Below are 144,179 nucleotides of genomic sequence, written 5' to 3'. Positions count from 1 at the left end.
TTGTCTACTTGGTTCAAATTAAGTAATATGCCTTTGTCTCCTGGGGCTGAGAATGCTGATGCAAAGTATTTATTTGGGATGTTAGCTTTAGTTTCATTATCATTATGTGTTAAATTATCTTCTCTTTTTAATGTTGCTATGCCTGTTGTTTCCATTTTCTTAGACTTAATGTATGACCATAGGTTTTTGTTGTTATCTTTAGATATTACATTATTTATGTATTCACTCTGCAGCTGTCTGCTTACTTTTTGAATTAAGTGTTTACTTTTTATATACTTTTTGTAAACTCTTTCTGCCTTAGTTTCTTTAAATTTTCTATATAGGTTTTCCTTCTGTTTACAAAGCTTCTTTATATTATTAAACCAGCATTTATTTATTTTGTTTGATGTGTATTTAGTTAGTATATGATTTTCTACAATGTTTTTAAGATAGTTTTTAATGAAATTCCAGAAGTCATCGACTGGTTGGTTAATGTCTTTTTCTGATAAGAATGTTTGTTGGAAGTTTAATGCAGCTTGTTGTAGTTGTGTTAGGTTGCATATTTTTTCCAGAGTATGATTTTTCTTTTGGCTTTTATATTGGCTACTGCTTTTATCTGACTGTATTTTTATGATCTCATGGTCTAATAGACCAGGGATAATTTCATAATCTACTACTAATCCAGGTCTGTTGCTTAAGAAGAGATCTAATGTGTTGTTTAATCTAGTTTGCTTTTTAATGATTTGATCTAAGCTTAGATTGTGTAAAGTTTCTATGAAAAGCTCATTAATGTCCTTAAGGTTTTGGTGTTTATCTATGGTTAGTGTTTTCTAATTAATATCTGGTATGTTGTAATAGCCCATAATCCAAAAAAAGTGTAGTAAACTGATTACATAGTTCTTGCATGTATTCTAAACTAGAATTTGGTGGTCTGTAAATACTGCCTATTATTAGGGATGTTGAGGTGGTATTAATTTTACAAAATGTTGATTCTATATTTTTTGAGTTAGGTAAGGCAATTTCTTCTGCTATAAGAGTGTCTTTTATTGCTAAAAGAACTCCTCCATGATTATCAGCCCTATCTTTTCTAAAAATTTCATAATTACTATTGAAAATTTCTGCATTATAAATTTCAGGATGTAGCCAAGTTTCTGTTCCTGCAATTATGTCTGGTTTCTCACATTCTAATAAAATTTCTAACTGCTGTTTTGTTCCTAATGCTTTGAAAATTTATTACTAAGGTTTTAAGGTATTTTGGTATTACTAGGTTTGTTTAATGAGGGTTTTGTATTTGTTTTAGCAGATTTAACAGGAGTGGATCTGGCTAGTGGTTGGTGACTTTGGTTTGGGATGGTGTTTAGGATGTTGTATGGGTTAGAAGTGTCGGCCTCAAAGGAATCAAACAGTCCAGATGTAAACTGAGGTAACCCACACGGTACACACGCGGCCCCACCCCAAATTAATTTTAAGTCTGTTTATCTGTCTGTCTTAGGCAAAGTCTGTTAATGATATGAATTATGAATGTTCATATATTCTCATGTTGTAATGTGTGAGTACGATTAACCTGCAGATCGACCGCAGTCTTAAAGATGGTGAGAAAATTGTGTAATTATTTATGTGTTATTGTTGTTTTTTTTTTAGCGAAATGTTAAGTTTTATAAAAAAAAAAAAAAACAATCTCCTGGTTGAATGTGATATATCAGAATAGAAAAGGTGGGCGGATAATTTGGTTGTGTAGGTAGGATGAATTATGATGAAATCACGAGGTGGTCTGTCCATGGACTCAATACTGGCTGTGAAAGTTGCAGAGGAAAACAAGCGAGAGGCGTCAGAAAGAAAATGTTTATTTTGAGTGAGTTATAGCATGTCTAAACTAATAGAAGTCATAACTGACTTGTGGTGTTTCAACATACTTTCAAGTAGAATCTGGGTTTATTTCTAAATAAAAATTCAGTTTTATTTTTAAAAAGCTTGCTGACAGTAGCTGCCCTAGGGGGTGGCAAGTGGGGCAAGTGCCCCCCCCCCCTCTAAAGGGGGCCCGCGATAGCAGATTCCCTTTGTCACCGTCAGGTTCGAAAACCAGACCAGTTCTCATAGACTAGGACCTGTTGCTTTTTCTAATCGGCTATTACTGTCTAACGGTTCATCAAGGCAAAAAATACACAAAAAAAAAAAAAAAAAAAAAACACGTAGCCGGAAGCTACCAATCAAAATTATCTCGTAAATAAAGAGTCATACAGTACTTATGTCGCTTGACAGTATAAAAAGAATTGGTCCGTGTAAAGTAAATATAATGACTTTAATCCGCCATAGACTAGATTTAGAAAAAGGGGCGAGGTTGTGTGAGAAGGATTCCTATTTTTGTACTGTGGCCTAACTCGTAGAGTTATTTTGGCTAATCAGCATTCAAAAAGTTTGACGATGGCGTATTTATTTGTTCTCCACTAAGCTACTGTGCATATGCATCGGGTGGCCGTGTGAAAACCCGTGTTTCAGTGGACAAACAAAAAAACAAAAAACAACAACCGCGGATGTAATTTTTTTATTAGAAAGTCGGATGTGCGAAAGTAAATGGACCACTAACCTATCGTACACTTTGTTTTTATACCGAAGACTAAAGTTGTTGTTTTTTCTTTTCCTACTAATTTGTTTAGCATGATAGCTACTGGAGGCCAATGAGCAAACGAAAGCTGCTGCCACTGGAAACATCTTGATAATACAATTCAGCAGCACGAGGTTTCACGTTAAAATGTTTGTAAAATGTTTCAAATGTTTCGGATGTCCCTTCAGAGTTGAAGTTAATCTATTAAATCTCCAGCAGGACGACGGGTGGGGGGTGGGGGGGCAGGGACAAGGTATGAACCCGGGACCATCGGATAGGGTTAGAGCTACATTATGATTAGTCCGGGACCATCGGATAAGGTTAGGGCTACATTATGATTAGTCCGGGACCATCGGATAAGGTTAGGGCTACATTATGATTAGTCCGGGACCATCGGATAGGGTTAGAGCTACATTATGATTAGTCCGGGACCATCGGATAAGGTTAGGGCTACATTATGATTAGTCCGGGACCATCGGATAGGGTTAGGGCTACATTATGATTAGTCCGGGAATCATCGGATAGGGTTAGGGCTACATTATGATTAGTCCGGGACCATCGGATAGGGTTAGGTCTACATTATGATTAGTCCGGGACCATCGGATAAGGTTAGGTTTACATTATGATTAGTCCGGGACCATCGGATAGGGTTATGTCTACATTATGATTAGTCCGGACCATCGGATAGGGTTAGGTCTACACTATGATTAGTCCGGGACCATCGGATAGGGTTAGGTCTACATTATGATTAGTCTGGGACCATCGGTATGTGTCAGTGTGGTTGGATTAAGCTCTGAGAATGTCCAATGATGGCGCAATGGGATGCCTTGATGCAAGAAAAGAAAAACTGCATTGGCGCGCAGTCCTAGCAAGAATTCAAGTCATCGTTCAGTACCTTGCCAAATAAAAATAAAAAAAAAAAAAAAAACGAGCGCGTGGGAGAACAGAGAAACATTATGCTCCAAACAACGGTCAGTTTTTAGGCTTGTTGAGATGCTTGACAAATTCGACTCAACCATGTAACATGATGCAAGAACATCTTGGCGAATTAAGAAGGCCGAGTCTCATGACCAGTACCTCGGATAGAGGATTCAAAACGAGCTTAACGGCCTGTTGGCATATTTTCCCGTCATCCTTAACTGCACGCTTGATATTAACTGCAAAGAACACATGTCTTTTACAGAGCGTATTATGGACGTATCTGATCCCGTTAGCGTGACATCGTTCGCAATATATATATTATATATATAGGCCTATACTAGCCTGGCATTACCCGCGGCCTGCGGGTCTAAGTTTGTGTTTACTAATGTAGTGGACTGGATTTAGATGTATGTAAAACGTAGCTAATGATCCTTTCACGTTATTTCTCTTTCGCTACGAAAATAAAATTAGTTTTGCGAAAATGGGTTTAAACTAAGTCGATACATTCATATCTATTAAAAACGAAAAGAGCGATAGCTTTGTTAAATGAATGGGATTATAAAATGAACAATTAAACGAAATAATTTTTAGTACGCGATTCATGAATATAGATCTAGGCCTATCTCAACTCGGCTTCTCAGCTTTTGTAAACGAATGTAGTCCCTTAAAAATAATGCTTTAGAAAACCAAATTTGAATGTTTATTTAATCAATATATGAAATGAATGGACTAAAATTAGTATGTTCATGTGTTAAAGTATAAAACTATCTGTGCGAACAGAAGTTTTATCATCTTAGAGTTGAATTAGAGTTTTAGATCTAGGGATGGGATTATAAAGTAAACAATTAAACTAATTAATTTTTAGTACGCGATTCATTACGGTATTGTCTAATGAAAGAATGTTCGTCAGGAAATCGGTAGTTACATATATAAGGAACTAATTAATGTAAAAAATGCTTTTGAAACACACAATTGAAGGTTAATTTTATTATATAATGAAATCAAAGGATCTTCTTTTGTATTTTCATGTGTCAAAGTAAAAAACTATCTGCACAAAGTGTATTTCTTAAAATTAGATCTAGGTCTAAATCCTTTCGATCTTTTCTCACGTCAACATTGTAGACATGGCCTAGATCCATAAAATACTATAGCTTTAATAGAGTCAGACAACTTTATTTTTTTTTTTTTAGGGTCTTAAGTTTTTTTCAGGCTACGATACATACACTAAGGTCTAAGTTGGTACCCAAGAAACATTCCTACCAAGTTTTATCAAGATTGGTCTAGCGGTTTTGATGTCTATAAGTAAAATACATACACCTCACATTCTACTTTATAGTATAGATATACTATATATAGATTTCCCTTACAGCTCAGGGCCCCGCATATGACATTCGCCCAGGGCCCCGCGCACTGCTAAGGCGGCCTCTGCTTGCAGTAGTTCAAGTTCTTCATTAAGTATTCCATACGTTTACATCAGTATACCTCTACTCTTGCTAGTACCAAAAATAGTTTTTAATTTTATAACTTCCTGGGTTAATCTCAAGCATTTTATATTTGTAACTAATTATTTTTACACATTATGTAATTTACAATATCAAAAATCGGAGGTGGAGCGATGAGTGGAGAATCATCTCTACAGCCCCTTTCCTGAATCCACCGGGCGACAGTGATGTCCACATTATAGAATGTAGTACACTTTATCCGGGGCCATTGCCTTCTCATGGGTGCCATTTTGTTTTTTCATTTTATCCACTTTTCTTGTCATGAAGGTTATGAAATCAAAAGTCGCTATAGTTGATAACATATTTGATAACGTCACCAATAATAGCTCATACCCTAAAGAAATAATATACGTCAAGTTTTTGTTTTCTTCCTTGGTTACGCCCATAGAATTAGGCAACTGACATTTGCTTTATTATTTTTATTGGTTTTGTTTTATTTAAGAGTTGTGTTTTAACGTTAAACCTCCTAAAGTTGTTTTTTTAACTTAACCCCACCCCACCCCTTTTTGGCTGTACTGGACAAAGAGACGGTTTAACATCTCACCTACATGTCTGTTGTTGTTTTTTGTTTGTTTGTTTGTTGTTTTTTCTTTTCAATACTAACTGAAGACTGGCACCACAGGCTGAATTTTATATTGAAAAGGGAGGGGTGCACACCTTTACGTCCGCTTCCCAAAGCTTTTCCTCTAAAGGATTATGGTTGGTCCAGTGGCTGGTCCAGTGGTTGGTCCAGTGGTTGGTTCAGTGGCTGGTCCAGTGGTTGGTCCAGTGGCTAGTCCAGTGGTTGGTCCAGTGGCTGGTCCAGTGGCTGGTCCAGTGGTTGGTCCAGTGGCTAGTCCAGTGGCTAGTCCAGTGGTTGGTCCAGTGGCTGGTCCAGTGGCTGGTCCAGTGGTTGGTCCAGTGGCTAGTCCAGTGGCTGGTCCAGTGGTTGGTCCATTGGCTTGTCCAGTGGCTGGTCCAGTGGTTGATTCAGTGGCTGGGGACTTGCATCTATAGTTAAATAAAGAAGTTTATGTGCACGAAAAGTTGTAGTCGACAAATGTCTCAATCACAACATTACTTCTGTGTCAGGTCTCATTCGTTTTCTTTCTCTCAATCAAAACTGAAAGAAATATTTAATGGAAAAAAACAAAACATTCCACGCCATTTGAGTAGTAGGTTTGATTCCATACTAGAGATATTGGGCCTAATGTTGGTCTGATGTCAAGTAACTGTGCGATACGAAACTTGCATACAAAAGTTCATTTGAGTTTTCCCAACAAACCGTGAGAAACTTTTATTTTTAACTTACGGGTCGTTCGTAAGTGACGTTACGCTCCAAAAGGGGGGGGGGGGAGTCTAAGAATTTGTGATACTTTGTGACAAAGTGGGGGGTGGGAGGGAGTGTCAAAAAAAGGTCATTTTTTGCCTGACGTCATTTACGAACGACCCTTAACCAGGGGCGGACTGGCTATATGGACATTTGGGCAAATGCCCGGTGGGCCGGTACTTAAATGGGCCTAAAGGGCATCATGAATGCCACTGTGGCACGCATTGACTTGTTAAAGATTTTATAATATTCTAATATATAAGGGGCTCTATGAGCGTCATGCTAAAAACATCTTTGACAGACTACAGTGTAATACTAAATGAATCGAACACATTTTCAAAAATAATGTTATAGCCTTCATCCGTAGACAGTGCAATTAGTAGGCTTCATCCTTTTAGGGCCTACAAACATAGCGATTCAAAAGTAACATAAGGCCTATATTTCTTATAAAGATATAGTGCATTCATACAGTTATCGATACATTATTATAAAATAACATTATAATTTTGAGAACAGATAGGCCTATAATTAAAGGCTCATCATATGATAGACAATTTATGGGCTGTACTGTATAGAAATGCCTGAGCCGATTTTGATATCCAGTCCGCCCCTGCCCTTAACCAATTATTTTCTTGTCCACCCATAACTAAATTCTTGTACGATTTATCCCTCCTTGTCAAGACAAAGGTACCGGCTCTCACGGGACAAAACTCGACGTAAAACATAAACTAGCTTCTCTAAGGCTAAGTTTTAATTACTGACCGCTGGACAGCTGACCAACAACAATAGACGCTGCACCCGCGCTACACACAGCGGCTTAATAGCTATTCAAACCTTCTTAGAGATGATTCTCCGCTCATTGCTTCCCTCCATCACACACTCCCACTTAAGGGAGAGGATTTCTCGCAGATAGATGATGTAAACTTGGTCGTTAAAGTTACTCAGTGAATCTTAAGGCTACACACTGAGGTGAAGGCCAAGGGTATGGAACAGGAAGTCTGGAGAAACTTGTCTCCTTAAAATGGGTATCGGAATGAGGAGGAGGCTTTGCTTGCGTTACGTATAGGGATTAGATTAAGTTACTAAACTAAAGTAGTATTCATTTTTTTATAACAGCTTTAATCTCTATTATCAACCTCTTTAGGAAGATCTGTTGTGTGAGTGTATAGGTGTGTTACCTCCTTCAAATTTTTTTTTTGTGGTAATTAATTAATTTTTAACCTATACCTACGCATATATTCAATATTTGCAAATTTTTGTTCTATAATATTTATATAAAATATATATGGTTGGACATTGCAAAATGGCTAGAAATCGTGATAAAATATAATGTTTTGAAATTAAAAAAATAAAGAGTTTATGGAAAGACAGATGAGTTGAAAATTTCTATATTAATTTTTGGAATATTGGTCTCTTTTCATCTGTTATAAACAGAATACTCATTCTGCTTATAACAGATGAAAATCTTTAAAGTTCTTAATATTGTAATAACTGAAGTGAGGCAACTCAACGAGGCATATATATGTTTATTTAAACGACATCACAAGTTCACAAAACAACATCTTTCTTAGGCACAGTCTTTTCACTCTCAACTTGGGGGGAAATCGTTCTCCCCTCTTCCTAATGTTGACATCTTTCTCAGGAATTTAGGAAATTTAGGCACCGGATATTTAGGCACCGCGTATTTACGGATATTTAGGCACCGGATATTTAGGCACCCGGAAATTTAGGCACCCGGATATTTAGGCACCCGGAAATTTAGGCACCCGGATAATTAGGCACCCGGAAATTTAGGCACCGGATAATTAGGCACTTTTTGACAAGGCGGAAAATTAGGCACCGGATAATTAGGCACTCTTTATTAGCGACCTTAATTTTGAAAGTAGTTTTAAAATGTTAACGTATATGATGTTATCCTTAGACTATGGGCTATCGGTGACGTTATCAAAAAAATAGCAACCATAACGATTCTAGCTAAAGAAAAGCTGACAAAATGGGGAAAATGACAATCATGAGAATGTGTGGAAACAAATGACTCCTGAGTCATTATATAATATATACATCACAGCATTCAGGGGAGGGGAGGTAGAAATGATTCTCCGCTCATTGCTTCCGTCCATCACCAACCTCTAAAGTTGACTGGTGAGTTTTTTTAAATTGATGATTATGCAAATTGTGTAAATATTTAGTTACTAATGTAAATACTTATGATTAAAAAGTAGTATAAAATATTTTTATTATGTCGGGGAGTGTTGGTGATAAATATAATCGCAATCGCCCTCTGCTTGTGGAAAAAGGAGGGGTCGTACTCTTAAAATGGGATGGGCGGGGCGGGGGGGGGGGGGGGCGCACACACTCTCACTTAAATGAGAGGATTTCTCGCAGGTAGATGTAAACTTAGTCGTAAAAGTTACGTAGTGAATCTGAAGGCTACACACTGGACTAAAGGGTATGGAAACACAAAGGTGTTCAAATGGAAGTCTGGGGATTATATTTTAGAGGCCTTCCAAAAACTTTGGTAGACACATTTCTGTTAAAACCATCATAATAATAAGAACAGTAATAAAAATAATAATAATATATAAGGGAAATGAAGATAGTTAAATTTGATTGGCAGTTTTGAAAGTTAGGGAAACGAGTGTTTTTTTGTTGTTGTTTTTTTTAATATGTGTGTGTGTGTTTAATAATGAGTGTATGAAACCTTTTTTGTCGTTTTTTTTTTTTTCATTCTGAAGAAAAAAATAATTGTATAAGGTAGGCCTACTGAACACAAAAGGAATGGAGGAATCATACCTTCTCGAAAATTGTAGTAAATATATTTGGTTTATGATAGAGAAGGCGGGGTTAAATTGGAACATCAACAATCTTCTATAAGCAGAATAAGTATTAATAAGAGACCAATATTCCAAAAAAAAAAATGATATTTACATTTTTAACTCATCTGTCTTCTCCATAAACTTTTTTTTCAAATTTTCAAAACAGTATATTTTATTGTAATTTCTAGCCGTTTTGCGATTTCCATTGCTATTTATATAAATATTATATTACATAAATCTACATATTAATTCAATAAAAGTTAATGACCACATTTGAAGGACGTAACACACCTATACACTCCCACAATAGATCTTCCTAAAGGGGTTACCCATTAACAATATAAAAGAAGGAGTGTTGATAATAGATATTAATGCTATTATAAAATATGTATACTACTTTAGTTTATCAACATATTTAATTCCTATAAGTAACACGCGCAAATCCACCCTGCTCATTTCCATTCCCACTATAAGAAGACAATTTTCTCCAGACTTCCATTATAGCAGTTATGTTCAATGCTGTACCCTGCCCTGTACTCCAGTGTGTAGCCTTGAGACTCATTGCGTCATTTTCACGACCTAGTTCAACTTCTACCTGCCACAAATCCTCTCCTTTAGTGGGAGTGCGTAGAGGAGGAAGGGCTAAGGTCAGGAAGCAATGAGAGGAGAATCAACTCTACCTCCCCTTCCCTGAATCCTGTGAGGTCTATATTTTATAATGACTATTAATCCGGAGTCATTTTTTCCACACATTCTCACGATTGTCATTTTTTTCCTCGTTTTGTCAGTTTTTCTTTTATATCATGAAAATTCAGTTGAATCGTTATGGTTGCTATTTTTTTGATAACGTCACCAATAGCCCATAGTCTAAGTATAACATATACGTTAACATTTTAAAACTACTTTCAAAATTAAGGTCGCTAATTAAAGAGTGCCTAATTATCCGGTGCCTAATTTTCCGCCTTGTCAAAAAGTGCCTAATTATCCGGTGCCTAAATTTCCGGGTGCCTAATTATCCGGGTGCCTAAATTTCCGGGTGCCTAAATATCCGGGTGCCTAAATTTCCGGGTGCCTAAATTTCCGGTGCCTAAATATCCGGTGCCTAATTATCCGGTGCCTAAATTTCCAGATACCCTTTCTCAGTCTAGTTTATCACAGTGCGCACCTTCTAGCTTAGATGGCGGTGCGCATGGCGGAGTTATAACATTGCCCCCTTCTTAGAGCTTTTCGTCCCGAAAAGAAACAGTGCAGTGGAGCTTTGACAGTTCTGGTGGAGGTCGATCGGTGGGAACCACAGACGTTAGGGTGCCTGGGTATCTGGAAATTTAGGCACCCGGATATTTAGGCACCCGGAAATTTAGGCACCCGGATAATTAGGCACCCTGAAATTTAGGCACCGGTTAATTAGGCACTTTTTGACAAGGCGGAAAATTAGGCACCGGAAAATTAGGCACTCTTTAATTATCGACCTGAATTTTGAAAGTAGTTTTAAAATTTTAACGTATATGTTATCCTTAGGCTATGGGCTATCGGTGACGTTATAAAAAAATAGCAACTATAACAATTCTTACTGAATTTTCATAATATAAAAGAAAAGCTGAAACAAAACGAGAAAAAATGACAATCGTGAAAATGTGTGTAAAAAATGACTCCGGATTAATAGTCATTATAAAAGATAGACCTCAAAGGATTCAGGGAAGGGGAGGTTCGCCTCCTTAGCCCTTCCCCCTCTACGCACTTCCACTAAAAGGAGAGGATTTGTCGCGGGTAGATGTTGAACTAGGTCGTGAAAATGACGTAATGAGTCTCAAGGGTACACACTAGAGTACAGGGCAGGGTACACCATTGTACAAACTGATAAAATGGAAGTTTGGAGAAAATTATCTTCTTATAGTGGGAATGGAAATGAGCAGGAGGGATTTGCGCGCGTTACTTATAGGAATTAAATATGTTGATAATCTAAAGTAGTATTCATATTTTATAATAGCATTAATATCTATTATCAACACTCCTTCTTTTATATTGTTAATGGGTAACCCCTTTAGGAATATCTATTGTGTGAGTGTATAGGTGTGTTACGTCCTTCAAATGTGGTCATTAACTTTTATTGAATATATATGTAAATGTATGTAATATAATATTTATATAAATTGCAATGGAAATCGCAAAACGGCTAAAAATTACGATAAAATATAATGTTTTGAAAATTTAAAAAAACATTTTTTTTTAAAGACAGATGAGTTAAAAATTTAAAAATCATTTTTTTAAAATATTGGTCTCTTATTAATACTTATTCTGCTTATAGAAGATTGTTGATGTTCCAATTTAACCCCTTCTATTCTATCATAAACCAAATATATTTACTACAATTTTCGAGAAGGTATGATTCCTCCATTCCTTTTGTCTTCAGTACCATGTACAATTTTTTTTTTTCAGAATGAAAAAAAAAAACAACGACAAAAAAGGTTTCATACACACATTATTAAACACACACACACACATATTTATGAATATAAAAAAACAACAACAAAAAATACTCGTTTCCCAAACTTTCAACACTGCCCAATGAAATTTAATTATCTTCATTTCCCTTATATATATTATTATTATTATTACTGTTATTATTATTATTATGGTTTTAACAGAAATATGTCTACCCAAGTTTTTGGAAGGCCTCTAAAATATAATCCCCAGAATTCCATTTGAACACCTTTGTGTTTCCATGCCCTTTAGTCCAGTGTGTAGCCTTCAGATTCACTACGTAACTTTTACGACCTAGTTTACATCTACCTGCGAGAAATCTTCTCATTTAAGTGAGAGTGTGTGCCCCCCCCCCGGCCCATCCCATTTTAAAAGTACGACCCCTCCCTTTCCCACAAGCAGAGGGCGATCGCGATTATATTTATCGCCAACACTAACCGACATAATAAAAATATTTTATAATACTTTTTAATCCTAAGTATTTACATTAGTAACTAAATATTTAGACAAATTGAATAATCATCAATTTAAAAAACTCATCAGTCAACCTTAGACTTAAGGGTTGGTGATGGACGGAAGCAATGAGCGGAGAATCATCTCTACCTCCCCTCCCCAGAATCCTGTGATGTCTATATTATATGACTCAGGAGTCATTTTTTCCACACATTCTCATGATTGTCATTTTTTCCATTTTGTCAGCTTTTCTTTAGCTAGAATCGTTATAGTTGCTATTTATTATAACGTCACCGATAGCCCATAGCCCAAGGATAAAATATACGTTAACATTTTAAAAATTATTTTCAAAATTAAGGTCGCTAATTAAAGAGTGCCTAGTTTTCCGGTGCCTAATTTTCTGCCTTGTCAAAAAGTGCCTAATTATCTGGTGCCTAAATTTCCTGGTGCCTAAATATCCGGGTGCCTAAATTTCCAGATACCATATAGTTACATGTGAGAAAATCAGCTAGCTCTCTTCCCCACCCGTTCAACAAAAAGTCCCAACTATATTTAAAGACCAACTGAAGAGGTTTTGGGGTCAGACGCGGAAACCGGTGTTATACTTTTTTTTAGATTCATAATGCTTAAAAAAACATACATACGAAATTTTAGACATATATTCTTTGTAATTATTTAGATATAAGCAATTTAATGTGAGTTTTAGGGACTATTAAATTTCACAATCTCGAAGCCATTCGAGATCAGTATTTCCCAGACAACCAAGGTCGATGACGTAGTTTAAGGGAAATTAGGTCAAATTTTTCAGTTTATGGCTTAGCGTATTTCCCTATTCCTTTTTACAGGAATGCTAGTTTCTAAAAACAAAGGCGACTAAAACACGCCAATTTATAAAAAGTGGATGTTAGAGTTGGGGAAATTAGGTCAAATCACGCAATTTATGGCTTTGCATGTTAGATCTACTGTTTGTCGGCTTATTCTTGATCTAGTCAAGCGAACAGCGTTTCACCCCACGCAGTACCGCGAGCCTCAGTTCACATGTTTCGTTTTAGTCAAGTTACGCAATTTATGGCTTATGTTAATGCTTCAGGCTTATTCTAGTTCTACATCTACTGCTTTTGATCAAGAGCAGAGTTCTTTTCTCAGATCATTAATGATGTACGAAGTAGACCTAAATTTAGATCTAAATCCAATTAGATGAAGTCTAGATCTAGTAGTATTATTGGATATTTAGAGATAAGACCTATCTATTTAGACTGATCCGATCGAGGTGCTGGGCCTAGATCTAGAAAAACAAAGTTTAAAATTATATACTCTATCTATACACTTAGTGATTATTAACCTATAGTCGTCCCTAAATAGGCCCAATATGGGAAAAAAACAATTATTACAATGTGAATGTTGAGCTCATTCAATGTAGTTATTGTAGTATACGATTATATTTAGTTTGAATCTAGAGTCACAACCCCGTACAACACTAGGCAAATAGCTTTAACTTAAACCTTAACTTAGACTTAAAAGTAGTCTGATTTAGATCTACTAGTAAAAAAAAGTACTAGATCTAAATTTCTAAAAACTAATCTATAAGGCAAAAATTAGACCTAGATCTACCAATTCTATAATATTATTAATATACGAAATGTGGATTTTATTACACTCTTATTTAAATATATTCGTACCGTATATTCGGGCCTATATACTTACATAGTTCTATAAAAATATATCTAAAAATTTAAGAGTTTTCATTTATCTCACGCTTGACTCATTTGTTGATTGGAATAGAATCATTAGATTATTAGATAGTTAAGTTAGCAAGTTAATCTGTAACTGTAGGTAACAAAGTTTTAAATTGTGTTTAGACTATAAATGAAAGAGATTATCCTACTGGAGAAGGAGTTGTCGTTTTTTTCTTTTCTCTGGGAAGTCAGGGAAGTGGAAAATAAATTATAGTATCAATATAATGTTAAGTAATGCATATAGGCTACTGTTGATGTAATTATGCAACTCATTTTATTAAATTTTAGTAACTCAATTATTGCCAGTTAATCACTGAATATATATTTTTTTTTTACTGTTATTAAAAAATGCAGAGCTATTCATAATTTAAAGTGTTTAATAAATAAGGCTGGCAGTCGAGTCAAAAGATTAATGAGAAATGCAGTATTTTCCATGGCTACGCAGCCCCAGCTGCTAACTAGATATTTTTCGCGTCCAGCGAAGACATAACCATATTCAGCTGGTGGTCAATTTAAATGTTCTTTACGACGTCTACGTCTTCCCTCATCAGTGGATTTTCTTTTAGCCTCTAATATGTATTCCACATTGCAATTTCTAATAAGAAGCATCATTCGAAGAATGAGATCCAACTTATTTTTAAAAAATGTAACCCCTTTACAGATCAAGTCATCATTGCAATGGACATTCAGATCTGCATTAACATAAAAATGATAAAAATTTGAATAGGTTTCGAAACGCAGAAAGTTGTGTGGTTTGCATTCCGAACTGTCTTCTCTGTGGTCTCAGGTTCAAACATTGACCACTGCCATTAACTAACATCCTGCTGGAGTTTTGGGCTATGACTTAATAGTATTAAATCCTGATTCGAAACTTTGTCTAAACCTAGCAAGTGAAAAGGAACATACTAAAATAATGTTGTGTGTATAATGAAGAACTCTATTAAAATGTGATTTTGTATTTACATTTATTGGTATTTATTATATAAAATAAAGTTGTAGAATGTTTTTATGATTTGTTTCACAGGGAATATTGTATTTCCAAAATGATGAAAGATCCATCTAGTAAACTTGTCTGTATGCCACATGTCATATATGTTTTCTGTAAAATAGATTTTAAAAAATTTATTTATTAACATTTATACTTAATTATGTATACATATATAGAACTAGTGGTTATATATATATATATATATTATATATGTTATACTGATTATCTGATCTAACATCAACATCCAACTCTTATTGTTCTTAATAATAATAAATTACTCTACTCTAGGTCTAGGCAATCTAATATATATAAGACCAGGGCCGGTCTTAAGCCACTGCAACCTATGCGGTCGCAGTGGGCCCTGCACTTTCATAGGCTTCATGCTAATTCTAGGTGTAATAGTTAAATTGCAATATATATATATATATATCGGTATATATAAAACCTGGAAATCTCATAAAAATCTCCTGAAAAATAGACAAAATTGTGGGTGTCATTCATTCCGAAAACGCTAATCCTACGCGCGATAAACGAAATAAGACATTGTCAGCTTTCATGTACTAAAATGTAATAATCAGGCAAATTTTCACTTTAATCAGAAGTTTCCATACTTTATTTACTTAAATAGAGTGACTGGCATTTTAATATGCCATAGGTTGCAAAGTTCGTAAAGTAAAGTTAATTTGATCGTAATCTTGTACTTAGTAAAGATTTAATAAAATTCAAAGTTGAATTTTTTTAAAATACGAAATCTTAATTTTCACTTATTATCCTTATTCCCACCCAGACTAGGCCCTGCGCAATCAGTTTCATATAGGGCCCCACAATCGTTAGGACCGGCCCTGTTAAAGTTTAAGACTTAAAGAAATGTCACATGTGTTTAGTAAAAATCTGTATTTTATATTACCAATATAAATGATGACTTATTATTTTTTTAGATCTAAAGTTTAGCCTTATTAATTAGTATAGTAAGGGCTAGTAAAGAGTATAAAAATATATTCTATATAGATTTAGCTTAGGCTTTAGGTTTAGTCCTTGACTATTATAATATTATATTTATATCTATGAATAATCTTTATGCTATTGCTAGGACACTACTCACTAGGTCTTACTATTACAAACTATTACCAAAAAATGTTGGCGACTGGGCTTAGACTTAACATAGAGGCTAGTTTAGATTACTCTAGATCTACTTAATTAGTTAAATCTACTAGTTTATAAACTATTACTAGTACTACTAGTAGTATTACTACAATTAGTACAATAATACAAGTCAAGTATTTATAAATTCTAGATCTAGTGAGTGACTAGTAAAAGTGTTAGAAGGCCTAGCTAGAATTAGACTTAGAGATATAGAGTAGATCTAGAAAATAATATAGATAGATCTAACCATTTAGTTTTGTTATAATTATTAGACTTAGTATAGTCTAACTATAGTATACCTAGACCTAGATTGCCTAGAGATCTACTAGTACTTGATGATACTAGAGACTACTACTAGAGTAGACTAGTCTAGAGTCTAGATCTGAGTAGTAGATCTAGGATCTAGTTCATCTAGTGATGACAATCTAGATCTAGTGACTAGTCCTATTATTATAATCTATCTATAATTATATTAATTCAATAGTCTGCTCTAGAATATATTTTGAAAAAGTAGAAGAGTTCTCTTCATGGCATTTTGGTGCATCCCATGATAAGTATCATTTAAAATTGTTGGACAGCTAGATTTAGATAAGTTTATCTTCTGAATCGCTATCAATAACGTATCCAGCCATGTCTATTTTTATTTACATTTTCTCAGTCCATTACAATACGTCACTTCCGGTTTCGGCCATTGAAGCTGATTTTCAAATCTCGTTATTTTTTACACTTTCAAATTACTTTTTCTAATATAAATACGCTTTTCTAAAATCTCAAATTTTTAGGAACTAACTTTGATGCTATCTACTATCTAAATCAATCGCTATCTCAATTTCGAAAAAAACCTCTTCAGTTGGTCTTTAAAGAAAGAAAACCAAAGCATTCTAAGTTAGGCCCGCTAGGATTTATACTGTCTCCACTGTTAGGAAGTTTATGTTTGTGAGGTTTCATTAGAGACAAACGGGTGAGTGTAAATACTTTACTATACTTATTTCATTTTATAGGAATGTGTGTTTAGCCAACCACGTTCCCCGTCAATACAGTAACATTTGCACATCTACTGAAGTAATAAAATAATATCTATACTAAAGTAATAAAATATTTATACTGATGTATAAAATAATATTTATTATACTGATGTAATAAAATATCTATACTAAAGCAATAAAATATTTATACTGAAGTAATAAAATATTTATACTGAAGTAATAAAATATCTATACTAAAGCAATAAAATAGTTATACTGATGTAATAAAATAATATTTATACTGAAGTAATAAAATATCTATACTGAAGTAATAAGATATTTATACTGAAGTAATAAAATATTTATACTGAAGTAATAAAATATTTATACTGAAGTAATAAAATATTTATACTAAAGCAATAAAATATTTATACTGATGTAATAAAATAATATTTATACTGAAGTAATAAAATATCTATACTGAAGTAATAAGATATTTATACTGAAGTAATAAAATATTTATACTGAAGAAATAAAATATTTATACTGAAGTAATAAAATATCTGTCCTGAAGTAATAAAATATTTATACTGACATAATAAATTATTTATACTGAAGTAATAAAATAATATTTATACTGAAGTAATAAAATAATATTTATACTGAAGTAATAAAATATCTATACTGAAGTAACACAATATTGATACTGAAGTAATAAAATAATATTTATACTGAAATAATAATATGAAATTTTTACTGAAGTAATACTTTAATATTTATACATGTACTTAGGAAACTTTGGGCAGTTAAAGAGTTATTTGAAAATACAAAGTTACTTTCGAAAGGTGTTTTTTTTTTCCTGCCGACCCCCTCCCAATTTTTTTTTATTTGTAGCTTCCCAAATCTGTAGCTAAGCTGTTCCATTATGGCGAAACCTGTAACAACTAGACCTTGGCGTCCCTCTGTTCAATCCTGGCTGCGTCGTGAAGCTAAAACAAAGGGAGCCGACAAACTCTTCGGTGCGTCGATGAAACGTTCCCTCTCCACTCTCTCCCCACAAGGAGCGGCACGCGCCAGTGATCCGGGTTTTCCGCTGGTCGGCGCTAGCGGTATCAAAGAGCGAGGTCTCCAACAACATCGTAGCGAGAAGACTACTTTGAACGATACTTTAAGTATCTAACGAGATCTGGTTCTAGGTTTGATCAAGTATCTACCGCTTGTGTTTGAAATACATATGACATGTTACACATGTTCAACAAATTCGATTACTTTTAGGACTGTTACTGACTTCCATGAACTCATTCTTGAACAAAAAAGGTGGGGGAACACAAAAACCATAAAAGTCAACAATAGTGGTACCAGATTCACAATGTTGGTTGGTCGAGAGTTATAGAGACTAGCATTATACATTATACAGGTTTATGGAAGGCAATTTTATTTTACTGAATAAATATGTATTGTTTTTTCTTTTCTTTTTACATTCTTCAAGGTTGAAACGTGTACCGGTATTTTTAAGTTTCTTTGTACAAACTAACCTCTCACTGGACTTAGTAGGCCTACTATTAAAATTATCCTAGTAGTGATTGGCTTAAAACAAACAGCAGTACAAGTCAGTATTATAATTGTTTGAATGACCGCATCTTATTTCTAAATAGGCATGATAAGCCCAGTGGACTGAACAATAGGAATGTAGAAAACAATTCAGAAAGGTGTTAATTAGGGCTTTGAAAATAAAGGGCGGGGGAGGGTGTGGGGAATTTAGGAAATTTAGGCACCGGATATTTAGGCACCGCGTATTTACGGATATTTAGGCACCGGATATTTAGGCACCCGGAAATTTAGGCACCCGGATATTTAGGCACCCGGAAATTTAGGCACCCGGATAATTAGGCACCCGGAAATTTAGGCACCGGATAATTAGGCACTTTTTGACAAGGCGGAAAATTAGGCACCGGATAATTAGGCACTCTTTAATTAGCGACCTTAATTTTGAAAGTAGTTTTAAAATGTTAACGTATATGTTATCCTTAGGCTATGGGCTATCGGTGACGTTATAAAAAAATAGCAACTATAACGATTCTAGCTAAAGAAAAGTTGAAACAAAATGGGAAAAAATGACAATCATGAGAATGTGTGGAAACAAAAGACTCCTGAGTATATAATATAGACATCACAGGATTCAGGGGAGGGTTGGTAGAGATGATACTCCGCTCATTGCTTCCGTCCATCACCAACCACTAAGGTTGACTGGTGAGTCTTTTTAAATTGATGATTATGCAAATTGTGTAAATATTTAGTTACTAATGTAAATTCTTATGATTAAAAAGTATTATAAAATATTTTTATTATGTCGGGGAGTGTTGGTGATAAATATAATCGCAATCGCCCTCTGCTTGTGGAAAAGGGAGGGGTCGTACTCTTAAAATGGGATGGGCGGGGCGAGGGGGGGGGCCCACACACTCTCACTTAAATGAGTGGATTTCTCGCAGGTAGATGTAAACTTAGTCGTAAAAGTTACGTAGTGAATCTGAAGGCTACACACTGGACTAAAGGGTATGGAAACACAAAGGTGTTCAAATGGAAGTCTGGGGATTATATTTTAGAGGCCTTCCAAAAACTTTGGTAGACACATTTCTGTTAAAACCATCATAATAATAAGAACAGTAATAAAAATAATAATATATATAAGGGAAATGAAGATAGTTAAATTTCATTGGCAGTTTTGAAAGTTAGGGAAACGAGTGTTTTTTTTTTTTTTTAATATGTGTGTGTGTGTGTGTTTAATAATGAGTGTATGAAACCTTTTTTGTCGTTGTTTTTTTTTTTTCATTCTGAAGAAAAAAATAATTGTATAAGGTAGGCCTACTGAACACAAAAGGAATGGAGGAATCATACCTTCTCGACAATTGTAGTAAATATATTTGGTTTATGATAGAGAAGGTGGGGTTAAATTGGAACATCAACAATCTTCTATAAGCAGAATAAGTATTAATAAGAGACCAATATTCCAAAAAAAAAATTTTAATTAAATTTTTAACTCATCTGTCTTTTCCATAAACTTTTTTTTAAATTTTCAAAACATTATATTTTATCGTAATTTCTAGCCGTTTTGCGATTTCCATTGCTATTTATATAAATATTATATTACATAAATTTACATATAGGCCTATATTCAATAAAAGTTAATTACCACATTTGAAGGACGTAACACACCTATACACTCACACAATAGATCTTCCTAAAGGGGTTACCCATTAACAATATAAAAGAAGGAGTGTTGATAATAGATATTAATGGTATTATAAAAAATGTATACTACTTTAGTTTATCAACATATTTAATTTCTATAAGTAACGCGCGCAAATCCACCCTGCTCATTTCATTTCCCACTATAAGAAGACAATTTTCTCCAGACTTCCATTTTAGCAGTTATGTTCAATGCTGTACCCTGCCCTGTACTCCAGTGTGTAGCCTTGAGACTCATTGCGTCATTTTCACGACCTAGTTCAACATCTACCAGCCACAAATCCTCTCCTTTAGTGGGAGTGCGTAAAGGGGGAAGGGCTAAGGTCAGGAAGCAATGAGAAGAGAATCAACTCTACCTCCCCTTCCCTGAATACTGTGAGGTCTATATTTTATAATGACTATTAATCCGGAGTCATTTTTTCCACACATTCTCACGATTGTCATTTTTTTCCTCGTTTTGTCAGTTTTTCTTTTATATCATGAAAATTCAGTTAGAATCGTTATAAATGCTATTTTTTTGATAACGTCACCAATAGCCCATAGCCTAAGGATAACATATACGTTAACATTTTAAAACTACTTTCAAAATTAAGGTCGCTAATTAAAGAGTGCCTAATTATCCGGTGCCTAATTTTCCGCCTTGTCAAAAAGTGCCTAATTATCCGGTGCCTAAATTTCCGGGTGCCTAATTATCCGGGTGCCTAAATTTCCGGGTGCCTAAATATCCGGGTGCCTAAATTTCCGGGTGCCTAAATATCCGGTGCCTAAATATCCGGTGCCTAATTATCCGGTGCCTAAATTTCCAGATACCGGGTGTGGGAGTGGTTGCCCCCTTTCCGTAGACTACGTATGAACAAAAGCAGGGGCGGACTGGGTATTGAAACCGGCCCACAAATGGCATGTCATATATTTTCGGTTGGGGGGGGGGGGTTAAACCCCTGCCGCAATATAAATATATATATATTAGTGTGTGTATATGTAATTAATCTTCATTACATTCTTATCTTTCATTCTTTTAAACGTTTTTTTCTACTATAGAATACTCTCTTCCTATATGAAAGGTAGTACACACCGTCAAGGGACAGCTACAGCTAGGAAGTCTGGGGGAGCGCCGTAAGCTCATTCGCCCCGGATCCGAGCATTATTTCCGTTATTTTAAGCTTTAAAAAATGCATATTCTGAGGTATCTACAGTGCAATTAGCCTGCTACTCTTCCGCTAAAAAAATCAAAAACTAAATCTTCTATTCACTGGAGACCAGCGACTGGTAGAAAATGGTAAAATGCTTTAGTTTTGTAATGGAAAAGGGGGGGGGGGGACCACAAAACCACTTTTGAAATTTGGTGACTCTTTTTTGCTTAAGTTGGCTGCACTGGGGCAGCAAGTAAAATTTCCCTTTCAGACAATGAGATCTGAGGGCAGTGATGGTTTGAATTCCTCCCCTCTCGGCTACGCCCATGTGTTTTATCATAGGTGTAAGCCTAATTCTATTCAAAGTATATAAAGTTTGATAACGCATCGAAAACTGAATGTATGCTTTCGTAGGCTTACATAATGTATTCTATTTATAGATCTACATGTATGTAGTCTGAAAACTATAAACACTACAATAGCAGCCTTAATGAGTTTCAAACTTTTTGGTATTACTTATAGATTACAGACGTTTCTTCAAAAAACTAAAATAATTAGGTCCTACGCATTTCACGTGTTAATCTAGTCATGCATGTTGATCTGTGACTTAAAATATGCTAAATCATTGGTTTTCCTGCCTGACAACCCATTCCTTTAAAGTGGTATTACCACAAATACAAAACTAGGGGTCTATCGAGCCGTCATCCTCCTCTACATTGCTCTATGCCTCAGAAACATGGATAGTGTACAGTTAACATGCAAAGAAACTGAATCACTTCCACATGACATGTCTGTGAAAAATACTGAATGTCAAATGGCAAGACAAAATGCCAGATACTGAAATCCTTCAAAGAGCGGGTCTGCAAAGCATCCACACACCCTGATGCAGTCCCAGCTGCGATAGGCAGGACACGTATGCAGAATGGAAAACCACTGCATCCCTAAACGACTTGTATGGCCAACTAAACGAAGGAAAGCGCTCTTAAGGTGGTCAAAGAAAACGCTTCAGGGACACCCTCAAAGCCTCTCAGCATAGACCCATCCACCTGGGAGACAGAGGCACATGACAGAGCATCATGACGTCGCGCTGTGAAAACCGGGGCACAGGTTGCTGAGGAAAAGAGAACAAAGCTGGCAGAAGAAAAAACGCCAGAGAAGAAAAGCAAGGCCAATGACACTAGCTCCAGCTGGAATAACCTGCCTAGTGTGCGGCCGAACATTCCGGGCTCACATAGGTCTCACCAGCCACACGAGGAGGCACAAAACCCCAGTGCAAAGCCCTCAGCCCCCTGGATGACAAAGTGGTCATAATCGAACTACGATGGACGAACTATATATATTCCTATAAAAGATAAGAGAAAGCAGAACGGTTAAAGAGGTACTTCTAAATGTGAAAAGCTCTTGCTTCGTCCTAGTACAGGGCTGGCGAACCTTTTTCAGTCCGTGTGCCAATTAATTTCAATTTAAAAACAAAGAAGATTGTTGCGTGCTCAGTAGGTCTACTAGTGACGCCTCTATGTAACAGAAGTGCTACAGCCAGTAAGTAAACTGCATGTATAAAAACAGCTTAGTAACAATAGTACTTGTTTATTCAATTTTATTATCCTGACCTACAGATTTGAAGTCTTAGGGCAGATCAATCAGTGCGACTTCTGCTGTTGTGTGGTAGACGATAACAGTTTAATATCTGGTGTATACCGTGTATTCTTCAAAGTTACACACGTCGCACTTAGTTCATCGGTCAAGCAACTTCTGGCATCTGATTTAATATAATTCATTGTAAAAAATAAAGATTCGCATGAGTAAGTAGACAAGAAAATTGACAGAATGGATGTTGCTACTTTTATCAGAGAATTGAAAGTTTTAGGCAGTCATTCCAAACTTGAAGAATCTCATTTTCTGCTAATATCTGAGGTTCTAATGACCCATTTAACCGTTCACGTTCAATTAATTCAAGTCGTTATCGTAAGTCAATAAATTTCTGTCTCCAAATTGCGCTGGACTGAAACTCAACAAGTTGCATTTCAAAGTCGTGTAATCCCATCCAAGAAAACATGGTCAAATCCAGAGTTTCAAAATCTACTGTATCTGGATATTTTATAAATTTGGAGGTGTACTCGAATTTTCGAAATAGTTCAAAACGCAGTGAAAATTGTTCAGCAGTTGTGTCAGTTATCTCTTAAAAACAATCTTTTCTGATAATCTTTGCCGGTAGTATCATGAACTTTTAAATCATCATAAAATTTCTTCAGTTTGTTAAAATATTTTAATTCTTCCTTCTCTATGTCACGTTTGTAAATCTTCAACTTTTTCTCAAATGCTGTCAAGATGTCAAATGCCTGATCGACAGATTTTCCGAAACCTTGCAACTTCGTATTAAGTTCATTTAAATGGGATGAAAAATCGGTAAAAAAACATTAGTCTGATAAGCCAGTCAACATTTGTAAATTCTGAGCAATTTTGTTTGTTATCATCCATAAAGATTCGAATTTCATCAAGGCATTCCACAAACCGTTCCAGAACGTGAGCTCGGCTTAGCCAACGTACGTTGTTGTACATTAATAAGCCAGAGTAACTGGACTGAACTTCATTTAGCAGCTGTTCAAATTTTCTCTTATTGAAAGCACTGGCAGTAATGAAGTTTACGGTTTTTGTTACACATTTCATAATGTCTTCAAGTTCCTTTAAGCCGTTTTTTGAACATAGGGCTTGTTGGTGCACAATGCAGTGAAAAGTTATTAGTGGATGTCCAACATGTCCTGTAAACAAAGTTGTAACAAAAACTATTTTTTTTTTAGATCTACACCTGCATTTCTGCGCTCAGTCACAACAGTTTGACATATATCTGCACCTGTTGTTGTCGTTGGTAAAGTTGCTAATTTTATTAGTTCTTCGTGTATTTCAATTTCCTTTGCTATATTTGGCAATGATGGCCAGTCTAGCGGACGATGTCACATCAGTACTTTCATCAAGGCAAATAAAATAGGCTTGACATGCATTAATATCCTTCTTTACTTGCTCTTGAATATTAACGTGCAATTTCATAACTCTCGCTTTAACCGTGTTTCGGCTTATTGGCAAATCCTTTATTCTCTGAATGACTTTATCCTTGTTTTGAAAGTCTTCAAACAAGACGCACATTCTAACATTGCTTCCTTGATATAATCACCGTCACTTCAAGGTTTTCCATGCTTAGCTATAATTTTTTAAACTTCAAAACTTGCAGCCACTAAGCTAGAAGAACTTTTAACAAAGTTTACAAAAGAACTGGATTGTGAAATCGCTTTTTTTAACTCACGCGATATATGTTCTTTTTTGCTCATCCTCGCTTTTGCCTAAAAGCCAGCTGTGATTGGACTCATAATGACGTTTTACTGATGATGTCCGACAAACAAGACTTTCCAAACACATGGCACATAAGGCCTTGTTTTCTCTGTGAATCATTCCATATCTTTCAGTCCACCACTGTTGAAAAGGTCGGCCACTTCCTTCTTCTTCATTTAGTTTTCTTTTTTTTTTATTTTTGAGAATGACAAGTTATGGTAATTATTCTGATAAAAATTTATTGATGGCAACGCTTGCAATCGATGTAAGACCGACACGTTTTCAGTATCAACAAAATGATTGAAGCTAAGGAGATCTCGTTCAAATACAAGAACTGTCTTGAAAAAAAAAATTATTATGCCCTATGCTCCCCAAATGAACCACAGTCATATGAAAAAATTATATGGAATATGATCCACTAGCGCTTCTTCCATATTTACAGTTCTCGGAGATAATTGAACGTTATTAATTATGGTAATTTGAGATATCCGTGATTTTCCCCAAAAAACACATTTCTTAATATCATCGTTGTCGCGTGCCACACAAAATCGTTTCGCGTGCCACCTTGGGCACGCATGACATAGGTTCGAGAGCCCTGTCCTAGTACATTGTCAAAAACGAGATTTGAATATGAATATATTATGAAGTATTGTAATTATTGTAATAATTTTCATCATCAATGACTTCATACTATGCATAAGTTTGCCGTTAATCACAACGGTATAAAATTGATTTAGATCTAGATTTATGTTTTAATTAAATAATATATATTTTTTTGTAAGCCTTAAGTGTAGTATTTTTAGATCTATGTTATTACAAATAAACAACAAGAAACTTGCTTTTTCTTTTCAAATCGCAGATAGTAGAACTTTATACCCATATTGAGCTATGAATAAGTTGGGTGGTTTGCAATTTCGCGGCTGTGTGTATGTGTTTTGTTAAAGACCTAATTGTCTCCCCTTTTGCCGCATTATATCAATGTTTTCTAACTTATCCTCTCCCATCCATCTTTTTCGTTAACTTTCATGGAACCATCAAAAGACGGGTGAGGGAAGGAGCAAAACAAAAATAGGAGTGCCATCAAAGGCCCATGCCGACCAGCAAAATGATTAGGCCAAACACAGTCTCGAAGACATCAAAGTAGTGTTGAAGGCCATGCCGCTCGTGCATAGCAGAAAGTACGGTCTAACGTTTTACAAATGATAATACGTACAGTGTATAGTGTAATTCATAATTAAATTATATTCTTGTTGAATTTCAAACAAAATTAATTGTAATAATAATTAAAAAACAACAACAAGAAAACGTGTTCGGGCCTTTGTGTCTTGTTGCTGTCACTTTTTTAAAAGTTGTCTGCATTGATTTTTTTTCTTTGGTCGCTACCTGAGATGAACTTCTATTGAAAAATCAGAGCAGGAAGGACTAGTCCTCCCGTAGTGCTCTGGCAAGAAACTTAGCCGTCCGGCGTAGTGCCTCATAGCTACCATACAAGTCGAGTGACTGCACAGGCAAGTCCCCCCCTTAGCTCGCGGAGCTGGGGACACTCGTACAAGATATGCGACACTGTTTCGACGCTCTCTCCACAGTGACGGCATCGGGAGTCAAAGTTAGTGCGGAACCGGGCAAAGTATGCCCCAATAGGACAATGTTCCGTCCTGCACTGCGCAACTATTGACTGCTCTGACCTCCTCAGTCGCCACCATGGATCGTCGCGATCTGGGTGACGCATGCGCTGCCAGACACCACGTGCTCTGTCAGATTCCTCCCAGGACTTTAACCACTTCTCTTGAATGAGTGCTCGGATTTGTGCCGTTGCTTTTAAGTACGTGCTTGGTGCTTCGAGGTGTGTGGCTGCCATTGCACCCTCCCTTGCGAGGGCGTCTGCCGTTTCATTGCCCCTCACGCCGCAATGTGAAGGCGCCCACTGCATAAAAACGACAGCTCCAATAGCTCGGCGGATGTTATCTGCGGCGCCGATTGCCTCTTCTATTACGGGCGACCCTCCCCCGCCGCCACCGCTACCAGACCTGTGACGATACGAAACTTGCATGCAAAAGTTCATTTGAGTTTTTCCCAGCAAACCGTGAGAAACTTAATTTTTAACTTAAACAATTATTTTCTTGTCCACCCATAACTAATTTATTGTAGGATTTATCCCCCCTCGCACGTTTCTCACGGGACGAATCTAGACGTAAAACATTAACTAGCCTCTCGAGGGCTAACTTTTAATTATTGACCGCTGGACAGCGCTGCACCCGCGCTACACGCCGCGGCCTAATAACTTTTCACACCTACCCCCCCCCCTTCCCCCCCCCCCCGCAGGATACACATCGCTCTAAGAATAGCATTGCACTCGGGCTGGACAGATACATATTCGCTTAAGACTTTACTCCCACGGTAGGCAACGAATATTGACCATAAATCTGACCTGACGCCTGACATCTCCGGTACATCGATACATGTGAGAAAATCAGTTAGCTTTCTTCCCCACCCGGTAAACGAAAAGTCCCATCTATATATAGAGAGAGACCAAAGCATTCCAGATTAGGCCCGCTAGGATTCATACAGTCTCCTCTGTTAGGAAGTTTAGTTGTGAGATTTCATTAGGGACAAACGGCCTGGTTGCTACCCCTGATTGCTACCCCTGATTGCTACCCCTGGTTACTACACACGATTGCTACGACTACCAGATCTCCACAGAAAGCTGTAACCGAGGCAGACCACACCAGATACACCCCCCCCCCCAATTACATACCTGTTAGCAAGAAGGCATTGCCTACTGTCCTTGGCCCTAACATATTGCCCAGTGTCCACAGTGCCCTATACTGCCCAGTATCATCTGCCCAGTACCCGGCCCAAACTGTCCACTGCCCAATAGTTAATGCCTAATGCCGACAGATTAGAGCAACCTTCGCAGCAGAAGATAAACTGGTGTTGAGTTAGCACGGCTCTCTACGAGCTAGAGATCACAGCTGAGAGATCGTCCCACTACAACTTAGTCTGCAGCACCAACCATCTCTATTGCTAAACAGGCAGCGGCCTCACCCTAGAGCCAGCTTGCCTACAGCATAGAGAATATCCCGAGCCGACGTCCTAAGACAGAGCCGGATGACTCATCCTTCTGAGTGCCAGTCTTACGACCGCCAGAAGACGACCCAGGAGCTAGCAGCTAAGAAAAATAAGTAGCAGACTTAGGAACATTCTTCTCCTCCAATCACTCAATAATTAGCAATCCATGATGAACAGTTATTTTAGATATTAGCACCTTTATTTCTTTTATTTTCTTAATTATAATTTTATTTGATCACTTTCCTTTGTAAACTTTCATTCATTAAATTATTTTTATTTATGAACTTATAATATTGGTCTGTTCTTACTGTTAGTTGCGGTGTGCCTGTACAAAATCTTATATGTGAGCGGGAAAAAAATTAATAAAATTTCCCCTAGACATAAATAAACAAGCCAAATAATAACTAATTAACATCTCGTCACATATAAATGGGGTCTTGTCACGGGATCTGTAACTAGAATCCTATATTAGACAGGCACAGGCATACAGCAGTAGAACTTTCCTAAATATAATATACTTTCATTATCTTAAAGTAGCGGATTGCAAACTGAGTGAAGAGTGTTACTAGAGTCTTTATTTTATATCTATCTTACTTTAGATGTTATCACATATTAACTTAGTATAATATTATTATTTGTGGTTATTTTAAGTAGCATTACTGTGCTTAATATTATATTATTATTACGGGCAACGTGGTTGTTTCATACGGGCTTCATATAACGCTCTTACTTCAATAATATCCCTCCTTTAATTCTTAGTAGTCTCCAATTTTATTTCTCTCATACGTAAATAATGGCCAGCAATACTAGATCCAAGACTGACTCTGACAGAAAACTTAAAATACAAGAACTGACAGAGACAGCGGCATTGTTAGAGTTAGAGGGTCCAAGTCGCTCTGACTACATCCGACAAAAGTTGGATGAGTGGGAGAGACGAGAATTCGAGTTAGCAATAGAGAGGGAGAAAAATGAGCACGAGCTAGCCAAAGATAAAGAAAAACATGAGCACGAGTTAGCCATGGAGCGGGAGAGACAGGCAACTGAGAGAGCTAAAATAGCTCAAGAGAATGAGACGGCTCGCACAGTAGCCGATTCTCAGCCTGCTAGCCCAGCTTCCAGCCAAGGGTCCTCAAATAACTCACCCAATATCCCCTTCGAGCCCTTCGATGAGAAGAGCGAAAGTGTTGAGGTTTACTTAACACGATTCGAAGAGGTGGCACGTTATTATAGCTTGCCCAAGGATAGGTGGTGTTTTAGACTAGCTCAATGTCTGCGAGGCAAAGCATATGAGGCTTACACAAAGCTCCCCTCATACCAACGGGAGGACTTTGAAGCCCTAAAAGAGGCACTATTGGTTCAATTTGAGCTAACCTCTGATTCATACCATAAGAAGTTTCGAGGGTCCCGCCTTGAGCGCAAAGAAACGTATGTCAATCTTTGCGACAGGCTGGACAAATACCTCGGAAAATGGCTAGCCCTCAGCAAAATGCCAGAAACGTTTGAAGGTCTTAGAAACCTTATTCTAGCTGAGCAGCTTCGAGACTGCTTAACGCAGGAAACTCGTATATATGTCAATGAGCAACAGGTGATTGACCCTTCTGACATTGCAATTGCTGCAGACCGATACTTAGCTGCCAGACGTGACACTAAGACAAAGACGGAAGACTCAAAGCCCCAAGCAAGCACAAATAGAGCTAACTCCCACCAAGGGAAAAACAATCCACCCAACCACAAAAACAACCAGGCCGTTCATCCTCGCCCCAATACCCCGAACCCTGCTAATTATAGATCTTCTCACCCGCCCCCTAAACAATGGTGTAATTTCCATAAAATTAACTCGCACGACACTAAAGACTGTCGGAGCAGAGGTAAGCCCACCCATACTCTAAATAGTATACGCAATCCTGCACCGAGTGATGCTGAAGCCCTCGTCTTGGCCGCAGTAAGCGCTCAGTCAGGTGAGTCTCCTCATCCCCCAAGTGTCGAAAAGGCGCTGGTCAACGGGAGAGCTGTGACTTGTCTCAACGACACAGGTTGCTTGGTGGAAGCTGTAGTTCGGGAGTCATTGGTAAGCCCAAGCGACTACATCGAGGAGACTACACAAATCCAAACAGTTGATTTGGAGAGTCCGCCCAAGACTCTACCTATGGCTCTCATAAATGTAGAGTCAAAATATGTCCGCGGTCGCATCAAAGCGATTGTGATGAAATCCCCAGCCTATGATCTCATATTAGGCTGCCGATACGTGTTTCTAGGAACACCACCATACCCCAGCGTCTCTGCACCTGTTCTCACCAGATCACAGGTACAAGTGGAAGAATCTGACTCCCTCAAAGTCAATACCATTCCCATTGAGATTAGAGAAGCTCAGAAGCAAGACCCCTCGCTGCAAAAATATCTTAGGTTCGCCCAAGACGGTGAACCCGCCCTTGGCAAGGCACAATTCTTCTTTAAAACAGGGCTACTATATCGACGAGGTAAAGAACCAGATGCCTGCAACCAGCTGGTTGTGCCCAAACCATACAGGGAGCAGGTTATGCAAACAGGTCATGCCTCCTCTTTAAGTGCCCATCAAGGTCAGAGCTCGACCCTCAACAGGATCCGATTCCATTACTTCTGGCCTGGCATGACCGAAAACATCAAACGATATGTCGCCTCATGTCCACAGTGCCAAAAGTTGTCACCAAAGAATCGCATTCCGCCCGTTCCTCTGGGAAAAACCCCTTTGATCGAAACTCCGTTTAAACGAGTATCTGTGGACATACTTGGTCCTCTACCCCGCACGAAGAAAAGAAACGCCTACATTCTTTGTGTCATATGTCAAGCATCAAGATGGCCAGAGGCCGCCCCTTTGTCAAGCATAGACTCTAAACATGTGGCTGAAGCTCTGTTCAATATGTTCACTCGGATAGGCTTTCCCGAAGAGATATTAACAGACAATGGTTCTCAGTTCACAGGGAAGTTAATGAAGGAGGTGTATGCTCTCTTTAATGCAAAACATCTCCGGTCTTCGGTATACCACCCCCAAGCAAATGGTCTTGTAGAACGGTTCAATCACACTTTGGTAACGATGCTTAAACGCCTCATCGATGATAAACCAGAAGAGTGGGACACTTACCTACCTGCTGCTTTATTCGCATACCGAGAGGTACCTCACGCCAGTCTAGGGTATTCGCCATACCAGATCATCTTTGGATCTCATCCCCGTGGCCCACTAGAAATCCTAAAACAAACTTGGACCAAAGATCATCTCAACGATGAGGTCAAAACGGTGTCCAAATATGTGAAGGACCTCCAAGAAAGGCTACAAGACATACGGTCCCTGGCTAGAAGCAACCTCATCAAGGCACGTAAAAGACAAGAGAAATACTACAACAGGAGGGCTAAAGAACGGTCACTCAATGTCGGAGATAAGGTTCTCTTGTTACTGCCCAAGAACACAAACAAGTTACAGATTTGTTGGCAAGGCCCATTCGAGGTGATGAAAAAGGTATCGCCCACCAACTACGTTATTAAAGTCGGTCGCAAGGAGAAGTCTTATCACGTGAACCTCCTCAAGCACTACTTAGAGAGGCCTTCACAGACAGACCCTCCCCGAGACTTGATGGCTATAGCGGTGGCAGAGGATGTGAAAGAACCCAAAGACCTAGTGGAGTACCCCCTCCATGCAGTGGAGACACACGAGAACGTCACCATTAGTCCACAGCTAGACGCCGAACAAACGGCCGAAGTCAAATCTATGCTGGGGGAGTTCCATGACGTCTTGTCGGATAAGCCTGGCAGAACATCGCTTGAGCGGTTTTCGATGAAGCTGTTAAGTGCTGAGCCCATAAAAGTAAAGGCCTACCCTTTACCTCACGCAAAAGCTGAGGTCATCAAACAAGAGGTGGAAGAGCTTCTAAAAGCTGGAATTATAGCGCCTTCGGTCTCTCCATACAACGCACCAGTGGTGCTAGTTCGGAAGCCAGATGGAGGCCATCGCATGTGCATTGATTTTCGACGCCTCAATGCAGTGGCTGAATTCCAAGCAGAGCCTCTTCCAGACCCAGCCACAATTTTTGCCAACTTAAGTCACGCTAGGTATTTTAGCAAATTTGACTTAAGCCGAGGGTACTATCAAATAGAAGTTGAGCCAGAATGCAGACCTTTGCTAGCTTTTAGCACCCCACAAGGGCACTATGAATTTCAAACGGTCCCCTTTGGTCTGAATAACTCGTCTAGCGTGTTCACGCGTATGATGAGAAAACTATTAGCTCCCATCGAAAGTCCAGGCATCCAAAATTTCATAGATGATATTCTGATCGCCACGGAGACCTGGTCCGAACACATAGCTCTCATCTCCTCCCTCTTGCTAAGGCTCCGCGAGACGGGTCTAACTGCTCGGCCCTCCAAATGTCTCATCGGTTTCACAAGACTCAAGTTCTTAGGCCATGTCATTCAAGAAAACCAGCTCATGGCAGACGAAGAAAAGGTTGCTCAATTACTCGAGGCTCCAAGGCCGATCACAAAAACCGGAGTGAGATCATTCCTCGGGATGTGTGGTTACTATCAAAAATTCATCCCACACTTCAACTCTATCGCTGCCCCACTGTCAGATCTAACAAAAAAGGATCGACCAGACAAGGTGACATGGAATGAGGAATGTGAACTCGCATTCCAACGACTCAAGGAATGCCTTACTTCATCACCAGTGCTCAAGCTACCTGACCTATCCCGCACTTTCGTGTTGAGGACAGACGCCAGTGGCTCTGGCCTGGGCGCAGTTCTGATGCAAACTGCCGAAGGATCCGGTGACACACTTTTTCCAGTAGCTTATGCAAGCCGTAAGCTGAACCAGGCAGAATCCAACTACGCCACAATAGAGCTAGAATGCCTGGCACTGGTGTGGGCGATAGAGAAATTCCAGGCATTCTTATATGGAAAGCACTTCACTCTGCAAACTGACCACAAGCCGTTATCTTACTTATCCTCCAGCAAGCATCTAAATGCCAGACTTATGAGATGGTCTTTGCTATTGCAACCATACTCCTTCCAGGTTGAACATGTTCCTGGAAGTCAAAATGCAGCGCCTGATTTCCTCAGTCGGCACTGCGTTCTTGAGCCCACAGGCCTCAATGGGTACCACCCCTCAGTAAATTTAAACGATTAGATTAGGCAACCACAAAGCTCAAATGAAACTTGTATGCAAGCAGTATTAGTATTCTGCGAATACTTTTTAAGTGGGTGGGTATGTGACGATACGAAACTTGCATGCAAAAGTTCATTTGAGTTTTTCCCAGCAAACCGTGAGAAACTTAATTTTTAACTTAAACAATTATTTTCTTGTCCACCCATAACTAATTTATTGTAGGATTTATCCCCCCTCGCACGTTTCTCACGGGACGAATCTAGACGTAAAACATTAACTAGCCTCTCGAGGGCTAACTTTTAATTATTGACCGCTGGACAGCGCTGCACCCGCGCTACACGCCGCGGCCTAATAACTTTTCACACCTAACACCCCCCCTTCCCCCCCCCCCCGCAGGATACACATCGCTCTAAGAATAGCATTGCACTCGGGCTGGACAGATACATATTCGCTTAAGACTTTACTCCCACGGTAGGCAACGAATATTGACCGTAAATCTGACCTGACGCCTGACATCTCCGGTACATCGATACATGTGAGAAAATCAGTTAGCTTTCTTCCCCACCCGGTAAACGAAAAGTCCCATCTATATATAGAGAGAGACCAAAGCATTCCAGATTAGGCCCGCTAGGATTCATACAGTCTCCTCTGTTAGGAAGTTTAGTTGTGAGATTTCATTAGGGACAAACGGCCTGGTTGCTACCCCTGATTGCTACCCCTGATTGCTACCCCTGGTTACTACACACGATTGCTACGACTACCAGATCTCCACAGAAAGCTGTAACCGAGGCAGACCACACCAGATACACCCCCCCCCCCAATTACATACCTGTTAGCAAGAAGGCATTGCCTACTGTCCTTGGCCCTAACATATTGCCCAGTGTCCACAGTGCCCTATACTGCCCAGTATCATCTGCCCAGTACCCGGCCCAAACTGTCCACTGCCCAATAGTTAATGCCTAATGCCGACAGATTAGAGCAACCTTCGCAGCAGAAGATAAACTGGTGTTGAGTTAGCACGGCTCTCTACGAGCTAGAGATCACAGCTGAGAGATCGTCCCACTACAACTTAGTCCGCAGCACCAACCATCTCTATTGCTAAACAGGCAGCGGCCTCACCCTAGAGCCAGCTTGCCTACAGCATAGAGAATATCCCGAGCCGACGTCCTAAGACAGAGCCGGATGACTCATCCTTCTGAGTGCCAGTCTTACGACCGCCAGAAGACGACCCAGGAGCTAGCAGCTAAGAAAAATAAGTAGCAGACTTAGGAACATTCTTCTCCTCCAATCACTCAATAATTAGCAATCCATGATGAACAGTTATTTTAGATATTAGCACCTTTATTTCTTTTATTTTCTTAATTATAATTTTATTTGATCACTTTCCTTTGTAAACTTTCATTCATTAAATTATTTTTATTTATGAACTTATAATATTGGTCTGTTCTTACTGTTAGTTGCGGTGTGCCTGTACAAAATCTTATATGTGAGCGGGAAAAAAATTAATAAAATTTCCCCTAGACATAAATAAACAAGCCAAATAATAACTAATTAACATCTCGTCACAGACCGGCCCATTTGGTACCGGCCCACCGGGCATTTCCCCGTTTGCCCATATAGCCAGTCCGCCCCTGACCAAAAGGTAGCCTATAGGAAGAATGAAGGTTACAGGTGGACCACTTCGGGGGCCGATTTTGAGTTTGTGTTTCCACACAAACTGTCTTTGTAACCTTGTTAGTTAGTGGACTTTTGCAATGAAAACAAAAAAAGGAGGAATACCATCGAAAATCCTGTTTACTATAAAATTTGCTAATCTATAGGACTAAAATGAATGTGGAAAACTTTAGGCTCTACCTAATTAGTAAATAATTGTATCCATATACTTCCTTGCAAATGTCTTTTCTTCTTCTTCGTTCTCATTTTAAATGTCGGAGGGTTCAGATCAGTAATCCTATATCTGAGATGAACCGCGCAGTGGTTTCCAGATCAGGCAGTTCTCAGTATAGATTTTGTTCTATAGGAAGGTTTTAGGGCTTGTTTGGGCCTCGATATATTATAGTATGCAGCTTTGAAGGACATGGTCAGCATTCTCTGGTGATGCTCCAAAAGGGCAGGTTTCGCTCGTCCCAACTTTAAGCTTCTGGAACATATGTTGTCTCATCCTGTTGTGTCCGGTTCTGAGTCGAAAAATTATTCGTTGGTCATGTCGAGATAGGAGTCCTTTTTATGGTAATGAGGATGTGAACTGGACCAATTCTCATTTATTCTACACTCTATAATTTTCATCATTTCTTCTGGGTAGAGAGGGATTTTCATTTGTTTGTTCATTCTTCCATCTTTGGCCAGTATGTCTGCTTTTTCACTGCCTTCTAATTCAGTGTGTGCTGGAATCCATTGAAGAACAGATTCCTTGCTGTTGATGTTAAGGTTTCCAAGAGCTGTCCTGAGTTGCTCTATAAAGAAAGTATCCGAGTTTTTCAGGCTTTGAAGGACTGTTTTGGCATCGGTCAGTAACACAATTTGGCTGTTTGGTGTACATGGGTAGTTTATTAGTGTGGTAGCTGTTAGTTCCGAAAATGTCTTAATTAGTAAAAACAACAACATTTTTGGGACGCGGGTGGTAACATTCATTACTTTAGATAGCCTACGTGTGTTAAAAGACAATGCTTCATTATCAATATCAGTGATGGTCAAAATCATGGGCGTAGCCAGGATTTTTTTCTGGAGTGGGATTTGAGAGGGGAGTTTTTTCTCCCCCCCCTCCTATATATTTGTATGTATGTATGTATAAATATTGTGTGTGTGTGTATACGTTTTTAATCTTCATTCTATTACGACCCTTTATTCTTTCGGACGTTTTTTTGTACCCAAGAATAGACTCTTCCTTTAATTATTAGAAAGATAGTGGACACCCCGCCCTTGCCAGTTAGGGGTCTAGGAGAGCGCGTTGAGCTCCCCCCAGTGGGGTTTGGGTCGAAACCCCGGCGCCAAGCATTATATCCGGTATTTGAAACAAACACAAAAAAAGCAAATTCCGAGGTGCATTCTCCTGCTACTCTTCTATAAGAAAAACTATATCAAATCTGCTATTCAGTGCACGTCATTAATGAAGCCCAGAAAATGGTAACTATAGTTTTGCTGTTTTTTGCAACATCTCTTTTACCAACGTTTCTTAAATGTAGTATTTGTAGCTTTGGCGGGGGGGGGGGGGTAGACTTTAAAACCTCTATTTGCTAACCTCATAATGGCATTCGGTCGTTGTAGTCTGCTTTCAATTTCTTATCGAAAAAGGGGAGTTTTATGTTAAGTTTTTTTTTTTTTTTTTTTTTTACCTCAAAACCGCTCTTTGGTTACGCTCATAGAATTCGGTGACTGTATTTTACATTAGTTTATTGAAGAGGCTTTAACCTCAAAACCCGCTGGAGTGGGGTTTTAAATTTCAAAACCCTCTGTAGGGGGTTTTAAACCAAAATTCCGCTGGAGGGGGTTAAAGTCAAAACCCTCATAGGGAGTTTTAAACTCAAAACTTGTCTACGGTCATAGAATTCGGTGACTGTAGCTTTATATTGAAGAGAAGGGTTTTAACCTCCAAACCCACTGGAGTGGAATTTTCAAGTCAAAAACCTCTGGAGGGTGGGGGTTTAAACTTAAAATTCTATGGAGGTGGGGTTTAAACTCAAAACCCCTGGTGTTGTTTGCTTTAGTTTTATAATGAAAAGTTTTTTTTAACATACAAAATCTCTGGAAATGCGTTTACCCCCCCCCCCCCCCGGGCTGCGCTGAGGCAAGTGGTGGTTGAACATTAAAATCTCACTTGTGATAAACAAAATTACAGAACAAAAAAGTCACAGAATTCTCCCTCCACCCCCCTGCGGTGAGATTTTCAATGAGGGGGGGGGGGTTGAACCCCCTAACCTGGCTTCGCCCACGGCCAAAATACATTCCTCGGGCCACATCTACCCCGTAATACGTTGCTTTCTGGCCTCTCGAAATTCCTATCCACAATGCACGATAAAGCCATAGGCGATAGAGGTTCAATTCTATTGGACGATTTATTAAGTATTTTATTATTATTATTGTAATGATGAGGCCAGTGACGAGGGTCTAAAATTTATGTGACTTTCGGGCTTAACAAGGTTGAACATCACTAACCTAGATCTAACTAAAAATAAAAACAATGAAAAAAATGCATTAATATAGTAAACTGAAATAATATTTTCGCGTAAAGAATGGACCAAAACTGGATCTATATATATGCATTTGGAAATCTAATCTAGACAGGTAGGTAACTCCGCTAGTCAAGAAGTATAGACAATCACGGGACGTGTAATTCTATCACACACTAAGCCTGACCTGCAACAAATAGGCGTGGTTTCATTGATATCATAATGAGTGACAGGGCATTGAACAATTCTGCGCATGACGAGAGAATAGACAGCGAGCTGGTTTTTTCCCCAAGCTCTTAGACTAGTCTCTAATTCTAGTCGGTGCGTACTACTCCACGAGGTGGCTGGCTTATGTTTACTTTTATGACACAAAAGACGCCATTCTCAAAATAGAATATTTTTTTCGAGTTACTATTCGTTTTGTTTAGATATAGAATTTATTATAGTGTATTAAATTAAATCTTAGAAATGGAATCGGCGAAGCCCACTATTCAAGGCGTCACTGGGGCGCCGAATGAAAATGCTCTAATTAGCCTTATTCAGCAAACTGGATATAACCTTATTCAAGAGAACGGGCAGCGTAAATTCGGGGGCCCCCCTCCGGATTGGAGCGGGCCACCTCCTGCCAGAGGATGCGAGATTTTCGTTGGAAAAATTCCGAGGGACATTTATGAGGATATGCTTGTGCCTATATTTATGAACATCGGAAAAGTGTACGAGTTTCGTCTCATGATGGACTTCAGTGGCAGCAACAGGGGCTTCGCTTTCTGCACCTACGCCCATAGAGCGGACGCCAAGCGTGCAGTCAAACTGCTCAACAATTATGAGGTCTGCAAAGGCAGATTTCTCGGCGTCTGTCTCAGTGTGGACAACTGCAGACTCTTCGTCGGGGGCATTCCCAAAACGAAACAGAGAGATGAAATCCTGAGCGAGATGTCCAAGGTCACAGAAGGAGTGGTTGACGTCATCGTTTACCCCAGTGCCGTCGACAAGTCCAAAAACCGAGGGTTTGCTTTTGTTGAGTACGAAAATCACCGTGCAGCGGCCATGGCAAGGAGAAAGCTGATCCCTGGTCGAGTTCAACTCTGGGGGCATACAATAGCTGTGGATTGGGCTGAGCCGGAACCTGAGACAGATGAAGACATTATGGCATCGGTAAGTAGATCTAGGTCTATAGAATTCGTGTAGAAATTTATTTTCATTTTGAAATCTAGATCTAGATATCTTCTTACTAATCTAGATTCTAGATCTAGTCCTAGATCTAGATTAGATCTTAGTCTTAGATATAGAACTTAAATTCTTGTTATCTAGAATACTAAGAATAGAAGAGCTGTGACTAAGTTACTAAGTAGACTATAATCTATAATGTCTATATAGAACTATCTATTTCTAGATATGGACTCTAAATTATATTAATTATAAATATAATCTTCTTTTTATAAGCGCCTTTATTTTTTATAACTCTAATCTTAGTTCTACAGATCTAGTCATAGATCATATAGAATGTAGATTCTACGTAACTTAATATTTAAAAAGAAATTCTAATCTAGATCTAGATTTAGAGTTAGACTAGTTACTCGAAAAGAAATTCTAGATCTAGATTACATCATTTCTAGTGCTTTTTTGTGACGTTACGCACCTGTACGGCGTACAAGCACCTTTTTTAATGTGGGGAAAAATTATTACTTTTCTTGCATTTTAACGTTTATTATTAATTAATTAGTAGTTAAATGTTATGGCGTACAAGCACCTTTTTTAATGTGGGGAAAAATTATTACTTTTCTTGCATTTTAACGTTTATTATTAATTAATTAGTAGTTAAATGTTAGGCAAGCGTTTTGTACTTCAAGAAGAACTTAAACTAAAGTAAAAGTAATATAGATCTAGATCTAGAATAAATCTAGAAAGAGCAGTGAGATTTATAACAAACGAATATTTTAGGCCTACATTTAATAAGAGAAATACCATTAATTTTAATAAAATCACGTAACATAGAGACATTTCAGGACAGAACAATAAAAAGTAAAGTTGCTATAATACATAAAACACTAAACCATTATTTGGAAATTGAAAAAGAAAACCTAATAAAATATTCAGAAAGACACAAAGATAGAGGCACATTTCTTATTCCATATGCTAGGACCAATTCATACGAGCGCTCATTCTTCCTTAGTGCAATTAGAGTTTAGAGAATGGAAGGGGTTGCTTGAATCAGCCAGGAAAACCGACTTAGCAGAGTTTAAGTCACCGATTGACATAAATGAATAGATTGACACATAATATGTTATGTGTGAGAATGTAATTATGTTCTTTTTTGAAGTAATGTTTGCAATTTGTAAGATAATAAAGTAATTGGAAAGCACTGAAAAGAGAATCAACTCAGATATTTTGTACCTTTGGATCTTTTAATAATGCCCTAGTCTTAATCAGGATCAAGGCTGTTTATGAAACCTTAAAGCTCCCAAGATATGTGAATTTTTTTTTTGTAAAACATTTTTTTTTCACAGTAGGTAGATCTAGATCTAGAGAAAAACATCAATTGCTAAGTTATTATTAAAATAAAATTAAAAAGAACTATATATTCATTGTCCGTAAATCAAAACACATATTTATCAAAATCTCAGGACCTAGTCCTAGTTTTTATTCTCTAGGTCCATCAATTTGTTGTCCTTCGACTCCGTTCTATCCCCTTATCACAAAATTGGCTGGGAAGGTCTTTGTTGTAACCCTAGATCTGGCACTTCTATTCTAGTACATCAACTTTATCAAGGCCAACACACAAAAATATTTATAGATTTACTGATTAGATCCTAACTTTATATAGCAGACTGTAAAAAACATTTAGGAAATTTGGCAGCAACCCACCCCCCTCCCGACAGAATATAATTTAGGAGAAGGGATTGTGTAAATAGAAATGTGAATTATTCAAAGTTAAGGCTTTATGTTGCCCAGTTGTACGAATAGCACATGTGTATATACTATATAGATCTAGACTATTCTATGTTAGTAGGTTAAGAAAAAGAAGCAACCATGTGAAGATAACATTGATGATTGAGTGTGGTAGATTACATTGGTACATTGTGTGTGTACTATAGTTCTGGATTAATGAAGAGCGTTGAAATAGGCCTAAACAAGAGAATATCAACTTACTCCTTCCTACACAATTAGTTAATTATAATCTTCCAACTAATATAAGAGAATAACAGACACAATGTTTTATTTTCACCTAAACAGAATACATCCTCCTCACACACGCACACACTCGCAAAGAAGATTATTTCTTCCTAGGCCCGTATTCACAATGCATCAACCAATAAAACAGAAAGCAAGCAAGAAGTCCTTCGAGTTTGTCTATAATAACTAAATACAATGTATAGATCAAATGATCTTTCTTTGCAGATTGATATATAGACTAATGTCATATATCTGTAGGAAGAAAACCACGACTCCAGTTTACCTTTCCAAATGGTTTTAGGTGTATTTATTTAGTCACGTGTATCCAAACAGTTCGTCTGAACGTGCTGCTGACCCCCATATATGTTTTAGAACCTCACCTTTTCATCAACGTGATTGATGCATTGAACATACAGCAAGCTTTCAGTCAGGAAACTAAATAACTTCTAGTCACTAGGATTATACCCCCCCCCCTCCCAATTATTCTATAACAAATTCACGTATTCTCACTAAATGTTACAAAATGACAGGGGAAGTAACCCACATTGTCGCACGTTTTTACTACACAAAGCTGCCAGTAGCCATGTTTAAAGCAACTATTGGCTTGTGGCTTCCAGTGGATAGTGTGGACATTATTAATGAAATTAAACTTGGTTACTTTGTTAGTAGCCCCCAGTTTTTCCCATACGGCCCCACACATGTGCAAGAATTTGTTTGGAAAGTTTCCAGTGTAGAGCATTTTATCTAATCTTTTATACGTTTTGTAACATTGGGGACATTATACCTCTTTCAATACACAATCTCATTCTCTGTTAAGTGTTTTTTTATTTATGTAGAATATGTGCACTTTTATTTTACCACATTTTAGTTATTGAACAAGCTCAGTAAAGATAATGATAAACAATGCTAGAGATTGGCATCCTAGACTTATCAATCTCAGCCTTATGTTTTCCATCTTAACTCACCCCCCCCCCTTTTCAGTGCTATTAACGTCAAAGAGAGATTGCTACACAGCCGCCTACTTACTAAATGTAATCGTTTCAAAAACGGATGTCTCCGTATCTATAGAGTTGTCCGTGTTGAATGTTATTTTTTGTTTTAATTTGCTAATTATAAAAAGTTTTATTATAAACTTAACTTAAGCACTTCTTGCCACAGGAAAAATTAAAGTTTTATCTTAAATTTATGAAAGATTTTTTTTGTTTTATTGAATCTTAAGTTTCATTTTTTAAAATCTGTTTTTGTATTGCCTTATCTGTTTTTGTATTGCCTTATCTGTTTTTGTATTGCCTTATCTGTTTTCTCTACTGATAAACATGTCCCTCTCTGTCCTGCTCATCCTCTTTCCTGACCTCCACGTCCCTACGCGCATACACATTTTTTACTTGGTCGGCTGCGACTGTTCTCCATCCTCTCCCCCCTCGCGCCCGTTTAGTTTGTGAGTTAGTGAGCTCCCCTGCCAAGAGAACTTCCAAATGAAACTCGTTATATCCCTCAGCGCTACCTGTTTGTTCTTGGCCCGATCGTGGCAGGAGTCTCTGACGTGACCTCCGTGACCCCTATGTCGAAGGTGCCGGTCTCTGAGCGTCATTTTAGACCAGCGGAGGAGAATAAGGGGGGGGGGGGGCGGCGTTATATCAAACGAGCTAGCTTGGTGACATCTACTCCTGGTCCCCAGAGGTTAAAGGTAGTTTTAAGTGTGAACAGGTTAGGTGATTGTGCACGAGACGTGAAGGCAAATCTGTTTTTAAATGTATTATCAGAGCCCTTTACACCTCATTCCTTATTATTATTTTTGTTTCTAGTTTATTCACTTTCAGCCATGTTTTAAAAATTATTTACCACTCAAATGTTGGACTGACGTGAAAGTCTTTGGTAGAAACTAGAAACATAGACTCTATAACTATACCTCTAGTGTATCTAATTCTAGATATATCTCTGTTTAACGTGCTTATTTACAAAGCAATAAATAAAATACTATTTTGTATAGATTCTTTAAATTTACACGTCTAGTTGTAGATCTACCAATAAACTATTATTATTATTATTTTATTATTATTTTCTTTTGCATTTTAGTTTTATGTTCTTGTTTGATTATTTTTTTTAGAACAATACTTGTACTGTAATTAAGAAATACTTATAAATGTCCTCTACAGGCCTAGTCTAATAGCCTATTTGTAAATAATAATTAAAAAAAAAACTTTTAATTTACACACAGTAATGCACAATCTATGTAGACACCTTCTGTCTAAGTATTCTAATTACACGAACGAAAAACACAACAATTTTTCAATGTACACACCTACACTAATCTTATCTTCTTATCTTATATAATACAGACGTTACTTCAAAAAAGAAGATGATTACGTCCTACGCGTCATGCATTTAGTCATGCATATTAACCAATGACTTAAATTCTGCCAAGTCACTGGTTTTCCTGGCTAGCTCAGGCAACCCATTCCATGCTCTAATAGCACTAGGGAAGAAGGAGTATTTGTACAAATTTGTCCTAGCATATGGGACGAGGAATGTGCCTTTATCTTTGTGTCTTTCAGAGTATTTTATTAAATTTTGTTTTTGTATTTGAAGATTATGGTTCAGTGTTTTATGTATTATTGCTACTTTACTTTTGAGCCTTCTGTCCTGAAGGCTTTCTAAATTTAGTGATTTTACTAAAGGTGTTACTCTAGTCAAATGTGAATATTCGTTTGTTATGAATCGCACTGCTCTATTTTGTGTCTGTTCTAGTCTCTTATGTTTTCTTGAGTTGAGGGGTCCCAAACAGAGGATGCATATTCTATTATTGGCCTAACCAAGGTTAAATAACATTTTAGTTTTATGTTCTTATTTGATTTATAGAAATTTCTTTTAATAAATCCTAATGCTTTGTTTGATTTTTTGTAGTTTCATCAATATGTGGATTCCATGACAGTTTTTCATTTATTATAACACCTAGGTATTTTGCGTTTTTAGTCTGTGTTACTGGTTTGCCATGAGTAAGATAAGTGGAATTAATTTGTTTTAGTTTTTTTGTTACTCTTAACAACTGACATTTTTCTGGGTGGAAAGACATGCTCCAATTTGATTCCCATTTCTGTAATTCATCTAATTCTCTTTGTAAAATATCTGTGTCTTGTGTTGTTTTTATTGTTCTATATATTATGCAATCGTCTGCAAATAATCTGACTTTTGTTCCTGAAGTAATGCAATTTGGTAAATCATTTATGTAAATTAAAAATAGTAGTGGACTAATACCAAGAGATGGTTTACAGAATCCTTCAAATTAATAATAAATGAACTAAAAAGAAGAGAAAAAGAATTTGAAAATGAAAGTCATTAAGATTTGTGCACCCTTTTTTGCTGACTAATAATAGCAAACAATAATTAAGAATTGTATGAAATTTAAATGGATTAAAGAAAATATTTTGGCTATTCATCTTTCATGGTGTATTTAGATTTTCCATCTATATCTGCAATAAAGCAGCTCTAAGCCTCCTTAAAAAAAAAGTAGCAAATCCACAAAAGATAAACCCAAGGGACTAATGTTCCCCAAATTTTTATGATAACATTTTAGCATTAACATATGTATTGGAAGTAATTATCTTGAAGTGATTATCTTTTGAAGGTATATAACCTATAAGATTTATATAAGAAGATATTTGGTTGGTTGCTTATATTAAATCTATGTGGCCAGTTTGATTACAACTTTATTTTACTCATGATTACAACCTTATTTTACGCAACAGATACGTACTAGTCTTAATCTTCACAAGGAATTAAATCAAGATTCTTAGGATTGGAAGTACCTCTCAAAACTTAAATATAGTTTAAAACAAGGTTACAAAAGACAGTTTGTGTGGAAACACAAACTCAAAATCGGCCCCCGAAGTAAAATGTTTTACATAATTCGGATAATCCTTCAGAGTTGAAGATAGTTTACTTCCTAGTCCAAACCTCCCGCAGGACGACGGGGGATGGGAGCAGGCAGGGTTTGAACCTTCGATCGTCGATAAATCCAAACGACATTCCAGCGCGCAAACCGCACGACCAGTGGTTCTCCCAGGTAGACTTCAATATTTTCAGAAAGAACATCCGAATGAAATTATATCAAAGACAAATGAGAAATAAGAATGGAGAAAGAAGGTTAACAGATCTTGTGTAGTGCCCCAACCGTCCCGCAGATCAAAGGATACGTGAAAGTGAATGTAAAGTTAGATGTGAACCTGGCCTAACTAGTTTGTGGTCTATAGGGCAGATGATGTAAAGTTCATCTGTTTTTGTGGCCTACGGTTAACGAGGGTGCCAGCATAACGACCAACCCCCTTTGCTTTTCCCCAACTAATGTCAGGTACCCATTAGAGCTGGGTAGACTCAGAAGTTGAAAATCCCAGTCATCACCAGGATTCGAACCCGGGACCCTGGGTTCGAACTAAATAAGTTAATTGTTTTGAAAAGGCTCAATCTCATATTCGAATCCTCAAAAAAAAAATTTAAAATAATTCCGCTATATAGAAAAAATGTTCACGAAAATGATGTTTATAAGATTACTATTCGTCTTATATTAGGTCTAACATATAATGCATACTAATTAGCTTTTTCTTATAAAAAACTGCTTGCATAATTGATTTTAAAAATTAGAATTTTCGCTTTCAGGAAAAAAAAAAGTAGCCATTGCATCAGAACTTTGAATGGTCTAAAATATTGTGAAGTCGGATTTTCAATATCTCTTCTAGTTTACGAGATCTAAACGGGACGGACGGACAGGCGGACAGACATTTCGCACAAAACTAATAGCGTCTTTTCCCCTTTCAGGGGCCGCTAATAAACATATTTTTTTTTCCTAGGTTCGCATTTTATATGTGAGAAATTTAATGCTTTCAACAACAGAAGAGCATCTACAAGATGTTTTTGAGAATCTAGTTCAGAAAAAGGATTGCATAGAGAGAGTGAAAAAACTAAGAGACTATGCATTTATACACTTCAGGCAAAGGGAAGATGCAATCAACGTCTTAGAATGTACTAAAGGTAGGATTCAGTCAATCTTCTCATTAGGGTTTAAATTTAGATTTTGTCAAGTTGACAGCAAAAAATTATATAATCTATTCTATTGAAAAAGACTAAAGTCTGTAAGAGTACTATAAGGACTTTTGAAATTTTTTTAGATCTTGAAATCTGTGAGGCCAGATGTTTTTTATAAATTTAGTTGCTTGTTACATCTTAACAGAAATAATAATTCTTGCACATTGTCACGTAAATAACTTTAACTTATACATTACTAAAAGCAAAATATTAGCAATGATTCTGTCATTAAATAGTTTTTATGCATAGAAACTTGTTTTATCTTAATGTGACAGATGGCATAGACATCGATGGTTCTAAAGTTGAGGTTGTATTAGCCAAACCAGTTGATAAAAATGATCACAGTAATGTTGCCAAGAACAAGGTTTGATCATAGTATACTTTATAATTATTGTATAATTTGACATATATTTAAATAGTTACTGTTCTTTTTCATACAAGAAGTTTCAATATGCCTATCAAAAGTATTATTCTTTCTAAATTAGATCCATTCAAATTCAAATATGATTTATTTTCTGATCAAATATAAATTAGATGACAACAAGACAAACATTAACTTCATACACATAAGTTGTAAATGCCAGGGTCGGATTTTAGCATAGTTAATGTAGGGGATAACTAATGTGGATGGTTGCCTGGTCGTGCAGTTTGGGCGCTGGACTGTCGTTTGGATTTATCGATAGTCCTGTGTTCAAGCCCTGTCCACTCCCATCCCGCGTCGTCCTGTGGGAGGTTTGGTCTAGGAAGTAAACTCTCTTCAACTCTGAAGGAACATCCGAAACATGAAAAATATTTTACAAACAACCAAGTCCTCCACCTTGACAAGCGAATGCAATAATAACTGTCTGCAATACAGAATATATATACAACTTTAAATAACTGCTCAATGTACCTTTACCAAATGAACATTTTAAAATGTACATATATAGATGATGAGTGTTATCATACAGGTAACAATAGCATAAGAAAAATATACAACTTATTTGGAATTAATGCACCTTACACACATTAAAGTACTATCATACGGTCCATATATATGGCCAGTTTCAGGTACATCTCTCAATCTGCTACGCAAGTATTAAGCTAGTTATGAATTTATGATGTGGCTCAACACTAATCGAGGCCTAGCTCAAACAATACCCAAGACCAGGTTCTCCTTCAGTGTTACAACATTGTACAATAAAAGCTTTCACAAAAGCAGCTGCTTCTACTCTGAAGACTATAAATAAAAAAAGCATGATGTTTACACAAAATTCTTAGCAACAAACATAGGCCAACTACAGAAATGCCACAGACATGTATGACAGTAAACTGCCATAAACATCTCTTGTGTATTTAAACATATATCATATATGATATTGGCTGTTATAAAATTGTAACCATTTTGTGGCCATGGATTCTAGATCTAGCTGATTCAAGAGGAAATTGATTGTTTCCTTTTTGGCTTTGAAAGAAAAAAGTATCCCACCTGAGAGACCTACTTCATGTTTGTGGGATATCTTCAGTATTCTGTCCCTTTTAGTTAGACAACATTGGTTGAAGAATTCTTGTAGAAATGCCAGATGCTCACATTGAAAGTTCAAATCTTTTAATTCCTCCAATGCGTGTGTCAACAGTACATTTACTTCAAATGTACCAAATTGGGCTATTGATTATTAGTATTTTTATAGACTGACGAAGCCATTTTGTGAAAATACACAAAATAAGATGCAAAGGTTTAAAAAAAAAATGATTGAAGTGATGAAAAATTGCCACATTCAGACTGCAACTCTATCAAAACCATCTCTTAGTAAACATGTAAGAGTTAAAACAAACTTGTGTACAAAATTTCATTCAAGTCCATTGAGCTGTTCCAGAGATTTCTTGGACATGATTGATGTATTAATGGTATTGACAAATATATATGTATAAGATAACTAAATATCCCACATAAAATCAATTCAGTAATATGTTGAATAAAATGTTACATTTAAGGAATGGGGAAACAAATGTACCAACAAAGAACTTAAAGTATACCTCTTTTTAATAGAAATTGAATGTCATATTCTAACCACTTATTAAAATGTTCCTTTATTTAATCAGTTGGCTTGTATCAATGTTGAAAGTCCCATGATCTCACCGGTGTATGGAGCACTGTTGAACCCAAATGGAAGGTAGGTTAAAACTTTTTGGTAATAGAACTGAGCTGAATTAGTCATTCACTTTTACAATGGTTGCTGTTGTCATAGAATTAGTAGATCATCTCACTTCTGACACCATGTATTAGAAATCCAGCACACACCAAGAAAAGACTTAATGACTATCAACAATTAACTTAATTAGTTTTAACATTCCATCTTAATCAGTACATGGTGGCTCATTCAGCACTCCACTGTTTGCTGACACCTTTCTACAAAATTGTACATAACACACTTTATTAACAGTTCACTCAACCAAATACTAACAAAAAAAGATCATTTTGGTTATATACAGTCACAAACAATAGCACTACTAAGTCACTCAAAACAAACACACTTACTACACAGTATTGGCTTACTAGAGTTAGACAACAGGACATTTTCTCAATTGATTATTAGTGATGATATCTGCAAATCTGCATTTGAAAATTTAAAATGTCCAGAGTAACTGATATTTGTTGTAAAGGCAGTAGGTCATTGTGCTGGCAACATGACACTTCTGTTGAACATAGGTAATTTTTTAACATTATCAAATTCTTGAGGATGTAGGTCCTAATTTGTTTTGCTTGGTGTTCCTTCAGAATTCCACCCCAAACCTCTAGCAGAATGTTGCCGGTGGGGGTGGGGGTAGGGTTTGAAGTGGGACAGTGGAGATGACACACGAGATACACATCACATGACCAAGCAGTCATTCTGGTTGGATAATTTAATTAACTTAGAACATCTTTTTTTAAACTTTTGATAATCTGTACAACCAGATTTTAAATAACATTTGAACCTAATGGCATTAAAAAAACTTCTTTTGTTTAGAAATTTATCACCACCTGCTTTGTTTATTTGTTTAGAAATTTGTCACCACCTGCTTTGGCTAACAGAGGAGGCAGAGGTAGAGGGGCTGCTGGTTCTCGAGGAGCTGGAGGTAGCAAACATTTCTTGCCATCTTTAGGGAGAGGCTCATACAGAAGGAACCCTGCAGAGGTACTGTACTCATCTATTTTTCATCTATTTCATTTGTATGCATGTTGCATTTTATTAAACTTTGTTGTTTTTTTTTGGTTTTAATGAAAAGAAGAAAAAAAATGGTTCCATTATTCAGATTTTAGCAATAAATAATCTTAGTTGTTTTTTGTTTTTTTTGTATACTAGTTGATAAAGAAATAGAAAAGAAAAAGAATTCTGGAAACTAGTGCTACTATCCTATTTAAGTTTTTATAAAAAATTCCATTTCTTAGTTTTCTTCTTTTAATTTTTGTTTGTTATTATTTGCAATAGCAATACGCTACTGATAAATGAAATAAAAAATCTGTATAAATATCATTTAAAAAAACAACAACATAAAAAATAGGTCTATATAGACAAAAGCAACCATTTTTAACCTCAAAATCATTTGAACTAGGTTCGTCTTTTTGACTTGTTACCTGGAGTAGAGTTAACTCCAACAAATCCAACAACACTCAAACCTTTAAATGTTCGATCACCGGTGCAGGTAGAGCTTCAGTTGCACATTGACTTTTCAATCTCACATGCTTTTAACTTTTTTTTTTTTTGCTCAATCAGCCAGTCCTTCCTGATGCTCTCTTTCCTATTTGTATTTCTTTTTATTTCCTGCTAGAATTGTGTAAGCTACATTTTAATTGAACTATGAATAATACAGTTCTTAATTTAAATCTTAATTCATTTAATTTGTTTTTTATAGACAAGTCACTTTTTAGGAATACTTGACAATGGGTTTTAACTCAAAAGAGAACAAAAACTTATTTTAAAAAAAAGTATTAATAATGAACTAAGTAACGTAATTAGAATTTTGTTCAGAGGAATCTTTATTTCATTTTTATTCTTTCATGAGATTATTGTTAAAACAATTCACATTCTTAATTGATGTTTACAATTTTATATCTTTTTCTTGAATCCAATTCAATTTATTCTTATACTCAACTAAAACCCAAAATTGTGCATTAATTTTACTCTATTTTTTCCCCTCTCAAATTAGCTTTTGTAGACTAGGCTGTATGCTATTTGAATATATTACAAAGTGGTCATCCATAAAATAAGTTTATTTTTAGATCAAACTTTTTTTTTTTTTCATCCTCCTGTAAAGCTTTAATATAATTGTTGGTCATACCCAAATTGTTCAGCAATTGATTTTTCAGTACTGACTACACATTTTACTTAAAATGAAAGGGGATTAATTGGACAGTACTAGGCTAGTGGGAAAGGACACTAACAGAATTAGATTGGTGTAGGTCAGTGGTCTTCAACCTTTTTTGGCCTACCGCTCCCTTTTCGTATTTTTTCTTTTAAAAAATCCACCAGCACCCCCCCTCCCCCTAGGAAAAACACTTATAAAGAAGCGTGAAAAGGCAAATTTGAACAAAATGTCATTTATTAATTAATTTTCATGCTGTCAATAACATTTATCCCGCATGTGAGACAACCGCATGTCAAAGGCGATCTTCTTTGGCAAGCTTAGAAGAGAACAGCGTTTAAGAGGTGCCCCCCGTAAGCGCTATCAAGATTCACTCAGGCGCCATTTCGCCCTCACTGGCATAGAGGAAAGTACCTGGCAAAAGGCGGCCTCTGAGAGAAACAGTTGGAGAGCCCTCACTAAAGCTGCGGGACAATAATTTGAGACTCAAAGAAAAGCCGTTATTGAAGACAGGCGCAAAAGACAGAAAGAAACTTAAATAGACCGTCAGCAGGCAAAGGCTTTGTCTGCACAAAATTCAGGAAAATATGCAGGTCGCAACTGGGTTTGTGTATCTATGTGAAACACTGCACTCATCCTTAATCTTAGGAATCGAAGACATTACCATTATTATCATTACACAAAAATTATGTCAAATAATTTGTAGCGATTACACACAAATTAATCTCATTGTCATGACTTTCTTTCAAATCCTAAGAATAGTCCCTTTTTAATTTATTAAATATTAGGGCCTACTGTTTTTAGGTTTAATTTTAAATGTAGTTTTATTTTTAATATAAACATTATTATTTCTGAATTCATTTCAAAATGAAATTAAGCTAATGGGAACAATATTGACAATATTTGAAATTTCAAGCTTTAAATTAGCCAAAGCAAGGCAAAAGTCTCCTCTAGTGGCTACATCCTGTCTATTTCTTTGCTTATTCATTAAGTTTGTTATGCATTAAATCTAGGATAACCATGTATGTTGATGGAAAACCTAAAAAATTATTTCATTTCCGACCACAGTTTTGAAATTTTACTGAAACGTTGAAGTGCAGCCATATCTCTGTTGTGCCTCCTATGGTAACATTCTTTTTACTGAAGACATACTTTTGTAAATCTATTTTTTCCTGCAACTTAATTTGAACATCAGTAACAGATGTTTAATATATTTTTATTTTTTTTTAATATTTATCTACATCCTAGAAGGGAATCATCATTTCTTCATAAAGCATTGTTATGTGAATTGCATAGATATCGGTGTACTTAGGCAGTAATTCAATTGTTCACAAACAAGTTATGTGAGCGTGTAAAACTCTTTAAAATAGATTTAATATCTTTAATGAAAGTCAATTTCTTTCCTTGCAGTCAGAGGTTGGTTTCATTCATTTGTGTTAGATGCCTACCATGTAAAACACATTTTCTTTTTATCCTTCTTTAAGTCATCGCCAACCGTTGAATCTTTTTGTTTCTCAAAAAAGAAATTCCAAAATGGCATTGAAGAGCTTATCAAAACGAGCAATAACAAACCCCATTCAAAATCCAGCGAACTTCAGTTTACAAGAGTTTAACATGTTGCTCATCATTTGTTTCACAAAACTGTTGAAAGATGAGCTTATTTTGGGCATGGGTTTGTATTTTATTTACAATTTTTATAATAAGATTCAAATAGAAATGAAATTGCGGGCTAAAATTTTAATAAGATGTTGCCTGTGTACCATAACTCACAAGGTGAATAGTGGATAGACCTGTTCTGTATTCTATATTACTTATGAAGCCATAGTAGAGTCAAACCACTGATGGTTCCCTCTATATCGTCATAAGCTACATAACTAGACAATTTAAAAATAATATTTCAGCACTAAAAAAAAAAAATCTTTTTGTGTCAAAGATATGTTTTGAAAAAATTTTAATTTAATTTTAATCAATTTTCAAACAATATCATAAGAATTTTTTTAAAAAGCTATGCATTTTTCTAAGAGGCTACTAAAATATATCCTGCTTTGCCGTTTTTTTTGTTTTTGTTTGAATAGTATATTTTTATTATTGTTCAAGAATATTCTCTAATTATTTTTGGATATTGTTATGTTTGTGAAGCTGACTTGATTTCTTCTGAAAATGCCTTCATTCAAAGTAGAAAATTGGACTACTTTTTATCTAGAAGCAACTCACTAAAACTTAACATACCAGCGAGATTTCGTATCAACATTTTCTTAATGTTTTTGTTTAAAAAAAAGGTTAAATTATTCAATTTCAATGTTAGCTTTAAATGTTTTTTTTAAATTAACATTTACATATCAATATATTAGCATACGTAGATAAAAAAAAAACTATAATCAGAAGGCGTATTACCTAGTTTATTTATCAAATTATAAATGTTTAGGCGCGCAAGATTGAAGGACAATAAATAGCTATTAATTATGGTAACAGAATAAGAATTTAAAAATAGAAAATGGGATTCCTAACTCAATTTCTAAAGTTGTTTCTGTTCTTAAATTAGAAGCAAACTAATTATAATTTTTATAGATTTAGTTAGCCAGTGTTAATTTTGAGGAAATGATTTTTTTTAGTTTTGTTTCAGTGCACCTTTAGTTTCTTCTTTCCCCCTTTAAGCCCAGTGCCCCCTACCACCCCCTATTGTGCCCAACATCTCCCTATTGGCTCTTAGCACCCCCCACTTTCACGAAAACCCCCCCCCCCCCTCCATGGGGGCAATAGCGCCCCCGTTGATGACCACTGGTGTAGGTCCTTGTAGAAATAATTGTAACAATTGCAAGATAAGTTCTAGTGCCTGTGACATTATATGACTAGTACAAGTGATAGGCTGTGGTGTTATACTAGAAGAGACAGATGGATGTGACTGACCATATTCGACTGTTGGTAAAAACTTGGTATTAGACTGGTATTGGTATGTTTGTGGGATATTAGTGATAGTATTAGACAGGTAGTGACAAGATTTTTTTTTTTTTTTCTAAATGCATTTTCCTCAGGAAATCTAAGCCAGTTTGTGATTCCCTGCATTATTTAACTATAAAGCTTTAAGCCCCAGTTTAGTTAAGTTTAATAATATTTGTTAAATGACTCAGTTCTAACATGTAAAATACATTTCTTAAAAGGAATTTTTGTCTTAGTGATACAATCAGAATAGTTTTCATCCAAATTTAAAAAAAAATTGTTGTTTAACAATAGTTTTTGTATTTATTAAAAAACAATTCTGTACTGGCATTTACATTTCTAAAATGTTTTCTATTAAAGACCTATTTAATTGAACCTGAGCTTTGAAAGTAGCTAAATTGAATTGAGTCAACAGAAAAAGTTTCAGAATCTACAATTCGAGTTCTTTTGTTTTATGTTAGTTGTTGGAAGAGCTATGTCAAAAGAATCACTGGGGACTACCTGTTTACCAGTTGCACTCAGCTATACAGAGGGATACAGTCACCAACACAGAGTCTCAGTTTTTTCTTTTTAAAGTAAGCTTTTTCTTTTGCCAACTATTTTATTTATTTTTTTTTTTGCAGAGAGGACTTTTTGTTTGTGTAGGAAAGATAACTGACATATTGTTGAAGAAAAAAAAATTAATGCAGACGAATTGAATTTTACTTTTTTAATAATTTTTTTTTTCCAGCTACACATATATTGTAAGTGGATTATCTGTAGGCCTACTTTTAAAAGTACTACACTTATCTTGAAAAAATTCATTGCACACCAAGTCTTAGGTCAAGTTTAATTTCAGATCATGTTGTATTATAAATATTTGTTGTTGGGCTAATAGCATTCTAGTAGCTGAAATGCAACAATTTAGTAAATACTATCATAGGTCTTCTCTTTTCTTTAATGTTTGGAAGTTTTAATTTTTTTTTTATCAGGTGAAAAATGAAAACAAAATATGATTGACACACAAACTAGAGTCCATTTTGTCAAGGATTTTAAAATAAAAGGTCCATACTAATAAGTTTCAAGTTTTAACAAAATTTCCAGTTACACATTACTTAAAATGAAGGAGGATCAATTGGACTCTACTATGCAAGGTGGGAAGGGACACTAACAGAATTAGAAATCGTGTAGGTCTCTGTGACACTATTAAATTCGTAGAAATAATTGTAACAATGTAAGATAGGTTCTAGTGCCTTTGACAGTATAAGGCAAGTACAAGTGATAGGCTCTAGTGTTATACTAGAATAATTATCTGTGACCAGGCTCTAGTGTTTACTAGAATAATTATCTGTGACCCTATTAGACAGATGGAAATGACTCTGAACATATTTGACTGTTGGTAAAAATGGATATTAGATTGGTATTGGTCTGTTTGTGGGATCCTAAAAGTCTTGCAATAGTGACAATATTAGACAGGCAGTAACAAGATTTTTTTTGTCTAAATGCATTTTGCTCTTTAATTGAAATTTCCTCAGGAAATCTAATCCAGTGTGTGATTCCCTGCATTATTTAACTATAAAGCTATAAGCCCCTGTTTAGTTAAGTTTAATAATATTTGTTAAATGATTGAGTTGTAAAAAACTAGTGCCACTGTGAGGTCTCAATAAATATCATGTGAAGTCTTCCTAAATGTCATCATTTCATTTGCACACAAAATGAAATCTTCTTTGTCTAAATTTGTGAATCAAAGGTGAATTTCTAAAGCTTGGAACATTGCCTATGACACTTCTTATTTACTGAATGTCTTATAAATTACAGACGTTCCATCTTAACAGACGATAGTTATACATCCCCTTCATGTAGCCATGATTTAATCTAGTCATGCATTTTAAATAGATATCTAAAATCAGCTAAATGATTGGTTTTCCTTTATCTTGTGTGTTTCTGAAAATTTTATTAGCTTGTGTCTTTGTATTTGTTAATTATGGTTTAGTGTTTTATGAATTATTGCAACTTAACTTTCTAGTCTTCTGTCCTGAAGTGTCTATTAATGATTTTACTAATGGTGTTACTCTAGTCAAATATGGAATATTCATTTGCTATAAATTTCTGTTCTACCTTTCTTGAGTATAAAAAGAGTTTGAAACTAGTTGGCAAGTTTGCTGTGGTAGATTTAACCTTAAGGAGTGTAGCTTTATTAGTTAGGTTTGTTAGTACTAACCCTAGCTAGTTATCTCTTTCTTCAGGTCACTATTCCTGCCTTAGCATCACAGACAATTCAACCAAACAAACTGTGCCGTACTGTGGAAGAAGCCAAAGTCTTTGCTGCTGAATTTGCTCTTATTCACCTTGGTATTCCCATTGAAAGTAAGTTTTGTTTCCACATTATAGCAGACTTGAAAAACTTTATATTACATACATTATAGAATCAATCTTTTGTTTACACTTATATTAAAACTGATTTAAACTGCTTTATATAATGATTATAATGTGTCTTTGGTATACTGTAACTTTGTATTGTCAGAACACAAATTATCCGGTCAGTTTAAGATGAATTGGCATTTTGGGGTGAAAATAACAAATCATTATAGGCCTACTTAAGGGTAAGATATTATCTAAGGTGACAGCATCATTAGGCCTAGAGCCAACAGTGCTAGCAATTTCTTTTACAAAAGTAAATGACATTAAAGCATAAAGCATTAACCAAGTTGTAATTCTAATATGTTATGCAGTCAGTCATTAGGACAAATCAATTGTGAGAGTCCTAGCTAAGGTCTTGTGGTTGGTAACAAAAAATATCAGTTTCATAAGTAATAATTTTCTAACATGTGTCCCCTGATGAGTCTAAACCTATTCTATCACTGAGTATTAGGGACTGTGTCCCCTGATGAGTCTAAACCTATACTAGCACTGAGTATCAGGGAGTGTTGTGAAGGTCTGAAACAATGAGGAAGAAATAGAAGGGCTTAGTTCAGTAGTTTCTTTCCCAGTTGTATAGTCTCCCAATGTTTACCCTTAAAGGTTTACATTACAGTCAGTTGAATGTCAGGCCTCATGACCTCCATTCTTATCTTATCAGCACAAAAGAAAAAAAAATACATTGACAAGTTATGCAGTGGTTGAGGGGGGGGGTATTGATAAAACAACAAAACTTAAGATTAAAACCATATCTAGGTCTTTGTGCGTGAACTTTAAGATATTTGATAAATGTAGAGTCTATGTGTGTTTCTGTTGTTTCTGATATTTTTAAAACACATTTGAAACATGCTTTTTAATAAATCAAGTATATTTATTAAGTCCTTTTAAACAACTTTCCATAGCTTCAATGTATTGCTAATTTCTTTTTGTCTATCTGAACAATTGTTATGCTGAAATTGATTTTTGTCAGTCTTTAAGCTCTGCTAACATTGTAAATTTATTGCATTGTACTGTGAACCTTTCTTATCTTGGTGTGTTAGCAAACAAGAAGATAGATTTGATTTAAACAATAGCTGGAAATAGATGTGTTCAACTACACATTTTATTGAGTGTAGATTATATTGAGGATGGGGAGGGTAACAATAAGAATCAGGTGTTATGGTATTGTGGTTTGGATTTATGGGGGGGGGGGGGGGGGGGTCATCAGTGCTCTTAGTATGTACAAGTTGGCAAGATAATCATAAAAGGGTTCATGATTCTTTAAAGTGTCAACTTAGGTCCTCAATCATTAATCTTATTCTTTTTTTACCACTAGTTTTCCAGTTAACTAGGTTTAGTAATGGCCATGAGTTTCCAGAAATTAAATATTCCTTCAAATACAGATTTTGGTCAGTGTCATTAGACTTGTTCATATCTTCTTCCAGTTGGAAGGTCATGGTCATTATCAAGTCAGGCTTCTTTGCTCTTGAGGAAATTTCATGATTTGTTTCTTAAGACTAGGGGCCTGAATCTATCCAACCCTAAGGAATGTTTTAGCTGGGATTGAATGTATCAGATACTAATTTGGGGGCTAATTCATTCAATTTTTCTTTAATTGATGAAGTCCAGCTAATTGGTGCCAGACTTTTGTTTGAAGAAAATAAAATAGTTGGGTGCTGGGGATGGAGGAAATCATTCCATTGTTGCTAGATCATAGACACCAACAAATTGTCATGGAATGCATTTACTTATTACAGTAACAGTCCAATGAAGTAGAAAACGGATACTTATTATTTTTTTTTCTTAGAATTTCTGACAGCTTCTATGAAAATTAGAAAAATGCAAAGAATTGAAGACATATACTCATGTTAGCATGACATAATTTTCTTTAAAATTTACCTCTAATATCATTGTGTACTATAAATAGGTTTGTCAGCTTTAGTGAAGCTGCTTGTTACTACAAGATAGAAGGTAATAGGGGCTCGCTCTTGAAACACACTGCACTTGAGTATATTAGGTGTTAGTACTGATACACTGCCTAGCATGTTCATGTGTAGATAGGATTCTCTCATATATGTTTTTGCATATTATAGTATTTCACTTTTTATTGAAGGCTTTGACTACTAACAAAGCATGTGACTTGTATTTCCTACTGATTATTTACTAATTTAATATTCTCTTACCCTTGGTAATGACCTTAATTGAAACATTTGAAACATGTTCCCCAATTATTGTCAAATAAATGTGTCATAGATCACATTTCTTATAAGGGTCTTAATGTGGAGGCTTATTGCCAGTTCAAGTACAAACTTATTTTCACACAAAAAATGGTTTGTTCTGTAAAGTTCTGATGTGATTCTCAAACTGAAAATGATTAGGTACTAGCCCAAGCTTCCATCTGATGATGAGTGAAAGTCTCAAACTCAGGACCAAGTAACAACAGTGTAGATCACCTAAGTTTTTAAGTTCACTTGGTTGTCTTGGCATAGTTAATTTTGTGCCTAAATGTCTCCAGTCCATGAATGTCATTTATATTGTTAGCAATGGTTCTTCTTGAACTTGTACTTTCTTTGTTTAAACACTCATTTGAAAATGTGTTCTTAAGGTGAAACAGCATTTTAGATTTTCTATCTGTAATTTGCTTATTTAAATAACCAGTCATATTACTACAAGTGGTATTTCTGTACAATTTTAAATGAATACTATCTGTGCTGATAATAGTCTATTTGTTAAATAGTAGTTCTATATTTGCTGTGGGTAGTTGCACTAAGAAACATCCTCCAGATTTGTTAATGATCAATAGTTTCCAATATTTGTAGTTTCTGTACAAGTTATTAATGGGAATTACTGTATGAATTGTAGGGAAAGATATTGATGGCTACTATACAAGTTTTGTATACGATTTTACTAGTTACTGTATTGTAATACTAGACTGAAGATAATACAAGAGACATAGACAAAGAAGCTTATGATGTATAATACATACAACATTCTACTAGATGTTAAAGACATTATATCTGGTTTCTATACACTATACTTGTTCTTGTATGACAACATACTGCTAGTGACTTGAGCATAATACATGGCCCTGGTTATTACTGCACATTTAGCATGATACATTAATGCTGGTTACTAGGCTATAGTAAGACAAGGTATCAAAGCTTACTGTTCAATGGTATTATTAAATAATGTTGATTACTGTACAATTTCCTCTCCTTGTTGGTTACTGCTCTATGCTATAACCCTATGTTATGCCAAGATATATCTCATTAGTGTGCTTTAATTAAGAAAAATAGTGTATTAAGTAATGTAGCCAGAAAAGGGGGGGGGGGGAGAATTTGAATATCCCTCTGGGCTCCCACTTGAGAGGAGCCCCCAAATGAGTGTTCAAAATTGTTTTTTACACTAAATATTAAATGTTATGCAAAATGCAGGGGCCCTCAAAGAGTTCAAGCCCCACGGGCCCCCAAATGATGGCTAATTCCTAGCTTTGCCACTGAGTGTATTGTTGATTATTGTCTATTTGTTTAATGTTAGGAAAGTGCTTATTGTTGCAAGAGCTATAAGACTGGATAACTATAGTGAATGGAAAACACAGACTTGAACTGTTCAATTTGATAGTCACTGTGTTGAACAGTAAAGTTTTTATTTCTTTTATCCTTTTAAATAATGATCACAAATATTTGAGGTCTATATAGGCCATTCAGCAAATACACTTCTGGCCCTAAAAAAAAAAGAGTAATTGCTCTTGTGTGGTACACAGTGCAATGGAACATACTTAAATCTTATCTTATAAAATACAGACATTACTTTACAAAAGAAGATAATTACATCCTATGCGTGTCCCAAGGTCAATCTAGTCATGCATGTTAATCAATATCTTAAATTCTGCCAAGTCATTGGTTTTCCTGGCTGACTCAAGCCACCCATTCTGTGCTCTAAATATATCAATCAGCTCTCTAGGACATGACAAAATATTTCTTTGTAAATGCAAAAAAAGCTGTCACTAAAATTTTTCTCTTCTAATAAAGGACATTAAAGGACAATACAATGTGAAAGATGGCTTTACTAATTTCTTATAAATTATTGATGCTAAAATCAAACAATGAATGAAATAAAAAAAAAATAACAATGTTATTGGAATGGATGAAAAAATGAACTACAAGTATTCTGCTTGTTGGTAGATTTAACTTGGAGTGTTCCCAGAGGTAGGGGAAGGGGAACAAGAATAAAACCAGTTTAGACACAGAAATACATGTCTGAAGTAGATTTGATTTTAGTCCAAAGTTTTTTGTTATCTTGTGATTCATCATCATTCTTGTACTGTGTTCTTTTTCTTTCTTGAAACTGTTAGACTTGGTCTTTTGTTTACTTAGAGCTTTGTAAAAGAAATTTAAACATTTTAAATTACAAGCAAATCAATCATTTAGCCTTTTTGATATTTAAAAACTAGATCAAACTTTCATCTTTATAGCATTAAGGGATTTTTTTTCAGTTCACATTTTTTTCTATGAAGAAAAAAAAATACTTTGGCTACAATCTTACAATTATTCTGCTCAATCTTGATTTTTGAAGTCAGAATCTTGACTCTTGAAGTCTCAATCCATTTTGATTCTTGAAGTCTTGATCTTAAGTTTTGAAGTCTCTATCTTGATTCTTTGAAATCTCAATCTTGATTCTTAAAATAATGTTTGGTTTCTTTCATAAAGACATACAAAATTGTTTTCTCGTTTCTAGCTTTCAACTGCTACTAGTATCCTAATGTTCTGGATAGCAGTAGCTTGTCTGATTCTAGGTTTGGCCATATTTTCTTCAACTTCTTCATATAACCTTGATACATTAGTGCTGCTATTATTATATGTTACAAGACATGTTTTTTGATAATTTGTGGAACAAATGAGATTAAACAAAACATTTGATGAGATAAAATAACTCCAGCTTAACTAATCCTTACACGCCTAAGTTTGCCAATGTTGCAGAAAGAGACGCCCTACCTCAGATAATCATTATTTCTGATTATACTATAACACATATGTGTAACACACACATCATCATAACTAACCCTTGAATGGGATCACCACATTTAAAAATCATATTTATGCATTGTTGAAAAAGGAAAATTTGATGAAATTTTAAAGTTATCTCTTTCTCTGCAAATATGGCATACTGGCATATCAGTCCATGCTATATGTCAGGGAAATTTTGCACTATTTTGTCGGGTCACTGTATGTATGAGTTTTCCTTGTAGTTATTTATGCAAGTTTGAATATTAACCAAGTAAAATGTAACTGTTTCAAAAAGTAAAAAGACATTATTTCATCTTCTAAGAAAGTCCTTTTAAAATGTTTATCATTTCTACAATATGTGTCTGCAACAATATCAATTTAAAATTTTTCTGAAGAAGACTTTTCAAACTGTGATTCAACTTGACTTTCATATGCCATATCAGAACAACTGAGTTTTGTCTATCTTGTACTTGGTTATGTTGATGACTTTTGCATAACAGAAAAAAAAAAAAGTCTGTGACACAACTTTCATAAGATGATGATCTTAGGATGATCATGCCCGTTACACAAATTCCAATACCTGTCTAGCCAAGTAAAATGTAGAAATGTCATATAAATATTAATTAGATTTATTTAGGCTACTTACGGTACCTGTAAATTGCCTTCAAAGTTTTATTTGTATATTTGTATGTTTTCAATTTTAAGTTACTTTTTAAACTAACAATTTATTCTTGCATTTGTTAGGTGCTTAAGGTACCAAGCTGTTTCAAATGTATTTCTAAGTTAGTTAACTAACAAAACTAACACAGATTGCTTCTTATACTTTGAAGGTTCAGAAGTACCCATAGTGCCTACCTCCAGCAATACATACCATCGTGCATTACATGGTGGAAGTATGCCCTTGTCTCAAGGACCATTACCTGCAGGACCTTCCTTTATTGTTGGCAAAGTATTACCAAGTAAGTTGCTCTTTTTGTTGTTTAGTACACTAAGTCTCCCCTTAAGATGGGTTGTGAAAACTTAATTTGGAGAACTTGGGCTCAACAAAATGTAACTAAATGTTTGCTTTCAAGGAAAGTTGATAAGCGACTGGCCAGGGCCAGTAGTGCTTTTGGACACCTTCAGGTGAGAATTTTGGGGAAAATTTGCTCCGCCTGCCTACAAAATTCAATGTCTACTAAACAGTTCTATCAAGCTTTCTGTATGGATCTGAGACATGGATATTATGCAGAAAACAACTAAGACTACTTGAACGCTATCACCAAAGATATCATTGACATATGGTGGCAAGACCGCACTACAAACAACGATGTCCTTGCAAACGCCAGTGGACCATATAGAGGGACTTCTTATGGTCCGACAGTTATGCTGAGCAGGGCACATATCCCATATGGGGACAAACATATGCCAAAAGCAGTCTTTTTTGGTGAGCTGAAAGGTGGTTGACATAACAGAACACGGAAACACTTGAAAGACCAGCTTAGGCACCAACTTGCCTTCACTGACATAGAAGAGAGCACCTGGTTTGCTTGTGGCTTAAAAACAAGACAGCTGGAGGTCTTTTACAAAGGCCGCGGGATACACATTTGAGTCCAAAAGAAAATCCGCTGACAGCAAAAATAAAATCTAGATCGACTGCCTGCGGAAAATTGTTGTGCTTACCCTGGATGTGGCAAATATGTAGGTTACAGCTGGGGATGCGTAGCCACAGGAAATACTGCATTCCTCATAAATCTTAGGACTAGAAGACAAGCCTTATTATTATTATTTATATAATAAACATGATCATATATAAGGCTCTGTTGTTAACTAAACTTCATACCAGAACTTATTTTTGAGTTATTACAGTACTTCATTTGTTAGCTGATAACTTTTGATGGAAACTTTTCTCTCATATCAGTTGTCCTCAGTGTCTCACAGAGCTAATGTTGCAACAGTGAAATGGGGGGAGGAGGGGGAGGGGGCTCTTAAGGAAATGGAACCTGGGCACAGATAGTTATTTGAAGTTTTCTCATGAGCGGAAGATATAGAAAGAAATAGGGAATGTTATAGGAATATCTAATGCAATGTCTTTTTGTGACCAAATGGATTCCTTTCTGTCAAGTATTATGAATTGATATCTGATAGGTTCATTGATTTCTATTTCATTTCATAGATTTTTAAAAAGTAAGCTATACTTTTTAGACTTGCAATTTATAGGTAGATGATCTGTTTCTATGGCTGATCATCAACGTCATATGGCCAGCACAATGACCAACCAACTTTATTTTACTATTGTCAGTTGGGTGTACTTAGGGGCATACTAAAAATCCTGTAATTCAAATGTCACTGATTTGAACTTGAGAACCTAAGTTCTGAAGCTTATACTTTACTATTCCTCTCCCCCTCACAACAGATAACATTAGCTATACAATTAATTTAGAAAGAAATGAATGAATGGCTGGCTAATAGCAATAATGGTTAAATGATTAAAAATTACAACATTAATCAAGCCCTGCACTGTATTAATGCAGCCAGCAACACAATAATGCAACAGCACCAACACACCGTTGTCTGACCATGACTCAGTTGATGCCAACACCATACTAGCGCAAAATGATTTCACACTAGAATCCATGAATGGGATAAACAGTGTTGGATATCAAAAGATCCACAAAGATACATCACTGGTTGTAGTAGGCTATAAAGTTTGAATGAAATTCTGAATGAATCAAAACCCCATTTTTCACTAAACTACTGAAGCACAAACATTCTATTTGACATGTGCAGCATGGAGACAGTTAATTAAAATGTGCAATAACATTTCAGATAGACTTACTTACTTAGACTTAGGTCCTCCCGCACCGTTCTGCGCATTGGGCGGCAAGTTGTCTCCACAAAGATCTGTCTACTACATTATTAATGTAACAACTAACTTATCTTGTTTTGTGTTGTTTTTTTTTTCAGACCCTGAATTATTTTACCAAACTTATTAAAAATGTGATGACAAAGTTGAAAGAAGTCTTCATTCAGTTTTTCAAGTCACTGGACATCAGCTGCTTCCTTGATATGACACTGTCATTCAGCCATGAGCTGGTGTAGTATGTTGGGGTGAATTCTTGAAGCTTTGGATGATTTTTAGTATATTGTTTTAGTACCATACAGGTACATTAAATCCACAAGCTCAACCCTTTTAAGGGATATTTTTGTTAAACCTTTTATATAAGCATTGTTTTGTGTTTATTTCAATATTTATACTATCTAAGTAAGATTTGATCCCTGTTTGAAAAAGTTTATCAGCTTTGCAGAAAACATTCCAGAAATGATGTTACTGTTACTGAGGCCTTGCTAGTCATATGTTTTGTCATGTATTTATTGTAAGTCCAACATTACAGTTGCCTTCTTGTTTGTAAATAGATTGAGATAGAAATTGAGTTAGCATCACTTTCCAATTGGCTGATCTATGAAACAATATTAGAACTGGACAACCAATGGCTTCTCAGTTGAACAATTAAAAAAAAAAGATGGTTTGAATGTGTCTAAATTGTTGTAGTAATTATCTCATTCCTATTAAAATTAAAAAAATAACAATCATAGATTATAAAATATTTTTGTAAAGATTTTTATAAATTTTCAAAATTTTTATTAATGGCAATATTTTTAATAACATAATGAATTATTGTGAATTTTTAGTAACACAAACAAATAAATGCTATTTAATATTTACATTAGATTTTTGTATACATTATACACCAATGTCAGTTTCTTGTACTAGGAATCAAGCATGATATTTAACTGTAGTAAGAATCAAAAATGATATTTAAGTGTTCTAACAATCCAGGATGATATTTAACTGCACATGTATAACAATAACATTGAACTAAGTGGATTGTTTACTGGATGCTGTTTCTTGTTCACAAAGTTTTAACACCATTTTTGTTGAGTTCAGCTCTGTGTTTCAACAAATACTCAGTCAATAGCTGTGATGTTCAATCATTCAGTCTTTAATTGGAATCATCAAATTCAAATGGTTTTCTTTCTTAATTTACTTCAAAAATATTTTCTTCTGATAACAAATTAGTATGCATTTCAATAAACAAATCTAATTTTGATTGGATAACAGATTTATATACATTTCAATAAAAAAAAAGAATTATTATAATTAATGCAAATTTATTGACTATGGCAATGTACAAAAAGAAAATGAACAAAATATACATTTGAGACAAAATACAACTCTAGTGCAATGTCTTAATAATAGTGCTGTTTTTTTGTTGTTTTTTTTGAATTTGTGAATATATTATGTCACAAGCTAAACTTAAGATTCCAATATTGCAGTTGTAGAAATGATATCAGACTTGGTGAAAACAGATTGTGACTAATAGCACTTCAAGTCTTTCTTTCAGAAATGTTGATGTCTCTTTTAACATGTTGCAAAATGTTGATGTCTCTTTTAACATGTTGAGAAATGATGATGTGTCTCTTAACATTTTGTTATTGCTGGATGTATTCTGGAAACTATTTTGCTTCTTTAACTCTTAATCTCATATAAACAGTCCACAGAACATAAGTGTTCCCTTGAATTCTTTTGTATTTTTAGTTGGGACATATTCTCCTTGGGACTCTTTGTATGACAGGGAGAGCATATATTATTTTTGTGACATTTTTTTTGAACTACAAGATCTTCAACTTTAAACAAGTGTATGATCTACCAATGTAGACAGTTTTAGTTGATAACCTTTTACTTTTCATTTTGTCTTACAAACCTTTCCTAGTTGGTTTTATTTGTACATTTCAAGTCTCTCTTGAGTTTTGAGGTCTGAAGTTTTTCAAGATTTTCTTTTGTATATTTCTCTTTTAAGTCTATAGGAAAGATTAGATATTACAATTTTTGGGTAATAAATGTTTCAGCATTGAACAGAATACATTTATTATAAAAGTCTTTCTTTACTTAGTCACTCACTAAGATAATTGTGACCACTGGATGCTCCCTGAAATAGATTTTTAACAACTTTGATGAATAGAAAGCGATGTTTGGCTGGTATGTTTGTTGTAAATGTTCCATTGTACTTGATGTAGACCTAATATTTTGAGGTCTACATTTTAATAGCTTTATATTACATTTGTCAGATTTGCTTCTTGTTTAAACATGACTTCCAAGCTATTTTTGTGACTGCATTCTAATGTGGTGAATTTTGACAACTGCATAGTTCAAGTAATTTTTCATTTTGTTGAAAGATACTTTTTATTGAAACATTTATTACAGTATTTATAAAAATATGTTTATCAGTTGGATAAACTGGCAAGCTTTATTGACTTTGTGCATGTTAACTTATTTATGCTCTTTTTTATGCATAATTTTGATGCATTTTATAATTTTTGTTTTCCCAGTGAGACTATTCAGACTGCCACAAAAACTCTGCTCACTAGCGAATAGTTTTTCATCCTTCTATTTACTTTTTTTGTCATTCTTCTTGATGTACTAAATACATGTTTTGTGTAATGACTTTCTCAATTTAACCCACAAGAACTTTGATTGATAGAAGTCACTCTCTTAACCTCTGCTGTTAATTCAAGTCATTGATCCAACTATTCATCCAAAAATGTAACCCTGAACTGTGAACTATAACCTTTAGGGATCAATTATTTTTTTTTGTCTGACATAATTTAAGCTACCCAATTTTTTCCCCTATGAAATTTTTCATCTCCCTACATCAAAATCTTGGTACATTTAGTTTTAGTTTAGGTACTAGTATTAAGAATAAATGTAATGGTAACATTTCAATAAAATTTAAGTGTATCCAAAGTAAACCACTGATACATTCCTAAAGTTGAAATTAGCCAATGATGTAAACCAAGGCTCTTGTTTGGACATAAGACTTTTAGTATACTACTGGATATCAGTAGTGTCAGTAACACTTGAGTTTACAGAGTATTGTTTTTTCTTAGGCTTGTGATTTTGTTTCTTGTTTTTATGATTTTATTCTGTAAATTGCTTCATTTGTTTTTAATTTGAGTTCAAAGTAATCAGAATTAAACTTTTCATTTCATGATGTCAATAAATAGTCATACAAAATGTAAATGTTTTGTGTTACTGTTTGTGTGTCATTACTTGTAACAAATAAGCAACAATGAGCCATCTAACATCATTAAGTAGAACACTGTTTAAGAAAGATAGTTGTATTTTTTTGAGTTATGGGCCACTATGGTCCTATCAAGAAGTTTTGATGAAACCTATGGAACTAAGAATCAAAGTGAAGATATTTACCAGTAAAAAGACAAATAACAGTTCCCAATTACAGAAAATATTTTAAAGTTATAATTATAGGGGAAAATGCTGATAAGTAAATATAATGTAAGAGTAAATGTGTACCGGTACATGATGTGGGGCAGGGATATGGTTGTATTTGTATTTCACCCCACCCCTTTTTAGACAGTTACTATCTAAAACAAAACAAAAATCTCATTCACTGAACAGCCCGCATTGAATTGACCGATGAGAGTACCGGTATTTTCAAGGCTATGAGAAGAGTTAGGCCTACACATTGAGTCATGCACGTAATCGATGTTCATTCATTGTTTTAGGCTTATGAACAATAACACCTTCGATAACATGCACCAAGCGCATCATCTCTTGGCCTGTCCTGGCCGATATAGTCCCAACCATAACCAAAACGACCCCCAAGCTGGTTCCTTAAAACAATCAAGACTAATCCCCCCTGAATTCACTGCTCTACTGAAAGACTTTTCAAAGAACAACTATGAACCAAACCATGCAACCACCCAAACATCCCCATCCGAGGCTGACACACGTATATAAACTTACTCGAGAACGCATACCCCCCCCCCAAAAAAAAAAAAAAAGGCTCTCAAAGAACTAACAACAGCTTCCATCTACAAGACAGATGGAAATAATGAATTGCGTAAAGAAAAGCTGGGATACTGCAAAGTTTTTAGGGCTTACAAAGCAAAGACTTAGCGATTATCATGTCGCTTCCTCGGGATACAGCTACCTTCACAGGATACACAATCAACTATTTGAGTCCAATTGAAATGAAACGGATAATCCAATGAAAGAAATAACTGAAAACAATAATTCACAGAATTCAAACAAGAAAATCCGATCAAAGAGGAACATGTCTTCTATTGTATTCAGCCGGCAATGCTCCGTAACCCCACCTACACAGTGGAACAATTAGATTTCTTTCAACACAGTTAAGTCAATAAGTGCACAAGTTTCACACACACACGTCTGCACGTGGCCATTAAATAGGGGACGTACGTTTTACAAAGATTCTACAATGTTTAAAAAGGGTATCTAATAAAATACAGGCGTTACTTCAAAAAGAAGATGATTGCGTCCTACGCATCAATCTAGTCATGCATGTTAATCAATGACTTAAATTCTGCCACGTCATTGGTTTTCCTGACTGACTCGGCAACCCATTCCATGCTCTAATAGCACTAGGGAAGAATGAGTGTTAATACAAATGTGTCCTAGGATATGGGACAAGGAATGTCTGTTCATCCCGAGTAAATCCACTCTTCCATCGCAGTGCTTGTGCAAACTATCCGGGTGCAGAACTTCAGGACCTTTCTGAATCTTGTATAGCATGTTATTGATTCGATAGAGGATCTCCTACGAGTCCTTACCAATTTTGATGAACTTCATTTCTTTCTTTTTGGATCATACAATCCAAATCAAATAAGATCAGCTTTTTGAAACACTAGTCTCAAATGTAGTTCCATAGTTCGTAGAGACAGTTGTAGAAGTTTCATCGTGTCCTGCACAGTCTGCAGCTGACTTCTTGGCACACAATAATTTCTTTCAATATTTGACAACGACTTGGGCTAAAGTAGGCTACTACTCTCTATTGCCTACTTTTGGGGAACGAGCAGCCCTAATCTGCTAACTGCTAAATGGTGTCTTAATCTTCGTCTGTTCGTGAAAAATAGATAACACAAAGTTAGTGGAAAATGTGGGTACAAATCATTTGTAGTAGCAGGGCCGGCATTAGGCAAACTATGCAGCTACCAGGTCCTCCGATAGGTCACAGGTGGGGGCTTGGCAGTGCGAAACTTGTATCAAATTCTCAATTATAGCAGAACACTAGGGCTGTACGTTAACTGACCAAGATGTCTCAACTAAAACTTAAGGTTTAGTGATCAATGTTACATACATCTTAGTTTTTAAACGATTTGTGTTAGAAGACACTTGCTTTTTTTTTATGAATTGCGTAATTTTATATTTTCCTATTTTATTTGAGGCCATCAAATTCACTTTGTCTAGGGCCTCAAATTACCTAAGGCCGACCCTGGTAGTAGCTACAGATACCAAGAGAACTTCAAGGAGATTAGTAGGTACCATCGCGAATCACTTCCTTTGTCCTCGAGTTGCGCTACATTTTCCTCCCTCCAATGACTTGTGTGCTAGGTAAAGCCTATTCCAATTTAGGTCCCATAAAACCATTTCCACCAATCTTTTCAGCGCGGGATGGGGGGGGGGGGGGAGAGCCTAGTGTATTGCATTGTACAGAAGGCTTTAACGTAAATCGCTACATTCGACTCCCAGTGAAGAGAATTTGTTTGTTCCTGTTTACGATCAGGGTGTAATCTTATTGGCCAATATCCGCTTTGAATCTAAGGTTGAAATGATGGGAAGCTCCGAACGAATGTCTAATGTGTCATCGCTACTTGGACTAGGATTTCTGTCACGTTATCACGTCGAGAGACAGCATTGAATATAAGCCCAACAATGGGCGAGTAACCTTTGATGTCCTCTTTGTTTCACTCTGTTGGCTGCTTCTTGTTCCTTTACTTACTCACTATTTGTATTGGTCTCACATTGCCTGCATCTTTCCTATCTAAAGACATTCATCTAACGTGCTGTGGAATCAAGGTCAATAGATATTTCTACACGACATTAAGCTATAGCTAATTTACACAAGTGATGTCATGTACTCAACACAATATGCTTGTAGCTAATTTACACAAGTGATGCCATGTACTCAACACAATATGCTGTAGCTACTTTACACAAGTGATGTCATGTACTCAACACAATATGCTGTAGCTAATTTACACAAGTGATGTCATGTACTCAACACAATATGCTTGTAGCTAATTTACACAAGTGATGTCATGTACTCAACACAATATGCTTGTAGCTAATTTACACAAGTGATGTCATGTACTCAACACAATATGCTTGTAGCTAATTTACACAAGTGATGTCATGTACTCAACACAATATGCTTGTAGCTACTTTACACAAGTGATATCATGTACTCAACACAATATGCTTGTAGCTACTTTACACAAGTGATGTCATGTACTCAACACAATATGCTTGTAGCTACTTTACACAAGTGATATCATGTACTCAACACAATATGCTTGTAGTTACCTACACAGCTGATGTCATGTACTAATCAGAATCTATTAACTTAAAATAGATCAAAGATCTTTCAGTCAGCGAAGCAGTAAAAAACACTTAAGCCACTTAGTCAAAATACTTTTAATGACCACTCAATAACACTAAAATAAAATTGTTCCTTCAGCAAAATGTTAGTTCACAAAACCAAATGTTTTTGTTTTCTTCAAGTTTATTTATTCCACCATAGACTAGAAATACAGATCAAAATATCACTAGTTCAAAATGTACATTAAAAAGTAAATTGTATCAAATTTAAAAACAACATTCAATGTTGATGCAAGAGAAAATAAAATACATCTGATAAAAATCTGCTTAGCAACCAAATAGAAAATGTAACTTTGAAACATTGCATTCTATGACTTAGTCTGTAATACAAAAGAAAAACATGTAGAACCACTAAACCAAGATAGAGTTACTAGTAGCCATTGCACTTTGTGTGGTTTGTCTAGAGAGAGTATCAAACAAAATAAAAAGATAACTAAACTGAATGATAGTTGAAAGTAGGCATAGATAGCTCTGAGCTGAATGAAAGTAGGCATAGATAGCTCTGAACTGAATGAAAGTAGGCATAGATAGCTCTGAACTGAATGAAAGTAGGCACAGATAACTCTGAACTGAATGAAAGTAGGCATAGATAACTGAATAGAATGAAAGTAGGCCCAGACGTACTAGAATGGTTTGTTCAAAAGTTGTTTTAATATCAATGCAATATGAAGCACAAAGCTGAAACACATCAAGACTTATCTCCACACTTGACTCCACACTCCATTGATAGTTGCATTGAAACAGAAGTATGAGTCCAACTAAGATGTAAACAAATTCTAAAGAAATAACAAGCGAATCAGGTGATTGACTTTAGGAAACATTTGAAGACCTCAAGTAGAGTGTCTTTGGATGACACAATGAAGTGGCACACAAGTCTTAACAAATTCTGTCTCTGATTTCACAGTGTGAGTACATGAATGGAAGCAGAGAGTGTATGTTGGTGTTTTTATTTTACATTTTGATATATAAATACAGAACACATTGGGTTCCAACAATTCCTCACTAGTTCTGATGTCACAAAAATTCCATTAATTTCAATTTCATTGTTCTCACATCCACATATACAAATGTATAAAGAAACACATTTAGATTCATTTCATGTTTTGTTCACTTTAACATTTGAATCCCACAAAATAAAATCAAAGTTAAAAACAACAAACTATGACATACCAGAAATCTGGTTGTTCATTTTAACATTGGAATCTCGCAAAATTAAATTGATGTTAAAAAAAACCCCAACAAACTCAGACATTGAGTTATACAAGAGTTCTGGTTGTTCATTTTAACATTTGAATCTAAGTTGAAAAATAACAACCTAGATATTGAGGTATAAATGAGTTTTGATAGCTTTGTATATCTACTATGTGAAAGTAGTCTCTCATCAAGTAGGCCAAAGCTTTGGCTGTTTTACATCAGGTTCGGATAGTGCTTTGTGAACAAATAGTTCTGACCAATTACAATTTATTACAGAATATCTGCATCAAAATCTTTTTTTTTTATTTCTAGAAATAATTTAATCTTCAAAGTTGGATAATGATAAATATTAATATTTTACATTTTTAAATTAAATAAAAAGATAAAAAGCTACAATGTCTACACATCAACTAATTTTGCTTGTATAAAGAGATCAATTGTATATTGAGCTGTCACCTTGACTACAGAATGTATTGAGTAGAAGAGGTAGTAGAATGGAGTTTCACAAAGTCATTGACATCTTCCAAGTGATCAATTTAATTAGAGAGTCATCACATTGTTGTTGTTTTTTAAACAAATTTGACAATTGATCTATTTTGTACCTCTAAGTATGGAACAAAACAAAGTGGCAGCTGATATACAACACAACTATATGTCAGCTGATACACAATGCAAGTATATGTGTAAAAATACTTCTTTAGATTTCCCATTGTTAAGCCTGAAGTAGGACAGCAGTTTAGGCACAGTGGTCATTTTGGCTCAAGAAGTTCTGACCATAATTTAAAAAAACTACAAAGATTTTAGAATAAAAACCAAAATAGCTTGTACAAAAATGACTTTCTTGAGCTTGCTTTTCCTTTTTGCTCTTTAGGAATGTATTTCAAAATGTAGTTTGAAGAGAAATATATCAGTTGGGAAAGAAGGTGTCTCTGTGTACAAATGTGAAAACAAAAGGAAACGGGGATAGATGTCCTGAAAATAAATCTCAATCTAAATTGGTTTAGTGTTTTAGGAAAGTCTCAGAATGGGAAACTACTAACAAACATTTAGAAAACCTAATGATTGGGTAGATGTCTATACATTAGGTAACATTACATTCCAGTGCAAGGGCTGGATGAAGTCATTATATTACATACTGTCAATGTTAAATGCATATATATACATATAACAAACAAGTGACATAACTACAATATTTACAATGAGTCGGATACAAATGCAACTACTTATATGACATTGGCAGATATACCACTCAACTCTACCATCACAATGTGACACATTCAAAAGAAATATAACATATGAATTCATTGAAAATTAATTTAAAGTTTGTACAATTGTAAAGATATATGAAACAGAGTAGACTAGTATTCCTTTATATCTTATAGATACTCACTGCTCATTAAAAGGCTGCCCAATCATCAAAACTAGACATGAACTTTATGTTTACTAAGAGATTAAAAGTGAATTGCAACTAGAATGCTTATAAATAATTTAAAGTCTATGTTCACATTCTAGTGTACATCATTCTAAACTTCCATTTCATCAAAATATTTTAAATCAAAACAAAAATTGTGAAAAAAACTAAATGCCTAATCTTGTTATTTGTTGTTTTTTTATAACAAAAAAAAAAAAGAAAACAAAAGTGCTTTTTTTATGATTAAAAAAACATTTTCAGTGTACCAGTAGCACAGCAATTCAAAAGTTTCTTGGACAGCATTGCCATAGTAACCAGGGATGAATGAGGATAAACAACATTTCACAATTATATTTTTTCCATCTTGGTCACAATTTATGTACCACTCTGCCCAAATCTACAATTTATGTGATATTAAAAAGATTACAGACTGATTTCTGAAATTAAGTTGAATTCAACAAAAAGTTTGGTGACTTTGGTTCAAAGTTTGTGGACCTCACACTAGACATCCTCTAATGTTGTTAGAAACTTTTGCTATACAAACAATGCAGTGAACTAAACATGCCAGGATGGACTACAACAAGCTAATTATGTTTGCAATACATATATTTATTTTTGTGATCATTGCTGCCTCTTAAAATGTGGTCCCTTACTAAAGAAGTGTGAAGCAGAAGAGCCCATTAAGAGCAACAGAATGTTGTGTCATTCATAGGACTAGTTCAAGTTTTCAAGTAGATAGAACTTTAAAATGATATACTTTTACAATTATCCATTAAAACACACACAGACACACACAATTATGGCCAGGAGCATATGAAAGTGTTTCTTGTACAGAGAGTTATCTTTCTTGAAAATAAAAAATCACAATGTCTGAAGGGTCCATGGAAATACATCAAGAAATATGTAAATATATAGAACAACTTCAATGTACATATATAAATAACCTTGACAAATGTTTACATACAGATTCTATAATCAATGTCTACATTATGCTATTTAGAACACAAATAGTTTCAGTATAAGCAAGACATTCATATAAGCTAAGAAAGAGCCAACAATATAGAACTCCATTTGTCTAGAATTGTAAGATACAGACTAAGCAAAAGAAAAGGGGAGAAAACTACAGTTCACAACATTCTTATAGGAGCTAGTTGCAAAGTTTTAGTTTAACTACTAATTCAACCTGAACTTAAAAATGGTTAACAGCAAAAACTTTATCTTATTACAAAAAAAAAAAGAAAAAAAAAGCTGCTACTAAAGGTAAAAATTTGTATGTCCATCATATGACAGGACTTAATTGCTGTCAAAGAAATCAGTCTTAATTTGTTTAGCCAGTATTATGTTCTGTTAGTCCAAAAGTTCTTTCCAATGTACCTCATGCTAGTCAAAGTTTTACTCTGGCTATGCAACATGTCCCTGGGAATGGAATTAGCAAAACAAATCAACACAACTTTCTACAGCTCAATCAAAAGACAAAAAAATACTGATACTGATAACAACATATAACATCATATAATAATCATAGATTAAGAATAAACCCCACAGTTTTAAGTTTTATAATTATGCTTATGATAAATAAATAAAGTCCCATTTACTATACAGACAAATATCTATAGCACAAACATAGACATTGTAGTTGTATGTAGACATAGAGACTAGTGTTTCTCAATTTCATTTCTCCTCAAATGTTTACAACAAAGGATTGTCCATTCTAAGTATATATTGTTTTGTCCATCCTAAGTACCATATTGTTATGTCCATGCTAAGTACATATTGTTTTGTCCTCCTAAGTCCTATATTGTTATGTCCATGATAAGTACATATTGTTTTGTCCTCCTAAGTCCTATATTGTTATGTCCATGCTAAGTACATATTGTTTTGTTCGTCCTAAGTACCATATTGTTATGTCCGTGCTAAGTACTTTATTGTTAAATTACAAGTTATTGAAAGCAATAAACTGCCTTCAGGTCACAAAGTTCAACTGTGGCGCCCATCTCAGAAACATTGCAAATAAACTTCCAATGAACAGTAAGACTTGTATGTAAGTTGGCTTGATTGTTTCTGATGCTGTGTGCTGGTTCTCTATTCAGCAAGTTATAGTTTGAAGTAACTCAATGGTCTGAGATCTGGTTTTCACAAATAATTCTTAAGAAAATTCTAGAAGAAAATCTAACAACAACAACAACACTGTGTGTTTCAAACAGCTGCAGTCAATGTGTGAGAACTGGCTTTTGTTTTTCTTCTAATAAGTCTGGAGGAAATCAAACAAAAAAAAAACAAAAGATCACACACTAAATATACCAGAATTTTTATTTCTTAAAAAATGACAAAATATATAAAAGGATTTTGAATAAATAAGTTTTATTTACTTGTTGAGCAAAACAAATCATTAGATTATGAGAAATTAGAAATGAAAGAACAGTAATTGATAAGTTCTAAATATAACCTAACTTAGAACCCATGTAACCAGCACACTCTCCAGGAATGATAACAAACCTAAAAATGAAAGAATTAGATGAAGCCTTAAAGGACCTCAAACCAAATCAAGACCCAGGCCCCAACAAAATCTCTAACAACATGCTACTTAGGCCCTCAAACCAAATCAAGACCCAGGCCCCAACAAAATCTCTAACAACATGCTACTTAGGCCCTCAAACCAAATCAAGACCCAGGCCCCAACAAAATCTCTAACAACATGCTACTTAGGCCCTCAAACAAAATCAAGACCCAGACCCCAACAAAATCTCTAACAACATGCTACTTAGGCCCTCAAACCAAATCAAGACCCAGGCCCCAACAAAATCTCTAACAACATGCTACTTAGGCCCTCAAACCAAATCAAGACCCAGGCCCCAACAAAATCTCTAACAACATGCTACTTAGGCCCTCAAACAAAATCAAGACCCAGACCCCAACAAAATCTCTAACAACATGCTACTTAGGCCCTCAAACCAAAACAAAAACTGCTACATATCTTTCATGAAAGCTAGAAATCAGGCAGAGACCCAAAAAGCTGGAAGAAGACCATCATTATCCCCATACTAAAGCATGGCAAATAAAGAAACAAACTAGACAGCTACCGCCCAATCAGCCTCACCAGCTGTACATGCAAACTTATTGAAAGAGTGGTAAATAACAGACTCACTTGGATCCTTGAGTCAAACAATCTACTTACTGAAGCCCAAGTTGGCTTTAGAAAAGGTAGATATACAGAGGACCCAATCAGACAGAAGATGAAATTCAAGGAAAGAAGCCAACAATGATTGTTTGAATTAACTTTGAAAAAGCATTCAATTAAGTCTGGGAAATAGGTCACACAGTTGGCATAAGGAGGAGTTCAGTCCCCAAAAACCGTTCTATACATTTTACCAAAACTTACCAAGAAAAATCTCAAGCAGCAAGTATACAGATGACCTTGCTTTAATCAGCACATAACAATATTTAGGAAAATAAAATGTCCACTAGAAGACACTTTCCATTGAGTCAATGAGAGGTCCAATACTGGGGCATGTACCATCAACTCCTAAAAGACATCATATACCATTTTCTCACTATCAACAAAACAACAAATGATAAAATTAACACTAGATATAGAAGCTCTAGAAAAAACAAGGTTACAAAGACAGTTTGTGTGGAAACACAAACTCAAAATTGGCCCCCGAAGTGGTCCACCAAGGCTGGTAAAAAGGCAAGTTTCAATCTTTTGAGAAAGAACATCGGAATGAAATTCTATCAAAGACAAATGACAGAGAAGAATGAAGAAAAAAGGTTGACAGATCTTGTGTGGTGCCCCAGTGGTCCGGTCCAGTAGACCAAAGGATAGGTGAAAGTGAATGTGAAGTTATATGTGAACCTGGCCTAACTGATGTCTTATAATGAATATCTAATTGATCTAATTCTTTTGTAAAGGGTCAATCTCTTATTCAAATCCTCAAAAATAAAACATTTCCATAAAAAAAATAATTAAAAAAAATAGTTAAGTGTATTATTCCCGCGGTAATGCACCTCAGTTCATGTGATAATATGAAAAACTACTTATTAATTGTTGTTTTTAATTATGTCCAATTTATATGCATACTAAATAGATTTTTTCTCTTTAAAAAAAATGGCAGTTCTACATATCTTAAAGTCACATATGACACAATACTAACTTGGAAAAAAAATTGAAAAAATACAGAGTAAAGGCATCCAAAGATTATCCCTTTTGAAAAAATAAGCTGGCAGTGACTCTCTAAAAAGTGACATCAGACCCACTCTAGTATATGCATTACAGCTTGGGCTCAGCAGATTAAACCAACTTACAGAAAATAGACAAGGTACAAATGTAGGCCTAAGGATAATGACAAGCAACAAAAACAGCACCCAATGGAGGAAATGGCTGCCTGGTTTCTTTGGATGAAAGAAGAGAAATACAAATTCTGTCCCAATTCACCAAAATGGAGGCACCCACTCAAATCCAAAATCCACAAGTCTGGCATTCAAAAATAGCTAAAAAACAATTTTATTCAGGAATCACTGAACCTTAAAAAAGAAATATCAATCAGAAAATATAACTATTGAATCAACAAAGCAGCACAGAGTCAGTACATTACCTCCTTGTGACCAAAGCTTCCTTGCTTCTATAAACAATAACAACAAGAAAACTGTTCTTGAATATTTCAGCACACATTGAAATAGAAGGCAATGAAAAAGCAGACATTCTGGACAAAGATGGGAGAATGAACAAATACAAGAAAATCCCTCTCTACCCAGAAGCAATGAAAAAAAATGATAGAGAGTAGAATACATGAGAAATGGACCAGCTAACACATTCCAATTACAAGAAAAATAATGCCTATTATAAGCTTTATAAGCTATCTCGCTATGACAACACAATTTTCCCCCACAAATGAATGAGACAACATATGTTTCACCAGAGAATGACGATTACACCCTTCAAAGCTGCATACTCTATTGGCTGAACAAGACTCTGGCACCGAAACCCTCCTTTGGAGGAAAAACTATATTGAGAACTGCCTATTTGGAAACCACTGTGCAATTTATCTCAGATAAAGGATTATTTATCTGAAATCTCCAACATAAAAAAACGAGAACGAAGAACAACTTTACATGTCATTGAATAATAATTCAGTGAGTGAGCTTTCAACAAAGAGAGAATAAGAGATGAAGTACAAAAGCAGACTTAAGCTATTCTCTCACTAGGCCATCACTCACTTATCAGCTCTGTTAAGACCATAGTGTTTAATCATCTTAAATGAATGCTATTGAGCTCTAAAGTTAATATGTTGTGGAATTCTACACAAGGCAACACATAAAACATCTTTAGGTCTCCATATGTGTCAAGATTTATCAGAAGACATAAACTAATCAAAACACAAATCATGTGACTAACCTGCAATAATTCTATGCCAAGGCAACATGACATAAGTGAGGTTGGCATTTAAAGCTATAGATGATGCTCTTTTCTTTTCTTTAAACCAATGCCAGGCCTGACCGAAAGACTTTCCCCAGAATCCATTGTACTGTTCACTTTCAGCTAGCTCTGCACCAAACAAATATATATGCAAGTGAAACACGAGTCTTCTTTTCTAAACTTAACACATTCATTTCTCTATAGTTAAAAATTTAACTGAGAATTTAGTTAAATAAATACATGCGACATAAATAACTGCAACTATTAGAAGTCTAGTTATCTTTCACTCTGTATCTCTAGTGGTCATAGTGCTAACATAAATTATTATTTGAGACAACACTGTCTCATTATTTCTTCTACAAAGTCTGATAATGCTTCAATAGCGTGATTGTAATGTAGATGTGAGTTATTTATGATTTTCTACAGTAATATGTTGAGCCAAGTAGATCCCATTGAATGTATGTTTTCACCATGTTAATCATTAGTCTAAAAGTTATATATGAAGGAGCTAAAATGTTTAATTACAAACAGACTGCAACTGTCTGCGACCCACTCTTTTGGTACCATTCAAGAAGAACCTAATGTACATGACTTAATGCAATGGCTTCTTTATTAGAATTAAGAATTTTGCCAAAGAAAATTGGAAGTAGTCATTCTGAGCTTGAGAACAACCCGAGGGAAATGTCATTTTCAAAAATGTTCAACATAAAACCTTTTCATTTTAAAATATGGATATTATTTTTTTGAGAGCATAAGTAGGCAGAGCAACTATTTAAAACAGAATTAGGACAATTTTGATAAGATTTTGAGAGAATTTATTATGACATCCACATTGATGATTTTTTCATACAATTTGTTCTCAATGCTGAAGTCAATAAGACGAGAGAGAGAGAGAGAGAGAGAGAGAGTATTTCACTGTTAAATGTCAAATAGGTTAGATCAAAGAAACAAAAAAGCTTTGATCTCATACCATCCTGCAAAGTACCTGCCTCCACCTCTGTTTCATCCTCATCAGTAGGGGCATCCACTCCTGCTGTCTCTGACCTAGATTTCTTCATACTAAGGGCTCGCCTGAAGCTGCCCCGGACATAGTTAGTAATACCCTGGCTGGGATCACTCATTCTTCTCTGTGCATACTGATCCTGAAAGATGTTCAGAAATGACAAGTTCAGATGTTTCTGTCCATTACAATGAAAATAATTAGTTACAAATGAGCAGTTAGCTTGAAGAAAAGTCATAAAAAATAGATAGACTGCCATTCATGACACAATAAAATGTCAACAAAATCAAAACTATAATCTGTACATTGAAAAACTATGAATGTGTTTAACTAAAAATATGTGACAGCTAATTGACAGCATTGAAAACCCTCAATGGGCTAAAGAATCCTGATCTAATATATCAAGGGAATAACTAAAACCAAGGGCTTCTATATCCTAACTATTTAGATCATGCATAGACAAAACATAACTATAATTAAGAACCTTTATGATGGTTTCACCTGCCAAGTAACCCACTGTGGTAAGCTGTCAGAGGAATTTCCAGTCACAACAGGAGTCAAACAGGGATGTCTTCTTTCACCACTCCTGTTCCTTCTAGTATTGGATTGGGTCACAAAAGAAGCCTACTCTAACGCAGGGAAAGGAATCCAATGGACTCTCACACAAAAGCTGGAAGATCTGGAATTCGCTGATGACATAGCCCTATTATCACAGAGACTACAGGATATGCAAGAAAAGGTCACAGCTTTAAGTGAAGTAGGAAAAAGAGTAGGCCTCAAAATAAACCACCAAAAAACTAAAGTACTTAAAGTAAACAATAAACAAATTGGAGACATAGTACTGGATTCTCAGACAATAGACCAAGTAGAAAATTTTATATACCTTGGGAGTGTAGTCAGTATATCAGATGGAACAGATGAAGACATTAAACGCCATATAAATCTAGCGCGTCAGACATTTACACAGCTAAAACCAACCTGGAAATCTCCTCACATCTCAAGCAAGACTAAACTAAGAATCTTTAACTCTAATGTCAAGGCTGTCCTACTGTATGGTTCTGAAACATGGAGAACAACTGAAGCCACAACAAAAAAAATACAGCCCTTCATCAACAGATGCCTGAGAAATATCCTAAAAATACACTGGTAAGACAAAGTAGAAAACACCAAACTGTGGGAGATGAGTGGACAGAAAAATGCAGATCTTAGAGAGGAAGTGGAGATGGATTGGTCACACCCTTAGAAAAGATACCAGCAACAGAGCTAGGCAGGCCTTAGAGTGGAACCCCCCAGGGAACAAGACGCAAAGGTAGACCAAAAAGAACATGGCGACGCAGTGTACTTGAAGAAGCAGAGAAGACCGGGAAGAGCTGGGAAACCATAAAAAAACTAGCAAGAGACCGTGGAGAGTGGTGTGTTTTTGTCGAGGCCCTATGTTCCACGAGGAACTCAAAGGAGCAATGATGATAGACAAAACTCACAAAGATAATTCAACTTACTTCCTGATCACTTCCTTCAAAATCTCCCACGGGAAAATTCTCTAAATCAGGAGTTTCTGGCCCAGAACCTTTGAGTCGACTAACTGCCATCTCAGCACAGCCTTTCCCCCTGGGACCTCTCATCTTCATGAACTCAACACGCTTCTTGTTTTTAATCAGGCCCATAGACATTCTCTGCGTTATTTTCTGAGTCAAACTTGCCTTCAAAAAGGAAAATACTTTTAAAAATATTTAGCATAAAACTAGTTTACAAGTAAAAAGTCAATATAAACTAAGAAATAAGTTTGATCATTTACAAAACAAATTCACTAATTATATTCATACATACCCTGCCATCATAAACTCGTTTCAAAGCATCATATTTAACAGATCCTAAAAATAGGACAACAGAGAACAGTTTCTGTTTGTCACTGGCTGTCAGTTCCACAGCTACACTTTCACTGTCTCGGACAATCAGATCTTGAAATGCCTGATTCAAAAAACAAAACAAAATGGCCTTGAAAATGTTTCCTTACAAAATTACTTCTACAGTTCAATGTGGTACAAGATAGCATTATGCTGGTACAAATGTTACTTGTAATATTCAAAGAAACATGTTACTTATAATACTCAAAGAAACATATTACTTGTGAGGTTCAATGAAACATGTTACATGTGAGTATCAAAGAAACATGTTACTTGTAATAGTTAATGAAACATTTTACATGGGAGTATTAATGAAAGATGTTAATTATGATGCTATAAGAAACTTGTTACTTTTTATGTTAGTAGAAATAATATCAGTTATGTGGTACTAGTAATTGTTTCAGTTCACCTCCTCAAAGTCATCCACAGTGAAAAATATGTTTGGGTAAGTGATCTCTTCATGTGTTCCTTTACTATCCATGGATCTCCTACTTGGACTTGGATACACTCTCTGTAATAGATAAGATACACTCTCTGTAATAGACAAGATACACTATCTGTAATAGACAAGACTGCATTAATAATAAGTCAAAGTAGAATAATTTATTGCTGAAAAAAAAAAAGGGATTGGTAGATCAAGTAACAGATATTTTACTTATTTTGTTTGTTGTCTACACAGGATATAAAAGAAATTAACATTAACTTGTTTATTATTATTAATTGTGTAAATTTCAGCTTGATCTGAGATACTGTGTGGGAGAAATAATGTGTACAAACTTTTTACCAGACAGAGTGAGATGATATAAGCTTTGTATATATATATATATATTTATTTATTTATTTATTATTTACAAAGTCAATGTTGAAATACCAATAAATAAATAACTTTTATTAATTTTACTCTTTCTCTTCTAACTGATGATACCAACATTGATTCTACCAGAAAGTGGTAAATAATTACGGAGAGAAAGAGTTAAGGATTATCAAAACAGTGTTTAAAAATTCAATATATTATTTTTCTGACTCTGGTAAGCTTCTGTGTCATGGGCCATCATTAATCAGAAAAGACAAATTAAAGATAGATGCTTCCTACTCTAACAATGTTCTGATTATGTTGTTCCTACTCTAACAAGATTCTTGCTACCTACAGGCCACAGCACATTTCTACACAATGAGTTCACCTGGGAAAACTTTTTCAGAATTTGAAGGTTTTTCTCATCTGTCCTTGTACACAGTCCACATGTCAGAGTATACTCAAACTGAAAGATACAACAGCATCATGTGATTTCTGTAGATGTGTACCAGTGAGATACTCTCCACTCAAACAAGCAAAGCAAAACAATGTAGTTTCATTTGATTACATCAACAAGTATGTCTTATTATGGCATTGAGTGCATTTAGTGCCTGGTCAAGGATTTAGTTGACCTTCTGTTCTTTGATAGAGTTGAAATAACTCTATTAATGCCTTTTTGTATACTAAAAGACGTTTCTAAGTCCATTTTTTTTTAACGCTAAGTGCTTTGAATTATGTTTAGTATCCTGATAGGTAGTTTAAATTTAAAAAAAAAAAAAAATTTTTACATATAAATTTCCTTACACACAAAATCTAGACTTCTTCAGTCATCAAGTGGCCGTGAATATGAGATGAAATCTGGGCATTAGTTAGAATGATGTCCCCCCACAGCAGTTTCCCCCCCCCCTCTACCAGCTGATGTGTTCATGGGACAGGCAATGGCACAGTTTGGAATCAGCAACATCATATATTCTGCCAGGGGAATTCTTTAATGTCATTTGGTTTAATATAATGTTAAATTAGATCTCTGGCCTCACCTGGTGCAATATAATATTTAAATACACTGTCTCCTCCCAATCAATGGTTGGCTCAGTCAATGTTGGAAGACGTTTGGAATCTCTTCTGTACACTTCTACTAGAGGCTGAGAATAAAAGAGAAACATTCTAAAAGTGTTCAAACACATTATTATTATTTGTATTGTTACTGCTATAAGATGTTGTATATGAAATCAAAGCAAAGAAACAAAGTCGACTTTGCTCACATTGTGACTTACTGGCTGGTACAACATTATACAAACTAAAACTAAGTTCAATTAGAGACTAATTATACAAGACTATATATCCTTTCATTTTCACTCCCTCTTGTCAGAATTCAGCTAGTTAATACAGTAATACAAATAGTGTGTTTTTTTAATGAAGGGTAAACTAGGCATTAATTTGTTAATGCAAAGATTTATATATGAAAGTTCTCTTTAAATATGATGGTGATTGATTTGTTGGAAAAATGAGAACATTAAAACACAACTTTTTTTTTTACCTACTTGTATGTGTCCATGTTTGGACTTGAGATCTGGGTTTTTACGTATATAAAAAAGCATATCATCTCTGCAGTCATCTGAGTAGGAGCTGCTGTTTAGGAAATATTGTGAAAACATGTCAGGCCAAAACTGATTGCTATTCAACAGCTCGAAGCCATTTTCTGAAAAAATATAAAAATCCATATTATTTTCTAGATGAACTAGAATTGCACATAACAACTTGACTATCATGAACAAGAATGCAATTAAAAACTTGACCTTCTGTTGATGGACTAGATAAGTCATAGATTCATCCATGAGCCCTTCAACTATTTCCTTACATGCAAGCTTGGAATAAAATTCAAAATATCTAGTTGAGTCTGACTTGAAAATAACTTTTTTTTGTTGATTTCTAATAAAAATACTTTAAAACAATATTTTAAACGAACAATGATTTTAGAATACAATTTTTTAAAACTCTATTTAATCTAAATTATTTTATTGAATTTAAATGAATCTTGAAAAATAACTTGATAATGATGTATTCAGGTCCTTGTATTATCTCCACATTTAAGAGTGATGAATCCAGCAACATCCCTAGAATAAGGAATCCATTTGGTGATGGGAATATTCTTCAGCCAGTGGAGCCAAACATGTCCTATCTTTTGTCCATTTTTAGTTGCTGCCTTTACAGTGGCCATATTATTTTCATGGCTCTCAGATTTTGGGTGTAAATGGAATCATCTACACAGCTAAATCGATTGAACCACTTGATAATCAATTTAAGGTTTGGTGTTTATTTACACCAAAAGTTTGAGAAAATATGGCTCAGCTTATTTAAACTAGTACTTCTAATAATTGTAGAAGATCTATATCAGGAGTGGCCAAGCAACAACATAGAAATACAAGGCATACCATACCTCTGAGATGTTTAAAGAAGAAAAAAAAAAACCACAACAGGGCTTTAGCTACTATGATGTCTAAATAGTAGTTGTAATGATTTTGCTGAAAAAAAAAATCTTGTATTTATAAAACCATTTTTATTAATCAGTAATAATATAAAAGCAAACTCATTCCAAATGACATTCAAAATGATAAATTTTTGGCTATCATTACCATGTGAACATTTTCCTGAACAAAGAGAATTCACTTCAGATCAGCATACAGAATGTGAGCAAGCATTTTCATCTTTTGTTTGATTTGATTTTTGATTTGAGGCACATCGGCACAATTTAGGCCATGTCGTGCCTGCAGTCCCTTAAGGACTACTCTCTCTCTAAACAACAAGGGCCAGATTCTATACAGTCATATCATTAAAATCAAGGTCTATTCACAGTTAAAATAGTAAAGGTAGTAAAAATTTAAATATTTGGTAAAAATCTAATGTAAATAGTGCATGTTCACAAATTCATAAATCAGATCTTCGTAGATAGCCCCACTTCCCGGATAAAGCCCAGTACCTTCCCAAGGTCGACATTATCAAATAGTGTTTTTAAATTAGTGGCTCTAAAATATTTCGCCCTGACATCCTGGTATCTGGGGCAATCAACGAGGATATGTTCCACGGTGAGGCAAGAGTCACAGTACTCACAAAATGGGGGCTCCTCTTTCTTCAGTACAAAAGAGTGCGTGATGTAGGTGTGGCCAATCCTAAGTCTGAACATGGTCGTGGTACCACGCCTTGTCAGACCCTTAGATCTGGGCCGCCACCTGACATCCGCCACAATCTGCCTGAGTTTACTGTGAGTCTCAGCCTCCCATTGGTTCTGCCACTCTCGATAGGTGGCAGAGGCAATACTTTGTCTCAGGTCCGAGTAGGGAATTTGGATTCCTGACACCGCATGATTTAGGGCTCTCTTTGCTTCTCTGTCTGCGGCTTCCCTCAATGCCAACATGGGAGGGGACCCAGATGAAGGTGACATCCCTACGGTCGGCTGTTATTTGGTCCAACAGCTTCAGGATCTTATGTACCAATGGGATGTCAGTCTTCATCCACCCCAAAGCTTGCAATGCAGATTTGGAGTCGGAGCAGATTATAAATTTCCTCCTTTCTGATGCTTTTACGGCCATAAGTGCAAGCAATATTGCATGCAATTTGGCCGTAAAGATGGAGCATCCATCGGGGAGTCTACGGGAGATTGTTTTGTTCTGAAAGGAGCAGGCACACGCGATCTTTCCCTCCATTTTGGATCAGTCTGTGTAGATGGTGCCAAAATCTCTGTAGCTCTCCTGCAGTTCCCTAAAGTGGACTTGTAGTATGCTTGGGTCTGTATTTTCTTTTTTGAAATTAAGGAGGGATAAATTTAATTTGGGTTTATTCATTAGCCAAGGAGGATTCTGAGGGGTTTCTATTTTAGAGATTTGGTCAATGGGTGGGGTTAAATTTTGGATGGGTTCTCTCATTCGAAGGCCCAACGGCTGTATGACGTTAGGCCTTCGATTGTATAATTCTACCTCTGTGGGGTTAAATATGGAGTCGAAAGCAGGGTTCATGGGGTTGGATTTTAGCTTGACTATATACTGCATTGCAAGCTTTTTCATTCTTATATCCATGGGGAGTTCTCCAGCATCCACATGGAGACTTGGGATAGGTGATGTACGAAACGCACAGAGACAGAGACACAGGGCAGCATTTTGTATTGGTTCCAGTATTTTTATGTACGACTTCTTTGCTGCTCCATATATTATGGATCCGTAGTCTAGCTTGGATCGAATTAGACTCCGATAAAGCAGCAGCAAGGTATTGCTGGTCAGCTCCCCAGTCCGAATGGCTGAGTACTCTTAGTATGTTTAATGACTTTTGACATTTCTTCTTAAGTTCCTTAATGTGGGGGAGAAAATTAAATTTGGAATCTAAGGTGAGGCCTAAAAATTTTCATGACAGGGATCTTCTTTTTGTGTATAAATAGTTCAGGGTCTGGGTGGAGTCCCCTTAGATTACAAAAATGCATACTAAATGTTTTGGAGTCTGAGAATTTGAAACCATTATAGTTTGCCCAACCCTGAATTTTGTTTAAACATAACTGTAATTTTCTTTCTAAGGTGTTCATGTTTTTCACATAAGTAAAAATGACAAAGTCATCAACATACAAAGAGCACTCTATGCCAGGGGACAGCGCATTTATGATGCTATTTATTTTAATGTTGAACAGGGTGACTGACAGAATGCTGCCCTGGGGTACACCCATTTCCTGGTCATGAGTGTCAGAAGTGGAGTTGCCCACTCGAACCTGGAATTTTCGATCTTTCAGGAATTCCTCCACAAAACGGGGGAGGTATCCCTTAAGCCCCATAAGCGCCAGGTCACGTAGAATGCCATGTTTCCAGGTTGTGTCATAGGCCTTTTCTATATCGAAGAATACAGCTACTAGATGTTCTCTTCTGAGTAATGCATTTCTAATATAAGCTTCCAGCCTTACCAGGTGGTCAGTTGTTGTCCGCCCCTGCCGGAATCCGCACTGGTAGTTTGAGATCACTTTATTCCTTTCCAGGTACCAGACCAGCCTACTGTTAATCATTCTTTCCATGGTTTTGCAGATGCAGCTTGTTAGTGCTATTGGTCGATAGTTAGCTGGGTCAGAGCCGTCTCTTCCCAGTTTAGGTATCGGCATAACTGTGGCTTTCCTCCAGCTGTTTGGGAAAGCGCCTGTTTGCCACACACAGTTATAGACCCCTAGCAGGACTGCCAATGAGGGTTCGGGAAGGTGCTTGAGGAACTGGTAATGGATTTCGTCTTCTCCAGGCGCTGTGTCATGTGACTTGTCCAGCGATTCCCTCAGTTCATCAAGCGAGAACGGTTTGTTGTAGTCTTCATTGTTCTCTGACCTGAAATCAATGGGGTGTCTTTCCTCCCTGGTTTTGACTTTTTGGAACTCTGGCGTGTAGTGTGCAGTGGATGATTTTTCTGCTATTGAGGATGCAAGGCAGTCAGCTATTTCTCTGGGGGACGTGACAGTTCGTCCTTGGTTTTTCAAATGCCCTATTGCATTTGATTCTTTCCCTTTGATTCACCTTACTGCCTTCCAAACCGCTCTAGCAGAAGTTTTGGCATCCAGACTGCCGACAAAACTTCTCCAGGAATTTCTTTTGGCTGACCGTATGGTTTGTCTAGCCTTTGCTCTAGCTATCCTGAATAGCTTTAGGTTTTCCTGGAAAGGATTCTTTATAAATGCAGCCAGTCGTTTTTTCCTATCGCCAATAGCACTTTTGCAAGCTGTATCAAACCATGGTATGCTAGGCCGTTTTGGATTTGCAGAGGTTAGGGGTACAACTTTCCTGGCTATACTTAGTAGCTTGCTAGCAAAGGTATCAGCTGGGTTCTGTTCATGGAGAATATTTTCTGTGATACATCTTTTGTTTACAAATTACTTTTGTTTAGCACAACTTTCATGCTATAAGCATGCTCCATGCACTCTGGTCCAATCTCTTTTGTGTAGGCCTACCTATGGGGAAGAGGGGGTATCTGGGAGAAGGTTTCAGTGCTGCCTCTCAGCACTCAGCAAAAACTACAAGTTGGGATTTGAGCTCAAGCCAACTTTGATAGGCAGCCAAGTGGTTTATGCCACTCATCCCATAAAAATCATTAGAACAAACTGAGGTTGGAACTGTCCCATTTGAAATTGAAAAACTGTCTGTTACAAACTGAACTCCTAATATTACAGATCTGGTGAAAGCAAAGTCTAAAGTCTAATTAAAGCTAGATCTAGTTCTGTTTATCTTGACAGTATGTGAAATTATTTTTATTTAAAACTTAGGAATAGACTAGAAGACTTCTCGAAGATAAATATTATACTTATAGATTAATAGAAAATTACTACTTAGACTACTAGTTACTAGATCTAGATCTATCTACATCTAGATTCGTAGATTTTGTCTTCATGAAGGTCCCGAGTTCAGGAGGTTTTCAATTAGAGGCAATACAACTTCATTTTCATTACTCTCTTAGAATGACTTCTAGATCTATTCTATAGTAAAGACAGAGTTATAGGTCTATAACTAGATTCTATAACATAAATCTAGAAATCTAAATCTAGATTTCTTCATTTCTAGATATGAGGTCTGTCTTGATTTCTAGATCTAGTCCTAACTATCTTATCTTATCTTATATGATACCCATATGATACAGACGTTACTTCAAAAAAGAAGATGATTACGTTCTACGGGTCATGCATATTAACCAATGACCTAAATTCTGCCAAGTCACTGGTTTTCCTGGCTAGCTATGGCAACCCATTTCATGCTCTGATAGCGCTAGGGAAGAAAGAGCATTTGTACAAATTTGTGCCTCTATCTTTGTGTCTTTCTGAGTATTTTATTAAATTTTGTTTTTGTATTTGAAGATTATGGTTCAGTGTACTAAAGGCGTTACTCTAGTCAAATGTGAAAATTCATTTGTTATGAATCTCACTGCTCTATTTTGTGTCTTACAGTTTCTTATATGTTTTCTTGAGTTGAGGGGCCTCAAACAGAGGATGCATATTCTATTTTTGGCCTAACCAAGGTTAAATAGCATTTTAGTTTTATGTTCCTATTTGATTTATAGAAATTTCTTTAATAAACCCTAATGCTTTTTTTGATAGTTTCATCAATATGGGGATTCCATGACAGTTTTTCATTTATTATAACACCTAGGTATTTTGTATGTTTAGTCTGGACTAGACTAAAATGACTACATATATATATACTGGTATAATCTAGATAGATATCTATATTCTTAGTCTTAGATTAGAAATGATTAAAGTTGGATTTTTAGTTAGATCTAGATAATCTAACTGACAATAGTCTAATTCTAATATAGTGACTGTGTAATAGTTAGATTGGTTAGATCTAGATTCTAGGTCTAGTATGGTTACGACTTAGTTTAGGTATCATAATAATTCTAATAACTTGGACTTGGACACAAGTGCCTGAGGTGGGTATGATAATTATCTAGAATCCATTTAATGGCATATACTCATACGCCATAGGGCATAGTCATACTGATATACTTATTATTATAGATCTAGATTCTAGATCTAGTCTAAACTAAATCTAGCTCTAGTGACAATCTAGCTAGTCTAATACTAAAATATTACTAATGTCATATTGTCATGTGTAATATTAAGTCTAACTAAGTAATACTTAATCTAAACTAAGACTAAGAGAGACGACTAAGACTAAGTTAGACTTACTTCACTTACACTTAGTCTTAAATAACGTTACTAATCTCAACCTGCTACCTTCCTCATTTAACTCATTATCATTAGGCTCATTATCATGATTATCATTATAAAATCATTATGATTAGTAAGTAAGATAAAGATTAGCCTGATAACAGTGATAACGATAACATGATAACATCATAACCTGAGTCAGGCTGAGTCCTGATTCAACACAAAATAGTCACAAATATAAATGAAAACAAAACATTGATTGTAAGAAATCTGGATTCTACTCCTATCATACCGATACCTTTATCCACAAATGACCCTCTGCCACATTTTCTTCGTTCTTCTCCAATTTTACGCAATAGTTTCTGCAAAAATCCTTCGCTTGAAACTAGATTTGTATCTGTTTCTGATTCAGCCATGTTTTCCGTAGTGACACTATTCTATTTTTATAACACAAAGATCACATGATCATTTTGATTAACCTAGCCTAACCTACATAAAGCTACTGACCTATAGATTAGTAATAACTAGTATTATATTGCCCGTGCCGTCCTGCAGGAGGTGTCGGCTATGATGTATCAACTTATTCTATTATATTGTTATGACTTTTCCATGCGCACCGCCATCCAAGATAGTGCAGAAAGAAGGTGCGCACTATCAGAGACCAGACAAGTCGGATGTTGACAGGAGACAAACGATTTCCGCCCAAGTTGAGAGCCGAATTGAAAAGACTGTGCCTAAGAAAGATGATGTTTTATGAACTTGTGATGACGTGTAAATAAAGATATATGTGCCTCGTTGAGTTGCCTCCCTTAAGTTATTACAATTGGTTGTCAGAAGTGGAATTATAGGCAACTCAACGAGAGGAGGTAGGATTTACAATGGCAGCTTTGAAACAATTAGACCAACTCTCAGTTAAAGAAGCTTAGGAAGGAACTTCGTTACCGATATGAGACAATTGGTGGTACCAAGGATGTGCTTACAGCTCGTCTCCGGCAAGCCTTGATAGATGAAGACGAAGATCCAGATACCTACTTATTTGAAATTAAACCGGAGATTTATGAGCTCATTGGCAAGATACATGAAGGTATTGATGCAATGTGTGAACAAATTAACAGTATGGGGAACAAGGTAGATAAAATGGTGTCTCAAGCGAAAGAAGGAGTAGACTCGTTGGTAAAGAAGCAATTGCCTGTAGAGACTCGTTGATAAAGAAGTTGCGTGATCAAGACTGTGGCTGCACAAACAGTGGTGACGGAGACGCTGGGGATTGGAGCGCCGTCTCTGTCTGTGTTGTGGGCAAGTCTTGTGGTTGTAACTTTCAAGACGAGAAACGTGACAACGATTGCTGTGATGATCTCAACGAGATGTACCGAATCGAACGGAAAGAGACAAATGAAGAAACTGTAGTCTGTTACGTGCCTGAAGCGTTTGTTCTTGTTGTACCTGTTACCAGTACCTTAACTGTAGTCTGTTATGTGCCTGAAGCGTTTGTTCCTGTTATACCTGTTACCAGTACCTCAATGAGCCGGACGGAGCAAGACAACGTTGGGTCTGCGTTCAAGCCTGTTGCTATGGACCTTAATGACCTCTGCCTATCTGCCGGTGCTCACGAGAGAAATTCGAAGCTTGACAACAGCTTCAAGAAGTTTAGCATGAACTATACGTGTTGCGCATCACACATAGAATTTAGATGCCAAGAAAACCACCAACAGGGCATATGTACTTCTACCATCATCATCGACATTGGCATAGATGAATGTCAATCAAACCACTCTAAATCTGAGCTGTCAAGAGGAAGACATTTTCCACTTGAACCTGAAGAGACCTATCTTCTGGACGTGAGACTGTTATCTGAGGGTGACTGCGATGCATTGGACTTTGTTTGCAACGTGGCTGCATGTGAACCTGCAGCTCCCTTGAGAGGCGTCTGTCGGGAAGGTCTGCTGAGACAGCGTGTCCGATCAACGGCTGTGCTGAAGAAAACAGTACTCGACACTATCTCTTTGTGTATCAAACGGCCACGTCATTATCGCAACAACAGCCTGGTCAACTGGAGAAAGAGAAAGCGGCACTGGAGGAAAACAATGCGGATGGCTTCGTGGGGAACACGCTCCCTGCCCCCTGTGGCTCCCACGGATCGACCTCCACCTGAACTGTCAAACCTCTACTACATTGTTTCTTTTCGGGACGAAAAGTGCTAAGACGGAGGCAATGTTATGACTTTGCCATGCGCACCGCCATCCAAGATAGTGCAGAATGAAGGTGCGCACTATCAGTGACCAGACAAGTCGGATGTTGACATAGGTAAAAAACGATTTCCGCCCAAGTAGAGAGCCAATATGGAGAGATTGTGCCTAAGATAGATGTTGTTTGTGTACCTGTGATGTCTTGTCAATAAATATCGATGTGCCTCGTTCAGTTGCCTCACTTAAGTTATTACAATATATACGCGAAAATACGTACAGGTGCTCTTTCTTCCCTAGTTCCATTAGAGAATGGAATGGGCTGCTTGAATCAGCCAGGAAAACCATCGACCTAGCAGAGTTTAAGTCATTGCATGACGATCTTCTTTTTTTAAAGTCAGTTCTGTAATATATAAGATAAGAATACCATTAATTAATCACGAGATTTATTTATCGCATCAAATTCCGTACACGGGTTCCCTTTACCTACTAGGCGCACACTAAGAACCGGTTTTGACAGATTCGCAACCTGACGCCGCGTTCGCGAAAAAAAAACGCAAGCTTTATCAAACCTTTGTATTTTATTATCTGTATTTAAAAAAAAAAAAGCCGCAGTAAAGCATTTTTAAATGTCACACACAAATTTGTATTTTTAAAGCACTTTTTTTTTCTTTTACCTAAGTCTAGTTATTTGTAAATGCTTCACATCATTTCCGCTTCCTTTTAGGACCTAGATGCTGTCTAAATATCTATCTTCTATATATATAATTCTCTTCGTCGCTCAAGAGTTTGGACGAGAAGAAGAAGTAAAGGAAAGATCACTCTCTTATTTCTGCGGATAGTCACCCCACGAAAAAAAAAACAAGTAAAAAGGGGGGGGGGGAGAACAAGTGGTATTCACACGTCGCTACGGAGGGCTGAGCGCTGCACTGTCAATCCCTGCCCGCTCCCATCCCCCTTCGTCCTGCGGAAGGCTTGGACTAAGAAGTAAACTATCTTCAACTCTAAAGGAACATCCGAAACATGTAAAACATTTTACAACAAACATTTTACAAACACTAAATAGCAGCGCCGGACTTAACCATTGTGACCAAGAAGTCTTGGAAAGAGAAGTAATCTGCTATGTATATTTACCCGTCACTAAATAGCATGGCCGGACTTAGCCATTGTGGGGCCCTATACGAAACGGATTTCGCGGGGCCAAGTTTGGGTAGGGAAGCGGATAATAAGTGAAATTTAAGAGTTTGTATTAGAAAATAAATTCGTCTATGCATTTTATTCATTCTTTACTACGTACAGAATTACTTTACGATTCTTGCGTGTAGCAAAGTCATACTTGTTTAATTTAATAATTTATACACCTTGAATTAGTGCGGGTCCTTTGAAAATGCGGGTCCTATGAAAGTGCGGATTCTGTGAAAGTGCGGGGCCCACTGCGGTCGCATATGTTGCAGTGGCCTATTGCCGGCCCTGCAAAATAGCTGCGTATGCCAAACTGTATATATATATATATATAATTCTCTTTATGGCTCAACAGTTTGGAAAAGAAGTAAAGGGAAGATCACTCTTTTATTTCTGCATGTCGGACTAGGGTTACCCTTCGTAACTTCAGCGGCGAAAAAAAAAGAGTGGGGCAACAAGTAGTATTCACCCATCAATAAATAGCAGGGCCGGACGTAACCATTGTGACCTAAAAGTCATGGAAAGATCACTCTTTTATTTCTGCAAGTCGGACTAGAGATACCCCACGTAACTTTAGCGGCGAAAAAAAAAAAGAGGGGAGGGGAGAACAAGTAGTTTACTCTGTATTCGCCCGTCAATAAATAGCAGGGCCGGACTCAACCGTTGTGGGGCTCTATGCAAACGGATTTGGCGGGGCCAAGTTTGGGTAGGGATACTGATAATAAGTGAAAATTAAGAATTTGTATTAGAAAATAAATTCGTCTATGCATTTTATTCATTCTTTACTACCTACAGAATTACTTTACGAGCTTTGCGTGTAGTGAAGCCATACAGTATATCATAAAAATTTTATTTCCTAAATAGATCACGCTCAATAGCAAGAATTACCAAATGTTTTAATATATCTTTGAGAATTGTTGACCTCAAATAATTCTTCATTAGTTTGAGGCACGAGACGCTTTTTCACCAGATTCCACAATTAGGGGTATTGCATCATGCCGTTTTTTTTTCATCGCACGTAGGATTGGCGTTTTCCATTTTGAATGACACCCCAAAATGACAATTTTTTGTCTTTATATTTTGGGAATTTTTTTTGAGTTTTCAAAAGATTTTAATAATTTTCGGAGATTTCCATGACTTTTTTTGTATATTTTGCAATTTCAGGAGATTTCCAGGAGCTCCTGGTAAATCGACAAAAGGCTGCGGGAATTCTGTTATAAGTAATAAAATGGTTTACTTTAATAATTAACTCCTAGAATTAGCGCGGGTCCTTTGACAGTGCGGGGCCCACTGCGGTCGCATAGGTTGCATTGGTATAAGGCCGGCCCTTCAAAATAACAATACTAGATTAATAGCACTTAAAGATAGACATAGAGTCTGTTTCTTATGATTAAAGGATGCCAATTAAGGTTCAAGCTAAACATAGATGCTATATATAGAATTAAAAGCTGACAAAAAAAAAAGCTACGAATTGTCTTTGTAATCAAACAAAAGGCACAAAAAGTGCGAAAGCGGGTGTGTGCTGGTGTGGGATAGGGTTACAGTTGGAAAGCAATCTAGAGCATATTAAATAATGAGAAGCATATTAAATAATGAGAAGCATATTAAATAATGAGAAGCATATTAAATAATGAGAAGCATATTAAATAATGAGAAGCCGAAGAAAAGTCAGCGATTTTATGATCGACTAACTTTTTTTGTTGTTGTGTGCGGGAGGTAAAGGGTGGGGAGCAGATAAGCAAAATGGATAGGTCCTTCTACAATTCGCGGGCTAAAAGTATATGTGTGTGTGTCTGGAGGAGCGTTATAAAGTGGGTCTTTCTAAATCAAGTCACACTTCTATGTAGAAGAAATGACGATGCGCTGGGTGAAAAACTTTACAAAAAATGTGGTTCAAGAGAGGGAGAGAAGGAGAGAGAGAGAGGGGGGGCGATACATTTCATTGTAACAGATATAGGCTATTGATTCTCGAGATAGATAAATATATTCTACGCTGACCCGAGGAGAGTCCTGTGCAAGATGGACACTGCTGACAAACTCATTATTATGGTTGACTTCAACGCTAGATCGAGGAACGACTCAGCGTTTCGCCGGGTGCTCTGAAGCAAAGCTTGCAATAACCAAAACAATTTTCCAACAAAAAAAAAAGCCATTTTAAGACCACATGGATGCATCCACGATCAAAGCACTGGCTCCTGTTGGATAACATATTAGTGAGACAGTGCTATGTTAAAGATGTAGTGCACACCAGAGTAGGCCATAATGCCGAGCGCAGTCTGTTACACAGACCATCGTCTTGTTCGAACGAAGCTAAACATCATCATCAAGAGAGTCAAATGGCTCTACTAGGGCAAAGAAACTAAGTGTTGATAGGCTGTCTGACGGACGAGAGATTCAGAGTTCTACTCGAGGCTGATCTTCGAAAGCCCCAGGACGATGACCCAGTGAATAACTGGAGCCAGCTAAAAACGATACTTCTGGACGTGACGGCTAAAGTCCTGGGATACTGCAGTAAACCCAATAGAGACTGGTTTGATGAGAACAATGTGGATAATATTTTCTATCTATTTCTTGTTTCAGGCCTATCTTTTATATTCCAGGCGATCGTTCAAAAGAAAAAAAAAAAGTTGAAAGATGAGGCACATATGAACCCTTGAGGTCATTGCGACCGTTTAAAAAAAAAAAAAAGAAAAGAAAATAGGTATTTTTGAATATACGCGAGACTGGTTCTGGTCTGGTAAAACGACAGGTCATGACCTTAACTTCCCTGCACTGTTGACATAATTTTCTAACCACCAGACCTAATCCCGACATCGTTAGGAACGAAGAGCGAAAGAGTCCGAATGATCCTTCGAGTGTTTTGTTTTACCGGAACTAGGAACGAAGAGCGAAAGAGTCCGAATGATCCTTCGAGTGTTTTGTTTTACCGGAACTAGGAACGAAGAGCGAAAGAGTCCGAATGATCCTTCGAGTGTTTTGTTTTACCGGAACTAGGAACGATGAGCGAAAGAGTCCGAATGATACTTCGAGTGTTTTGTTTTACCGGAAGTAGATCTATATACAAGATTTTTTTTTTTATTATGCATTTATATTTGAGTAGTGGATGTTGTAGAGTATTTACTGTTAGGAACTATCTGCCTTGTCAATTGTGAGGGTTATAACAAATGTATTCTCATCAGTTTAAAAGAGATTTAAACTAGATGTGTTTATAAGAGAATGAGAGAAAGACGGTCGACAGATCTTGTGTGGTGCCCCAACAGTCCAACAAACTAAGGGATAGTGAAGATGATTTTTTAATCAGATTTTAGTAGGTCTACAATTTCAGGTCTTATACATTGGGTAAATTTCAAGTGGTGCAGAAAATAGAGGAACAGAGCCATACGAAGGGTGTCTCTTGTCAACAGTGGCGCATAAAAAAAGCAAAATAAAGAAAAAACTTTTTTAAAAAAAAAAAGCTTATCTAAGAAGGAAAAAAACGCAAAATCAATGCCATATTTCTTAATGGTGCAGAAATAAGTTCATTTTTTGTATACTTATAACAAAGCGTAATAAGGGAATACCTTCACATTTACAGCCACCTATCTTAATAAAAAGTTTTTATTTCCTTTTTTGATACCAAAACAAAATAATTGACACTAATTAATTAACTAATTTGGTTAATTTTTTTTTTTATTGATTCATGTTTGTTAGGCACAACAAATATTTGTGTAAAGTTTCAGAAGATTCCAGAATGGCTGTGTGAGAACTAACAAGTACACAAAGTCTACCAGACAGACAAATAAGTCATGTGAGGTGAAATCCCTAGTCCAGTAGGCTTGTTATATCAATATTTGTCGAAATGTCAACCAAACTAAAAAAAAAATCCAAATTGTTCGAAATTTTGTTTAAATTTCAATTGAAGTTTACCGTTTGAGTTTACAGACAAGTATGATTTAGGCGACAGCATACACATGAATTATTTTATAAAGGAATAATTTAAAAAAAATGAATATTGAAAGAAATGGTTGGAAAATGTATGAAGCTTAGAATATTCCAATGATCACATCGTTACTAGACAACATTTTGATAAAAATAAAACAGTCATAATAAGAATACACACTACATTTATTCATCGTACAAACTTTTAGTCATTTAAGTTAATCATTGTTTTGTAATCTTTGCCTGTGAATGTTTAATTTCTTTTCTCTTCGAGTACATCCTGAAAAGAGCCTAGGCTTCTCAGGGTCTCCACCTCCTTGTCCACACTATACTGGTCGAGGTCTTGCAGTGCCTCACCAAGGACGCTTCCTACTAGAGCAACATTCTCAGTGTCCTCCTTGTCCATACTATACTGGTCCAGGTCTTGCAGTGCCTCACCAAGGACGCTTCCTACTAGAGCAACATTCTCAGTGTCCTCCTTGTCAAGCAACCGTTGCCTTAAACGAGTTCTACGAGCATCCTCCAGCAAGCTGTATCGCTCGTCAATAGCTTTCTTTTCCAAAGCCGTGTGACCTATATCTTCGGCTCGGTTGATCTGGCGAAAAACCTCATCCACCGAATCATCATCCTCGACCAGGGCTTGGGACCTTACGCCTCCTTCGTTCGGCGCCTGCCCTTCGAGTTGACTGAGAGCTTGTGTCTGAGTTATCATAGAGAGCTTCGTATCCTTGATCTCGTTCTCAATGTCTCTGAGGGCAGAGACAAGCTTTGTGGGATCCTCAAGAGATCGCTCAATGTCCGTGGGGGAGAGAACGGGACCGTTGAGCTCGTTCACCTCCGCCTCGGATAGTTCTGCTAGTCCGACTGGTTCCAAGATGTTGACGAAAACATCTTTTGCGTCAGGCTTTCTACCAAACTCAAGTAAGTCTCTTTCAGAGCTTATCATTGAACTGGGTGGCAACATAAAAGCTGCGAAGTCTTCTTCCTCTTTCAGTTGTCTAACTACGGACTTTGTTTCCAGTAGCTGGCTATCAATGTCATCTTTCTTGGATTTTAATTTTGGTTTGTTTTTTTTCATCGGCGGCTTCTCGGGATCCCATTCTTCTGTCAGGACATCACCGTCCTCATCAATGTTATACAAGTCATCATCGACGTAGCTGCCAGCATGATAATGCTCGTCCTCATCAAACTCGTCACCAAAGCCGTTGATAACGCTTTCTTCTGTTGAGAAATCCACATCTGGTTCTTCGTCCAACGTTAAGTTAGCTTTTCTCTGTTTTCTTGATGAAGCATTGGGTCTAGCCTGGATCGTAGAGTGTTCAAACACATTCAACACATCCAGTTTAGTAACGTTGAGATGTTTATTGGGGACATCACTGCTAACGTTTTCAAACGAGCGTTGTTTTCTGACATCATTACTAGCGATTTGACGATTTTGTGAGCTTATGAAAGTATCCACAGAGTTGACGTTTGAGATGACCATGTTGCGCTTTCTTCTATAGCTAGGCTCTATGTCCTCGGCATACAACGATCGTACCTGATCACCATGTTCAGGTTTAGGTGGCGGCCTACCCAAGTCTTCAGTAGCTTGACTCAGGTCTGAAACAGCTTTAACCAGACCTTTGTTTATCTTATCGATTTCTTCAGTGTCCTCGTCTTCTTTGCGTCTCTCCTGATTCCTCTGTTTCTGCAAGGACGAGGCTATCTCTAGTCTCTGTTTCTCGTAGTCGGCGTTGAAAAGTTTTTTCTTAGTTTTTTCTAGATACTTTTCTTGTTTGAGTAACGTTTTGTCTTCATTCCCTATGTTGTTTTCTGTAAACTCTTCCATACTCTCTTCGATAATCTGGTCATAGTGTTTCAGTTCATCATCTCCCGGAATTTCTTCATCAATTCTTTCATTTCCAGCAGTAAGAAATTCTTTCTCTTTCTCAATTTCTTTTATTCCATCTTCAATGTCAAGATTAGATCCTAGTGGAATTATTATAACTGCTTCCGATTTTTCTTTTTTAATGTCCTTGTCGAATTTTTTGCTATCTATTCCAAGTCCCTTAGTGTCGAAACCGAGCAGTTCCGAAACCTTTCGGTAAGGCATTGACTTTTTCCTAGGTCTTTCCTTGTCAAACATTTTAATTTCCTCACTGGCAAGATTGTCATTTATCTTATTAAACTTTTTCCTTGACGCAGGGTTCGAGTGATTAACCCAGAACCTAAAATCAAGGTCAGAGTCTGATGAAGGATCTTTAGTCTCATCATGAAGCTTACTGCCTGCCATATCTTTCAACACATCAGAAAAGTCTCCCGTCTCTTCTGGAACATAATCATTCTCTTTCTCCAAGTTTAGCAGCTGATTCACTTGCTCAGTACCATCACGCCATTCTCTCTTTGCTGGTGCGGGATGTGTCACACTTTTAGCTTTAATTTTGGTTTCTATTCTTCTTGTATTTTCAGCATTATGTGGACTCAAAGAATTTTCTTGCGTTAAGTCTGACAAGTCGGTATGCCGCTTGGAGCGAAATCTTCTTGCAATGAGCTTACTGAGCATGTTGTCAACATCTTCCAGTTGGGCATCGTTGTGACGATCTACTTCGTAATCGAATCCAACCAGAGAGTCGGCGTCTTCAGCTATGTCATAGTCTTCTTCGTCGGCAAACTTTGCATTCGGTCCGTAGTCCAAATCAACGATATTGTAATCGCCCGCCTCACTTCCTTTGAAGACATCATCTTCGGCATCTTCTGACTCAAGCATGACTTCATTACTAGCTATTTGCTCTGATAATGCGGCTTCATGTTTCATGTTTTGTAGAGCAGGGTCTAGCTTGTTCGCTTCTAAATTGAACGGCAAAACGATGCTTTCGCCCAGAATTCTGTCGTTTGGGTCACCTTGTTCTCTGATTGCGTCCTCAAGTTTGAACAAAGTCTGGTCAATTTTCTCAGCGTTAACTGCTTTGTCATTACTGAGCACCTCTTTCTCCCTTGAGGTGATATCATTCTTAAAGTTGTCGAATTCTCTGTTCGCGCTCTTCCAGTTTTCTTGCAACATTGACTTGTGAACTCCTTGAGAGTCGGAAGCCGAAGCTTGAAGCTCATTGCCCCTTTTCAGTAAGGCGGCTAATTCGTCTGAAGCAGAAGCGTATTTGTCTCTCGCGTTGTTGACTTCGGTCTGCAGGTTTTGCGCTTGTTTTCTAAGAGTGCCCCATTTGTGCCGATATTGCTTCGATTGTTTCACATTGTCTTCTAAGCCAATTTTTGATAATTTTTCTTGGTTAGCCGTCTCAGTCAGTTCTTCTACAGTACCATCATCATTAACTTCAGATCTCTTCACTCTGTTTCTCTCGAACTTGTTACCTTCAACATTAACTTCAGATCTCTTCACTCTGTTTCTCTCGAACTTGTTACCTTCAACATAAACTTCAGATCTCTTCACTCTGTTTCTCTCGAACTTGTTACCTTCAACATAAACTTCAGATCTCTTCACTCTGTTTCTCTCGAACTTGTTACCATCATCATTAACTTCAGATCTCTTCACTCTGTTTCTCTCGAACTTGTTACCTTCAACATTAACTTCAGATCTCTTCACTCTGTTTCTCTCGAACTTGTTACCTTCAACATAAACTTCAGATCTCTTCACTCTGTTTCTCTCGAACTTGTTACCTTCAACATAAACTTCAGATCTCTTCACTCTGTTTCTCTCGAACTTGTTACCATCATCATTAACTTCAGATCTCTTCACTCTGTTTCTCTCGAACTTGTTACCATCATCATTAACTTCAGATCTCTTCACTCTGTTTCTCTCGAACTTGTTACCTTCAACATTAACTTCAGATCTCTTCACTCTGTTTCTCTCGAACTTGTTACCTTCAACATTAACTTCAGATCTCTTCACTCTGTTTCTCTCGAACTTGTTACCTTCAACATAAACTTCAGATCTCTTCACTCTGTTTCTCTCGAACTTGTTACCTTCAACATTAACTTCAGATCTCTTCACTCTGTTTCTCTCGAACTTGTTACCTTCAACATTAACTTCAGATCTCTTCACTCTGTTTCTCTCGAACTTGTTACCTTCAACATTAACTTCAGATCTCTTCACTCTGTTTCTCACATACTTGTTACCTTCAACATTAACTTCAGATCTCTTCACTCTGTTTCTCTCGAACTTGTTACCTGTGTACAAATTTTGATTTTTCTTACGGAGAAATTTATTTGTTAATAATTCTATGTTGTTTAAAAGCTCGAGATCGGCATCTGTTGGCTCGTTATTAACATTCTTTGAAAATGCTTGTTCCGGGTCTAATTGATCATTGATATCCAAATATTCTGCTTTCTTTCTGCTAGCTTTTGTCTCCTTGCTCACATGTACTGTGTTACTTTCCGAGGAGACGTTTCGTCGTGACTCTACTAAGTCTATCATATCTAATAGCCGTGACCGCAAAGCATAAGCGTCTTCTTTGGAATGATGTCTAGAAGCTGGAAGCATCCGCCTTCTCGTGTCACTCAAAATTTTGTTCAAGCCGCGTTGTTCATAAGATGTGTCTGACATTGCTTTCTCAAACAGCGGAGTTGATGAGAGCTGATTGGAAATTCTTTGCTTCGTGTGCCTATTCTGGTTTTCAGATTTTCTTCTAGAGTTTGAGGATCTTCTTATTCTTCCTTTTTTGTCTTCTTTCTTTACAAACTGAAATTTCCGAAGCCAGTTAACATTAGCTTGAGTTCTTTTGTTGTTATCGCCCTGGTCTACTCTGGGAGTCGGAGAAGTAAACGCTTTTCTTTGTTTCGCTTGACTTTCTCTCAAGTTGTCCACATGACTTGCGAGACTCGAGTCAATATTATTCTGGATGATCCGCTGAAAGAAAAGCATTCTGAGTTTTAGATTGGCTAGTTCTAGTCTACGAATAAAGGAGAGTGTTCTGTGCGGCAGAAGAACCAACCAAGTGAAGAGGCGTGAAAATTGTCGTGCTTTAAATTTCCATAGAGATACAAGTCTCTCTAAATATTTCTCTTTCGCTTCTGACTTTTGAACTATTTTCTCTGGATAACTGATTTTGCCAACTGAGCTTTTAAAATAAGTGTCGCTGAATGCTTGATTTGAAGTTCCCAATTTTTGTGTAAGCTGCGAGTCAGTAGTACTTTCCAATGTTGTTCCGCCAAATAATCTGCTAGCAGCTTTCATGATCAAACTTTGAAACGAAGATTGTTCCAATTGTTTTTTCCTAGAGCTTCGCAATGATGAGTTGCTGATGTCGACTCTCTCCGTGTCTTCAGAAGGTAATCTATTATGGTTAGCATTCCGGACATAAATGACATAATCGCTTACAATAGTACGTATTAAGTTTACGAACGCATCTCTTATGTGTGGGTCAAAATAAACTTTATTACTTGATCTGATCAGAGTTGGCTTCTTAGTGTGTGTCTGTGTGAAAGCGTTCGATTTACTTTGATTATGTTCTTGGATTATGTTCACTTCATTCAACAGTTGACCAAGTTCTTCAGTAGACACATTTCGCTGGCTACCTCTCTTTTTCGTGTTCAACTTAGCCACATCAACTCGTAGAACAGTGGAAGTTTTAGTGGAACTGATTTCTAGCTTTTTCTCAGCTTTAAAAAAGTCACTTTTGTTAGTTAGCATTGGATGAATACTGAACTCCGCACTATTATTTACAATCAGGCTGTTAGCGGATTCGTTCATCCATTTCATGTCCCGCCAAATGTTCTTGACATGAAGCCCATTTGAATGATTCCACGAGGGTATGCTGGGTGATACACGAACTAGCCCTAGAGCGATCTCTTTGTATTTTGCGATAGCCCAGTCACTAATAGATTTAAGGTTCAAACCCTTTACCGAGCTTATTTTATTTTGGACCAATGCACAACTTTCTTTGATACGGTTCCAGGTGCGATGGATGCAGTTCTTAGTGGATTGCAGTATGTTGTGTAGATAGGAATTCAAAGCCCGAAACAGTGACTTCCCCTTTAAGAAAACATTGAAATCACTTGAAGTCTCCGCATTGAAAAGAGATGCTGAGAAGTTATTTGTAGAGTGAGAGACTAGTAGGCTTAATCGAAGCAGATAAAGCGAAGAGTTGAGTTTCTGAATCCGCCTTCCCTGTTCTTGTAAAATCCGGCCCATTTTTTCCAGGGATGAAGCAATATTTTGTTTGTAAGAAAGTCTGTTCAATCTTGACTCAATAGAATTTGTAATTGAATCGTAAGACGCTTGGACATGAGTTGACAAGTGGTGAGTTCCAGAGAGGTCCAACTTCATGGTTTTTATCATTTGATCAACAGAACGTCTCCACAGAGGCAGACAACGATAACACTTTGTTTGTTTCACGCACACACTTCCCCTCCAAGTTTTTAACCACTGTTTCAAATTGTGTAAAACAGATTGAAAAGTGTGTATGTTTTTATTGTACTCCGATCTGCTTTGGTGTAAATTGAAGCTCATCATGTTTTTATAGTTAGGAGACATTAACATCACAGACAAAACGTGTCGCGACGCTCGCAGGGATCTCCATAAGTTATAGATGGATGCGAACATCCGTGTCCCACGCTCTGACCTTACTGGAGACGATAGTTTGGCAGCACCAGCATGGCCACCTTGAAAGGAATGTCGCGGAATGATTTGAAGACATTTTAGTAGCGCCCAAAAGAGTGTGGGATCGTTGTTGTTCAGTTGAACCCAAGAGAGTTTGTTTGTTTTCACGGGAACATGATGTGTGTCGGTAAGTTTCTTTTCTTGGTCAATGTCTGCAAATATATGCTTACTTTGGAGCATAAGATGGGCTAAGTCTCGACACAATGCTTGAATCTCTGTGTTTATAATTGTAAAATAGGAACGAAGGTTCAACCAGTCTCTATGACTATTGTGGAGAAGCCGGATTCGAGACAAGATTCGATCCCTTTCGTGTATTAATGGCCACAATCTGCTAGCACGAAGTTCAAAAAGTATTCCTTTACTTTTGACGTCATTGGTTCTGGCATTCGTCTGTCCAGCAGGTACTTTGTCAGTAGACGTTATCTCTTGGCTGGCAACTGTATCTCCCAGGTTTTTAACATCTTTCACAATTTCATGGTCATCCTCTTTGTGTCGCCTTTCTTTGGGCATGTCACTTTTCGAAGTCTTGTAAGGAAGTACAAGTTGGATGTAAGTCCCTAGAGCTAGGTAAAACACCAATAAGATGAGTGTGACGTTGACTATTAGCATAGACATTGTCACTTTCAGAAATTGTCTTAAAAACTTCCAGAGTTTCGGTTTAACGTCTTTCTCTTTCAATAGTTGAATGGACTTAACTGACTTAAGGTCAATTCATTATTTACAACAAAATCCTTAATGAAAAGTTGATGAGTGATTAGAAAATTTTAGAACAAAAATTTCATCCTTTAGATTTAGAAAAATAGAACTAATGTTCACTTACTATGGAGTATTTAGATCTAGATCTATGAAGTCTCTATTTAGATCTAGATCTAGGAAGTCACTATTTCGATCTAGATCTAGGAAGTCACAACATATTAAAAACCCAAGTGGATAAAAGTTAAAATCGCGAGGTCTTTTTTAAACGGGAACTCAATAGAAATAAACAAAATATATTGCTTAAGACGACACATTTGTTACAAACATCCGACCATGACAATACCGCGTTCAACTTAAGTGCTTTCTCGTCCTCTGTAAGACTAAAATACTGCACCTCACGTAATGATTATGGCCAACCACAGGAAATTGTTGACCATTTTAGTTATCCTGGCTCCATCATCTCCAACGCTATTCTACTGGATAAAGACATCAACAACCGGATAACCAAGGCGATGTATACCTTTTAACAGCTGCAGAAAAGAGTGTTGGACAATACCTTGCTGACTAACAATACCAAAGCATTAGTCTACCGACCTGTGTGATAAGCACCAGCCTTACGAATTGCGGGGCCCAATTTAATGGATACTGCAAGGCCCCTCTTCTAAATTTATTTTTACAATAACAACAGTTACTATTAATTAAATCATTCTACCAACATTTGTTATACATCATGCATAGGAAGTACGATAGGCCTACACTAATTATAGTAGCCTAAGCCTTTAAGTCCTACAACTTTAAAAGCCTGTGACAAGAGCCATGACTGATAGTGATATGCTTAATGTAAATTGCCCAGTTGGAGCAATCTATCAAATTGGCCTATGGCCGACCCTCTTTGTGTGATGAGCTATCTACTGTACAGAAGTGAAACAGGGTCAACCTACTTATGGAAGGAAACAAGCTAAACATCTTCCAGATCCAATGTCTAAGGTGGATCTTTAAAATAAGTTGGCAAGATAAAATAACCAATGAGGAAGTGCAGCAAAAAGCAGGGAGCCAGGACATCCGTCATCCGCGCTGTTATCAGCAGTAGACGCCTTGGCTAGCTTGGTCACGATCATTGAATGCCACAATATGCAAACGCGACATGAAGCCCTTCAAAATGACACTAACAGATCCACACGGAGAGCAAGGGTCCCGGATTGCAGATGCCATACACAACCGTAGTAGAAAGAAGGGTCCCGGATTGCAGATGTGCCATACACAACAGTAGTGGAAAGAAGGGTGAAAGTGCAACGGCGCCTGGCGATCTCATATGCCCAACCTGTGATCGCAGCTGTGCATCAAGGATTGTCCTCTTTAGTCACACAGGGAATTGCAAATGGAAAACATTGTCGTAAAAGGCCACAGATATTCTGCATCTAAATCCTAGACTTGAAATATTTATAGCCTTATTAAAAGTGATAACTATGAAGTAAGCACGTGCAAAAATTATTTTTTTTTTACTAAGATCAAATTTGAAATGTTCTATGTCTAAATGGTCAAATTACAAAGCTTCTAGATCTACGATCTTAACCTAACTGTAGACTTCATACTAGATCTGGATCTATACTTATGTTGGAAAAGGCAATGTTGTGCGAGGAGTGATTCCATCTCGTTGTGGAATACGAGGAAACAAAAGCGCCGACAGTTCGGCAAAACTAGTAACGCTACCTGACACACAAGGAGAATCGCAAACATAGGAGAGTGCGCGAGCAAGGATTCGTGAATGGAGCAAGCATTTGTGAATAGAGCAAGGATTTGCGAATGGGGCAAGTCCAAATGGTACGACAGCTGGAACTATTGCAGCACGGGCTGGAAAAACGCCCAAACAGAGTGGATGAGTGGTGAAAGATTAAGCCATTCTAGCGCGTTTCTGTTCAAGCCATTGTCCGTTAGGAGCCAACTTTGCTGGGATCCAAGACATCGTGGAAAATATTCTGAACGATTGTAAGGTGCTCAGGACCAGTTTCAAAGGTACTTTTAATGTTAAAGACATTCAAGCTGGTACATGCAGAGAAATATCGCCCTATACGGTGACAATGGAAGAACTCTGACAGATCAATGGACCGTGCTAAAAGAGATTAATCCCATCACGAGCTTTAGGGCTTGTAGGGTTACACATGTTAACAAGCAAAATGTAAAAGATACCTTTAAAAAAAGGTTAGGGTTAGGGAAAGAGCCGCACAGTTACTTCCATATCTATAAATACTGCAAGATGTATCTGCCTTTTCTATATAAAACAAAAATTAATTAATTACCACTAATTAATTAGCTAATTTTGCCACAACCAGGGCAAGCTTTACCAGATTGAGTTGATATAAACTTTGTAAAAAAAAAAAAGAGTTATCCATTTAATCTTTGCAGCATATGATTGGCGCTTTACGACACTGAAAGCGTGAGAGCACGCGCTCTGATCAGTTTCCTAATGGGGATTTTTCGCGATACATTGTAAACCTAGTAATCGCCCCTTTATTAGCATTTCACTTTGTACGATCTGGTGAACCCTCTTTAAGCCACTAAAATACACTTACAGAGAAAAAGATGGGAGTCCGATGTAGAGAACCATTTATGTTATATAAGGAAACTTTAAACATAAAATAACTAAAAGATTAAGTTTGCGAAAGTCTTTGAAATAAAAAGGAAAGTTAAACAATGTCAAGGACGCCATATAGAAAAATCACTGTTTGTTTTGAAAGGATTTTGATGTGCGTGTGCATGTCGTGGAGTATGAGTGTCACCCTTAAGTTACGCCCCTGTTCTGTACCTGTCCAGCGGTTGAATGGGTCAGCCTAGCGAGGGTAACGTGAGGTCAGGAATGCAGAAGGACAGTTGGTGTAGGTTGTGAGGTAGAAACTAAAGTCAATAAGGTGCTGCAGATAGAATAAAGCTCTTCGAGTTCGTTACGTTGATTAGATGTTTCGTGCTTCATTGCAATTAGAAAGTCATCACACTGTTGCCAGCTAAACGGTTAAATACTAGAAATGAGTTGGTGCTAAAAGAGAAAGGGCATATAAATGATTTGAGTTCCAGTCCTAAAAAGTACGCAAACGTTGTCAAAAAACTGCTTAAAATACCTCCATGTACACTTCCTAGATTGTGTACACCAAAATGCAAGCTATCCAGAGTTATCCACCATCAGTGAATATCACAGAGAAGATTTCGACTCAAAATTTAGATCGAACAATTAGAAACGATTTTGAAATGGCAGAATTTTATTTTATTTTCAACACGAAATCTATATATTACATTCTCTTCGTCGCTCAAGAGTTTGGACGAGAAGAAGAAGTGAAGGAAAGATTACTCTCTTATTTCTGCAAATAGTCACCCCACGAAAAAAAAAAGAGGGGGTGGGGGAGAACAAGTATTCACAAAATAGCAGGGCCGGACCGTTGTGACCAAGAAAGATCACTCTTTTTTTTTTTTATTTCTACCTCACGTAAAAAAAGAGGGAGTGAGAGAACAAGTAATCTACTCTGTAGGAACTATCGAAGCGACAGTAAGCACGGCTCAGGAAAACAAGAGGGGGGGGGGGAGAACAATTATTTTTTCACCCGTCAGTACGGATGCCTGGTCGTGCGATTTGCCCTCTGGACTGTCGTTTGGATTTATCGATAGTCCCGGGTTCAAACTCTGCCCTCAACCATCCTCCTTCGTCCTGCGGGAGGCTTGGACTAGGAAGTAAACTATCGTCAACTCTGAAGGAACATCCGAAACATGTAAAACAATTTACAAGCAAACGTTTTACAAGCACTAAATACTAGCGCCGGACTTAACCATTGTGACCAAAAGGTCATGGAAAGAGAACAAGTAATCTACTTTGTATATTTACAGGTCACTAAATAGCAGGGCCTGACTTAACAATTGTGGGGCCCTATGCGAAACGGATTTCGCGGGACCAAGTTTGGGTAGGGAAGCGGATAATAAGTGAAATTTAAGAGCTTGTACTGGAAAATAAATTCGTCTTTGCATTTTAATCATTCTTTACTACCTACAGAATTACTTAACGAGCCTTGCGTGTAGAAAATTCATACAGTATATCATAAAAATTATGTTTCCTACATAGATCACGCTCGGTAGAAAGAATTACCAAATGTTTCAATCTTCGAGAATTGTTGACCTCAGGTAATTCTTCATTAGTTTGAGGCGCGAGAAGCTTCTTTCACCAGATTTCACAATAACGGGTATTGCATAATGCCGTTTTTTTAATCACGCGTAGGATTTCAGGACATTTGTATGAGTTTTTAAAAGATTTTAATAAGCTCAGGAGATTTCCAGGACTTTTTTCGTATATTTTGCAATTTCAGGAGATTTCCAGGAGCTCCTGGTATATCAGGAGGCCGTGGGAAATCTGTTATGAGTTATACAATCGTTTAATTTAATAATTTACACCTAGAATTAGCGAATGTTCTTTGAAGGTGTGAGGCCCACTGCGGTCGCATAAGTTGCAGTGGCTTAAGGCCGGCCCTGCAAAATAGCGGCGTATACGCCGTGAGTCGACTAGTTTAAATTACTAACTAAACGACAAAGATTTTGGTTCAGAATGAACTAAACGACAAAGATTTTGGTTCAGAATGAACTAAACGACAAAGATTTTGGTTCAGAATGAACTAAACGACAAAGATTTTGGTTCAGAATGAACTAAACGACAAAGATTTTGGTTCAGAATGAACTAAACGACAAAATGTAGCATAAAAGGAAAAGGGTTAATATGGGGCATAATGACGAATATAAAACTATGTGTTGTACAGAGGACAGTGATTTCCTGTCCTTCCACCCCCATAATAACGGATCAAATAAAATCTTATCTTTAAAAGACAAAACAAAGCAAAGAAACAACTAAGTTTGACTAAGTATTGTTGTGACCTTCTTCACTTCGACTCCTTTTTAAACATCTTTAATCAACTTCATTGTTTGAAAACTATCCTCCGCCTCCTCGGTAAAAAAAGGTCCTCTTCCTTCAATATTCTTGTTTAAAAAGGTCCTCTACCTCCAACATCCTTGTTTAAAAGGTTCTCTACCTTCAGCATCCTTGTTAATCATAAGTTCTTTAGGACCAAATTCCATTTGGCCATGTCTGAGGAAAGTCAACACAAAATAAAGTTGAGACAAACTGGCTCAATGAAGTGAGAACATGAAATCAGTGGTTTCAAGGAAAGACAGTAGTGTGTAGGTCTAGTGTGTAGGCCTTTGACAGCTTTAAATGTGTTATTGTTAGACTAGGTTCAGTAGTGCCCAGACTATGTATGCATTCTGACCCCGGGCCCGTGTCAGCTATATATATATCTGCCAAAAATGGGCTCCCCGGTCACATGAAAACGTGTTTAAAATGAACCATAGTCGTTCTACGCCTGAAGAAGGACAACAACATGACCCCCGAACGAAAATGATTGGGGACCACTGAACTAGATCTATTATTATTATTACTATTTTTAAACTATGGAGATTGCCGTGGAGACCTCTCTCAAGAAAAAAGATTTGTAAAGTTTGAGTAGAAATCACAACACACGGGAGTTTGGTTTACGTATGTGATTACTTGTTAGGCCAACATTGTTTATGAAATGTCCTTATATCTAATTCTAGATTGGTTCTAACATTTCCTCAAAAGTTTAAGAATGAAATACATCTAGACTAATAAGAATATTTTCAAATACTTTGGAGATCTAGACGTCATTGTGTGTGTAGTCATAAAAAAAAATCTGGCAATCAAGAGTTTTGAATTGAATTGGATCTGACTAACTTACTTGGCAGTCGTATGGATCTCATGAACATTTGTTATAATGTTATGTGACATTATGTCAATTTTATTGCAAAGTTAATATTTCAAGAAGTCCACTTGGAGCTCTTAGATAAACCTAGCATCTAGGCCTACTATAATCCATCGCCGTAGATCAAGTCATAATCATTCATAAAAAATTTAAAGGTAAGCCCATTCTTTTTTTAAATTCTTTTTTACTCCTGATCAGTGGCGTCATTAGTGTTGGTGTCACCTGTTGCGGTTACCCCGCAACCCCCCCCCCCACTCCCAAAAAATATTTCCCGTTGGTTTGTTCATTTGCTGTTGAGGCAACTATAAAATGATTGTCATTTTAATTTTAAAAATTCGTTTTTTCATGACAATTTATCAATAATTACAAGTATTAACATGTAAGATTAAATTTAGAAAGTTATATCATCATAGGCTGACTTTAAAAAGCTTCTATCGGAAACTGTTCCACATTTTACTGTCATATTTGTAACGATGAATGAAACAGTTCAAACTTTCGTAAAATACATAAGGTGCAAAAACTAAAAGTTTATAAACTTACATTTTACATTGTACAAGAACTGATAAAAATGATCTTAAAATTGTTTCCTTGATTTGCTTCCAATAGATGAGTTGCTAGATATGAAAGTCGTTTTTTTCCCTTTGTTGATCTCAAATAGTTCTCAATTAAATTCAATTTTAGAAAGTATTTTTCACGTCACAGAAATCAATTTGGTAAGAAACAGTTCAAGGCTTAGTGATAATATTTCTACAGATTCTTTAAAGTCCAAATGGCACATGAATTGTAAAAGTTCAAGTAGTGCCAGTTTCCTCAAATTAACATATGCTGCCTGTAGGGGTCTTCTCAGTCTTGGTATTTCTATTCAAATTTTGAACTTTGTACATTATCATAAACAAATTTTGAACTTTGGTACATTATCATAAACAAATTTTGAACTTTGTACATTATCATAAACAAATTTTGAACTTTGGTACATTATCATAAACAAATTTTGAACTTTGGTACATTATCATAAACAAATTTTGAACTTTGGTACATTATCATAAACAAATTTTGAACTTTGGTACATTATCATAAACAAATTTTGAACTTTGGTACATTATCATAAACAAATTTTGAACTTTGGTACATTATCATAAACAAATTTTGAACTTTGGTACATTATCATAAACAAATTTTGAACTTTGGTACATTATCATAAACAAATTTTGAAATATCAACAAAACTTCACAGGTTGGTAAAATACTTTTTTTTTGGTTGAACTGATTCAAATCTAGTCTAAGGTGAAGATCAACATTAAAACAACTCATTGACCTGTTTCTTTTTCTTGAATAGAGCCCTGCATCTTAAGATTGTTCTTTTGATATTTTCTTTTTTTTTCTATTAAAATATGTTTTGAGAAGAATCTTGTCAATAACATTTTGCACTAAAGTTTAATATTTTGGTATAGAAAATGTTGAAAAGCCTCACTTTGTCAATAATTAACTCCTTAGTTTGAAGGTACTCTTAGTAACTCTTTTATCATATTTCCAGTACATCTACTCAAAAAAGTAAATCAAGATAGATAAAATTACACAACTGGCAATAACCAAGTGAAATGACATTAAGATAAAATGTAATTAAATGTACCCTTAAATGTACATGCCTTATATTGGCTAGTGCTGCCTTTTTTCTTTAGACCTGCACCAATTTTTACATGGATAAATAGTGCTCTAATTGCAAGAAAACACTTCAATATTTTCTTGCCCATCGTTTACTCTTCTATGAAAAGAGGCATTGTTCACACCAGGAGAAATTATTTCTAAAGCTCAGAATTCAGGAAAACATTTGGCAACATCCTTCCCCTCCCAGACACTCTTACAGAACATGATCTTCAATATTAAGAACTTTCTCTATTAAATGTTTTTTTTTTCCTAAACCGGAAAGTGCTATAATATTTAACATCCTCCCTGACCATAAAATGGAGTCTACAGACTTCTGTCCTAGGCTTGCTAAGGGGAGTGCAAACCAAATTGTCATCTGGAGGAGCCACTGGTAAAATTGAAACATTGCTTTAAATGTTGTATAACAAAACAAAACCAAAGTTACTAAACTTTTAACTTTTTTTCTTCTCAGGGAGTAGTGTTTGACTGTACCTTGAAACCATCATCTACATTGAATAAGTTTAAAGTTTGACTAAACTTTGTTTTGAATGCACCTGTGATGTTTTAAAAGGTTGGTTTTAATCTTCTAGTAAATTGCTATTCAGCATGGAATAATTAAAATGTTAGTGAAAAAGGTTACTATTAAGTTGTATATTTGGGAAATGGGTTGGCTGACTGGTAAAGTGGTTTCCTAAGCAGGGGATTTTCAGTCTGATTTTGTAGATTTTTTTAATTTTGGGATTTTCAGTATGATACTTAAGGGTACTTGACATTAGTCAGTCGAAATAATGTTGGTCGTTTTGCTGGCCACATAACACCATCATTAATCATGGGCCAACCTTAACCAAATGACATCTCAAAAGATTTTCATAAGTTTCAAGACTTAACGACCTAACTTGTAATACATTTAGTACATGTTAAACATCTATTTTGTTATACATTTCAGATTTGTTTGTGTTACTGACTTCATCAAATGAAGATTCAGATCTGAAGGTCAATTGTTGGTGTCAAGGTTCAGGTACTTTGGATCAATGTTTGACAGAAAAGCCTGAAGGAGTCGTGTGTTTATCATCACTCCTTATGACTGAGGGCTTGAGAAGCTCAAATCTTTTTCAAAAAGCCATGAACCAACTTTTGCTGTTATGTGCAATGCACCTCACTATACAAGTCAAAAGCATGTATCTTTCCAGACATCCTGTTTTGTAAACAAGGCTCAAGCTATATTTAAATTTCAAGTTCTTAGTTATCAAAGGATCAATGCATCATTTGGAAGACAAATCACAAATTCAAGACACAAGCCATTTCAAGAGAAATTTAAACTTCCTAGTATTATCTTTTGTATTTAAAATGTACAAAAATCAAATCTTTACTAGCACTATGAGTAATATTATTCTGATCAATGTTTATGTCAACTGTCACATTCTTAAATATAGACATACTTCTTATATAGCCACTTATCTATTAACATTATTATTTTAATTTTATTATGTCAACTTATTACACTATAAATTAGAATGTCTTGTGTACTTAATTTGTAGACTTATTTCTAAACTGTTTACTTTTAAAATTAGTTTAGTCACATCCAAGTCTGAATTTCTTGTACACATTTAATGAATACACAGGATTTGTATAAAATATTGGGCCGTTTTAAACTTCTCTGCGCAATTCTCCATGTATGCATTTTTCTAGACATCCAATTGTTCTAATTGATGTCCCCATTTCTTTTAATCTCAACTTTGGTCATTATACAAATTATAGCATATAATTCTTTCTGCTTAATCTCTTGTGAAATCAGCCTCTACTTCCTTTGGCTGCATTGCTTATAAAATCATAGCCTTTATGCTTCCCGCTGCTGAATTGATTGGGAAATGAAATTTGATTTTGACACTAACTGGGCCAGGCAAATTGTACAGATTTTCTGAAGTTTGTCTGGTTAGTGCCTTAAATATATTAATATATAGTTGACTACAAGTTCTTTTAAATTAAGCCTTGAATACTATATATTCATCCATAACAATCTTGAAATGACACTCATTGCAGATTGATCGTATTGTATTTAATTTTTCTAATGTCACATTCTATCAAGTGCACAGTTCCTTCTACACATTTTTCTACCTTAGCTACTAACTTTGTCAGTATGCATGAATGTTACTTTCAAGTGCATTTTTCTTGACATCCAATAGTTCTTCTTTCCCATTTTTCTGCAGAGTGGGGAATGTGCATTTTTCTTGTTTTACAGTAATTGGATCATGACATCCTATTACAGAATTATTTCATAAATTTGTCTGTCTGGCTAATGGCCACCTTTTTTATATATTCTTTGCAAGTTAAGAAATTTCTTTCTTAATTACTCCTCTTTAAATTCCTGAATGCTACATTAATCTTGGCATGAATTCTCTACAAAACAGCTTGTCAAATGAAATAAATTCAATTTCAATATTGCATAGTGTCCTGAGTATGACGTTAAACTGCTCCTCTTTGTTCGTTACTTTTGGAGCTTAAAAGTTTCTCTTTTTCTTTCCTTTCACCAGTCTGTCTCATCTTCTCTAGTGTCTGCCTACTTAATCAACAATCTGTCTTCCTTTTCTTACAAATTCTAAACCTTTTCCATGTGGTCTGAAGAGATGTTTAGTCTCACATGGACAATGTACATAAGTGTATATAGTTAACATTTTTGTTCTTTTAAATCTACTTATTTTGTTAGTCTTTAAAAAACAAACGTGTACGTAACTAGGTCATAAGCTCAGTCAAATGTTCAAATGTGTTTTTAGCTCAGACTTAGCTATGTCTTTTAAACTTGTTATTGAACTAAATTGTTTATGCCTATAAAACATGCATTGAAGTACATTTGTACTGGTTGTGGTCTAGTTTCCCTATAAGGTTGTATTATTTAAGAAGAGTTAACTTGTATGGTGGATGGTAGTCTCCTGTTGATAAGTTTATATAAGTGGTGTGGCCGGCAACACTGCTTGTATAAATGAATCCTCAGGGACTTTACTCTCCCTGTACAGTTGATCATTCAAAGATAATACAGCACATTTGAGTGGAACTGACACATCTCTAGATATTGTTAACACAAAATGTGCAGGCTAGAGACTTCATCTTTCAATATATGATCTAATGTAGAAGTTAACTAAATGTTCAAAGATTGTCAGTGACATTGTTGTGAATAATTTAATCAAAAAGTTTTTTTCATTTTTGGAGATCTTTGTTCCAAGCGCTATTTTGTTTCCATTGTTCTTCTATAATAGTCAATAGTTTTATATTTCTACTTTGTATATACATTGTGTGCAATTTGTTTTCAATGAGCATACTTTTCACAAGTTGAAACAGATTTTCTTGTTTATTAATATATTATTTCATTGTATTTCAATGTCGCTATTTATGTTTTCAATGAGCATACTTTTCACAAGTTGAAACAGATTTTCTTGTTTATTAATATATTATTTCATTGTATTTCAATGTTGCTATTTATGTTTTCAATGAGCATACTTTTCACAAGTTGAAACAGATTTTCTTGTTTATTAATATATTATTTCACTGTATTTCAATGTCCCTATTTATGTTTTCAGTGAGCATACTTTTCACAAGTTGAAACAGATTTTCTTGTTTATTTGTAGATTATTTCATTTTACTATCGACTGTTAAGTCTTTGATATTTGATCCTATGTACTAGTAGCATTTTTTGCTTTTTGTTGACAAAGATGTGTATTAACACACTTGATTTCTTGCAAGCTGTACTTTGTATGTGTAGCTTTGACTTTTAACTGTTATTCAAACGGTGCTTAATAGTTGGGAGTTTCTGGCCTTTATACTACTTTGTTTTGACAGTGTGCCTTACATTCATTGGTCTACTTATAGACATACCATTTTCATGTTAACAAGATTTATGTACTATTTTTAAAATCTTTCAACATATGACACACATTAGACTCATTTTATATTGGCATCGCACTGAATTGATACAACACTGGTTAGAGTAATTAGGCTTTGAAGACAACACACACATACATTTACATAGAAGCTACTCCACAAAGTAAAAGGACTCTAACATATATATTAAGAACAGCACCACACACACACACAAATACACATAACCACACACTGCATCTTTCTTTGCCACACTAAACACAAAAGACTAAGACCAGGTGATTACTTTGTCTACATGTAACATTTGACCAAGTGTTCATTGATCAGAAAATGTTTATATGCTTGCTTACTTTTACTTTTAATTGAAAGTTACGAGTCAATTATCTTTTGTCCATTTAGGAAGATTTTTTTTTTCAAATTGTTCTCTTTTTAAAGACATTTGTTCTCTATTCATTCTACTCCTAGTTAGTTTGCTCTTCTAAACATTTTTAGTTTGCTCCTTAACATTTTTAGTTTGCTCCTAAACATTTTTAGTTTGCTCTTCTGAATTTCATTTTGCATTCTATAAACAAATTTCAGTTCCCTACAAACTTCTTGTCTGACTTGTTTCATAAAAACTTTATTTCTTGACATTGTCTACTAGATCAGTTCAATCAATGTCTTAACATTTTTTTTTATAGTCAAAACTGTTTGGACTTTCTTGAATGCTTCATTGAAGAAAAAAAATCTTGAAGTTTTACCAGAATAGCATTGGTATTATTTTATGTTGCTTGCAGAATTTGAGAACTTTGTCCTGAGTCAAGACATTAAACTGCTCCTCTTTTCTGGCACTTTTGGAGCTCAAAAGTTCCTCTTTTTACTTTCCTCCTTTCTACAACTAGTTGATCTTTTCCTTTGTCATCTCACCTTAACCAAGTTTCTCAAGTTTTCTTCAGTAATTTTTTTTTTCCGGTGTGTAGCAATTAAATAGCAGATTATTTATAGCATCTCATCCCATCTTTATAGCAAGTCTCTGTTACTAAAGTCAAGAAATCTTTTTTTTTTTTTTTCAGTCATCTTATTATTGTTGTAGGGTTAGAGATCCATCGTTAGCTGGCCGTAGCGATAGGGTTTCCACCTAGCAACTTTTTTCCATTGATATTTAAGGTTCTTTATAGGTTGTATTTAGTCTTTTAACTCTAGAAACCATTTCAAGTTTGCAAGCTTGTCTTCTGGTCTTCAACATTTAATATTATTTCAATCTACTCCAACAATCCAGCAGCTCTGCTTTGTGATCATGGAGCATTGAGACATGAAATAATTCAATATTCTTTAGTCAATTTGTCTAGGGAGGGTGGGGCTTGAGGTTCAAGTGGTTGGTTGTAATTGCTAGATCTAATAAATCAATGAAAGTTGGCCAAGTTAACTTTTTTTACTGCTATAAAATTGCATTTTAGGTTTTTTAGCTGAATTAACTTTTACAAATTATTTTAACTTGTTTTTAACTTGATTAATTTTTAACATGGCCATTTTTGTGGCCATGAACAATATCTAGTCCACTATTTTGTCTGCTTTGTGTGTGCGCAAGCCCTCTCCAGCTAACCCCACATCCATTGAGGATTTTGTATACGTTTCTGTTTTGTTGGCTCATGTTTTTGTGTTTGATTAAAACCCTTATTTGGATTTTTTATTTTTTTTGTTAGCTGCTGGAACTTATATTTATTTAGCATTTACCTTAACTTGGAATTCTTTTACTTGTTTTTTTTTTTTGGTAGTATTTTCAGGATAGGATTTAGGATTAGGTTTTATGTTGCTAGTTTAGTGTTTGTGTGTTAGGGTGAGGTTTTATGCTATCTAGATATATTTTCCCTATGAAAGTCCCTGGCGTAGATTGAATGCTCGCAAACTTTGAGAGAGTTTGACACAGTGGAATATTTTCTTTCTAAATGAACTGTTGACTTTTGGTTTGCCTCTCCCCCTCTCCCTTGAGAAACTATTCTACAGCAGAGAGCACACACTATGTCTTTGTGTATGTATGTGTGTGTGCTCTCTGTGTGAGCAACCTCTCTCCAGCTAACGTCCAAATAAGGGCATGTTTTGTTTTTGTTGTTTCATTTTTGTCTGTTTTGTTTTATAAGTTTGTTTTTGTCTTTTTTTTTGTCTTGTTTTTACGTCTGAAATCCTTTCTGGGTGGTTTTATTTTTTTTTGTTAGCTGCTGGAACTTATATTTATTTGGCATCAGCCTTCGATCAAAATTATTTCGTTTCATTATTTGGTGTCTTAGCAGGTTAGGAAGTAGCTTAGTTTGTTTTTTGGGTTCACAGTTGTGCTGTATGCCATCTAGATATATTTTCCTTATGAAAGTCCCTGGCGCGGTTTGAATACTCGAAAACTTTGAGAGGGTTTGACACTGTAAAATATTTTCCTCCAAAACTCTTCCAACACGTTATTGACTCTATTTTTGGTTCCTTCTTACCCCACCTCCCCTTTGGAAAATATTTTATAAATCAGAGCAGACAAGATACTTCCATTTTTTGTTTTAAATTTTGTTTTGATTGATACATTTTTTTACTTTTCTCATTATCCTCTTTGTCCATTCTTCCTCATTTAAATGTCTACTAGATACTTGTAGATGTATTGCTTGGTATTTGGATGTACTGTTTGGTCTACACGAAAGTCTACACCAAGCAGTATTTCCATACATCTAGCAATGCATCTGTAAGTATCTAGCAGACAGTTTCATGGGGAAGAGTGGCCTAAAGCAAGATTATTGTGCGGATGAGCAATATGGGTTTTCATAGTAATAACTTTCATTTATTTCTTTAGATAACATTAAGTCAATATCTAAATTTTATTTTAAAACATTAATTTAGGACATGGTACATCTAAAAACTTCTACACTCTTTATGAAGTTTCTCTTACAATCTGATGTAGTCAACTACTACTACTCTATTTAAGTGTTGAACCAGTTCACAAGCTTGCAGATTTAGTTGAAGCTTTAACTTTTTTTTTTTTAAGTATATACTAAAAAGTGTTGGTGTTGACATTGTTAGTAAAAGACTTGTCCTGAGACAAAGACGTTAAACTGCTCCTCTTTTCTGACACTTTTTGGAGCTCAAAAGTTCCTCTTTTTACTTTTCTACTTTCTACTAGTTGATCTTTTCCTTTGTCATCTCACCTTGAACCACGTTAGTTTCTACATTTCTAAATCTGTTGTATTTGTAGGCATTTTTTTGTGTTTTAGAAAGTATTTCAAATAGCTTTCAATTAGCAGCAGATTATCATTGCATTCTATTATCTTGATAAAAATTCTGTCTTCATGTAGGTATATGGCTAAAATGATTTGTACATATTATTGGTGGAACTCTTTCCACATTTTTCTTTGTTGGTAGCTGACTAAATGGATTTATTCAATTTTTGTTTTGTTTGGACACAGTCTTACATTCTGTTTTCCCCTGACATGTGACATCCAGTCCAACAATTCCTGGACATATTTTCTGTAAATGTTCTCTACTTCTGTGTAACTGCAATATTTGCCAGTTTCCATGGTGATTTTGTTCTATTAATTTTTCCCCTCAAAGCGTTCTTATGAAATAAGTTTTCTTCAATGTCTGTGGAGCAGGTAGAGCAGTATTCAGTGACTTACAATTTTAGAGTTGAAAGTCTCTCATTGTTTCCCCCTGACATAATGTGAGATCCAGTCCAACAATTCCTGGACACAAAAGTTCTGAACATTTTCTTACATTCTGTATTCCCCAGTTTTCATATTTTTTTATTTTTTTTATTCCAATGGAGCAGATAGTTTTAGTCACTGGCTTTATTTACAATTCTTTTTCCTCAATCTACTTTATTCTATTCATTATTGGTTTGGATACATTCTCATTTTGTTTTTCCCTTAGACACCTAGTTCAACAAATTCTAGACACTCTGTGTATTATGACTCTACTAAATTGTTGGATTGACTTGTTTGGTTATTTTCTGATCATTTGTTATAGTGTGTATGAAAGCCACAAGTTTTAAAGAGCCTGGTCTTGTCTTTTTGTGTTCTTAGCTTAACATTACAAACCATTCAGTGTGTTCTTAGCTTGTATTAACATTACAAACCATTCAAACATTTAATTATAATCAGCATTCAGAGACATGAACATGTTAATTCGATCACATTAAAATCATTTCAGTGAATGTTCAACTTCTCAGTTCAAATGGGACTAAATTATACTTATCTGAAAAATTGAACAATGTTTTTTTATATTAAAACTTGAACAACAAATATTTCCAAGTAGTGACTGTATACAAGTGACAATTTATTGTTCCAATGTTTGTGTAAATAAACCATTACTGGATCATAACTGTGTCCTTGTTGCTTGATTTCTTAGTCAAATTTTCATTTTTTTTCTTCTTTTTTTAAAGTGATTTAAAAGAAAAAAATACATTGATAAGAATCTTAGACACGACAACATTAAAGCCCATAACTGAAGTAGACTATTTATCCATTAGTCTTGCTATGGAGGGATATCTCACAACAGCACTATTGTAATTGTAAGCTCCTTGTTTGTTAAAGGTGCTGAAAGTTTCCATACTAATTGCACTTCACAGAAATTCTTGGTAACTTTTCTTGTAAACTAATGCTTCACATTGGCGTTACTAGGGGTCGGTGTCTCACCCCTTTCAATATTTTCCCAATAAAATTATCGTTAGTTGTTTTTTTTAACAATAACAGTAAGCTTATTACCTGCATTCACTGATTGTTTCACAATTGTAATTTGATTCAAGTCTATTGTAAAATTTCATAGGTTACGACTTAACAAAGTGACCATCCTTAATCTTTGGACTGGAAGGCAATGCTGTATATCAAAATCATTGAAATAAGAGACTGAACATCAAATCAAATTTTTCCACTAAGGTGTCGTTCCTCAGTGGGTTTCACTCCATGTGGACTGTATCCCCCACACTCCCTAGTGACGCCACTGATACTCATTATATTTATTATAGAACCCATTTGAAATTTAGAACATCTGTTCAGCTTACTAGTTTATTACAAAGCTTAAATGAAATCACTATCTGTATGTTTGGTAAAATGTGTGTACATTATTTCTCCCACACTATTCTCGGATCAAGTTGAAACTTTGCACAATTAGTCATTGGCATAGAAAAAACATGAATCAATAAAAACAAGGTTACAAAGACAGTTTGTGTGGAAACACAAACTCAAAACTGGCCCCCGAAGTGGTCCACACCAAGCAGGTAAAAAGGCAGGTATCAATATTTTCAGAAAGAACATCAGAATTAAATTCAAAGAAAAATGACACAGAAGAATAGAGAAAGAAGGTTGAAAGATCTTGTGTGGTGCCCCAGCAGCCCAGCTAAGCAAAGGATAGGTGAAAGTGAATGAAGTTAACTCATTGACTGCGGTGTTTTTTTTTTTTTTTAAATGGTACTTTTTAAAAAAAAAAAAGAAAATGTTCCAAACATGGCTAAAACAAAAATTTATTGCTTAAGTACCAAAGAGGCTATAATAGCATATTTGGTATCAAATTAAAGGTAAATGAATGGAGAATGTGAAAATGTAAACATCTTTCTAGTTAAATACAAGATACAAATTATAATCTAAATAATGACACTCAGAAAAAAAAATGGATGCCAACTTTAGATTTTTTGAGACCTAAATTTAGATTTTGTTCTTTGTATTACTGTTGAAACAGCATATTTAGACTATTTACAGCATTTTCAAAAAGAAATGTGATAAAACAGTCAATAAAAGATGATGAATCATTGATTATATTATTATTTTTACCTGGTTTTTTAGTCAGAAAAAAAAGTGAAAATTATTGCACTTTTCATAGAAAAAAAAGTGAAAATTATTGCACTTTTCATTACTACCAATAACAATAGATACCAGTACTAAATCTATCAACCAAATGCACTCAAATAGGGGAAGGTAGGGTGAAATGTCACAAGGGTAAGTTGTCACAAACACTGTATCAGTACAATGTGATGCGCTATCAAAAATGTGAAACTACAGCTGAGATGTTTACGGAAACATTTACAAATAGTTATAAAATGAAGTCGATACCTTTTCGCATTTTAAAATTATCATGATTCATTGTTTTTGACTGTTCGGAAAGTGGAATTTTATTTTTGTGTAATTTTGTTGAAAAACACTTATAATTTTGAGATGATTGTCTAACATTACACTGTTTCATGTCTCTGTGTATTAGTTACACATTGAAATTAGTTTTTTTCTTAAAGTTTGACCCATTAAAATGTTATCTGAAAATTGTTGTGGGGCAAGTTGTCACACAGGTTGGGGTAATATGTCACAGTTGTGACAATTTGCCCCAATGAAGATTAAGCATTTTGAAAACAAATTTTAATATTAATATTTGTTTATTAATAATTATTTGTTTTATTGATTCCTTTTTATGGATGATACCTAAATAGATACTTAAATAGTATTAAGCGACTTTCTCTTTAAATAATGCTGTTTTACAAAGGTTATGCCAGCATCAACATACAGAAAAGATGTCCTCTGAGCCCAACATTTATTTTAGGAAAGAAGTTACCTCGTCCTACTATTTAGATAGGTTGGAAGTGGGTGCATTGCTGAAAGAAATGAACAGATATTTTACAAATATTATATAGAAAAAAATAAACATTATTTTGAAGAAAAACCTACAGCTTTCCTTGTTAGGTCCAAAACATTTCAGAACCTCCACATATATATCATTCTTTCATGACAGCCAGTCAAGGAAACTACTACAAGAACAAAGTCTTGACTTAATATGCTATTTCTTTTAGACATAGCAAGATATATAATATGGTGATTTTTAAAATGTGTGACATTTTACCCCATGCCTGTGTCAACTTACCCCGGTGTGGGGCAAATTGTCACAACTTCAACCCAGCCACTTTTTTGTTGTATAACTTTGATAAATAAAGAGATAAAGGTTATTTCATTTACTCTAATTGTTGTCTGAATGTTTAAGTTACAGCATGTTAAGTTTGGTGAGAATCAAAGAATTCTAAATATGTTTAAAACATCAAAATCTGAAAAATGTGACAACTAGCCCCACCTTTCCCTATTATGTACATTTGAATCAATGGGATATAGATCTAGATTTGTCTTCTTTTTATTTGCCTAGAACATCTTTCATTCTAATACTAGACCAGTGCAAGACATAGGCTAGCGAGAGATCAAAGCCTAAATCTCTAACTGAATGACAATAAAAATCCTAATTCATTTTACCTAAGATTTAGACATCTAATAGATCATTATTACTGTTCCTTTGAGATAAATTATGGATTTAGAATAGTTTTATATTTGACTTTTATTTAGTGGTAAACCTTTTGGAATGCAACTTGAACCAGTATAGTGATGGTGATGATTTTTACCAAAAAATGATTCTAAAAAAAAATGCTAGAAAATATACCAAGAAAAAGCCCAGCATGGTGGATGAATAATGGATTTAGATCTGCCATTTCTGTTGTTTTCATTTATCTTAGGCTTAGATCTATAGGAATCTACAAAGGTGTAAAGATAAAAGCATAGATCTAGTCAACCTTGATCTACATTCAAGACCTAGCCCTAGTCTAAGGCCAAGGCCTAAGCATATAAGGCAATGCTAGATCTAAATGTAAATGCTAATAATGTCAAAGTCTGCTTCATCCTATGCTAAATCTTGATCAAGATCTTCATTATTACTATTATTATTCATAGAAGTATAAATAAAACAATAATAAAGCTTCTTCAGTAGTAAACATTGTGGGTGTGTCTTGGACAAGCATAGCCATGATGTTGTAGATTTTTACAGATAAACAATACTAAAAAAAAAAAAAAAAAATGGGGAAAACATGCCCACAGTGGATGATTATTTGATGTAGATCTACCATTTCCTTTCTTTTTATTTACCATAAGCTTAGATCTAGAGAGATATATGATATATCTAGATCTATAAGAGTCCAAGTCTAGAGATAAAAGCTTAGATCTAGTCAATCTCGATCTACAGTGACTACAGACTACACCTAGCCTACTGACAATAATAGATTTAGATCTAGATCTAAATACTAGATCTAATAATATAGATATATATAAATACGCTAAATTTAGACCTACCTGGATCTAAATCTAATCTCTATATATTTAATATATTATAATATATCTAGATCAAATTCTTCATTATTACTATTTATTTGTGATAAATTTTAGAATAATTATAAAGTTTCTTCAGTAGTCAACATTGTGGGTGTGTCTTGGACTAGCGTAGTCATGGCGACGTTTTTTTTACATAGTAAAAAAAAGTAATAAATAAATATCTAAATAAAGCCAAAAGCTTCTAATTTCTATGTAAACAAAGGATGAAGAACTCTTTTATAAAGTAAAAATAGTTCCACTGTTGTTAGTTAAAAATTTTAATTTAAAAATGCAACGAAACAAATGGGATAGACGCTCCGCACTCAAAGAGTTAAAAAGGTCCTCTACCTCCAACATCCTTGTTAAAAAGGTCCTCTACCTCCAACATCCTTGTTAAAAAGGTCCTCTACCTCCAACATCCTTGTTAAAAAGGTCCTCTACCTCCAACATCCTTGTTAAAAAGGTTCTCTACCTCCAACATCCTTGTTAAAAAGGTCCTCTACCTCCAACATCCTTGTTAAAAAGGTTCTCTACCTTCAACATCCTTGTTATAAAGGTCCACTACCTTCAACATCCTTGTTAAAAAGGTCCTCTACCTTCAAAATCCTTGTTAAAAAGGTCCTCTACCTTCAACATCCTTGTTAAAAAGGTCATCTACCTTCAACATCCTTGTTAAAAAGGTCCTCTACCTTCAACATCCTTGTTAAAAAGATCCACTACCTTCAACATCCTTGTTAAAAAGGTCCACTACCTTCAACATCCTTGTTAAAAAGGTTCTCTACCTTCAGCATCCTTGTTTAAAAGGTCTTCTACCTTCAACATCCTTGTTTAAAAGGTCCTCTACCTCCAGCATCCTTGTTAAAATAGTCCTCTCTCTTTAACATCCTTGTTTAAAAGGTCCTCTACCTTCAACATCCTTGTTAAAAAGGTCCTCTCTCTTTAACATCCTTGTTTAAAAGGTCCTCTACCTCCAGCATCCTTGTTTAAAAGGTCCTCTACCTTCAACATCCTTGTTAAAAAGGTCATCTACCTTCAAAATCCTTGTTAAAAAGGTCCTCTACCTCCAACATCCTTGTTAAAAAGGTCCTCTACCTCCAACATCCTTGTTAAAAAGGTCCTCTACCTCCAGCATCCTTGTTACAAAGGTCCTCTACCTCCAGCATCCTTGTTACAAAGGTCCTCTACCCTCAACATCCTTGTTAAAAAGGTTCTCTACCTTCAACATCATTGTTAAAAAGGTCCTCCATCTCCAACATCCTTGTTAAAATAGTCCTCTACCCTCAACATCCTTGTTAAAAAGGTCCTCTACCTTCAACATCCTTGTTAAAAAGGTCCTCTACCTTCAACATCCTTGTTAAAAAGGTCCTCTACCTCCAGCATCCTTGTTACAAAGGTCCTCTACCCTCAACATCCTTGTTAAAAAGGTTCTCTACCTTCAACATCATTGTTAAAAAGGTCCTCCATCTCCAACATCCTTGTTAAAATAGTCCTCTCTCTTCAACATCCTTGTTAAAAAGGTCCTCTACCTCCAGCATCATTGTTAAAAAGGTCCTCTACCTCCAACATCCTTGTTAAAAAGGTCCTCTACCTCCAACATCCTTGTTAAAAAGGTCCTCTACCTCCAACATCCTTGTTAAAAAGGTTCTCTACCTCCAACATCCTTGTTAAAAAGGTCCTCTACCTCCAACATCCTTGTTAAAAAGGTTCTCTACCTTCAACATCCTTGTTATAAAGATCCACTACCTTCAACATCCTTGTTAAAATGGTCCTCTACCTTCAAAATCCTTGTTAAAAAGGTCCTCTACCTTCAACATCCTTGTTAAAAAGGTCCTCTACCTTCAACATCCTTGTTAAAAAGATCCTCTACCTTCAACATCCTTGTTAAAAAGATCCACTACCTTCAACATCCTTGTTAAAAAGGTCCACTACCTTCAACATCCTTGTTAAAAAGGTCCTCTACCTCCAGCATCCTTGTTTAAAAGGTCCTCTACCTTCAACATCCTTGTTAAAAAGGTCCTCTACCTTCAAAATCCTTGTTAAAAAGGTCCTCTACCTTCAAAATCCTTGTTAAAAAGGTCCTCTACCTTCAACATCCTTGTTAAAAAGGTCCTCTACCTCCAGCATCCTTGTTACAAAGGTCCTCTACCCTCAACATCCTTGTTAAAAAGGTTCTCTACCTTCAACATCATTGTTAAAAAGGTCCTCCATCTCCAACATCCTTGTTAAAATAGTCCTCTACCCTCAACATCCTTGTTAAAAAGGTCCTCTACCTTCAACATCCTTGTTAAAAAGGTCCTCTACCTTCAACATCCTTGTTAAAAAGGTCCTCTACCTCCAGCATCCTTGTTACAAAGGTCCTCTACCCTCAACATCCTTGTTAAAAAGGTTCTCTACCTTCAACATCATTGTTAAAAAGGTCCTCCATCTCCAACATCCTTGTTAAAATAGTCCTCTCTCTTCAACATCCTTGTTAAAAAGGTCCTCTACCTCCAGCATCATTGTTAAAAAGGTCCTCTACCTCCAGCATCCTTGTTACAAAGGTCCTCTACCCTCAACATCCTTGTTAAAAAGGTTCTCTACCTTCAACATCATTGTTAAAAAGGTCCTCCATCTCCAACATCCTTGTTAAAATAGTCCTCTCTCTTCAACATCTTTGTTAAAAAGGTCCTCTACCTCCAGCATCATTGTTAAAAAGGTCCTCCATCTCCAACATCCTTGTTAAAAGAGTCCTCTCTCTTCAACATCCTTGTTAAAAAGGTCCTCTACCTTCAACATCCTTGTTAAAAAGGTCCACTACCTTCAACATCCTTGTTAAAAAGGTCCTCTACCTTCAACATCCTTGTTAAAAAGGTTCTCTACCTTCAACATCCTTGTTAAAAAGGTCCTCTACCTTCAACATCCTTGTTAAAAAGGTCATCTACCTTCAACATCCTTGTTTAAAAAGGTTCTCTATCTTCTCTTGCTTGCATTGCATTTAGTATTTGTTTTGCCTTAGTCTTCTGCTTTTCGTTCTGAACTGGATGAAGATTACTAACAACTCATATCCTCTTGGAGTCAATGTGTAGCATACCCTTGTGTAGCCTGTTTTTGGAAGAAATAGAAATTGTGTTGGTAGCATAGCAGTCTCGTAAATTGATAATGTGATAAAGTGAAGTGTACACCATGACCTCGGGATAGTTTGAGTTTTGGCACATCGGCACAATTTAGGCCATGTTGTGCCCGTAATCCTTATAGGATCACTCTCCCTTTACATAACAAGGGCTAACTTCTATACAATTAAATCATTAAAAACAAGGTCTATTCACCGTGAAAATAGTAAAGGTAGTAAAAATTTAATAATTTGGTAAAATGTAAATATTATATGTTCACAGTTCAAAAATCAGATCTTCGTAAACAACCACACCTCCTGGACAAAGCCCAGTACCTTCCCAGGGTCGACATTGTCGAATAGTGTTTTCAATGTGTGTGCTCTAAAAAATTTCTCCCTGACATCCTGGTATCTGGGGCAATCAATGAGGATATGTTCCACGGTGAGGCGAGAGTCACAGTACTCGTCAGACCCTTAGGTGGGCCGCCACAATCTGCCTGAGTTTATTGTGAGTCTAAGCCTCCCATCAGTCCTGACTCTCGATAGGTGGCACAGGCAATACTTTGTGAAGTACACATAATGACCTTGGGATAAAGTGAAGTGTACACCATGACCTTGGGATAAAGTGAAGTGAACATCACATAGACTTGTAGATCTCAAAGGCCAGCTTTAAAAGAATGTACTTGATGTTGGAAAATTAAAATGCAGGGTGGACACGTCAGTGGCGTAGCTAGGGTTGGTGGACACATCAGTGGCGTAGCTAGGGTGGGTGAACACATCAGTGGCGTAGCTAGGGTTGGTGGATACATCAGTGGCGTAGCTAGGGCGGGGGGACACATCAGTGGCGTAGCTAGGGTTGGTGGATACATCAGTGGCGTAGCTAGGGTGGGTGGACACGTCAGTGGCGTAGCTAGGGTTGGTGGATACATCAGTGGCGTAGCTAGGGTGGGGGGACACATCAGTGGCGTAGCTAGGGTTGGTGGATACATCAGTGGCGTAGCTAGGGTGGGTGGACACGTCAGTGGCGTAGCTAGGGTTGGTGGATACATCAGTGGCGTAGCTAGGGTGGGTGGACACATCAGTGGCGTAGCTAGGGTTGGTGGACACATCAGTGGCGTAGCTAGGGTTGGTGGACACATCAGTGGCGTAGCTAGGGTTGGTGGACACATCAGTGGCGTAGCTAGGGTTGGTGGACACATCAGTGGCGTAGCTAGGGTTGGTGGACACATCAGTGGCGTAGCTAGGGTGGGTGGACACATCAGTGGCGTAGCTAGGGTTGGTGGACACATCAGTGGCGTAGCTAGGGTTGGTGGACACATCAGTGGCGTAGCTAGGGTTGGTGGACACATCAGTGGCGTAGCTAGGGTTGGTGGACACATCAGTGGCGTAGCTAGGGTTGGTGGACACATCAGTGGCGTAGCTAGGGTTGGTGGACACATCAGTGGCGTAGCTAGGGTGGGTGGACACATCAGTGGCGTAGCTAGGGTGGGTGGACACATCAGTGGCGTAGCTAGGGTTGGTGGACACATCAGTGGCGTAGCTAGGGTTGGTGGACACATCAGTGGCGTAGCTAGGGTTGGTGGACACATCAGTGGCGTAGCTAGGGTTGGTGGATACATCAGTGGCGTAGCTAGGGTTGGTGGACACATCAGTGGCGTAGCTAGGGTGGGTGGACACATCAGTGGGGTAGCTAGGGTGGGTGGACACATCAGTGGCGTAGCTAGGGTTGGTGGACACATCAGTGGCGTAGCTAGGGTGGGTGGACACATCAGTGGCGTAGCTAGGGTGGGTGGACACATCAGTGGCGTAGCTAGGGTTGGTGGACACATCAGTGGCGTAGCTAGGGTTGGTGGATACATCAGTGGCGTAGCTAGGGTTGGTGGACACATCAGTGGCGTAGCTAGGGTGGGTGGACACATCAGTGGGGTAGCTAGGGTTGGTGGACACATCAGTGGCGTAGCTAGGGTGGGTGGACACATCAGTGGCGTAGCTAGGGTGGGTGGATACATCAGTGGCGTAGCTAGGGTGGGTGGACACATCAGTGGCGTAGCTAGGGTGGGTGGACACATCAGTGGCGTAGCTAGGGTGGGTGGACACATCAGTGGCGTAGCTAGGGTTGGTGGACACATCAGTGGCGTAGATAGGGTGGGTGGACACATCAGTGGCGTAGCTAGGGTGGGTGGACACATCAGTGGCGTAGCTAGGGTGGGTGGACACATCAGTGGCGTAGCTAGGGTGGGTGGACACATCAGTGGCGTAGCTAGGGTTGGTGGATACATCAGTGGCGTAGCTAGGGTGGGTGGACACATCAGTGGCGTAGCTAGGGTTGGTGGACACATCAGTGGCGTAGCTAGGGTGGGTGGACACATCAGTGGCGTAGCTAGGGTGGGTGGACACATCAGTGGCGTAGCTAGGGTTGGTGGACACATCAGTGGCGTAGCTAGGGTTGGTGGACACATCAGTGGCGTAGCTATGGTTGGTGGACACATCAGTGGCGTAGCTAGGGTTGGTGGACACGTCAGTGGCGTAGCTAGGGTGGGTGGACACATCAGTGGCGTAGCTAGGGTTGGTGGACACGTCAGTGGCGTAGCTAGGGTTGGTGGACACATCAGTGGCGTAGCTAGGGTTGGTGGACACGTCAGTGGCGTAGCTAGGGTGGGTGGACACATCAGTGGCGTAGCTAGGGTGGGTGGACACATCAGTGGCGTAGCTAGGGTTGGTGGACACATCAGTGGCGTAGCTAGGGTTGGTGGACACATCAGTGGCGTAGCTAGGGTTGGTGGACACATCAGTGGCGTAGCTAGGGCGGGTGGACACATCAGTGGCGTAGCTAGGGTTGGTGGACACATCAGTGGCGTAGCTAGGGCGGGTGGACACATCAGTGGCGTAGCTAGGGTTGGTGGACACATCAGTGGCGTAGCTAGGGCGGGTGGACACATCAGTGGCGTAGCTAGGGTTGGTGGACACATCAGTGGCGTAGCTAGGGCGGGTGGACACATCAGTGGCGTAGCTAGGGTTGGTGGACACATCAGTGGCGTAGCTAGGGCGGGTGGACACATCAGTGGCGTAGCTAGGGTTGGTGGACACATCAGTGGCGTAGCTAGGGCGGGTGGACACATCAGTGGCGTAGCTAGGGTGGGTGGACACATCAGTGGCGTAGCTAGGGTGGGTGGACACATCAGTGGCGTAGCTAGGGTTGGTGGACACATCAGTGGCGTAGCTAGGGTTGGTGGACACATCAGTGGCGTAGCTAGGGTTGGTGGACACATCAGTGGCGTAGCTAGGGCGGGTGGACACATCAGTGGCGTAGCTAGGGTTGGTGGACACATCAGTGGCGTAGCTAGGGCGGGTGGACACATCAGTGGCGTAGCTAGGGTTGGTGGACACATCAGTGGCGTAGCTAGGGTTGGTGGACACATCAGTGGCGTAGCTAGGGTGGGTGGACACATCAGTGGCGTAGCTAGGGTTGGTGGACACATCAGTGGCGTAGCTAGGGTTGGTGGACACATCAGTGGCGTAGCTAGGGTGGGTGGACACATCAGTGGGGTAGCTAGGGTTGGTGGACACATCAGTGGCGTAGCTAGGGTTGGTGGATACACCAGTGGCGTAGCTAGGGTTGGTGGACACATCAGTGGCGTAGCTAGGGTGGGTGGATACATCAGTGGCGTAGCTAGGGTGGGTGGACACGTCAGTGGCGTAGCTAGGGTGGGTGGACACATCAGTGGCGTAGCTAGGGTTGGTGGATACATCAGTGGCGTAGCTAGGGTGGGTGGACACGTCAGTGGCGTAGCTAGGGTGGGTGGACACGTCAGTGGCGTAGCTAAGGTGGGTGGACACATCAGTGGCGTAGCTAGGGTGGGTGGATACATCAGTGGCGTAGCTAGGGTGGGTGGACACATCAGTGGCGTAGCTAGGGTGGGTGGACACGTCAGTGGCGTAGCTAGGGTAGGTGGACACGTCAGTGGCGTAGCTAGGGTGGGTGGACACATCAGTGGCGTAGCTAGGGTGGGTGGACACGTCAGTGGCGTAGCTAGGGTGGGTGGACACGTCAGTGGCGTAGCTAGGGTGGGTGGACACATCAGTGGCGTAGCTAGGGTGGGTGGACACATCAGTGGCGTAGCTAGGGTGGGTGGACACATCAGTGGCGTAGCTAGGGTGGGTGGACACATCAGTGGCGTAGCTAGGGTGGGTGGACACATCAGTGGCGTAGATAGGGTGGGTGGACACGTCAGTGGCGTAGCTAGGGTGGGTGGACACATCAGTGGCGTAGCTAGGGTTGGTGGATACATCAGTGGCGTAGCTAGGGTTGGTGGATACATCAGTGGCGTAGCTAGGGTTGGTGGATACATCAGTGGCGAAGCTAGGGTTGGTGGATACATCAGTGGCGTAGCTAGGGTTGGTGGATACATCAGTGGCGTAGCTAGGGTTGGTGGATACATCAGTGGCGTAGCTAGGGTGGGTGGACACGTCAGTGGCGTAGCTAGGGTGGGTGGACACGTCAGTGGCGTAGCTAGGGTGGTGGATACATCAGTGGCGTAGCTAGGGTTGGTGGATACATCAGTGGCGTAGCTAGGGTTGGTGGATACATCAGTGGCGTAGCTAGGGTTGGTGGATACATCAGTGGCGTAGCTAGGGTTGGTGGATACATCAGTGGCGTAGCTAGGGTTGGTGGATACATCAGTGGCGTAGCTAGGGTGGGTGGACACATCAGTGGCGTAGCTAGGGTGGGTGGACACGTCAGTGGCGTAGCTAGGGTGGTGGATACATCAGTGGCGTAGCTAGGGTTGGTGGATACATCAGTGGCGTAGCTAGGGTTGGTGGATACATCAGTGGCGTAGCTAGGGTTGGTGGATACATCAGTGGCGTAGCTAGGGTTGGTGGATACATCAGTGGCGTAGCTAGGATGGGTGGACACATCAGTGGCGTAGCTAGGGTTGGTGGATACATCAGTGGCGTAGCTAGGGTTGGTGGATACATCAGTGGCGTAGCTAGGCTGGGTGGACACGTCAGTGGCGTAGCTAGGGTGGGTGGACACATCAGTGGCGTAGCTAGGGTTGGTGGATACATCAGTGGCGTAGCTAGGGTGGGTGGACACGTCAGTGGCGTAGCTAGGGTGGGTGGACACGTCAGTGGCGTAGCTAGGGTTGGTGGATACATCAGTGGCGTAGGTAGGGTGGGTGGACACATCAGTGGCGTAGCTAGGGTGGGTGGAAACATTAGTGGCGTAGCTAGGGTGGGTGGACACATCAGTGGCGTAGCTAGGGTGGGTGGACACATCAGTGGCGTAGCTAGGGTGGGTGGACACGTCAGTGGCGTAGCTAGGGTGGGTGGACACGTCAGTGGCGTAGCTAGGGTGGGTGGACACATCAGTGGCGTAGCTAGGGTGGGTGGACACATCAGTGGCGTAGCTAGGGTGGGTGGACACATCAGTGGCGTAGCTAGGGTGGGTGGACACATCAGTGGCGTAGCTAGGGTGGGTGGACACGTCAGTGGCGTAGCTAGGGTGGGTGGACACGTCAGTGGCGTAGCTAGGGTTGGTGGATACATCAGTGGCGTAGGTAGGGTGGGTGGACACATCAGTGGCGTAGCTAGGGTTGGTGGACACATCAGTGGCGTAGCTAGGGTTGGTGGACACATCAGTGGCGTAGCTAGGGTTGGTGGATACATCAGTGGCGTAGCTAGGGTTGGTGGACACATCAGTGGCGTAGCTATGGTTGGTGGATACATCAGTGGCGTAGCTAGGGTTGGTGGATACATCAGTGGCGTAGCTAGGGTTGGTGGATACATCAGTGGCGTAGCTAGGGTTGGTGGATACATCAGTGGCGTAGCTAGGGTGGGTGGATACATCAGTGGCGTAGCTAGGGTTGGTGGATACATCAGTGGCGTAGGTAGGGTGGGTGGACACATCAGTGGCGTAGCTAGGGTGGGTGGAAACATTAGTGGCGTAGCTAGGGTGGGTGGACACATCAGTGGCGTAGCTAGGGTGGGTGGACACATCAGTGGCGTAGCTAGGGTGGGTGGACACGTCAGTGGCGTAGCTAGGGTGGGTGGACACGTCAGTGGCGTAGCTAGGGTGGGTGGACACATCAGTGGCGTAGCTAGGGTGGGTGGACACATCAGTGGCGTAGCTAGGGTGGGTGGACACATCAGTGGCGTAGCTAGGGTGGGTGGACACATCAGTGGCGTAGCTAGGGTGGGTGGACACATCAGTGGCGTAGCTAGGGTGGGTGGACACGTCAGTGGCGTAGCTAGGGTGGGTGGACACATCAGTGGCGTAGCTAGGGTTGGTGGATACATCAGTGGCGTAGCTAGGGTGGGCGGACACGTCAGTGGCGTAGCTAGGGTGGGTGGACACGTCAGTGGCGTAGCTAAGGTGGGTGGACACATCAGTGGCGTAGCTAGGGTGGGTGGATACATCAGTGGCGTAGCTAGGGTGGGTGGACACATCAGTGGCGTAGCTAGGGTGGGTGGACACATCAGTGGCGTAGCTAGGGTGGGTGGACACGTCAGTGGCGTAGCTAGGGTGGTGGATACATCAGTGGCGTAGCTAGGGTTGGTGGATACATCAGTGGCGTAGCTAGGGTTGGTGGATACATCAGTGGCGTAGCTAGGGTTGGTGGATACATCAGTGGCGTAGCTAGGGTTGGTGGATACATCAGTGGCGTAGCTAGGGTTGGTGGATACATCAGTGGCGTAGCTAGGATGGGTGGACACATCAGTGGCGTGGCTAGGGTTGGTGGATACATCAGTGGCGTAGCTAGGGTTGGTGGATACATCAGTGGCGTAGCTAGGCTGGGTGGACACGTCAGTGGCGTAGCTAGGGTGGGTGGACACGTCAGTGGCGTAGCTAGGGTTGGTGGATACATCAGTGGCGTAGCTAGGGTGGGTGGACACGTCAGTGGCGTAGCTAGGGTGGGTGGACACATCAGTGGCGTAGCTAGGGTGGGTGGACACATCAGTGGCGTAGGTAGGGTGGGTGGACACATCAGTGGCGTAGCTAGGGTGGGTGGAAACATTAGTGGCGTAGCTAGGGTGGGTGGACACATCAGTGGCGTAGCTAGGGTGGGTGGACACATCAGTGGCGTAGCTAGGGTGGGTGGACACGTCAGTGGCGTAGCTAGGGTGGGTGGACACGTCAGTGGCGTAGCTAGGGTGGGTAGACACATCAGTGGCGTAGCTAGGGTGGGTGGACACATCAGTGGCGTAGCTAGGGTGGGTGGACACATCAGTGGCGTAGCTAGGGTGGGTGGACACATCAGTGGCGTAGCTAGGGTGGGTGGACACATCAGTGGCGTAGCTAGGGTGGGTGGACACGTCAGTGGCGTAGCTAGGGTTGGTGGATACATCAGTGGCGTAGGTTAGGTGGGTGGACACATCAGTGGCGTAGCTAGGGTTGGTGGACACATCAGTGGCGTAGCTAGGGTTGGTGGACACATCAGTGGCGTAGCTAGGGTTGGTGGATACATCAGTGGCGTAGCTAGGGTTGGTGGACACATCAGTGGCGTAGCTATGGTTGGTGGATACATCAGTGGCGTAGCTAGGGTTGGTGGATACATCAGTGGCGTAGCTAGGGTTGGTGGATACATCAGTGGCGTAGCTAGGGTTGGTGGATACATCAGTGGCGTAGCTAGGGTGGGTGGATACATCAGTGGCGTAGCTAGGGTTGGTGGATACATCAGTGGCGTAGGTAGGGTGGGTGGACACATCAGTGGCGTAGCTAGGGTGGGTGGAAACATTAGTGGCGTAGCTAGGGTGGGTGGACACATCAGTGGCGTAGCTAGGGTGGGTGGACACATCAGTGGCGTAGCTAGGGTGGGTGGACACGTCAGTGGCGTAGCTAGGGTGGGTGGACACGTCAGTGGCGTAGCTAGGGTGGGTGGACACATCAGTGGCGTAGCTAGGGTGGGTGGACACATCAGTGGCGTAGCTAGGGTGGGTGGACACATCAGTGGCGTAGCTAGGGTGGGTGGACACATCAGTGGCGTAGCTAGGGTGGGTGGACACATCAGTGGCGTAGCTAGGGTGGGTGGACACGTCAGTGGCGTAGCTAGGGTGGGTGGACACATCAGTGGCGTAGCTAGGGTTGGTGGATACATCAGTGGCGTAGCTAGGGTGGGTGGACACGTCAGTGGCGTAGCTAGGGTGGGTGGACACGTCAGTGGCGTAGCTAAGGTGGGTGGACACATCAGTGGCGTAGCTAGGGTGGGTGGATACATCAGTGGCGTAGCTAGGGTGGGTGGACACATCAGTGGCGTAGCTAGGGTAGGTGGACACGTCAGTGGCGTAGCTAGGGTGGGTGGACACGTCAGTGGCGTAGCTAGGGTGGGTGGACACATCAGTGGCGTAGCTAGGGTGGGTGGACACGTCAGTGGCGTAGCTAGGGTGGGTGGACACGTCAGTGGCGTAGCTAGGGTGGGTGGACACATCAGTGGCGTAGCTAGGGTGGGTGGACACATCAGTGGCGTAGCTAGGGTGGGTGGACACATCAGTGGCGTAGCTAGGGTGGGTGGACACATCAGTGGCGTAGCTAGGGTGGGTGGACACATCAGTGGCGTAGATAGGGTGGGTGGACACGTCAGTGGCGTAGCTAGGGTGGGTGGACACATCAGTGGCGTAGCTAGGGTTGGTGGATACATCAGTGGCGTAGCTAGGGTTGGTGGATACATCAGTGGCGTAGCTAGGGTTGGTGGATACATCAGTGGCGAAGCTAGGGTTGGTGGATACATCAGTGGCGTAGCTAGGGTTGGTGGATACATCAGTGGCGTAGCTAGGGTGGGTGGACACGTCAGTGGCGTAGCTAGGGTGGGTGGACACGTCAGTGGCGTAGCTAGGGTGGTGGACACATCAGTGGCGTAGCTAGGGTTGGTGGATACATCAGTGGCGTAGCTAGGGTTGGTGGATACATCAGTGGCGTAGCTAGGGTTGGTGGATACATCAGTGGCGTAGCTAGGGTGGGTGGACACATCAGTGGCGTAGCTAGGGTGGGTGGACACGTCAGTGGCGTAGCTAGGGTGGTGGATACATCAGTGGCGTAGCTAGGGTTGGTGGATACATCAGTGGCGTAGCTAGGGTTGGTGGATACATCAGTGGCGTAGCTAGGGTTGGTGGATACATCAGTGGCGTAGCTAGGGTTGGTGGATACAGTGGCGTAGCTAGGGTTGGTGGATACATCAGTGGCGTAGCTAGGATGGGTGGACACATCAGTGGCGTAGCTAGGGTTGGTGGATACATCAGTGGCGTAGCTAGGGTTGGTGGATACATCAGTGGCGTAGCTAGGCTGGGTGGACACGTCAGTGGCGTAGCTAGGGTGGGTGGACACGTCAGTGGCGTAGCTAGGGTTGGTGGATACATCAGTGGCGTAGCTAGGGTGGGTGGACACGTCAGTGGCGTAGCTAGGGTGGGTGGACACGTCAGTGGCGTAGCTAGGGTTGGTGGACACATCAGTGGCGTAGATAGGGTGGGTGGATACATCAGTGGCGTAGCTAGGGTTGGTGGACACATCAGTGGCGTAGCTAGGGTTGGTGGATACATCAGTGGCGTAGCTAGGGTGGGTGGACACATCAGTGGCGTAGCTAGGGTGGTGGATACATCAGTGGCGTAGCTAGGGCGGGGGGACACATCAGTGGCGTAGCTAGGGTTGGTGGATACATCATCGGCGTAGCTAGGGTTGGTGGATACATCAGTGGCGTAGCTAGGGTGGGTGGACACATCAGTGGCGTAGCTAGGGTTGGTGGATACATCAGTGGCGTAGCTAGGGTGGGTGGACACATCAGTGGCGTAGCTAGGGTTGGTGGATACATCAGTGGCGTAGATAGGGTGGGTGGACACATCAGTGGCGTAGCTAGGGTTGGTGGATACATCAGTGGCGTAGCTAGGGTTGGTGGATACATCAGTGGCGTAGCTAGGGTTGGTGGATACATCAGTGGCGTAGCTAGGGTTGGTGGATACATCAGTGGCGTAGGTAGGGTTGGTGGACACATCACTGGCGTAGCTAGGGTTGGTGGATACATCAGTGGCGTAGCTAGGGTTGGTGGATACATCAGTGGCGTAGCTAGGGTTGGTGGATACATCAGTGGCGTAGCTAGGGTTGGTGGATACATCAGTGGCGTAGCTAGGGTTGGTGGATACATCAGTGGCGTAGCTAGGGTTGGTGGATACATCAGTGGCGTAGCTAGGGTGGGTGGACACATCAGTGGCGTAGCTAGGGTGGTGGATACATCAGTGGCGTAGCTAGGGCGGGGGGACACATCAGTGGCGTAGCTAGGGTTGGTGGATACATCATCGGCGTAGCTAGGGTTGGTGGATACATCAGTGGCGTAGCTAGGGTGGGTGGACACATCAGTGGCGTAGCTAGGGTTGGTGGATACATCAGTGGCGTAGCTAGGGTGGGTGGACACATCAGTGGCGTAGCTAGGGTTGGTGGATACATCAGTGGCGTAGATAGGGTGGGTGGACACATCAGTGGCGTAGCTAGGGTTGGTGGATACATCAGTGGCGTAGCTAGGGTTGGTGGATACATCAGTGGCGTAGCTAGGGTTGGTGGATACATCAGTGGCGTAGCTAGGGTTGGTGGATACATCAGTGGCGTAGGTAGGGTTGGTGGACACATCACTGGCGTAGCTAGGGTTGGTGGATACATCAGTGGCGTAGCTAGGGTTGGTGGATACATCAGTGGCGTAGCTAGGGTTGGTGGATACATCAGTGGCGTAGCTAGGGTTGGTGGATACATCAGTGGCGTAGCTAGGGTTGGTGGATACATCAGTGGCGTAGCTAGGGTTGGTGGATACATCAGTGGCGTAGCTAGGGTTGGTGGATACATCAGTGGCGTAGCTAGGGTTGGTGGATACATCAGTGGCGTAGCTAGGGTTGGTGGATACATCAGTGGCGTAGGTAGGGTGGGTGGACACATCAGTGGCGTAGCTAGGGTTGGTGGATACATCAGTGGCATAGCTAGGGTTGGTGGACACATCAGTGGCGTAGCTAGGGTGGGTGGACACATCAGTGGCGTAGCTAGGGTGGGTGGACACATCAGTGGCGTAGCTAGGGTGGGTGGACACGTCAGTGGCGTAGCTAGGGTGGGTGGACACGTCAGTGGCGTAGCTAGGGTGGGTGGACACATCAGTGGCGTAGCTAGGGTGGGTGGACACGTCAGTGGCGTAGCTAGGGTGGTGGATACATCAGTGGCGTAGCTAGGGTTGGTGGATACATCAGTGGCGTAGCTAGGGTTGGTGGATACATCAGTGGCGTAGCTAGGGTTGGTGGATACATCAGTGGCGTAGCTAGGGTTGGTGGATACAGTGGCGTAGCTAGGGTTGGTGGATACATCAGTGGCGTAGCTAGGATGGGTGGACACATCAGTGGCGTAGCTAGGGTTGGTGGATACATCAGTGGCGTAGCTAGGGTTGGTGGATACATCAGTGGCGTAGCTAGGCTGGGTGGACACGTCAGTGGCGTAGCTAGGGTGGGTGGACACGTCAGTGGCGTAGCTAGGGTTGGTGGATACATCAGTGGCGTAGCTAGGGTGGGTGGACACGTCAGTGGCGTAGCTAGGGTGGGTGGACACGTCAGTGGCGTAGCTAGGGTTGGTGGACACATCAGTGGCGTAGATAGGGTGGGTGGATACATCAGTGGCGTAGCTAGGGTTGGTGGACACATCAGTGGCGTAGCTAGGGTTGGTGGATACATCAGTGGCGTAGCTAGGGTGGGTGGACACATCAGTGGCGTAGCTAGGGTGGTGGATACATCAGTGGCGTAGCTAGGGCGGGGGGACACATCAGTGGCGTAGCTAGGGTTGGTGGATACATCATCGGCGTAGCTAGGGTTGGTGGATACATCAGTGGCGTAGCTAGGGTGGGTGGACACATCAGTGGCGTAGCTAGGGTTGGTGGATACATCAGTGGCGTAGCTAGGGTGGGTGGACACATCAGTGGCGTAGCTAGGGTTGGTGGATACATCAGTGGCGTAGATAGGGTGGGTGGACACATCAGTGGCGTAGCTAGGGTTGGTGGATACATCAGTGGCGTAGCTAGGGTTGGTGGATACATCAGTGGCGTAGCTAGGGTTGGTGGATACATCAGTGGCGTAGCTAGGGTTGGTGGATACATCAGTGGCGTAGGTAGGGTTGGTGGACACATCACTGGCGTAGCTAGGGTTGGTGGATACATCAGTGGCGTAGCTAGGGTTGGTGGATACATCAGTGGCGTAGCTAGAGTTGGTGGATACATCAGTGGCGTAGCTAGGGTTGGTGGATACATCAGTGGCGTAGCTAGGGTTGGTGGATACATCAGTGGCGTAGCTAGGGTTGGTGGATACATCAGTGGCGTAGCTAGGGTGGGTGGACACATCAGTGGCGTAGCTAGGGTGGTGGATACATCAGTGGCGTAGCTAGGGCGGGGGGACACATCAGTGGCGTAGCTAGGGTTGGTGGATACATCATCGGCGTAGCTAGGGTTGGTGGATACATCAGTGGCGTAGCTAGGGTGGGTGGACACATCAGTGGCGTAGCTAGGGTTGGTGGATACATCAGTGGCGTAGCTAGGGTGGGTGGACACATCAGTGGCGTAGCTAGGGTTGGTGGATACATCAGTGGCGTAGATAGGGTGGGTGGACACATCAGTGGCGTAGCTAGGGTTGGTGGATACATCAGTGGCGTAGCTAGGGTTGGTGGATACATCAGTGGCGTAGCTAGGGTTGGTGGATACATCAGTGGCGTAGCTAGGGTTGGTGGATACATCAGTGGCGTAGGTAGGGTTGGTGGACACATCACTGGCGTAGCTAGGGTTGGTGGATACATCAGTGGCGTAGCTAGGGTTGGTGGATACATCAGTGGCGTAGCTAGGGTTGGTGGATACATCAGTGGCGTAGCTAGGGTTGGTGGATACATCAGTGGCGTAGCTAGGGTTGGTGGATACATCAGTGGCGTAGCTAGGGTTGGTGGATACATCAGTGGCGTAGCTAGGGTTGGTGGATACATCAGTGGCGTAGCTAGGGTTGGTGGATACATCAGTGGCGTAGCTAGGGTTGGTGGATACATCAGTGGCGTAGGTAGGGTGGGTGGACACATCAGTGGCGTAGCTAGGGTTGGTGGATACATCAGTGGCATAGCTAGGGTTGGTGGACACATCAGTGGCGTAGCTAGGGTGGGTGGACACATCAGTGGCGTAGCTAGGGTGGGTGGACACGTCAGTGGCGTAGCTAGGGTGGGTGGACACATCAGTGGCGTAGCTAGGGTGGGTGGACACATCAGTGGCGTAGCTAGGGTGGGTGGACACATCAGTGGCGTAGCTAGGGTTGGTGGATACATCAGTGGCGTAGCTAGGGTGGGTGGACACGTCAGTGGCGTAGCTAGGGTTGGTGGACACGTCAGTGGCGTAGCTAGGGTGGGTGGACACATCAGTGGCGTAGCTAGGGTGGGTGGACACGTCAGTGGCGTAGCTAGGGTGGGTGGACACGTCAGTGGCGTAGCTAGGGTGGGTGGACACATCAGTGGCGTAGATAGGGTGGGTGGACACGTCAGTGGCGTAGCTAGGGTGGGTGGACACGTCAGTGGCGTAGCTAGGGTTGGTGGATACATCAGTGGCGTAGCTAGGGTTGGTGGACACATCAGTGGCGTAGCTAGGGTTGGTGGATACATCAGTGGCGTAGCTAGGGTTGGTGGATACATCAGTGGCGTAGCTAGGGTTGGTGGACACATCAGTGGCGTAGCTAGGGTTGGTGGACACGTCAGTGGCGTAGCTAGGGTTGGTGGACACATCAGTGGCGTAGCTAGGGTTGGTGGATACATCAGTGGCGTAGCTAGGGTTGGTGGACACATCAGTGGCGTAGCTAGGGTTGGTGGACACGTCAGTGGCGTAGCTAGGGTTGGTGGACACATCAGTGGCGTAGCTAGGGTGGGTGGACACATCAGTGGCGTAGCTAGGGTGGGTGGACACGTCAGTGGCGTAGCTAGGGTGGGTGGACACGTCAGTGGCGTAGCTAGGGTGGGTGGACACGTCAGTGGCGTAGCTAGGGTGGGTGGACACGTCAGTGGCGTAGCTAGGGTGGGTGGACACATCAGTGGCGTAGCTAGGGTGGGTGGACACGTCAGTGGCGTAGCTAGGGTGGGTGGACACGTCAGTGGCGTAGCTAGGGTGGGTGGACACATCAGTGGCGTAGCTAGGGTGGGTGGACACGTCAGTGGCGTAGCTAGGGTGAGGGACATGTGTTTATGTCACTCTCACTCTTTATTCTAAACAGTTGTGTAACCCCCTTTGTTTTTGAAATAGAAATTGTTAGTTTTTCGTTTTTTTTGTATTACCTCCAACCTACCATTAGCATACAAAACAGTTTCAGAATATTACTCATTTTTCTTTCTAAGATATTTGACTTTTGTTTCTTATAGTGAAAGTAAACTTCTTATAGTAATAGTAAACTTTGTTTCTTATGCATGACAATAAATAACTGTCATTGAATCAATCAATTTTTTTTTGTTTCTACCAATGAGTGAAACTTGAAGAATCCATTTTTTTTAAATATATTATTGGTTTCTAAAAGCAATCTGTCTATTATTTGAGAAAAAAAAAAGGTCTAAGTTGACTAGAGTTATAAAAAAATATATATTGCAGTAGTTAAGATTACAATTTACATTTGAAACACAACATTTTGGTTCAATTTTGGGTTTTATTGTATTGCATTTAAAATGTCCAATGTAAAAGTTTTTTTTTAAGCAATTGGGACAGCAACAAGTGTTTGCTATTCAGTATATATCTAAAATATTTAATCAACAAATATATAATCAGCTCATTTTTTAATTTAAAAAAAGACAAATTTATTCAAATATATTTCGAGGATATGTCATAATATACAGCTTCTAAATATGTTTACAATCACAATAAATGAAATAAATCACAAGTAATTCAAACTAAACAAAAATGTCTCTTGGTATTTCAACAAGGATAGTACACATTGGACTATACAAAACAAAGTGTGCCCTAAAATGATGTTCAGATATTTTGAAGTACTAAAGTTGAGAATGCTCAGCTTCAACAATTTTTAGTTACCAGTATATAAAATAAATATATAAAATAAAACGAGTTGTCTGACGTTATACATTCTATAGAATGTGTTTCTACTGTATTAATGTTTTTGTGGTGTGAAAGATTAATAAAAAAAAGTAAGCATAACAGAGAGAAGACCAGGTTCTAAAATTAGATTTCATTCCCAAGGTACAAAGTGAAGGAACTTGTTCACCAAAAGAAGAAATCAATACACTCTGAGAGGAATACACTAAGGGAATAGTTTGAAAAAAAAATCTTTAACAGAGAAGTAAGAAAACAACTTTTCTCACTACAAAGAGCTAAAGATGTGACAAAAGAAAGATGAAGAAAATTTGGATACAATGAAAATTATGTACTATTTGACTAGCAGAATATTAGGCTATCAAGAAAAAAAAATTAAAAGAAAAAAAAAAGGTTGAGAAGATACCAATGTATTATATATAAACCAAAATGACAAAAATTTTTGGTTCAGAATGGACTGAACGATTTTGTTTCAGATTGGACTGAACAACAAAGTTTTTTACAAAGTTGTTTGGTTCAGAATGGACTGAATGATAAAGAATTATTTTGGTTTAGAACTAAACAAAAAAAATTTTTTGTTCAAAATGGACTGAACGAGAAAGATTTTTTTTGGGTTCAAAATGGACTGAACGACAAAGATTTTTTGGTTCAGAATGGACTGAATGACCATTTTTTTGGTTCAGAATGGACTGAACAACAAAGCATTTTGGTTCAGAATGGACTGAATGACAAAGTTTTTTTAAATTCAGAATTTACTGATAGACAAAGTATTTTTGGTTCAGAATGGACTGAACGACAAAGATTTTTTGGGGGGTTCAGATGATTTAGTCATATACCATGATGACTTTGATGCTCATCTGGCTTGTCTAAGGACTTTATTTCAAAAGCAGAAGAACTCTAATCTTACTATTAATCTTAACAAATGTGATTTCTGTAGAGCAGAAATACAATATTTAGGCTACATTGTGGGTAATGGGAAAGTTAAACCTATTCAGGCTAAAGTGGAAGCCATTCACGAGTACCCTGTACTTAAATCTTTAAAGGAAGTCAGAAGGTTTTTAGGTATGACAGGATACTATCGTAAGCTTTGTTGTAATTATTCAGTTATAGCTGTCCCATTAACTGACCTCCTAAAAGGGAAAAGGAAATTTCAGTGGAACACTTCTGCTCAAAGAGCTTTTGAATGAGCTGAAATGTGTTCTTAGTACAGTCCCAGTTTTAAAAGCAATTGACCATTCTAAACCTCTCATTTTGCATGTTGATGCATGTGACTCTGGGGTGGGTGCGGTCTTGACCCAAACCGATGAAGCTGGCAATGAACACCCAATATCATTCTTTTCCCAAAAATTTAAGTCGCATCAGATGCATTATAGCGTGGTAGAAAAGGAAGCACTGGGTCTTGTTTTGACAGTTCTTCATTTCAGCTACTATATAAATAGTAATTTGTATCCTGTAACAGTATACACAGATCATAACCCCCTAACTTTCATTAACCAAATGAGGGGGAAGAATCAATGGATCCTTAGATGGAGTTTGACTCTCCAACCGTTTGATCTAAATATTGTACATGCAAAAGGGAAAGAGAATGTAGTTGCTGACGCTCTGTCAAGAGTGTAGATAACATAATACAATAGAAGACAACCAGTTTACTGAGACTTTTGTATTGTAAATAATGTTACTCAGACTTTTTCCTCTCCTTTGGATTAGAAGTGTTGTATAGACAAAGGATGATAATATTAAGCTGATGTAATTTTTGGGTTTTGAAAAACTGTATTCTTTGTAAACAAGTTGAATGCCTTGTGCATCATATAATTTCCCCAAAAGAGCATTTTTAAGGGGGGAGGTGTGACAAGAGGAACAATAAGGGTGGCTACCTTTATTTTTTTTTTTTAAACTGTGTTTCTTCTTCCTGCATTCGGAACTTCTCTTCTCTCCTCTGCTCTTGCGTCCCTTTCTTCGTTTTGCCGGATAGCTCTGGCAACCCATTCTTCAAGTTCTTCCTTCTGGTAACCTAATTTCTTTCCTGTCTCGTATAGGTCCAGAAGTTCACTTTGTTTTAAAGAAAAATGTAAAAAGTACAAAAAATAATGAAATCACAATTCAAAATTTGACAGTATACAATCAAAAATTACTACAATGAAAAAAAAACTATACTGTCCTTGTAATATCTTAGTAGGGTTCAAGGGTAGACGCACTGGTCTTTACGAAAACAAACTATTTCACCCTGTTCACGAGCCCCCATGTGACCTAGAAATAGGATAGGTCATAAGACCAGTGACCTGTACTGCACCGGCAAGTTAGTCCAGCGGTACTTTGTGGTCCCAATTATATTATCTAGGCTAATAACTATAGCCTCTAGATGTATAAAACTACCGAGACAAACAATTAATAATTCTGAGATTTCAGTTGCAACAAAAAAAAAAGGAGTTTATTTACAAACAAAAGAAAAAGATCATGAAAAATATAAATGGCAATAAAGGCTCACAAAAGAAAATGACATAATGAAACAAAGCAAAGTAGCAAGACAGTTTCCGGTCAATATAATGAAAGGACCACCATCATAGAGGCACAATAATGTCTTATGCCGAAAAAACAAAAAGATGGTTTACAATAATATCATACATGCATTAACAATGAAATGACGTCATTCATGAGACATTTTATGTCAAAAACCAAAGCGAGGGTTTACATTAGTTTACAATAATATCATATATGCATCAACAATGAAATGACGTCATTCATGAGACACACTACTGTCTCGTATCTAAACAAAAGATGTCTTTCAAAAAAAGACATACAAAAGAGAATAAGAGACTAAGTAGACCTATACCATTTACACATGGTAACACAACAATAGTACAACACAAGTATTAGTCAAACATTATATAGATTTAGTTCAGGCTACACTGGTCAGTTGAAAGACTCAAGAGAGAGTGGCAATTGTAAACAGTTGACAGGAACTTAAATCAAGTAATAAAGGGGACTAACTCTAATAAAAAAAAATAAACGTAGCCACCCTTATTGTCCCTCTTGTCACAATGGACTGAACAACAAAGCATTTTGGTTCAGAATGGACTGAACGACCATGTTTTTTGGTTCAGAATGGACTGAATGACAAAATGTTTTGGTTCAGAATGGACTGAATGACAAAGTGTTTTGGTTCAGAATGGACTGAATGACAAAGTGTTTTGGTTCAGAATGGACTGAATGACAAAGTGTTTTGGTTCAGAATGGACTGAATGACAAAGTGTTTTGGTTCAGAGTGGACTGAATGACAAAGTGTTTTGGTTCAGAATGGACTGAATGACAAAGTGTTTTGGTTCAGAATGGACTAAACAA

At 37.8% G+C, this 144,179-nt stretch overlaps 3 protein-coding genes and 2 long non-coding RNA genes across 12 annotated transcripts in view; 2 read left to right on the top strand and 3 right to left on the bottom strand.

The window, feature by feature from the left end:
• The first annotated feature begins 36,906 nt into the window (after positions 1–36,906).
• LOC106054461 (APOBEC1 complementation factor-like) lies at positions 36,907–65,914 on the top strand. Of its 2 annotated transcripts, XM_056044055.1 has the most exons (10): positions 36,912–38,113; positions 44,977–45,157; positions 45,487–45,575; positions 47,294–47,364; positions 48,234–48,366; positions 48,785–48,874; positions 52,933–53,046; positions 54,697–54,817; positions 60,684–60,812; positions 62,800–65,914. In XM_056044055.1, exons 1-10 carry the CDS (start codon positions 37,427–37,429, stop codon positions 62,826–62,828), a joined length of 1,644 nt encoding a protein of 547 aa, XP_055900030.1. In that variant the 5' UTR covers positions 36,912–37,426; the 3' UTR covers positions 62,829–65,914. The 2 variants fall into 2 exon arrangements, with proteins under 2 accessions (XP_055900031.1, XP_055900030.1); XM_056044056.1 differs by lacking the exon at positions 48,785–48,874 and having other exon boundaries at positions 36,907–38,113.
• A 3,417-nt stretch (positions 65,915–69,331) lies between these two features.
• LOC106054462 (uncharacterized protein KIAA0930 homolog) lies at positions 69,332–89,394 on the bottom strand. Of its 7 annotated transcripts, XM_056043607.1 has the most exons (11): positions 88,996–89,117; positions 82,825–82,893; positions 82,570–82,727; positions 82,066–82,170; positions 81,417–81,494; positions 80,645–80,746; positions 80,159–80,299; positions 79,831–80,031; positions 78,302–78,473; positions 77,311–77,460; positions 69,332–74,169 (listed from the first exon to the last, which is right to left on the bottom strand). In XM_056043607.1, exons 3-11 carry the CDS (start codon positions 82,681–82,683, stop codon positions 74,129–74,131), a joined length of 1,104 nt encoding a protein of 367 aa, XP_055899582.1. In that variant the 5' UTR covers positions 82,684–82,727; positions 82,825–82,893; positions 88,996–89,117; the 3' UTR covers positions 69,332–74,128. The 7 variants fall into 7 exon arrangements, with proteins under 7 accessions (XP_055899582.1, XP_013065788.1, XP_013065789.1 ...); XM_013210334.2 differs by lacking the exon at positions 82,825–82,893 and having other exon boundaries at positions 88,996–89,394; XM_013210335.2 differs by lacking the exon at positions 82,825–82,893 and having other exon boundaries at positions 69,332–73,334; positions 88,996–89,394.
• A 6,839-nt stretch (positions 89,395–96,233) lies between these two features.
• On the bottom strand, positions 96,234–103,187 carry LOC106054460 (uncharacterized). The gene is made up of 2 exons (XM_056044597.1): positions 102,935–103,187; positions 96,234–101,572 (listed from the first exon to the last, which is right to left on the bottom strand). Exons 1-2 carry the CDS (start codon positions 103,185–103,187, stop codon positions 96,234–96,236), a joined length of 5,592 nt encoding a protein of 1,863 aa, XP_055900572.1.
• A 5,604-nt stretch (positions 103,188–108,791) lies between these two features.
• Positions 108,792–118,901, top strand: LOC129928815 (uncharacterized). The gene is made up of 3 exons (XR_008780301.1): positions 108,792–109,227; positions 111,188–111,286; positions 111,662–118,901. It is a non-coding gene; the product is annotated as an uncharacterized LOC129928815 (long non-coding RNA).
• Positions 118,902–140,690: 21,789 nt separating this feature from the next.
• LOC106067869 (uncharacterized) overlaps positions 140,691–144,179 on the bottom strand; it is a 12,527-nt gene continuing 9,038 nt past the window's right edge. Inside the window, exon 4 of the long non-coding RNA XR_008780361.1 lies at positions 140,691–144,179. This exon is cut by the window's right edge and continues 5,785 nt beyond it. This is a non-coding gene — a long non-coding RNA (uncharacterized LOC106067869).

The sequence above is a fragment of the Biomphalaria glabrata genome, chromosome 10, assembly GCF_947242115.1.
Source record: "Biomphalaria glabrata chromosome 10, xgBioGlab47.1, whole genome shotgun sequence".
Lineage (NCBI taxonomy): Eukaryota > Metazoa > Mollusca > Gastropoda > Planorbidae > Biomphalaria > Biomphalaria glabrata.
The sequence above is the reverse complement of the archived record's forward strand: the minus strand, read 5'-3'. Positions and strand labels throughout refer to the sequence as shown.

Bases quoted from the DNA above. Each gene is read 5' to 3' on its own strand.
- LOC106054461 (XM_056044055.1), top strand. From the start codon at position 37,427: ATGGAATCGGCGAAGCCCACTATTCAAGGCGTCACTGGGGCGCCGAAT. The intron at 53,047-54,696 runs GTAAGCTTTTTC...CTCTTTCTTCAG, and splicing joins CTCAGTTTTTTCTTTTTAAA to GTCACTATTCCTGCCTTAGC. The intron at 54,818-60,683 runs GTAAGTTTTGTT...TATACTTTGAAG, and splicing joins CCTTGGTATTCCCATTGAAA to GTTCAGAAGTACCCATAGTG.
- LOC106054462 (XM_013210334.2), bottom strand. From the start codon at position 89,113: ATGGCTGAATCAGAAACAGATACAAATCTAGTTTCAAGCGAAGGATTT. The intron at 82,171-82,569 runs GTAGGTAAAAAA...TTTTATTCTCAG, and splicing joins CCAAACATGGACACATACAA to CCTCTAGTAGAAGTGTACAG. The intron at 80,032-80,158 runs GTATGTATGAAT...TCCTTTTTGAAG, and splicing joins AACGAGTTTATGATGGCAGG to GCAAGTTTGACTCAGAAAAT.
- LOC106054460 (XM_056044597.1), bottom strand. From the start codon at position 103,187: ATGTCTATGCTAATAGTCAACGTCACACTCATCTTATTGGTGTTTTAC. The intron at 101,573-102,934 runs GTAAAGGAATAC...ACTTTTTTAAAG, and splicing joins CAGAACCAATGACGTCAAAA to CTGAGAAAAAGCTAGAAATC.